Here is a 115,879-nt window from a genome sequence, read left to right as displayed (position 1 = left end):
AAGATAGTCATACCATTGGAACACAGATTGTGTCCATCTTGCATGCAGATAAGGCAGGTTTACTGGAGGCTGGTGTAGGCCAGGCTTAATACTGCCATGGGCGAAAGCAAATCCTAATGTGCAACGCCCCACCCAGCCAACTGGTAACCATGGCCATAAGTTAAGCCCACAGAGCCACTGGGTCCCATTGGGGGCTACCCAGCGGATTCCAGGATTATATTTCCAGTCGGAACCGGGCCACTGAACAGACTGATTGGGGTGATAGGTAACTTCCAAGATTTGTTTACATTGTTCAGGGGGCAAATAACCCATATATTTTAATTATTTTGGGTCTAGGGGGTGGTCTCCAAATCCAACTTTCTGTTCTTTTTGTTCCCAGCAAATAGTAGCAGGGGTAATCAACTGTCCTTTCTCAGGAGTCATCCAGAAATATTCATCCCAGACCTGGTAGAATTGCTCAAGGTACCGGGAGGCCTGTCCCCCTTTTGTAAGATAACCCTTCTCCTTTTTATTTTTCATATATGAGGTATAAGCCTTTGTTACTTCCATAAGGCTGGTGTTCATGTTAAATGTAACCCTATGTCCCTGGCCCATTGATGGCTTCTTTTTACACCAGGAGAGCAAAGAAAGGTTATGATTGGTGAGAGAGAGAAAAGTTCCTTTCTGTTGCTCTAAGAAGGAACACAGTGGTATAAAGTCCCCATAACGGAGTGGTGATAGCCACCAGGGGAGTCCGTCTATTATTGACAGGGGCATGGCCCCACATACCCAACAGTTGGAGGAGTTGTGGAAGTTCGCGTAAGAATGTGCCCACGAGATGAAGACGTTGTCCTGTGCAGGAACACTGGTCAGGTTCAGAATTGCGTTGATGAGGCCGAGCAGCAGGAGTCGTTTACCCAGCTCCATCCTGTAGAGGGATCTCGTTCTCTTCTTCCTCTTCAGAATGGTCTTGGTTCCCCGTGGGTCGGTGGGGTCCTCCTGGGTGGTCCACTCAGCGTCTTCCGGGTCAGTGTTGTATGCCTTCTTCGCTCTGGTGTGATGGATCCAAGGGGCAATGCCTGCAACTTTAACTCCTCCTTGCAGATTTGTGCCTTTTTCCTGGACACTCGGTATCCCGCTTCTGCCAGCAATTGGAGGAGCGCTCGGGTCCCTTCCCAGCATTCTTCCCAGGTCTCAGCGGCCAGCAACAGGTCGTCCACATATTACAGGAGCCAACATCCATAACTTTCAGGCTGGAAAGGTTCCAGGTCCGAGGCCAAGGCTTCTCCAAAGATGGCTGGCTCGTTTTTGAATCCTTGCGGGAGGCGAGTCCAGGTGAGCTGCTGCTTATTGCCTCCGATGGGGTCCTCCCATTCAAAGGCAAAGATGGGTTGTGATGCAGGTGCGGGAGTGGAGGGTAGAGTTTAGGGAACGTAGGAGCAGCATCCGGGGTGGTAGAGTCCGGTGGGCTCATTGCCCCTCCAGTTGAGGTTGGAGCCTGCTGGGAGGGCGGCTCTACAACCTGTGGAGCTGTCGGGACCGCTGAGGAGTCCGGGAGGCTTACCAGTCTCTGGCTGTTTCCTCCGGTAGCCACGGTGTTACTAGCTGGCGGAACCATCATCCAATATGGCGGTGGGGGAAGCTCATCTCCTTCAGGGTCCTGTAAAATTTCCTTCTCATCCTTGGTTATCTTTTGAGCCATCAAGATTTTTCCTTCCCCGCCATGAGCATAAAAACGGGCCCATTTGGGGGGTGGGTCTTGGGCTATTCCCAGCCAAGAGTCTATGTACGGGAACTGATCAGGGTGTCCGGGCTTTCCCGTAACTATAGCATAGACTGCCTTTATGAGATTTAAGTCCATAGTTCCCTCTGGTGGCCAGCCAACTCCCATTGAAGGCCATTCGACTTCACAAAGGGTACGGAGCCGGCCGGGTGTCATTTTCTTCCCATAGTCTCCATCGAATCCTTTCTTAAAATTCTTAATCATATTCTCCAATACAGTGGCCTTCCTCCCATTTTCTTACCTCTGGATTCTCACGTCCCAGGGCCTTCCTGAGAAGCCAATTTACCTGTCTCCACTGGCAGGGGAGATGATGGGTCACACAGCAGATTGGTACCTCCTGGGGGAGGGCAGAATACGAGCACGCAGAAATCAATATCCTCTTTGTAAAAAAAAGAAAAACCTGTGGCGACAGCTCGGCACGTTCCCTAGGATGGCGTGGACACACCTCCTGACTGACCTTCTTAAACCCTAAGTTCCCTCTCTTCATCCCTGGCACGGCCGTCTACCTGAGTGCCGAGCAGCTATTCTAGATATATCTTTACTTTTTTTTTTTAATTAAAAAAATTTTTTTTCTTTTTTCTTTTTTCTCTTTTATTTTCTTTTAAAATTCCCTATTATTCCCCCTTTACTCCTTAACTTTCATTTTCATAGATTTTAATGATGTTTTTTAATTAGGAAAATTTTTTTCTTGTTTTTTTTTTTTCTATTTCTCTTCTTTTTTCTTTTTCTCTTATTTCCTTTTAAAGTCCTCTATTACTCCTCTACTACTCCTTAATTTTCATTTTCATTTCAGTATAACCTTGCAAAAAAAAAAAAAAAAGAGAGAAGCCCTATTTTAAAACCGAACTTCATATATATTTCTAAAATTTTTTGTTTTTGTTTTTGTTTTTAATATTGTATTTTTAAGAGTCTAACCTCTACTCTAGAATTTTAATCTTTGTTTTTCAGTATATGATATAAATTGTGGACATTTAAGAATCCAATATTCAGTTCCCATTTTTATTCAGGAGTGTGTTGATTACTCTCTCCCAATCTTGACTCTCTGTTTTCTACCTCAGAACACCTCTATTTCCTCCTTTCCCCTTCTCTTCACAATCCAATTCTGTGAATCTTTGTGGGTGTCTGGGCTACGGAGAACACTCTGGGAACAGACAACTGTGTAGATCTGTCTCTCTCCTCTTGAGTCCCCCCTTTTCTCCTCCTGCTCATCTCTATTCCCCTCCTCCCTCTCCTCTTTTTCATGTAACTCTGTGAACCTCTCTGGGTGGCCCTCATGGGGGAGAATCTTTTCGCCATTAACCTAGAAGTTTTATTATCAGTGCTGTATAGTTGCAGAAGTCTTGAGACTACTGGAAGAATAAAACTGAAATCCAGAGGCAGGAGACTTAAGCCCAAAACGTGAGAACACCAGAAAACTCCTGACTACATGGAACATTAAGTAATAAGAGACCGTCCAAAAGCCTCCATACCTACACTGAAACCAACCACCACCCAAGAGCCAGTAAGTTTCAGAGCAAGGCTTACCACGCAAATTCTCCAGCAATGCAGGAACATAGCCCTGAGCGTCAACATACAGGCTGCCCAAAGTCACACCTAACACATAGACCCATCTCAAAACCCATTACTGGGCACTCCATTGCACTCCAGAGAGAAGAAACCCAGTTCCACGCACCAGACCACCGATGCAAGCTTCCCTAACCAGGAAACCTTGACAAGCCAATCGTCCAACCCCACCCACTGGGTGAAACCTCCACAATAAAAAGGAACCACAGACCTCCAGAATACAGAAAGCCCACTCCAGACACAGCAATCTAAACAAGATGAAAAGGCAGAGAAATACCCAACAGGTAAAGGAACATGAAAAAAGGCCACCAAGTCAAACAAAAGAGGAGGAGATAGGGAATCTACCTGAAAAAGAATTTAGAATAATGATAATAAAAATGATCCAAAATCTTGAAAACAAAACGGAGTTACAGATAAATAGCCTGGAGGAAAAGATTGAGAAGATGCAAGAAATGTTTAATAAGGACATAGAAGAAATAAAAAAGAGTCAATTAAAAATGAATAATGCAATAAATGAGATCAAAAACACTCTGGAGGGAACCAAGAGTAGAATAACGGAGACAGAAGATAGGATAAGTGAGGTAGAAGATAAAATGGTGGAAATAAATGAAGCAGAGAGGAAAAAAGAAAAAAGAATCAGAAGAAATGAGGACAACCTCAGGGACCTCTGGGACAATGTGAAACACCCCAACATTCGAATTATAGGAGTCCCAGAAGAAGAAGACAAAAAGAAAGGCCATGAGAAAATACTCAAGGAGATAATAGCTGAAAACTTCCCTAAAATGGGGAAGGAAATAGTTACACAGATCCAAGAAACCCAGAGAGTCCCAAACAGGATAAACCCAAGGCGAAACACCCCAAGACACATATTAATCAAGTTAACAAAGATCAAACACAAAGAACAAATATTAAAAGCAGCAAGGGAGAAACAACAAATAACATACAAAGGGATTCCCATAAGGGTAACAGCTGATCTATCAATAGAAACCCTCCAGGCCAGAAGGGAATGGCAGGACATACTTCAAGTAATGAAAGAGAATAACCTACAACCTAGATTACTGCACCCAGCAAGGACCTCATTCAGATATGAAGGAGAATTCAAAAGCTTTACAGACAAGCAAAAGCTGAGAGAATTCAGCACCACCAAACCAGCTCTTCAACAAATGCTAAAGGATCTTCTCTAGACAGGAAACACAGAAAGGTTGTATAAACGTGAACCCAAAACAACAAAGTAAATGGCAACAGGACCACACCTATCAATAATTACCTTAAATGTAAATGGGTTGAATGCCCCAACCAAAAGACAAAAACTGGCTGAATGGATACAAAAACAAGACCCCTATATATGCTGTCTACAAGAGACTCACCTTAAAACAAAAGACATATACAGACTAAAAGTGAAGGGCTGGAAAAAAATATTTCACACAAATGAAGAACAAAAGAAAGCAGGAGTCGCAATACTCATATCAGATAAAACAGACTTTCAAATAAAGGATGTGAAAAGAGACAAAGAAGGACACTACATAATGATCAAAGGATCAATCCAAGAAGAAGATATAACAATTATAAATATATATGCACTCAACATAGGAGCACCACGATATGTAAGGCAAACGCTAACGAGTATGAAAGAGGAAATTAATAGTAACACAATAATAGTGGGAGACTTTAATACCCCACTCACAACTATGGATAGATCAACTAAACAGAAAATTAACAAGGAAACACAAACTTTAAATGACACAATGGACCAGCTAGACCTAATTGATATCTATAGGACATTTCACCCCAAAACAATCAACTTCACCTTTTCTCAAGTGCACACGGAACCTTCTCCAGAATAGATCACATCCTGGGCCATAAATCTAGCCTTGGTAAATTCAAAAAGATTGAAATCATTCCAGTCATCTTTTCTGACCACAGTGCAGTAAGATTAGATCTCAATTACAGGAAAAAAAAATCATTAAAAATTCAAACATATGGAGGCTAAATAACACACTTCTGAATAACCAACAAATCATAGAAGAAATCAAAATATGCATAGAAATGAATGAAAATGAAAACACAACAACCCAAAGCCTATGGGACACAGTAAAAGCAGTGCTAAGGGGAAGGTTCATAGCATTACAGGCTTACCTCAAGAAACAAGAAAAAAGTCAAATAAATAACCTAACTCTACACCTAAAACAATTAGAGAAGGAAGAAATGAAGAACCCCAGGGTTAGTAGAAGGAAAGAAATCTTAAAATTTAGGGCAGAAATAAATGCAAAAGAAACTAAAGAGACCATAGCAAAAATCAACAAAGCTAAAAGCTGGTTTTTTTGAAAAAATACACAAAATTGACAAACCATTAGCAAGACTCATTGAGAAACAAAGGGAAAAGAACCAGATTAACAAAATTAGAAATGAAAATGGAGAGATCACAACAGACAACATTGAAATACAAAGGATCATAAGAGACTACTACCAGCAGCTCTATGCCAATAAAATGGACAACTTGGAAGAAATGGACAAATTCTTAGAAAAGTATAACTTTCCAAAACTGAACCAGGAAGAAATAGATCTTAACAGAGCCATCACAAGCAAGGAAATCGAAACTGTAATCAGAAATCTTCCAGCAAACAAAAGCCCAGGACCAGATGGCTTCACAGCTGAATTCTACCAAAAATTTAGAGAAGAGCTAACACCTACCTTACTCAAACTCTTCCAGAAAATTGCAGAAGAAGGTAAACTTCCAAACTCATTCTATGAGGCCACCATCACCCTAATTCCAAAACCAGACAAAGATGCCACAAAAAAAGAAAACTACAGGCCAATATCACTGATGAACATAGATCCAAAAATCCTTAACAAAATTCTAGCAAACAGAATCCAACAGCATATTAAAAAAATCATACATCATGACCAAGTGGGCTTTATCCCAGGAATGCAAGGATTCTTTTAATATCCACAAATCAATCAATGTAATACACCACATTAACAAATTGAAAGATAAAAATCATATGTTTATCCCAATAGATGCAGAGAAAGCCTTTGACAAAATTCAACACCCATTTATGATTAAAACTCTCCAGAAAGCAGGAATAGAAGGGACATACCTCAACATAATAAAAGCTATATATGAGAAACCCACAGCAAGCATTACCTTCAATGGTGAAAAATTGAAAGCATTTCCCCTGAAATCAGGAACAAGACAAGGGTGCCCACTCTCATGGCTACTATTCAACATAGTTTTGGAAGTTTTGGCCACAGCAATCAGAGCAGAAAAAGAAGTAAAAGGAATCCAGATAGGAAAAGAAGAAGTGAAACTCTCGCTGTTTGCAGATGACATGATCCTCTACATAGGAAACCCTAAAGACTCTACCAGAAAATTACTAGAGCTAATCAACGAATATAGTAAAGTAGCAGGATATAAAATTAACACACAGAAATCCCTTGCATTCCTATACACTAACAATGAGAAAAAAGAAAGAGAAATTAAGGAATCCATACCATTCACCAGTGCAACAAAAAGAATAAAACACTTAGGAGTATATCTACCTAAAGAAACAAAAGACCTATACATAGAAAACTATAAAACACTGATGAAAGAAATCAAAGAGGACACAAACAGATGGAGAAATATACCGTGTTCATGGATTGGAAGAATCAATATTGTCAAAATGGCTATACTACCCAAAGCAATCTATAGATTCAATGCAATCCCTATCAAGCTACCAACGGTATTTGTCACAGAGCTAGAACAAATAATATCACAATTTGTATGGAAATACAAAAAACCTCGAATAGCCAAAGTAATCTTGAGAAAGAAGAATGGAACTGGAGGAATCAACCTGCCTGACTTCAGGCTCTACTACAAAGCCACAGTCATCAACAGAGTATGGTACTGGCACAAAGACAGAAATATAGATCAATGGAACAGAAGAGAAAGCCCAGAGATAAATCCACGAACCTATGGACACCTTATCTTTGACAAAGGAGGCAAGGATATACAATGGAAAAAAGACAACCTCTTTAACAAGTGGTGCTGGGAAAACTAGTCAACCACTTGTAAAAGAATGAAACTAGAACACTTTCTAATGCCATACACAAAAATAAACTCAAAATGGATTATAGATCTAAATGTAAGACCAGAAACTATAAAACTCCTAGAGGAGAACATAGGCAAAACACTCTCTGACATAAATCACAGCAGGATCCCCTATGACCCACCTCCCAGAATCTTGGAAATAAAAGCAAAAATAAACAAATGGGACCTAATGAAACTTAAAAGCTTTTGCACAATGAAGGAAACTATAGGCAAGGTGGAAAGACAGCCCTCAGATTGGGAGAAAATAATAGCAAACAAAGCAACAGAAAAAGGATTAATCTCAAAAATATACAAGCAACTCCTGCAGCTCAATTCCAGAAAAATAAATGACCCAGTCAAAGAATGGGACAAAGAACTAAACAGAAATTTCTCCAAAGAAAACACAGATGGTAACAAACACATGAAAAGATGCTCAATATCACTCATCATCAGAGAAATGCAAATCAAAACCACAATGAGGTACCATTACACGCCAGTCAGGATGGCTGCTATCCAAAAGTCTACAAGCATTAAATGCTGAAGAGGGTGTGGAGAAAAGGGAACCCTCTTACACTGTTGTTGGGAATGCAAACTAGTACAGCCACTATGGAGAACAGTGTGGAGATTCCTTCAAAAACTGGAAATAGAACTGCCATATGACCCAGCAATCCCACTTCTGGGCATACACACTGAGGAAACCAGATCTGAAAGAGACACGTGCACCCCAATGTTCATCGCAGCACTATTTATAATAGCCAGGACATGGAAGCAACCTAGATGCCCATCAGCAGATAAATGGGTAAGGAAGCTGTGGTACCTATACACCATGGAATATTACTCAGCCATTAAAAAGAATACATTTGAATCAGTTCTAATGAGGTGGATGAAACTGGAGCCCATTATACAGAGTGAAGTAAGCCAGAAAGATAAAGAACATTACAGCATACTAACACATATATATGGAATTTAGAAAGATGGTAATGATAACCCTATAAGCAAAACAGAAAAGAGACACAGATGTACAGAACAGACTTTTGGACTCTGCGGGAGAAGGCGAGGGTGGGATGTTTTGAGAGAACAGCATTGAAACATGTGTATTATCTATAGTGAAACAGATCACCAGCCCAGGTGGGATGCATGAGACAAGTGCTTGGGCCTGGTGGGTTGGGAAGACCCAGAGGGATTGGGTAGAGAGGGAGGTGGAAGGGAGGATCAGGATGGGGAATATATGTAAATCCATGGCTGATGCATGTCAATGTATGACAAAAGCCACTACAATATTATAAAGTAATTAGCCTCCAACTAATAAAAATAAATGAAAAAAAAAATAAAAAAAAGATATAGCTCTATCAAGCTCTCTACAGTGGGAAAAATCTCTCTTAGCCATAGGGCTGTGTGCCTGCCTGCTCAGTTGCTCTCTGTTGTCTGACTTCTTGCAACCCCATGGACTGTAGGCCACCAGGCTCCACTGTCCTGGGAATTTTCCAGGAAAGAACACTGGAGTGGATTTCCATTTCCTACTCCAGGGGAGCTTCCTCACCCAGGGATCGAACCTGCATCTCCTGCATTGGCAGGTGGATTCTATACCACTGAGCCACCTGGGAAGTCCAGGGTTACCCAGTTCCTTAAAAAAACAATATGATTCAATCACTCTGTATTCTCCCTGGATGAAACCCATTTAAATATTGCTGCAATTCATAAATCTGATTAAGAACCAAGTGTCCACAGGACATTGGAGACACCTAGAACTAGACTTTCTGGGTTAACTAGATGTCCAGGTCTTCTGTAGATAGCATGAGATAATACTGATAGAAAGAAGATGATATGATGTGCCTGGCTGCGATAGATAACCCTTTAAATACCGCAAAATTTTCACTATAGATCATATCGTATTGCATCAGTCTCAAGAACACCATAGAGCGTATCATTCTGTTACTATTTTCCCCCAACTTTCTGAATATCCTGGACACATGGTCTCTGTTAGGCTTTAGTTCCCAAACAGGATGGATGAGAGGAATATGGCACCTTCAAGCCCTGAGAGTTTACGATTCTACGACTCTGTTTTCAGACTCAGAAAAACCTCTTTTCCCCACAGTGAATTCAATAATATTCTCCCTTACACTGAACAAGGATGACCTTCCAAGGTGACAGCTGAATCTGGCGCTAGAAAATGCTGGATGATGACAAGTGCAAATCCAGTGCTGTAAGCCCCCTATATATGAATGAGTTCCATTCTGAGAGCAGATTTGTAAGTCCAATTTGTTCATTAGTCCCACAAAGTTAGCCTAGGTACCCAACTAACACAATCGGCTACATGGTACTGTACTATCATAGGTTTATAATACTTTTCACACAAATCACACATAAAAAGCAAACACAATAGAACATTTGAGATCTTATAGTACAGTACCGTGGAAAGTACAGTGGGACAGTACAACAACTGGCATACAGGGGCTGGCACGGACTGTGCAGGCAGGAAGAGTTCCTGACTGGAGGAGGGAGAGGAGGTGGGAGATGGTGGAGCTGAAGGATTGCTAGCAATAGGGGACGGAGGGCAAGGTGCACTTTCACTAACACCTGACGTTGACAGCATGCACCTTCCCATCTTTGAAAGTTCAGAACCTGAAGGTTCTTATGTAGGAGGCTTACTGTACCAAGCTTTCTGAGAAGCCTTAAGGAAATTTCATCATTGACTTTGCAGACACCAGGAAAAATTAAAGTCAATGAGTCTTACCTATAGAGTGCCTTGGCCTCCTGTGGCAGCCAGGGGGAGTTTCTCTGCTTGGAGGAGCTGGCCTTTTATACCGTCTATCAAGAGTTAATTTCAGAGAAAGGCCCAGAAGGGCCGATTTTGAGGGGCTGATATGGCTGGCAGGAGACTCAGGTTCAGCAGGAAACACTCCGTGACTAGACAGATGCATGAGGAAATTGCCGAATGGCAGGGTTTGGTTGTCTTTTATACCATCTATCAGGAATTAATTTCAGGGAAAGGCCCAGAAAGAGAGATTTTGAGGGGCTGGGATGTGGCTTGGAGGAGACTCAGGTTCAGCAGGAAATACCCTGTGACTCTGGGCACACGCAGGAGGAAACGGCTGAGTGGCAGGGATTGGCTGATACACTGTCGCTGACCCTGGATGAGACAAATCCTCTTCTCATTTTCCAGCTTAACTACATGGTCCTGCTGCCATCATGGAAGGCAAAACTCCAGTCTCTGAGCAGGCTTGTCACTTTAGCTCTTAAAATTAGGAACAATTAAATGGCTTCTTCCCCATTCCTTTATCCACTGTCCTTTTGAATTCTTTTACTTTTCATCCTATCATTGTGGAAGCCAATAGATTCATCTCTGAGATTTACAATAGTTTTCAAATGTTCACTTTTTGGATGGTCACAATTTCAAAATACAGTTCCATTTTGGCCACCAGAGAAGTGACAAGAGCCCTGGACTTGTTTTCAAGGGTAGATTAAATTCCTGTCTCTGTCACTGTGTGGCTCTGGACTGATCACTTCACCTTCTGTTTCCTTGTATACTCTAGTTGCAAAACCAGTGGTTGGCTTAGATGATTCCTAGGATTCTATGACTTCATACCTTCTACAGGCTGAGCCATTAAAAAACACCAATATCCAAGACCTTATTGATTTAAAGCCCGATTATAATGTTATATACCATCAAGTTCATTAGATCATTATAGGAAGGAAAGAGGAAGGTTCAAAGAATAGAAAATTTCATGAAAATGGATTTGACAGACAGACAAATTAAAATGTAAACTTCTTTATAAAATTACACTTTGCATTAGAAATACTCTGGAGGACGGTCAGGAACTCATCACCCCCAAACCAGTCCCCTGAATTTACCTTCCAAAAAGTGGTATTCCTTTCCTCTGGCTGATGCAAGGTAGTTAGAAGCTGCTTCTCTTCTGATGAATCCAGGTGAATGAGCTGGGCATCTCAAAAGAAGGCAGCTGTCCAGGAAAGACAAGTGAGGGACTACAGGTTCTTCTTGTTTTCTTTGAGAGACATTTCTGCTTCTCAGCCAAGTTTTTCTTTTTCTGACCATTCCCTGAACTCTGGTGCTTGATTCTCAAGGCTCTCGCCTCTGGGTTTCATGCTTTATGAGTTAATGAAGATGTATCTCTAGGTGGATCTTGACATAGTTGGTTCTGAACAATTACAAGTTGGAAATTCCTTCTGGAAGACTGTGTAGGATAACACTGTCTTCCTATGTGCATATAGTGAGCTACTGGAGTCAGGGTTACAGGTCTGACTGTCCCTGGCTCTTGGTCATGTTATGATGTGATATGTCTTAGGTTTGAATTTTTTTGGAATGGGCAGAGATGGGGCATTGTCAGCTCCAGACTGGGCTGGTCCTTCTTTTGCTCTGGGTGTGAAGCAGACCTGGAGGCTTCACAGTGGACATGTAACTGTCCTGTGACTAATTTATATTTTCAGAGCTTTGCTGACATGGGATGACATGTGTTCCTGGACTTATCTCAGTCTAGTTATATCTGTTTAACACAGTTAGATGCCTCCCCATTAGGGAACTTGCCTGAGAAATAGAGACTGGAAGACAAGTAGTCCAGTCTAAAAGGCCAACAGTTTCTTATACATCAGCACAGAGAGTTCAAGGCATTTTAGTAATAGCAGCATCAGGAAATATCTGATGCCAAATGCTCAGCTTCTCTGTACACCTGTGGCAAGTCAAATCTCAGAGATGGAGTTTGGGGTGAAGCATAAAAGGACAGTTTTATTGTTTTGTCAAGCAAAGGGGTCCACAGTGGGCTAATGCCCTCAAAACCGTGAGTCTCCACTTGGGGAAGATAGTGCGAAGTTTTATAGTAATTGTTCAAAGAGGGTGTGATCAGTTCATGGACATTCTTCTGATGGGTTGGAAGTGAGGTAAGTAGCAGTGCACATCGTCATTCTTGAGGTTCAGCTGATCTGGGGTCTACATGCCTATGGGCAGCATACTATTTTTAGCCATTACCTGCAGAGGGTTTCAGTATCTGCAAAACAGGTCAAAGATATTGTGTGCATCCAGTGATGGGGAAACAGGATTTTGCCCCAAGGCTGCTCTTGACTGTTTATTTCTCTCACCTCCTTCCACATTGCTAAGAATGCTTATTCCCAGGTCTGGCAAAGATTTCACTGATAGACCACTCAATGTGCTGCTAATATTAGATTAGGCCTCATTAACACTGTCAAAAGGCTGCAGACCACCTGTCTTGCTGGTCATTATTACATTACGAAGAGCAAAATAGAGTAGTGTGTGTCTGAGCATCTTGTGTTAGAAGAGTTACTTATCTGGGCCCTTTGGACATGATCTTGGTTCCACTGTAACTACCTAGCTGCAATATTTGTGCCATCACTTGGCACCACTGACATAATGCTCAAAGTAGAAGCCTTGACTAATTTTACAAGACAAGCTTTAAATGATAGTACAATGGCGATTGCTGCCTTAAATTCAGAACAAGCTTTACTGTGCAAAGCTGTACTCTAAAACAGAATGGCATTAGATATATTAATGGCTGCACAGGGAGAAAGCCTTGCCATAATTCATACAGAATGTTGTATGAATTATGTGTATATATATATATACAGAATGTATATATATATACATGATTGCTCACAAAATGTGTCTGATTCTCTTCAAGACATGAAAAGTCAAGTCCAGGAGATGGCTGAGTCCACTCCTCCTTTTGGGACTGTCTTATGGAGCTGGATATCTTGTGGAAATCCCTGGTCCTCACTGGAAGCCTTATTTTGCTCTTATTGCTTTTTGGCCCTTATATTCTAAATTGGCTCTTTTGCTTTTTAATGTCCCACATAGAAGCTATCAAACTTCAAATGGTTATGGAAATGGAGCCTAAGATGATATTTCGAGATCCACTGGATTGCCCCACTGGTGGAGAACCTAACTGCCATTTCCTAACAATGTCCCTACACAGCTCGAAGAAGCCAGATCAGTCATTGCCTCTCTCCCCATAATGGCACTTAGAGTCTCTATCTCTAGAGGAGTGGATTGAATAGAAGTTGCTAGGCAGTCAGTGTAGAACTCTGAGACTATATCATTTGTCTCGAATTCCTGGAATGTGTTCTTGGTCTGATAAATTATCAGCATTCAGATCCAGGGAAGGGCAGTAATTAACTTTTGCTCCATATGCCTAAAGGAAAAACAACTGGTGATCATTAATGTTCAGTTCAGTTCAGTTCGGTCGCTCAGTCGTTTCCGACTCTTTGTGACCCCATGAATCTCAGCACACCAGGCCTCCCTGTCCATCACCAACTCCCGGAGTCTACCCAAACCCATGCCCATCGAGTCGGTGATGCCATCCAGCCATCTCAGCCTCTGTCATCCCCTTCTCCTCCTGCCCCCAATCCCTCCCAGCATCAGGGTCTTTTCCAATGAGTCAACTCTTCGCATGAGGTGGCCAAAGTATTGGAGTTTCAGCTTCAGCATCAGTCCTTCCAATGAACACCCAGGACTGATCTCCTTTAGGATGGACTAGTTGGATCTCCTTGCAGTCCAAGGGATTCTCAAGAGTCTTCTCCAACACCATAGTTCAAAAGCATCAATTTTTTGGCGCTCAGCTTTCTTCACAGTCCAACTCTCACATCCACATTAATCTTAAGCCTATACATTTGGTCCACTGTAAAATGGCCAGGGGGCATGAAAAAGGGTGGTGACTTAAAGTGTCAAAAGAAGCCACAGAGATGTTAAGTTAAGCACTTTGACCTTTAAACTGATTGGCTAGAAATAACATGATTTAAGTGAAAGGTTGTTGCTGAAGGATAAGACGGGGGATTCTGAGGAGACGAATTCAATCCGGGGCCAGAGACGAGGCTGGATAGCTCAGAGCCTTTGTGTAATAAAGTTTTATTAAAGTATAAAGGAGACAGAGAAAGCTTCTGACATAGGCATCAGAAGGGGACAAAAGAGTACCCCCCTCCTAGTCTTTAGCTGTATGTTATATAGTCACTCACAGTCTGTTAATGAAAAGAAAGGAGTGTCATAAAATTTAGAATGGCACCAGATAATTCATCCCTGCCCATAAAACGATTGACTTGAGTCTTGTAGAAGGGCAGAATACCAACAAATAGTTTCGTTTACATAGATTAGGGGAACAATACCTGAGTAAGTAAGTTAGACCGTTTGTCGGAACCAACTTGAACATAGAGTCTGGGGTACATTAACATAGCTTAAGACAACATTTTTATAAGAAAAAGAAATGTATTGGTTAACTCAAGGTTTTGTTGCAGGAAGGGGGACCCCTTCCAGGGCCCGAAACTGGGCTCTTGTCTAACACTCGGAAATGAATTGTCCGAGGAGACACATGCTGACAAAGCAAGAGATTTTATTGGGAAAGGGCACCCGGGTGGAGAGCAGTAGGTAAGGGAACCCAGGAGAACTGCTCTGCCACGTGGCTCGCAGTCTTGGGTTTTATGGTGATGGGATTAGTTTCCGCGTGGCCTTTGGCCAATCATTCTAATTCAGAGTCTTTCCTGGTGGCGCACGCATCGCTCAGCCAAGATGGATGCTAGCAAGAGGGATTCTGGGAAGTGGACAGACACGCGGTGTTTCCTTTTGACCTTTCCTGAACTCTTCCTGTTGGTGGTGGGCTATTAGTTCCGTATTCCTTATCAGGATCTCCTGCCATAAAACAACTCATGCAAATAGTTACTATGGTGCCTGGCCAGGGTGGGCGGTTTCAATCAGTGTGCTTCCCCTAACAGTTTGAGAGTAGTTAGCTTTAGGTGAGACCAGGTGTCATAGCAACACAGCTTTTGAAGAGAAACCTCCTTTTAAATTTGTATAGAGAAGGAAAAACATATCGCTGGTTTGTTTCTTCCTGCCACTTAAGAGAGATAAAAATGTCTGGCACTTGCAGCCTCTTTCCTCCATTTGGAGACCCCCTGGCCTTCCTGCCTGTTACCCGCTCATTCCCCCCTTTTCTTTTAGGAGAATTATGTTGCCTAGGGAAAAGGGGCGTCCTTCTCATTGCATAACTGCTTCCGAGCTGACAAGGGGCATTGTCCCTAAATTGGTGAGGCAACATATTCTCCTAATCCTCATAGTGAGGATGTCTGATTCAGGGGCCCCAAATAGTAGTCAGAAGAAGCTGCAGTGATAGCTGGAGTTTGAGCAACCATTTGTAACTTAAAAGCTTTCATCCGACTAGAAACAAATCCAGTTACACAGTTACAGATGCAGGGAACAAACAGCAAAAACAAAACAATCAGAATTATTGTAATTAAGATAGTTTTCCACCACGGGGAACTAGTTAACATCTCCCCAAGTGAGGCGATTGAGGCTTCAGGAGTATCCATGGCCCCAATCATCTTGTTCATGTGTTTAGTAAAATGAGTAACATTAGTGCTCATATCAGGTATATATGTACAGCATTGAGTATGAATGATGGCACAAGTTCCTCCTTGTGCAGCTGTCCGAATATCTAAAGCCAATCTGTTTTGTAAAACCATTTTTCTAATTTGTGCTTGTTCAGCATTAAGAGCTGAAATAGCTTTTTGAGAATCTTGTAATGCCTGTTGAGTAAAATTAGTCAAAGCATCTACTCGTAGCATAACATCTGTAGTTCCCAAAGAGGGGACAAACACTGCAGCCAAATAATCATACCAGTGAAATACACACCTTGCCCACCGAGTTTTAAGGTGGGGTAAATTAGCAGGCGTTTCTGGAAGCTCTGAAAATATAAAGCCATGAGTAAAGGCTAGACCCAGGGTGCATCTCCCTATCCAGCCAGGGGGAAGCCAAGCCCACAGGTAAGAGCCACATATCCAGTAAGTCCTGTTTGGAGCAAGCCAGCGTGACTGAGATATCCAGTCCCAATTAGTGCCTGGCCAGACAAAGGGAGATCCTGAACTGGGGTTGGAAAACACGGGAATGATTACGTTACATATTTCCTGAGGCAAAAATCCCAATTGTTTCCAATCATTGTAATTAAGCTGTTGGCTAACTTTGGGGGATGGCTCTGTTTGTTCCCAGCATATAGGGGCAGTAGATATTAGACGTCCCTTTTCAGGAGTTAGCCATATAACCTCATCCCATATTTGATAAACGTCAGGTAAAAAACCATCAGATCTAGACCTATTTGTCTTATGTGCAGCAAAATAGTGATTACTGAGACAGTGTATAATCAAAATTAAAAGTCACGTTATGTCCATAGTTAAGGTAAAAAGTATTACACCAGTCCATTCTAGGGTTGTTAGATGTCATCAGACGAAGAAGAGGCATCACATGTGATTGTTGTCGAAGGTATTCGCAGACTTGGAGAAAGTCTTTTCCTTGAAGTGGAGATGTCCACCACGGGAAGCCTTCCACTGATGAAGAGGGGAGTGCTCTGCAGACCCAGCAGTTAGACCGATTGTGGAATGCAGCATAGGAGTGAGCCCAGGACAGGAAGGCATTGTCTTGAGGATCAAACGGCAGACTCAGGACTTCTGGAGTCAGCAGAAGTAGGCTCACATAGATTATCAGGCCCATCTGAAACATACAAAGTCAGAGCATAGAAAGTAAAAACATAAAATGACATCACTTAGTTCTGGTCAGGGTGCCACCTCTTGACTCGAGGGTGATGTACCCGAGAATCAATTCCTGGCACTTTGACAGCTGTGGGAGAAGAAAGAATAACCTGGTAAGGGCCTTCCCAGAGGGGCTCGAGGGATGGGCCCCCAGGCCCCAATGTTTTTATGAGGACCTCGGTTCCTGGCTCAAATAGAGACTTGCTGGATTCAGAGGCTGGGTCAGGAGTCATCTCCCGGAGTTCTGTTAATACCTGTTGAAAAGCTGAGAGCTGAGTTACATAATTAGTTAACTCCAAGGCTTCAGGATCTATAACAATGTCTGTGCGTAAGAAAGGCCTTCCATAAATACATTCAAAGGGGGACAGCCCCTCCTTTTTTGGGGCAGTTCGAGCCCTCACTAAAGCTATGGGTAGGACTTTAATCCAGTTGTCCTGTGTCTCTTGAGTTAATTTGCGCAGATGTCTTTTGATAATGTCATTAGCTTTTTCAACCTTTCCTGAGGATTGGGGTCTCCAGGAACAGTGTAAGTGATATTCTATTCCTAGAGCTTTAGACACCCCCTGAGTTACAGCTTTAAAGGCGGAGCCATTGTCACTCTGAAGGCTCCGTGGCAGCCCAAACCTGGGGATAATTTCATGGATTAAAATTTTTATAACCTCCTTAGCTTGTTCACTACGACAGGGGAAAGCCTCAATCCATCCAGTAAAAGTATCCACCCAAACTTGTAAGCAAGAATATCCATTAGCTTTTGGCATATGAGTAAAATCAATTTCCCAGTCCTCTCCAGGATACTTTCCCTTTCGTTGTAATCCAGATTTTGCTAGCTTTTCAGTCTTTGGGTTATTTTTCTGACATACCTCACACCGTTTGATAATGTTCTTTAAAGTTTTCATTACATTTTTACCTTCAAGCAAACGAGAAGCCATCTGGTAAGTACTTTCTACACCCAAATGAAAACTCTGAGCATTTAAGAATTTTCCACTGAGCATTTCCAGGAATTATTAATCGTCCATCCTCGGACTGTAACCATCCTTTATCAGTAATCTTTGCTCCTCTTTTTTCATATCTTTTTAATTCTTGCTCAGTATATTGTGGTTTTTCCTGTTCCACAAGACCTGTCCAGATCAAAGGCGTCTGTAGGGAGGGGGTTTCGTTAAGTGCCGCTTTTTTGGCTTGAGAGTCAGCTAACAGGTTACCCGCAGCTACTTTACTCCCATCCCTGCTGTGCCCTTTGCAATTCATAACCGCTACTTCTTTAGGACAGTAGATAGCAGTTAAAAGTCTCTCAGTCTCTCTGAAATGCTTAATATGTTCTCCTGTTGCTGTTTTAAACTGTCTTTCTTTCCATATTGCAGCATGAGCATGTAAAGTCAAATAAGCATACTTAGAATCAGTGTAAATATTCACCTGTTGCCCTTTGCTTAACTCTAGAGCTCGGGTCAGAGCCACAAGCTCCGCTAACTGGGCACTGGTTCCCTGGGGGAGAGATTTTGCTTCTAAAACCTGTTCAGCAGTCACCAGGCCCTCCTCTCACATACGCCTTGGCCAGCTCTCAGATCTAAACCTTAGTCCCTCTACTGCACTCATCTGCTCAGGTGGCCAGAGCCGGGGCCTCCCCTCCTGCCCTTCCTCCCCCCTGGGGGTGTCTGATGGCTCCAGTGAGCTTGGGCCACGGAGAGGCCCAAGAGAAGAGGAATGTGTGTCCCAGCTCTGCTGTGCCGCTTCCGCCGATGGGGCAGAGCTGGGGGGAGCGCTAGTGGGGTCCTGCCCCTGCTGAGGCACCCAGCAGAGGGGTGGTGCATCACTCCTGCTGTCTGTTGCCCTGTTTTTGCAGGCAGCAGAGTCTGGGGAGCCCAGAGGGCTGGACAGCCCCGGGCAGAGCGGCTCCCAGCAGAGAGGACCCTGAGCCCCTGCACGGGGACAAGTCCAGGGGCTGAGCACCTGGTCACAGAGCCAGCCAGGGACATGGACTTGTCCCTCCTGGTTCACCCATCTGCTCCTGGTGTCCACCACGCTGTGCTAGTCCCTTCTTGGCCTCCACACGCCTGACTCGGGGAGATGCTGTTCCCTCCGATGGCGCTGGCCATCCTCTTCATGTCTTCCCTCCCTGAAGGAAAGTTTGCACTGGATTCTGCCAAGCCCCCCAGCCCGGGGGCGGAGCTGTGTATATAGATGTACATACTCAGTGCCTCAGCCCAGCTTCCTCCCTCTCGCTTCCACCGCACAGGCCCGGGAAGGAGAAAGGCCAAGCCAAAGCGGGCCTGACCCCACCCCATAGCGCCCCTCCGCACCCCCCTGCCAGCCGCCCTCCTGGCCGAGACCCGGGGCGGTGGGCAGAAAGCAGGAGTTGGGTTTGCCTTATTTTGCTCATCGGATTCAACTTCTCTTTTGCATCGTTTTCCTCTGGCCCCTGTTGGAGTCTGGGGACTGGGGGAGAGGACAGATTTATGCAACTATTTTCATACATTCCCTATTCAGAGTGGGGTGGGGGTTCGTCCCCCCTCCCCTTAGCACCCCTCTCCTTACACTCCAGCTGGGTGAGCGGCTCTGCATGTTTCCATTGCTGTGGTGGGAGGTTGTTTGAACTCCCACCCCCACCTTGGTCTCCAGGGGTGTGGAATGGTGGGGGGCATTTGTTTAAAAAGACATTTTATTATAATAAAGTCTATTTTCACAAAACCCATGCTGGGCTCTACCTGGGATGAAGGACTCCTGAGGGGTGGGCCATGGTGGACTTTGGACTTCACTTTAGAATCCAAAAGTTAACATCTGAGGGTGACCAGGGGTAAAACTAATGAACACCAAGAAGATCAAGCAGCTCTGGAATTGTTTTCTCAGGAAGATTTGGGGGCTTCCAGACTTCCTGATCACCGGGTCAGGTGTTGAGACTTGGGTCAGGATCCTGGAGGAAGAAAGAGACCTGGGAAGCGGGTGCAGAGACAGGAGGAGAGAAGGCACCAGTTTCAAGGTGGTGGACTGCACTGATTGCATACCACAATCTTGGTTCTCCTGGACCAAATTCATAGGAATAACAGAGGTAATAAAACCCAGCCAAACACCCAAATAAACAACATACATAGCTCCATTTGAAGAAGGGGGACTCCCACTAGATGAGAAACAGTAGGATTTCAGAAAAGACAGAAAGCAGATGGGAGGACTTCCCTGGTGGTCCAGTGGCTAAGACTCCAAGCTCCCAATGCAGGGGGCCTGGGTTTGATCCCTGGTCAGAGAACAAGACCCCTCATGCCACAACCAAGACTGGGCACAGCTAAATCAATCACCCAGTCTTACAAGAAGAAAAGAAAACAGATGAGAAATCACATTCAGAAATCTCAAAGCAGAGCTCGGGAGACTTCTGCACAGCTCTGCGCCTAGAGGAGGCACCAACAGCCGAAGGACCACAGGGGCCATGACAGCATGATTAGCTGGGATTCCACATGGGGATCCACCGGCCGATGGCTGCACGTTCTCCTCTCCATGGGTCAAGGGGCAAAGGTGAGGATGGTTGCCTTTAGATGAAAACAGTGGGAGTGGCCAGAGACCAGATGGTAAATGGCTGGCAGAACCCTGGCAGAAACCAGAAGCATCACTGCCCAGGGAAGGCGCCACCAACGTGAGCGCAGTGTTCCCACCTCCCTCTCTCACTGAAACCCTCCAAGTCAGCAACAGTACCCACCGAGATGTTTTACAGGGACTCTCAGCTACTAAGGCAAGGGCACGAGACAACACAGAGATCAATTTGGGAAGAACTGACATTTGAATCATGTGAACCTATGAACAAAGCCTATCTCTCTGTTTACATATGTCTTTAATGTCTCTTGGCCATGTTTTGTAGTTTTCAGTACAGACTGTGTACATCTTTGTCAGATTTATCCATAATTATTTGATATTTTTGATACAATTATAAGTGGTACTATTACTTTAAATTCCAATTTCTGATGCTTTGTTGTTAGAAAACAGAAACACAAGTGGTTTTTGTATTTTGGGCTTGCATGCTGCAACCTTACTAAACCCACTTATTAGTTCTAGCAGTTGTTTTATAGATTCCTTAGAATCCTCTACACATGTGATCATACTTGTATATGCACAAAGACAGTTTCACTTCTCCCTTTCAAATGTTGATGCATTTAATTTCTTTTGCTTGCCTCACTGCACTGATAGTACAACGCTTAATAGAAACACAGGAAGAGGACACATTTGCTTTGTTTCTGGTCTTAGGAGAAAGCATTCAGTCTTTCACCATTATGATGTTAGCGATAGGGTTTTTTGGTAGAGGCCCTTTATCTGGTTTGAGGAAGTTCTCTTCTACCCCTCATTTGCAGAGAAGTGTTTTTTGTTTTGTTTTATTTTAAAGAGAATCTGCATTAAATCACAACTGCAATGAAGTATCACCCCACACCCATCAGAATGGCCATCATCAAAAAATCTACAAATGATCAATGCTGGAGAGGGAATGGAGAAAAAGGAACCCTCCTACATCATTGGTGGGAATGTAAATTGGTGCAATCACTATGGAGAACTGTATGGAGGAGGTTCCTTAAAAAACGGAAAATAGGACTACCCTGGTGGTCCAGTGGTTAAGAATCCGCCTGCCAGTGCAGGGGACAGGGATTCGATCCTTGGCCCTGGAAGATTCCACACGACATGGAGCAACTAAGCCTATGCATAACAACTACCGAAGCCTGCAAGCTCCAGAGCTCGTGCCCCAGGACAAGGAAAGCCTCCGCAATGAGAAGCCCACACGCCACAACAAACAGTAGGCCCACTTGCCATAAGTAGAGAAAGCCCAAGTGCAACAGTGCTTCCATAAAAATGAACAAACAAATCAATTAAAAAAACTAAAATAGAGTTACCGTCTAATTCTGCAATCCCACTCCTGGGGCATAGATCCAAAGAAAACCATAATTCAAAAAGATACATGCACCCCAATGTTCATTTCAGCACTATTTACAAGAGCCAAGACATAGAAGCATCCTAAATGCCTATCGACAGAGAAAAGTATAAAGAAAATGTATACACACACACACACACACACACACACACACACACACACAGAGGAATATTACTCAGCCATAAAAAAGAATGAAATAATGCCATTTGCAGCAACATGGATGGGCCTAGAGATTATCACATTAAGTGAAGTAAGCCAGCCAGGAAAAGGCAAATACATATTATATCACTTATATTTGGATGTAAAAAAATGATACAAATGAACTTACCTGCAAAATAGAAACAGACTCAAACACAGAAAAAAAGGTATGGTCACCAAAGGGGAAGTGGGTGGTGGTGGTTTAGTCACTCAGTCTTGTCTGACTCTTGCGACCCCATGGACTTTAGCCTCATAGGCTAAAGAATCCATGGGATTCTCCAGGCAAGAATGCTAGAGTGGGTTGCCATTTCCTTCTTCAGGGGATCTTCCCGACGCAGGGATCGAACCTGGGTCTCCTGCATTGCAGGCAGATTCTTTACGAACTGAGAGACGAGGGAAGCCCAAGGGGAGGCATAAAGTAGGAGTTTGGGATTAACATATACACACTATTACATATGAAATAGATAACCAATAATGACCTACTGTATAGCAAAGGAAACTACACCCAATATTCTGTAATAACCTATAAGGGAAGAGAATCTGAAAAAGTATATATAACTGAATCACTTTGCTGTCTGCAAGAAACTGACACAGCATTGTAAATCTACTGTATTTCAAAAATTAATTAGTTAAAAATTGAGAGACTCAGTCTAATTAATTTATTTTTATTTTTTAATATATATATTCTTTTTCAAGTTCTTTTCCATAATGGCTTATTAGAAGATGTTGAATACAGTTCCCTGTACTATACAGTAAGAGCTTGTTGTTTATCTATTTTATATATAGTAGCTTGCATTTAGTAATCCCAAACTCCTAATTTTTCCCTCCTCAGATTCTCCCCTCTGGTAACCATGAGTTTGTTTTCTACGTCTGTGAGTCTGTTTCTGTTTTGCAAATAAATTCATTTGTATCATATTTTACATTCCACATGCAAGTGATATTATATTCTTGTCTGTCTCTGTCTGACTTACTTCAAGCTTTGCATAATAATCTCTTGGTCTACCCAGGTTGCTGCAAGTGACATTAATTCATTCCTTTTTCATGGATGAGTAATATTCCATTCTGTATACATATCATATCTTTATCCATTCACTTGTCTATGGACATTTAAGTTGTTTTTTGTCTTGACTACTGTAAAAAGTGCTGCTATAAACATTGGGGTGCACATATCTTTTTTAAATTTTATTTGTTCCAATTTTTTATTATTCTACTTTTCTTTTTTTTTTTTTTATTATTTATTTAATTTTGGTTGTGCTGGATCTTTGTTGCTGCACATGGGCTTTCTCTAGTTGTGGCGAGCAAGGAGTTACTCTTCATTTTAGTGCACAGGCTTCTCATTGCCGTGGCATGTCCTGTTGTGGAGCACAGGCTCTAGAGATTGTGGGCTTCAGTGCATGGACTTAGTTGATCTATACCTGTGGAATCTTCCTGGGCCAGGGGTTGAACCCCACTGGCAGGCAGATTCTTAACCCCTGGACCACCAGGGAAGTCCTGCATGTATCTTTTTGAATCATAGTTTTCTCTGGATGTATGCCTAGGTATTACTAGATCATATGGCAACTCTATTTTTAGGTTTCTTTTGGCCAGGCCATGCAGCTTGCTGGACTCCGTCCCCCCACCAGGGACTGAACCAGGCCAGACAGTGAAAACACCAAGTCCTAACTGCTGGATGGCCAGGGAATTTCCTATTTATTTTAGTTTCTTAAGGAACCTCTATACTGTTTTCTATCGTGGTGGCACCAATTTACATTCACCCTCACCTCCACTCCCCAGTAGTGTGTAGGACAGTTCTCTTTTCTCACATCTGCAGAGAAGTTTTACTTTTAAACGATCACTAACGGATGTTGGATTTTGTCAGGCGCTCTTTTGGCATCTAATGAGAGATTGCACCATTTTTTTTAGTTGTGGCAAATCTCACTGATTGATTTTGAAGTGCTAAACCAACTTTACTTTTCCTGGGATAAATTCTACATGGTCATGAGCTGGGAGGAGGGTGAAAGCCTACTCTCTAGGCTGAGCCCCTTATGCTGAATTGAGGAATGTGTACTGGGTAAAGAGAAGTGGCAATGGTGGGAGACTCACGCCCAAGAGAGATTCTGGTGTTAACATCTGGGCTCATCCATTCTCTGTTTCCTACCTGCCCTCAGCCATGGGTCCTCACCCATTAGGGAGTCTCCGTTTCTCCATTAAGGTAAGAACCTCCCCTTGGGTCATAGAACTCTGATCCTCAGGGCAGAGGAAAGGACCTCTTGTTTCTGAATGTAACCAGGATCCATCACCACTGTGTAACGCCCTCTCTCACACACTTCTGTTGGCCACGAGGGGCTTTTTCTTGCCTGCAGAGAGGAGGACATAACTAGAAAGTTCTCCTTAGTCCCACCCCCTGCTGGACACGCCTGGTCCTGGCCTCATTTGCTCTCTGCCTTCCCCACCAGGTTCCAGGATCCTTCTGTCTCCCTGGGAGTTTCCCACAGCTCTTGTTATTTTCTTGCTCTACAACAGCTTCACTTCCATGACATCTCCACGGTCAAGTTTGGCTGATGGATCCTGTAACCCACGTTAATTCTGCTTTGCTTGAAATCAAGGTTAGCAGAATTTCAGGAGCTGGAAGTCTACTTGTGACAGAGAACTTAACTGCAATATTAGATGCATAAAGATAAAAGAGCAATATCTTCCAAGTATTGGTGTGCTGCAGTCCATGGGATGGCAAAGAGTCAGGCACAGCATAGTGACTGAGCAACAACAAATCTTCCAAATATTGAAGAGAAAGAAATTTGGACTTGAATTCTTTAGACAAATTATCAGTCACGCTACTGAAGTCTCCCACATGGGAAGCCTTTAATCCTAAATGCCATGTGTGCCAAGGCTATCATTTCAATCTTTGATAACATTTGACTTCATTTTAAGAAATCAAAGTGAAAGTAATCCAAAACTACAGATTATGTACAACAAATCAAAGTTTGCTACTTTGGGGGGAGGTTGAGGAGGAAGGAAAGATTATTAATCATTTGTGGTAAAATTATTATATTTTTCCTGATAAAACTCTCAGAGGGGTATTGACTTTAAAGTAAAGCTCCCAATGCCCAGCCTTTTCAGTTCCATTCCCCAAAGGTAACCATAGCTAATAGACTTCTGTGTCTGCTTCTAGAATGTTCTATACATATTTAAAATATGTGTGTGCATAAAAATGGCACGTGAGTGTGTGCACTTTGTATGAATTGCATTATGCTATATATAACATTTTATAGGGCTTCCTTTGTAGCTCAGTTGGTAAAGAACCTGCCTACAATGCAGGAGACCCAGGTTTGATTCCTGGGTTGGGAAGAACCCCTGGAGGAGGAAATGGCAACCCACTCTAGTACTCTTGCCTGGAGAATCCCATGGACAGAGGAGCCTGGTGGGCTCCAGTCCAAGGGGTTGCAAGAGTCGGACACGACTTAGCAAGTAAACCAATGTTTTATAACTAGTTCTTTCCTTTCAGCAGCATATCTTTCTTTTTTAAACGATCTTTTTCTTTTTAAAAATTATTTATTTACTTTTCTGTGTTGGGTCTTAGGAGCAGCAAGCTGGATCTTTCGTTGCAATGCACAGAGTCTCTAGTTGTGCTGCGGGCTCCAGTAGTCACAGCAGGTGGGCTGAGTTGCTGTGAGGCAAGTGGGACCTTAGTTTCTGGACCAGGGATTGAACCCTCATCCTCTGAACTGAAAGGTGGATTCTCAACCACTGGACCACCAGGAAGTCCCAACGTAGCTTTATTGCTACATATAGACCTCCCTCATTAGTTTTAAAGGCTGCATTTATGTAGATGTACCACAATATGGCAAAAATATGTTGAGGATATTTGGCTTTGTCTTCTTGATTGTTGCAAATGAGGCTGAAATGAACACTTTTGTGCAGGTATCTTTCTGTTTTCCTAAGAATGCATCTGAAAAATAAATTCCTTTCTGGAAGTAGGAATGTTGAGTCAGAGCAAGTGTTTGGATTGTGACTGATTGTGTCAAACTGCCTTCCCATGGCACAGAGCCAATTTACACTTATTTTTTCACATGTTATCTGGCACTGGCTTTATCCATCCTTTTAAATTTTAACTAGTCTATCTGACTGATAAAGACGCTGTTGAATTATTTTACTTTGAGTTTTGTGCTTCTTATTTTTAGTGTCACTTTTTAGAACTTTGTCTCATGGAAGCTTACCACCCATCCCTGCCCTCTGCCCTCCCCCCCCACCAAAACCCACAGGTATAAAAGGAATTAACTGAATAACCATTAAATATTTACGTAGTCATGTAGGTTAACCTGTCTTTACTTTTACTACACTATCCTAAACAAATTTGAAAGTCATTATTTGAAACTAACAAAAGTCTGAATGCTCACTCTTTAAAAATTTTTACTGTTGTTCATTAAGTAGGAAGTGCAACCTTTCTAGAATAGAGGGTTAAAAATGTCCAATGCTTTTCAGCTCTATGAATCTACGTTCTAAAGAAAACCAAAAGAAGTATGCTAAATTCTTTTCTTTAAAAATACTTACACCAAAAGCTTTTAAGGGAAAGAGAATATTTATTATTATAGATTTTATAGGTTTTGTGCAGAAACTCAAAGACCAAATTTATATACATTTTTCAAAAAGAAAGCATTTTAAGAATAAACCTAACAAGAGGGTAAAACACTTCAATGAAGACTATAAAAGTAGACAAATAAAATGGTGTACTGTATTTCTCAAGAATGTAAACTCCACAAGAGCAAGTAATTTGTTAATTACTCCCCAGTGCCAAGAACAGGGCTGGCATAGGCATGCTAAGTAAATACATGTTAAATGGATGAATATGCATGGATGGAAAGATTTAATATCATAAGATGCCAATAGTCACCAAATTTATGCATAAATTGAATACAATATTAATAAAATTCTATTGGATTTATCATGAAACTAGGCACTCAAAAATTCACAAGAGGGAGTAAATATGTTAGAATGTTGAGGATTCTTTTGAAAAAGAAGAATGAGGAAAGAGAATTTATCTTATAAGAAATCAAAACATATTAGAAAGTTATGGCAACTGCAATGATTGGATATTAACATCAGTTCAGTTCAGTTCAGTCGCTCAGTCGTGTCCGACTCTTTGTGACCCCATGAATCGCAGCACGCCAGGCCTCCCTGTCCATCACCAACTCCCGGAGTTTACTCAAACTCATGTTCATCGAGTCGGTGACGCCATCCAGCCATCTCAGCCTCTGTCATCCCCTTCTCCTCCTGCACCTAATCCCTCCCAGCATCAGGGTCTTTTCCAATGAGTCAACTCTTCGCATGAGGTGGCCAAAGTATTGGAGTCTCAGCTTCAGCATCAGTCCTTCCAATAAACACCCAGGACTGATCTCCTTTAGGATGGACTGGTTGGATCTCCTTGCAGTCCAAGGGATTCTCAAGAGTCTTCTCCAACACCACAGTTCAAAAGCATCGATTTTTTGGTGCTCAGCTTTCTTCACAGTCTAACTCTCACATCCATACATGACCACCGGAAATACCATAGCCTTAACTAGACGGACCTTTGTTGGCAAAGTAATGTCTCTGCTTTTAATATGCTGTCTAGGTTGGTCATAGCTTTCCTTCCAAGGAGCAAGCGTCTTTTAATTTCATGGCTGCAATCACCATCTGCAGTGATTTTAGAGCCCCCCCCAAAATAAAGTCTGACACTGTTTCCACTGTTTCCCCATCTATTTCCCATGAAGTGATGGGACCAGATGGCATGATCTTAGTTTTCTGAATGTTGAGCTTTAAGCCAACTTTTTCACTCTCCTCTTTCACTTTCATCAAGAGGCTTTTTAGTTCCTCTTCACTTTCTGCCATAAGGGTGGTGTCATCTGCATAGAAATGGATAAATAGACTAGTGGATCAATAGAACAGAATAATCTAGAAACACACACATTTATGGTAAATGATAAAAGTAGCATCTCAGTTCAGTGGAGAAATAACAGATTATTCAATTAAAGGCATTGGGACAACTGGTTTTCCATTTGGAAAGAAATGAAGGTAGCTCTCTCCCTTAAACTATTCACACACAAAAATTCCAGATGATTTAGCAATCTAAGCTCCAAAACTTTTGTCACCTGATGTGAAGAACTGACTCATTGGAAAAGACTGATGCTGGGAAAGACTGAGGGCAGGAGGAGAAGGGGACGACAGAGGATGAGATGGTTGGATGGCATTACCGACTTACTGAACGTGAGTTTGAGCAAACTCCCGGAGATAGTGAAGGACAGGGAAGCCTGACATGCTGCAGTCCACGGGGTCATGAAGAGTCGGACACAACCTAAGAGACTGAACAACAACAACAAAGCTTTTAGAAAAATATACAGGAGGATATATATGTTTATGATTTTTGAAAAAGGGTAGATCCTCTTAAGTCTGAAAAGAAAATCCATAGAGGAAACAACTGATAAATCAGACCGCCTCAAAATTGAGACCCTACAAAAATTTAATGAAAAGTGACAAGACTGGAAAAAAAATATTAGCAACACACAAGACAGGTGACAGATTACTGTTTATCCAGAGTATATAATAACTTTGCACTTCAATAAAAAGAGTGATAATCAATAGGAAAATGGACAAAACCAAACACAGGAAATTTACAGAACTAAATACAACTAAAATGATGCACAAACTATTAATCAAAGAAGTAAAAACTGAACCAGTAATGTGATTCTAATCTTTGCCTACAAGAATTTTACTTTTTTGGAAATATCTATTAAACATTTAAAAGGCATATGACCTACTTCTCAATCTGGAGAACACGTGTGCGCACAAAGAGGCTCTTGCTGCGTTGTTTTTAATAGTGAAAAATGGAAAAGTATCAGCTTCCAACAAAGATGAAGAGTTGCATAGTAGTGGTATATCATCTAAAGAATACTGTGTGTGCATGCTCAATTGCTCAGGAATGTCTGACTCTGCAACCCCCTGGACTGTAGCCTGGCAGGCTCCTCTGTCCATGGGATTTTCTAGGCAAGAATATTGGGGCAGGTTGACATTTCCTACTCCAGGCGATCTTCCCAATTCAGGGATCAAACCTGTGTCTCTTGGGTCTAAAGTGAGACAGTTTTGTAAGTAACACATGATTACAGATCTGCAAGAGGTATTGTTGAGTGAGAAGAAGCATGGTGCTGAACAGTATGTATAATGTGATATCATTTATGGAAAAATAAACAAACAAGAATATTTCCCACAGATCTACCCGCATAAATGAATGTAAGGTAAAAAGATTTGGAAGGACAAACACAGAAATGACAATAGTATTTATGTCTCAAGAGTGGGGGGAAAGGACTATAATAGAAAATGATATAATAACCTAATCCAGAAATTGACCTGTAATATTTTAATTTTATTCCAAATATACCCAGGTATAAATTACTTGCATACGTCTATATTAATTTTTTTTAAAACTTGAAGGAGAGAGAAAGCAAAGACTTTGGACTGGGTGCAATTCGGGTATTTGAGGGGTCACTGTCCTTACCCCTCCCCAGCTTCCATAACCTCCTTCACTCCAGCCACACATGCACACAGGAAATCTGACTGTAATCCCAACTGAACTGTTTCCTAAATAGCATTAAGAAAGAATAAACTGTTTCGCAAGCAGTAGCAGAAAGAGCCCGTTACCCCAGAGACAGATAAACTTTTTTGCAAGCAGTAGCAGAGAGAGCCCGTTACCCCACAGACAGCTGGACTTCACCCTAGGAGTGGGGATGTTTGGGAAGGTAAAGTGGGGAGAAGGAGGGCAGTATGTGTGGGTGGATGGGGTCTCCAGCAAAGGACTATAGTCTTAAAATGTAGCAGTCTCAACAGCGCCCTTCAGAGGCTACCCCAGGATGGGACACTAGGAGTAATCTGGGCCATGAGGTTTGTCAGAAACATCTCTTCTGGCAGACACATTCTCCTGGTTACTCTGCACGCGGAGAAGCCCTCTGAGCCTCAGTCACACCTGGGCTTTCCAGGTGGCGCCAGTGGTAAAGAAACCGCCTGCCAATGCAGGAGATGTAAGAGATGAGGGTTCGACCCCTGGCTCGGGAAGAACCCCTGGAGGAGGGCACGGCAACCCACTCCAGTATTCTTGCCTGGAGAATCCCATGGATAGAGGAACCTGGAGGGTTACAGTCCATAGGGCCGCAAAGGGTTGGACATGACTGAAGCAGCCTAGCCTGCATGCATTCAGACAAACAGGGCTGAGATGAGGAATCAACAATGATACAGACTGGTCAGCCTTGCAATGATGTCACTTGGTCCATTATTAATTAGTTGCAAACATCATAAAGAGCATCTCACATCATTGCAGAGCATCTCAAACCTCTGCACAAAAATGCAGGCCCACAGCCCCCACTGTGGGCCAAAGGCAGGTGGTTTGGGATGGTCCATCTTGAGAATCCTCCCCCATCCACACACAGAGAATTTAGGGCATTTTAGTATCATTCTTTGAAATGCTTCAGTTTTTCAGAATTCACTGCTTCATGCCACGTGTGTGTGAGAAATCAGGGCAGGTCTCTTGATGCCTATGAATCACTGTGATGCCTCATGCCTGGCCCTGGGCCTCTGGGACAGTCCCTGAAGTGCCCACGTGAACTTTCTAAAATGAACTCTGACCATGCACTTCAGGGCCTCCACGGCTCCTTGGAGCCTTCAGAACAAGGACTTCTCAGGAGGTCAGCAAGAGTGTTGTGTCCTAGACCTCAGGCCTGCCACAACCTCTCCCCCATGTTGGAATCGTCTGGATGAAGCCCCCCAGTGTCAAAGCTTTGCTGTGTCATTCTTAGGGGCCAGAGCGCTCTTCCTTCCTGGGTCCAACTTCTAAACACTCTTCAAGACAATCTCGAATACTAATTCCTCAAAAAAGCCTCCTTTGATGCTCCTGAAGAAGTCTGCCCAAGGTTGTTGGGGTGCTGTTGGTCCGCACCCTCCTGTGCCCGTTGAGGTCAGGATCTTTGCTCACTAGAGGACACGGCCCCTGGCATGTGCAGCGACTTGGCAATTACTCGTTGAACAATTCTGGGTGAAAGGTCAGGAACAAACTTTCAGAGGCCATTGGGTAAAGAGCACTTGTTTGTAAGTCAAGAGATCTGACCAGTAGATTATTTTGAGCTGTGTCACACTGCTGCTATTGGCAAAGTCATTTCCTTCCCAGACCTCCATCTTTCTCTTCTGTGCTAAGAGGAGCTTGTATTAAATGTCTCGTCCCTCTTGGGCTCTGACCATTCCCTTAAAAGAGTCAAAGGCCACTAACTGTCAGAGCTAATGAGGGTGATGGGGTGTTTCCACGCACGGCTGGGAGGGTGAATGCTTTAAAAATGTGTATACCCAGATATGCAGCAATTTTACTTTCATGACTTTTCACCTAAGGAAATAATCGAAGAGGTGACTGGAGATTTACATGGACAACGATCCTAGTACTGCTTCTAACAGTGAAAATAGGAAATGACCCAAGTATCTGAACAAGAGAGGATTAGTGAATAAAACATAGCATCTCATACAAAATATTATGCAGACATAAGACTGAAATAAACCTGTTTATTGACACAGATGTCCAGGCTAAATTAAGTATTAAAAGTCAGATTATAAAATAATATTTAAGGTATGGTTTTTTTTTTGATCATACCTTGCATCTTGCAGAATCTTAGTTCCCTGACCAGGGGTTGAACCCACAGCACGGCAGTGAAAAATGCCAAATGCTAACCACTGGACCATCAGGGATAAGTATGTTCTTGTCACTGTTTGAAATACACATTGGACTTCCCTGTGGTCCAGTGATTAAGAATCCACCTGCCAATGCAGGAGACACGGGCTCCACCCCTGGTTTGGGAAGATTTCACATGCCAAGGGGCAACAAAGCCCAAAAGCCACAATTACTAAGCCTGAGCTCTAGAGCCTGTGTTCCACAACTAGTAAGCCCGCATGCTGCAACTACTGAAGCCTGCATGCCTAGAACCCATGCTTTGCAAGAGAAGCCACTGCAATTAGAAGCCTGTGCGACGCAACTGGAGAGTAGCCCCTGTTTGTCGCAGGCAGAGAAAGCCCACAATCAGCAGCAAAGACCCAGGGCAGCCAACATGAAATAATAAATAAATAAAATACATATTATATCTACATCTACATATCAAATTATGAGATGGGATGATTAGTCAGTGCTAGGAATATGGGAAATTATTTTCCTTCCTGTTTCTTATTTATGTGAAAGATGAAAAAGCTGGAAAGAAGAAAAATTACCCATAATCTCACCTGTTTGTAAATAATTTATTTATTCTATAACATTTCATGAATGGAAATACAGGATTAAAAAAAAAAGTATTTTTCAAAAGCCTATAAAATTCTAGAACCTGATTCACAGAGAGCCACTTGTCCAAATTCACACATAGCAAGCCCTGGAAGAACAAGGCTGGAAGAATGGCCCCCTTTCTCATGGGGCTTCCTGGCAGGTGGGAAGGTACACCAGGAAGATGTCGCGGTCCCTTGTTCCTGGGCCAAGAGGTGGTCTGGGGATAGATGGCAAGAGTGAGTGCAGGAGGATGTCTGGAGGTAGGAGGTGTGGGTAGACCGAACAGGACACGGGGGCCACGGTGGGCATGTGCCCAGCCTGATGAGGGCACAGGAAGGCGTATGAACAGCGTCATGAGTCGTAGGGCACCTTTCCTGCTGGCACTCCCTTTGCCAGCCTTCCTGTGGGTCTGGGCTGCGTCACCCAGCTGACCACTAACCACAGCCAGCTCTGTTCTCTGCTGGTTCCTGAAATCTGGGAGCAGAGGGTGGGGGTGATGGAGACAGTCCCCTACCAAGAGCCAAGAGGAAAGGCGATGAGGAGAGGGACAGAGGAAGTTCCCTTGGTCCTCAGCCCGTAGCCCCCACACTCCTCTTTCTTGTGAAGCTCAACGGTCTCCAGTCAGATATCCTGTCCCCTTAGCCTGCTCCAAGAATGGGGGGCTGCCCACCACGGTTGGCCACAGGGGCCTGGTTACTGTTGAGCATGGGGGAACAGTGTCCAGAGGCATATCTGGCCATCATCACCCCAATTTCTGTTTCCCATTATTCCCTGGGCTGTCAGTTCCTAACTTTCATCCCTTGCAAAGGAACCCTAGATACTCAGGTGAACCAGAATTTTGGAGAGGGGGATACAATTTTGCACCCCCAGGGGACAGCACATGGGGAGCTGAGATTCTCCTGAGGTGTGCTAAGCTCAAAGGTTGGAGACGGTTTTCGTCCCTCCTCCACTGCCTGTTTCTCCCTTATGAGGGGGCTGTTTCTGTGCTCCCTGGCCCCAGTGGGGGAGGAGAGAGACTTTCGTCTCCAGGGGCGGGACCCACCTGCCCTGTCCCTCCTCCAGCCTGGAGGACATAAAAGCCCAGATTCAGCTAAGAGGTGATGCCAAAGCCAGGTGGAGCCCTGGAACTTCAGAGGTGGGATCCTAGACTCTGTCTGTAGGCAGAACCCACTGTGGGGGGACTGGGTGAGAAGGAGGGGGCGAGGGGCCTGGGAGGAAGCGGCTGTGGGGCGCTCATCTCCCCAGTGCACTGTGGGCTTTGCACACTTTGTGGGCACGGGGTCTTGTTGCAGGGATGAAGCTGCTCCTGGGCCCGGTGGGACTCCTGGCGGTTCTGATCATGCTCCAGCCCTCGGAGGGTGCCCCTCCAGGTAACGCTTCAGAGAGAAGGGAAAAGGTGGCATGTTGAAGATAGTTCTGAGTCCCTGGGAATCCTTGCCTCCTTGTAAGCCACCCAGGCTCTGGGGCCCGAAGGGGGCTTTGGGTCCATTCCTGACCTCCTGACCTCTGGTCTGGGCAGCTGGCCCGGGGGAAGTGGAGACCTCGGTGGTGCTGACCTGCATGGAGGAGGCCAAGCGGATAGTGGACAAAGCCTATAAGGAGCGGCGGGAAAGGTGGGGCTTCTGGGTGAGGCTGTCCCCTGCCTTTCAGAGAAGGAACAGGCAGCAGGGAACGCGTGGCTGGAGGTGGGGCCTTCTGCCAGTCGGTCTTTCTATCTTTGGGTGTGAAAACGTCTTCAAGACCATGCCTCCCATGGCCTTGTCTTTGGACTCCCAGCTCCAAACTGTGTTTACAAAGTCAAACCTGCTTCCCGGCTCTGGGTCCTTCGAGCCCACAGCTCTGGGCTGGGGCCCTGCAGAACGTCTCCCGCTCTGTTCTCTGGGCTCACCCTTCCCTCCCCCAAGCAGCATCAAGCAGCGGCTTCACAGCGGCTCGGCCAGCCCCATGGAACTCCTGTCCTACTTCAAGCAGCCGGTGGCAGCCACCAGGACTGCTGTGAGGACGGCTGACTACCTGCACGTGGCCCTCGGCCTGCTGGAGAGGAAGCTGAGGGCCCTGTGGCCAGGCCGCTTCAACGTCACAGGTACAGTTCCCGCTACTACGCCAGTGCCTCACTCGATCCCTGTGGTTCTCCCAACCCCTCCTTCCGGGGGGTATTCTAGCATCCCCACACTATTTCCTCAGACCACATCCCCCAAGCAAGGCTCCCCAGCTGTGGGTAGAAAACTGGGGCTCAGCACCCACTTGCCTCCTACGTTGCCCGGTCCACAGACGTGCTGACCCCGGCCCAGCTGAACCTGCTGTCCAAGACTAGCGGCTGCGCCCACCAGGACCTGGGGGTGACCTGCCCGGAGAAGGACAAGTACCGAACCATCACCGGGCAATGCAACAACAGGTGTGGCCGCTGGGGGCTAGTCCTCGATGGGCGGTGGCTGGAGGCTGGGGACCCTACCAACTGGAGTCAGCACCCTGTATTTCCGCCCCTGCAGGCGCAGCCCCACGCTGGGAGCTTCCAACCGGGCCCTTCTACGCTGGCTGCCAGCAGAGTACGAGGACGGCTTCTCGCTGCCCTTCGGCTGGACGCCCGGGGTCAAGCGCAACGGCTTCCCAGTGCCCCTGGTGAGCCCCGGCTGGGCGGAGAGGGTGCAGCCCGGCCGAGACTGTGGTTCCTGATGTCCCATGTCCCACAGGCTCGCGCCGTGTCCAACGAGATCGTGCGCTTCCCCACGGAGAAGCTGACTCCGGACCAGGAGCGCTCGCTCATGTTCACACAGTGGGGCCAGCTGCTCGACCATGACCTTGACTTCGTCCCTGAACCGCCCGCCCGCGCCTCCTTCCTCACCGGCATCAACTGCGAGATCAGCTGCCTGCAGCAGCCGCCGTGCTTCCCGCTCAAGGTGCTTCCTCCGGACCCACCCTGCAGCCCGCCGGGTCGGGGAGGGGGGCATCATTCCCTAAGGGCGCCCCCCCTCCCTTCCTGCCCAGCTTTCCTTCCCCGGGTCCCAGCAAGCTTGGCCCTGACCACCACCCCCAGCATCTCCCACCCTCCCTGGGCTGATGACCTTCCCACTGTCCCTCAAACTTCTGTGTGCAAGCCTTGGGGGGGCTCAGCCGTCTTCACTCCCCACTCGGGGGGCCCCCACCCCCAGCCCACATCACACAGAGCCTGGTAGTGGGATTGGAGCGGGCCTGAGAGTGGACACGTGCAGAGAAGGTAGCAGGGGAGAGGAGGAAGGAAGGAGGGTCCCAGAGAGAGGCGGACAGAGGCAGACAGGGACTGGAGTGAGAGAGAGACAAAAGGGGGAAGGAAAAGAAGAGGCCACAGGAGACAGCAGACAGAGCGCCAGAGACCCGAGGAGAGAGGAACAGAGTCAGAGGAGAGGAGACAAAGGAGGCTGAGGGGGAGGGTCGGAGGACTGGTCAGCGAGCCTCCAGGGGGTCCAGGTCCCCCATGCATGCCCTCCAGTCACCGCCCCTCCAGCTCAGAGGCGCTCTGCCGGTGGGACCTTAGGCTCATCCCTGGGGGCCTTGAGAGGCCTTCCTGCCAGCTGAGGGGGCCCGAGGGGCGCTGTTTACTGTCCGGGTGACCCGCTCTGGTCCTGGGTTCCAGACTGCTTCCCCGGCGGGAATTCAGGGCCTAAAAAGGTGGGTGGACCAGAGAGAGTGGACCACTCCTGACCTCTGTTCCTGGCCGCGGCGAGCCCGCGGGGCCTCTCTCTGCACCTCAGATCCCACCCAATGACCCCCGCATCAAGAACCAGCGGGACTGCATCCCTTTCTTCCGCTCCAGCCCGGCCTGCACCCAGAGCAACATCACCATCCGCAACCAGATCAACGCGCTCACGTCCTTCGTGGACGCCAGCATGGTCTACGGCAGCGAGGACCCCTTGGCCAGGAGGCTGCGCAACCTGACCAACCAGCTGGGGTTGCTGGCCGTCAACACTCGCTTCCAGGACAACGGCCGGGCCCTGCTGCCCTTCGACAACCGGCGCCATGACCCCTGCCTCCTTACCAACCGCTCGGCGAACATCCCCTGCTTCCTGGCAGGTCAGTCCCGGGCAGGGACCTGGACTGATGCAGGGCGCCCCCTACTGGAGCCATGGCGAGCCTATTGCAGAGCCCCTTGTGGGATTGCCATTCAGAGAGGCTCCCCTCACCAACTCACAAGATGTGAATCCAGTTGCCTTGGTAACAAGTTGGAAGGAGTCTGAAAGGCAAAACAAAAACAAACCCCCAAAACGACAAGAACAAAAAACCTCAAACCTAAGAAGGAGACTCAGGGATGGCCAAGGCGCCTGGCTCCATCTATCTAGCCCTTTTTCTGTTGCTCCCTTTCCATCTGGGCTCTGCAAGGGGGGAAAGCTGAATCCTCAAGGGACAGGAAACCAAAGGGACAGAGAGCAGGATGGCGCCCTCACCCTCTAGAACAACAGTACCCAATATGGCAGACACTGGGCACACGTGGCTATTTTCATTTATATGTGATTTAGCTTAAATTAAACACAAGCTTGCTCCACTGTGCTAGCTACCTTTCAAGTGCTCATTTCGAGTGTTCAGTAGCCCCACAGGCTAGTGGCTTCTATAGAGGACAGCTCAAAGGTAGAATGTTTTCATCAGTGCAGAATTTCTGTGGGACAAAGCTGCTCCAGAACATCACCACCTACCCACCTCGATTCCCTGTAATAAAAGAGGGTGGGATTTTCGATTTAGACAACTGGCAGTCCTGAGGATAAGGTTGGGGCAGTGATGGTGGCTGTGCCCAGAAATTTTACTTGATACAGTGTTTTTAACTATGAACCCAGCAGCGGGTCTGAGGCCCTTCTCTCTGGCCTCTCAGCCTCTCCTCATGATGGCTGCTGCTGGCTGGGCCCTGGAGAGGAGAATCAAGGTCAGCCCCACTGTGGACTTTTCTGGGCTAGAGGGGAAGGAGCAGTAGTCTTCCGCCTCCACATGGTGTTGAGTCACCTGTCCCTGGCCCGGATGGTGTTGACCTCTTGTCAAGTAATGAGAAGGAAAAGCTACTCTCAGGGAATTTCCTTGCCACTGACTTTTAGAGCTGGGGAGGACTGAACCCAGTGTCTTGCAGAAATGGGCCTGGTCCTGATCGTCCAGAGCAGGGTTAGGGGAGGACTAGAGGGATCAGAGGGTCACTCTTGGTTCTTTTGAACAGTCTCAGGTGTGGCCTTCAAACATCCTGTGCCCTGACGCCCTCTGCCAAGCAGGCTGCAGAGTTAGCATGTAGAAAGGTGGGAATGGCCACTCTGAGCAGGTGGTAGTGGCTTTCTAGAGTCCTGTGTTAAGAAGGATTCTGAGGTTGCATCAAATTTCTTTTTTTATATTAATTTTTATTTTTGGCTGTGCTGGGTCCTCAGTGCTTCATTGCTGTGCACAGGCTTTCTCTAGTTGTGAGTGGGAACTGCTCCCTAGTCACAGTGTGGGCGTCTCCCTGTGGCGGCTTCTTTTGTTGTGAAGTTCAGGCTCTAGGGCACGCAGACTTCAGCAGTTGTGGCACACTGGCTTTGTTGCTCCATGGCATGTGGGATCTTCCCAGGCCAGAGATCACACCCATGTCTCCTGCATTGGCAGGCAGACTCTTAACCACTGGACCACCAGGGAAGTCTGCGTCTAATTTTATCACAAGTAAAGGCTGTGATCATGTGCTGTGTCTGACATGGGGGAAAACGGAGAGCCAACATGCATGCTACTTTTTTGGCCTTCCCTGAATCAAGAAGATGTCAATGAAGCAGTGCTCATGGATCTCCTATTTTGTCCCAAGCAGTGTGTTAAAGCCCATGTGTTTGTGTGCACGTTGGGTGGGAGGGTCAGATGCAGAAAGGCACAAGCCATGGTCCTTGTCTTCTAGGTGCTAGCAGTCTCAGGTATGGGGAGGTGGCAAGTCTTGTGTCAGATCTGATGCTTAGTAAATGAGCACCTCCGGCCAGCACTGAAGAGCTGTTATGGTAGACCAGGCAATCAAGGGAGGCCTCCTGGATGGGGTGCAGACTGAAATGGCGTGGCATGAAAAGTTGAGTGGCGATAAGCAGCGTTTGAGGCCTTAGCCCCGGAGGGAGTTTCAGCGGAGCAAGTCCTTTCTGGGAAGGAGGTCTTAGGAATGACAGTAGCTTTTGCTTCCCCAAGGGGACTCCCGTGCGAGTGAGATGCCTGAGCTCGCCGCCATGCACACGCTCTTTGTGCGGGAGCACAACCGGCTGGCCACAAAGCTCAGGCGCCTGAACCCCCACTGGAACGGAGAGAGGCTCTATCAGGAAGCCCGAAAGATCGTGGGAGCCATGGTCCAGGTAGGCAGTCCTGGGCATCTGTGATAATACAGGTAGGCAGACTTGGGATGCCAAAGTGCCTCTACTGCATCTTAGCTGTGCAAATTAACCCTCACGAGCTATATGAAAACACCTGGCAGATACTAAGTGCCTGATAAGGGTCACTCGCCTTCATCCCCTCTTTCCCAGGCTTGCTCTCCTTTCTACTGTCTCTCTTACTCTCCTTTCTCCTGTCTACCAGGAATGATACTGACAGGTTTAAACAGGTGGGTCTAAAATGCTTGGCGCAGTGAAAGTGGAAGTTGCTCAGTCGTGTCCGACTCTTTGCGACCCCATGAACTACACAGTCCATGGAATTCTCCAGGCCAGAATACTGGAGTGGGTAGCCTTTCGATTCTCCAGGGGATCTTCCCAACCCAGGGATCGAACCCAGGTTTCCCGTACTGCAGGCGGATTCTTTAGCAGCTGACCCACCAGGCATACAGTAGGTATTCAGTAAATTCTTCTCCTTTCCTTCATCACATTGTCACTCTTGGCTCCTTTACACACTCCCTCTTCTTTACGGCTCTATCACAGCTCACCCACTCTCCTTATCCTCGCTTATCCCTGAGGGGTGTTCTCCCAATTTAGGGGGAAATATTTAAATGCTTTATTTATTTATTGGCTGCGCTACTTAGCTTTTGGGATCTTAGTCCCCCAACCAGGGATTGAACCTGTACCCCCTGCAGTGGAAACACAGAGTCCAAACCACTGGACTGCCAGGGGATTTCCTTTCTCCCAAGTTTTGATGCTCCAGCATCCTCATCCTCTCCCAGGTCATGAACATGCACTCGAGTGCACCCTCCACACACACACACACACACTGCTTGTTAATACTTCTTAACTTTGGAGTGGAGAGAGTTGCCGGTGCTAGGGTGGCCAGTTTTCCATTGGCACTAAGAACTTAAATGAGATTTGTTTAACTCTGAGAGGAGATTCCAGAGTCTAGAATGTAGAGTGTGTCTGTTCCCTCTCCTCTCTTTTCACTGTGAGAAATCACCTGGGGCGGCCCTTTTCCGTTTTGCCTCCCCTCCGTCTACAGACAGCAGATTGAACCCTCCTGTGAGCCAGGCACTTTGTTGCCTACTGAGTAATTTCAAGAGAAATGAGATCCAACCCTTGCCCTCAAGGAGCTGGTATGCTAGTTAAGAGAAATGCTGCTGCTGCTGCTAAGTCACTTCAGTCATGTCCGACACCCAGCGACCCCATGGACTGTAGCCCACAAGGCTCCTCTGTCCATGGTATTCTCCAGGCAAGAGTACTGGAGTGGGTTGCCATTGCCTTCTCCATATAAGAGAAATGAGGCAGGTATATAACTCAAGGGTAAGGGAGCTGTGAAAGGACTCACAAAGCCTTTTATTTAATTCTCTAAGGCAGAGTGCAGCATAATTACCCATAATTTACATTTGAGGATCTGGGGCTCAGAGAGGTTAATAACCGGCCTAAGGTCACACAGCAGGCAAGCACTCGAGCCCGGTTTATGCCACTTGGTCCCACTCTGTGGGACCCAGGTCCAGTACTGTGGGAGGCAAATCCTTGGCCGTAGACGAGGGAGGATCCCCCTGAGTTAGGAGCAGGTGAGATCCGCAGGGAGGGTGAGCGGAGAGGCCACTCTGAGTGACTTTCCTTTAGATCATCACTTACAGGGATTACCTGCCCCTGGTGCTGGGGCGGGAGGCCATGCGGAAGTACCTGCCCCCGTACCGTTGCTACAACGACTCGGTGGACCCGCGCATTTCCAACGTCTTCACCATCGCTTTCCGCTACGGCCACACCCTCATCCAACCCTTCATGTTCCGCCTGAACAGCCGATACCAACCCATGCAGCCCAACCCCCGCGTACCGCTCAGCAGGGTCTTTTTTGCCAGCTGGAGGGTTGTGTTCGAAGGTGAGCAAGACCTCGGCCGGGAGTGAGGGAGTGAACTGGCAGCCGAGGGTGGGGCGGGTGTGGACTTGGTCCCAGGGAGCTAGGGTGGAATAAATCTTCTTTCCTTCCGTCCTCGGGGCATCTGATTTCCGGCCTGCTTGCACATGGAACAACAGAGAGTGGGGCGAGGTGGCTTACAGGGAGCTGGCTCCTTCCTGTGCGTTGTGATCCTCAGGGACCCAGGAGGCCAGGGGTTGGGAGCATCTGAGCCTGACGAGTTTGAATGGCTTTATCCCCGAGACCGCAGAGCCTCAGTGAGGATCTGCCCACCGGGGGACCTTGGTGCCAGGGGCCACGTGTGCTCAGCGCTCTGCGCCACTGCCCCCCGGGTCCGGCTCGCCGCAGTCTGAGCTCCGATACCGAGCCGGACCCTTCCCCCGGCGTGCTCCTCTTGCTCCAGGTGGCATCGACCCCATCCTGCGCGGCCTCATGGCCACCCCTGCGAAGCTGAACCGCCAGAACCAAATCGCGGTGGATGAGATCCGGGAGCGGCTGTTTGAGCAGGTCATGAGGATTGGACTGGACCTGCCCGCGCTCAACATGCAGCGCAGCCGCGACCACGGCCTCCCTGGTGAGGGGGCTGCCCGGGCCCCCCAGGTCCCACCCACTTCCCAGTGCATCGCCTGTCCTCTCCAGTGACCCCAGCTACCGGGGCACCGCTCCCCCCCCCGCCCCCCAACCCTCAGAACCTCGCTCTTAGGATGCGGCCTGAGGTCAGGCCCCTACCTCTCCCTGGGCCCCTCTGCCCCATTTCCAGCACCTTCCATCTCCGTTGTGTTGCTGGAACCCCCCAACTTAGGGCATCACCATAATAACAACAAGCCCCTACTGCCCTGAAAACCTGTCTCCATTCTATTCCATTTTGCTTCATTTTATGTGGATTCTGAGGGGAAGAGATTATTATCATTTCCATTATACTGGTGTGGAGAAGGAAATGGCAACCCACTCCAGTATTCTCACCTGGAGAATCCCATGGACAGGGGAGCCTGGTGGGCTACAGTCCATGGGGTTGCAAGAGTCGGATGCGACTTAGTGACTAAACCACCACCATTTTACTGGTGAGGAAACAGAGGCTTGGAGAAATTCTGAACCTGCCCAGCAGGTTCTCCAGTGGAGTCAGGGACAGAGCTGGAATGGGAGCCCAGATCAGCCTACCATCCTGCTGATGCCTGTGCTGTGGGACAGCTGGTATGGGGCTGATCCTTCCAGACACACCGCACCCATCGCGGGTCTGAGATCTCCACAGGGGCAAGGAGATGCTCCTGTTCCTGGACTCAGCAGGAGTGATGATCATTTAGGATTTACCTTAGAGTGGGAAGGGTAGGGGAAGACAGAGAGGCTCCTGGAGAGACCCAACTGCGCCCAGGCTCCCGGGGAGGCCAGAGGATTCCCTGGGGGTTTATAGATGGGTAGCAGCCCCTTTGTGTTCCCCTTTACTGCATGGACCTCTGTATGTAGCCTCACTGTGTTGGGAGGGTGAGCTTTCTGGGACCCACCCACAATTACCCTCCGCACCTCCCATACAGGGTACAATGCCTGGAGGCGCTTCTGTGGGCTCCCAGTGCCCAACACGGTGGGTGAGCTGGGCACAGTCCTGAGGAACCTGAACCTGGCGAGGAGGCTGATGGCCTTGTACCACACGCCCAACAACATTGATATCTGGATAGGCAGTGTGGTTGAACCCTTCAACAAAAATGCTCGTGTGGGCCCGCTGCTCGCCTGCCTCATTGGGACCCAGTTCAGGCAGCTCCGCGACGGTGACCGGTGAGGACGGAGGCCCCGCAGCTCTGGGCCTGCCCCTGACCCTCAGGGGGACCCCCAGCTTCCTCCTGCTGGAAAGAGTCCGTGATTTTCCAGTGTGTTCTGGGGAGCCTTAAGGTCATCACTGATGTACCCTGAAGCAGTTGAGGGTACAAAAAGGAGTTATCTGGACCTGTGGTTGTCAAGGAGCGGGGAGAGAAAATGCCACCCTTAGTCACTGCTTCTCCGGGTCCCGGGTGCAGTCACGGGGCCACCAGTCTCCACTGGAAGGTCCCATCTTTGCTTCACCCGGCCACTGCTCCTGTTTTCATTCCACCGTGGGCCTGTCCTCTGTCACACCCAGTTCTCACCTGGCCTGAACTGTGCCTTGGGGAAACTTTTTAACAAGGTGTCCCTCTCTGGGTGGACAAAGGAGACACCACTCCCTAGATCCCGTCTGCCCGCCTGGCTGTAGCCCTGTCCAGGGCGCAGGGTCTCATGGGGGAGTGGGCCCGTCTGTCATTAGAGATGCCTGGAGGCTGCTGGGATGGGAGTGGGTTTGGGGGGGCACCCGGGCAGCTGTGAGTGGGGCTCTATTTGTTTGAATCCCCCCCTCCCTGCCCCAGGCTGCCTGAGGGCCTGGAGCTCTCCTGTGCCATGGTCGCTGTCCGCCGTGGTCCTGTGTCACCCAGGAACAGCTCCAGCCAGTGGGTGTCTTCCCAGCCCAGGAGGGCCTCAGGCACAGTGGCCGTGGGTGTTCCCGTGCAGGTTCTGGTGGCAGAACAACGGCGTGTTCAGCAAGCGGCAGCAGCAGGCCCTGTCCAGGATCTCCTTGCCCCGCATCATCTGTGACAACACAGGCATCACCGTCGTGTCCAAGAACAACATCTTCATGTCCAACAGATTCCCTCGGGACTTTGTCCGCTGCAGTAGGCTCCCGGCATTGGACTTGGCTCCCTGGAGGGAAAAGAACTAGAGGCAGGGTAAGGGGGCAGCGGGGAAGTGAAGGCTGGGCACCTCTGGGCTGGCCGGTTGGGCCCACAGAGCTCTTCCTTCTCTAGGTGAGTCCTCCCTGTTCTGGGTGCCAGCCAAAGACACCACTAACAACTAGACATTCACGTGTGTGTATGTGCACAGTGAATCGAAATTGCATTTTGTGTGTGTTGCATGTGAACATGGGTAGTTTTGTGTGCTGTGTGTACATGAGTGTGTATTTGCTGATACTAGGTGTGTGGAAGGCAGCAGAGTGGATTGGTGAGACGCACAGGCTAAGGAGCTAGACTGCTTGGGTTCAGATCCCGCAGCCTACCAGCTGTGTGACCTTGAACAAGTTCCTCAACCTTGCTAAGCCTGATTTTCCTTTGTAAATAACTGCTGTCGTGGCTCCTTAGAGGGTCCGCTTGCATCCTCTAGTATTGGGTTTATTGAGCACTTATTACCTGCCAGGCACTATGGCAGGCATGGGAAACACACAGAAAGAGTCAGACACCATTTCTGCCCTCGTGGAGCTTACACCTTGACTGTGTCCTGTTAACAGAGGTGAAGCAGCGACCCTGGAGGAGTGACGACCCCGGAGGAGTGGCTATTAGCAGTTGGGCTGTCCATAGGCTGAGTTATGGGCCCAGGCTCGCCAGGTTCATTCACGGCTCCCCTTTTTCTTCCTTACCCTGTTCTCTTGCTTATTCACAGGAGCTGCCTGGAGAGCAGCTTTATACCACTTGTTTATACCTGATGACTATGATAATAAAGCACCGCAGATGAGGATCTTTGTTCTGTGTCTGCAGTGGGGCTGGACCCTCAGCAAGAGGCTTGCTCTGGGCTCTGAACTTGAACCAGAGTGGTCTGGGCCCTTTCTAAACTGGGGGTGAGGACGGCCAGGCGTTCTCCTTGGGCTGATTCATACAGGGAAGGCTGTCAGTCCGTGGACGCCTGGGAGACAGGCCAAACTGAGCAGACCCTCTTCCCTCACCTTCCCCAGAGAACGGGAACCGTGGGCACCAAGCCCTTCTGTTGGTGCGCTGCCCCGGGAAGTATCACGCTTGCTACATGCTCGCTACATGCTCGCTCTGCATCGGGCCTGTGCCAAGTGCTGGGAAACAGGGGGCACTCAGGAGAGGCAAGAGCAGGAGGTTGATGGGAAGGTGGTTCCCTCTCCAGGTGGCAAGACACTTGGGGACCCCGTCAGCTGGCCGGGGGGGTCAGAGGCTCCAGGACGGTAGACGCCTTCTCAGTCTTGCTTTCGCGTGGCCGGGTGCCCAGACCAGGACAGCAGGCAGGGCTGAGGGAGGGGAAGGAGCAGACTCCCCTGATGAGTGTGCCTGGAACTCAATCCCTCTGCCTGCCTGGTGGATTCCCCGCTGCCCCTCCCGCCCCATCCCATTCTCTGCCTTCTTCCCACATTTGGGGAGGGGGGCACCCACAGCTGGGGCCTGAAAGGACGTGAAGCTGGCGTGCCCATGGGCGACCCGGACATTAGCACCTCCCCCAAGCGGGAGAAACCCTGCTCAGCCCCCTCTCACTGAGGACAGGAAGGGACCCCATGGGGTTAAGGGACTCATGAGACCTCCAAGAAGTGGGTCCCAGAGCCAGGGCCGCCCAGGTCTTCCAGCTCCCCGGCTCTCCTGTAGGATGGCTGCAGGCCTCCCACCCCCGCCCTGCCAGTCGGGGAGCCTGGGGATCCCCAGTGGGCTGACCTTACCCAGGAGGGTCTTTGAGAAAGAACTCATGAGTGTGTATTGGGTGGCAAACTAGGAATATTCTGGAGCTGCCAGTCAGAGGCCTCATAGGCTCCCAGGACTCACCTAGAAGAAGAGGGTATTTCCCTGAAGGACCCCTGGAAAAGAAATTAACTTTTTTTTTTTAAACTGCACATCATGGTAGGTGGGAATCTTAGTTCCCTGACCAGGGATTGAAACTGTGTCCCCTGCAGTGGAAGTGTGGAGTCCTAAATCACTGGATTGCCAGGGAATTTCCCCAAACTAGCTCTGGGGGAAATCCAGCCTTGGATTTCTCTGCCCCTGTGGCGATGCCCTGAAAGCTCTCCTGCCACCCCATGGCCACGCCTTCTTTTCGCAGGAGCCCCTTCCTTCCTCCTTTTCTTTGAGAGCGTTTTGAAGCTGAGGGGACCAAACCGGGCCCTCTCACTCCCTAGACTCATGCATGTGACCTCTGTGGTGAGACATGTCCGAACTGTAAACACCGTTACTCATTTGGCAGTGATTCCAAGGCCTGCCTTCCAGAGGGGAACAAGGTCATCGCCAGCATCTGTAGTCAATCATCAGGTGTTTATTGAACACTCACTGTGTGCCAAGCACTATGCTGGGGGCCCCAGGACACGCGTGGAAGCAGGCTGAAGGCCGAGCTCAAGAAGTTTACAATCTAGTTCAAGGGGAGGAGAGATACGTGTGTCAAGGCTACAGCCTCAGCCAAGACTTTTTGGGGAAAGGATGGGTGACATCTGGCAAGCAAGATCGGAAGGCATCTTGGAGGGTGTAAGTCTTGACAGAAGGAGGGTTTCCGAAGATGGAGAGAATGCAGGTGGAGCGGTGGGACTCAAGAGGAAGAGCTGGAGAGGCAAGGCAGCTGCCTTGGGCTTGAGCAAGGTGTGTGTGGGGGGCGTGTAAAGAGACTCAGCTGGGAAGAAGGCCTGGGACGGGGTAGGGAGCCTGAAGGGGCCAGGTCACTGAGTCTACTTGAAATGGCATCATGGCCAAGGACAGCTCTACTGCACAGTGTGGGAGGCTGTGGAGTCCGGGCCCCTAATTCTCCCTGGAGGCCCAGGGTGAGAGATCTAGCTTATCAACGGCTGAGCAATCCACAAAGTCATGTGGGTAGTTGTTGGCCTGGAAGGCGTGCAGTGGGACCTTGGTGATGTGGGTGTTGTCACAGACGAGGCGCGAGAAGGACACTTTCTGGAGAGAGTCCCGCTGCTTCTCAGTGAAGACCCCGGGGTTCTCCCACCAGAACCTGCAGAGACATAAGCAGGGTCTCCACGCAGCCCAGCTGCTGGCCCCTTCCCACTCTGCCAAAGGGGAAGGGAGGAGGTCCCTGGGAACATGCCAAGGTCTGGCGTCGGTTCTGCAGGACGCCCAACCCAATGCCCACCTCCGAGAAGGGCCTCCCTCCCCGCCCTCCCTGCTGAGGTCTCACTCACCTGTCCCCATCACGGATCTGCTGGAATTGCCTCCCTAGGAGGCAGGCCAGGAGAGGCCCCACCCGGCCCCTGTCTACCATGGGCTCGGCGTTGCCCCCGATCCAGATGTCAATGTTGTCGGGGGTCTTGTAGAGATCCAGTAACTTCTTAGCCAGTATCTCATTCTTCAGCACGGCCTGCAGCCCCTTCAGCGTCTTGGGCTGTGAGAGGCCACAGAAGCCCCTCCAGGAGTTGTACCCTAGGGCAGAGCGGTGGAAGCTGTCTAATGCCCTTTGAGGACATGCCCACTCCAGCTCCATCAGCCCCAGAGAGTCTGCGTTCACAACCTCTGGGAACAGACAGGTAGTGAGCCATTGTTTATCCTGTGGCACTTGGGCTTCAAGGGAGCCAGCAGGATATGTGGTGCTTACTGTGGGTCCAGGCCTGCTCTAAGCCCTGTACCCATATGTAAACTGAAGAACAGAGATGCTAAGTCACCTGTCTGACGTCACACAGGTAGAATTTGAAACCAGGCAGTCTGGCTCTTAAAGTTCTACATTTAGGAAGGTCCAGTAGTCATCGCTTTCCCTCTTTTCTTAATATTTTCTGGACTTTTAAACTGGTTTCACAAGTCAGTGGTTGATCTCTTTCATTTGAGGAGCCCGGGAATAGTACCAGATATGTTCTCTGGCCTCTGTCTTAGGGACACTGGAAGATGCCATTTCACAGGTGACTTTTTAAAACAGGCATCTCTGCCTTCTGTTTTAGAACTGATCAGCTCCTCAGGGCTATAGAGGAGAGTCCCTGGGAACCCCAGAAGTAGCAAAACATTCCCCAGGCCTGGCTGGACCCTGGGCCCACTCACCAGGCATCCCATGGTCCCGGCAACGCTGTAAGTTGATAGCAGCCAGGTCAAAGCCGTGGATCTTGTGAGTGGGCTGGAAAAGCTTGTTGCGCAGCTCACTCGTCAGCATTTTATCCTGATTCATCAGCTTGGACTTCTTGGCCAGCAGACCCCGCACCAGAGGGTCAATTCCACCTGCAAGGGAGACCCAGACGCCATGCTGGGGGTGGGGCAGGTGGGGATATCTTCCATTGCCGGGCACACCCTCCTCTTGACAGTTTCACTCTCTCAGGTGAAAGACGGGCTAACTGGCCCTCTGGGGCTGGAACTGGGGAAAGAGGAGCCCAGTGCGGCCCACAGGGTGTGTGGGGGTTGGAGGCCCGTCCACACCGCCTGCCATGCTGCGGTGATGCGTGAGCATAAGCTTCAGGGTTTCTTCCAAGCCCCCGTTCAGAGACTTGGCTCCTTCTCCTCCATATGGTCCCCCAAGAAACTGTGCACCATGAGAAGAGATGGCAGACATCTCTAGAAATGCCCTGACTTGTCAGGCCTTAAGTAAAAGCCTGTTTCAACACAGCCCAGCCCAGGATAAAGGGGTGTGGGGTCCAACCTTTGGCACTTAATGGAGGTGGAAAGCTATAGAGAAGAGCAGAAGAGAGCAATTTATTTACTGTGCGTGTGTGTCAGCTGCTCAGTCGTGTCTGGCTCTTTGTGACCCCATGGACTGTAGCCCGCCAGACTCCTCTGTCCATGGGATTCTCCAGGCAAGAATACTGGAGTGGGGCGCCATTGCCCTTCTCCAGGGGATCTTCCCGACCCAGGGATCAAACCCAGGTCTCCTGCACAGCAGGCAGAGTCTTTACCATTTGCGCTGCCCGGGGAAGCCCTATTTATTTACTGGACACAGGAATTCTTTCTGCAAGGGTCAGGGAAGCCTGAGGGAGGGAAAGGAAGCAGGGAAAACTTGGCACCTTAAAGGCCAGTGCAGGAAAGAAAGAATAATAACTAATACTTAGTGACCACCTCCTGTGTGTCAGGAGCCACCGTAGGGCGCTGTATATATATGTATTTCATTTCACTAGTATCCTAGTGAGACAGGCGTTATTAGTGTCCTCGTTTTACAAACGAAGAAACTGAGGCTCAGTGAGGTGAAGTTGCTTGCCCAAGGCCGCATAGGAAGTGGCAGAAGCCTGACTTACACCCCAGGTTTTTCTAGAAGCAGGCTGCAGAGTGAGGCAGCCAGGTGATACTGTGTCCCCGAAAGGACATACCGTCTTTGATTATCCTCCAGGTGTTGAAGAAGAGGGTGTGCAGTGGGAGCTCCGCTTCCGGACCCCATGGCTGGTAATTCTCATCCAGGCGGGACACAGTGGGGGGAACCTCTAAGTGGCCAAAGCGGAAGGCAAAGGTGAAGACATTGGAAATTCGGGGATCCACAGAGTTGTTATAGCCTTGGTATGGCGGGACCCACTTCTGCATCTCACTACCTAGCACAATGGGCAGGTAGTCCCTAAAGGTGACAATCTGCAAGGAAAAACAAGTCATGAAAAAAAGGATGTGAGAAGACTTAAAGCTTTGTGGAGTGAGGTCGGAGCCAAGGATGAGTGGTCAAAAATCAAGGATGGCAAAGGGACTGCATGTGTGTCCTACGGACTGCATGTGTCCAATTCTCCTTCCCATAACCCTAGCAGACACTACTAATTCATCATGACATACTTTCTGCTGATCTTCCGTGATCTGGCTCAACATAGGCTCTACTGATCAGTCACTTGAATTTGACGTTTGAAATGTACTCTCTTGGCCATCTTTGCTCTAAATTTATGATGAAGCTAACATCACAGTCTCTGTGTATCACTTTAACATAAAATTATATTATTAAACTTTTTCCCAAAGGCCAGGGCAAGAGGAATGGAGAACCACAGGAATGTGTCACAGGGTAACCAAGGGGAGTTCATTCAATCCCCCATTCTGAAAGAAGTGCTGCTCCATAGAGAGGTCAGTTTCTTGTTTTGTTTTGCTCAGAAGAGTGAACTAACACAAACTGAGAAAATTTTGAAAAAATAAAGAGTCATGCCATCCCACAACACAATAATTATATTAACTGTTTATTCTTTCTAATCTTTATAGTATACATATTTGAACTTGGTCGTAATCCTAGAAAACATTTATGTGAAATGCATTCTGCTTTTTTACCTAACATCTCGAATGTTTCTACCTAGCTCACGATTATTATGTCATTGAACGTGTATAATATTCTCTTGCCCTCATGGGTCCTTCCCATTCCCTCAGCAGCATAGACTCTGGGGACACCATCCTTGGGGCAGGCCGCCTGCTCCTCAAGCTCTGGGAGGCAGCAGGAGACAGAACCCTGCCCCTGGCCACAGTGGCCTGGCCTGACTGGGGCCCCAGACTAAGCTGGTTAGTCAGATTCTCTTGCTCAGGGAATTTAGATTTCAGATGCAGCTATCCTAGACTGTTTCTGATGGTGCTCGATTGAGTGATGGAGTGATACGGGTTGTCATTTTCTACCGTGAGCAGAAACGCAGAGAAAACCCGTCTGCAGAGAAAGAGAGATGTGAGGACAGGAGAAGAGGGGAGGGAGAGACAGTGAGAGTGACTTGCCTTAATTCCAAATGATTTCCAGTCTCTGGCTCTCACCCTTGCTGAGGCCTGACTACACTACACTCACTGCCCTGAGGTTCCAGGAGAAACCCTTAGGAGCTCCCATTTGATTTATGTGTAGGGTGAACGGACACTGAACATCTCAATTATCCTGAGTGGGTTTCTTTTTCTTGTAGTCCAAGAAACCCTATGCTGAAGCTCTAACTCTCTCAGGTGACTGTATTTGGAGATAGGGCCTGTAAAGCGGTAATTAAGGTTAAATGATGTCATAAGGGTGGAGCCCTAATCCAGTAAGACTAGTGTCCTTATAAGAGAGCAATGCACACGGGGGGGGGGGGGTCGGGGGGGTGGGGTGGGGGTGGGGTACCACTTGAGAAAAACGTAGAGCGAAGGTGGCCAAGCAAAGTAGAAAGGCTTCAGGAGAAATCAAACCTGCTAACTCCTTTAATCTTGGATTTCCAGCCCCCAGAACTCTGAGAAAACACCGCTCTGTTGTGTAAGCCACGCAGTCTGCATTACTCTGTTATGGCAGCCCAACAAACTAATAAAAGCCTCAACTCAGACAGCCTTCAGGTAGATATTTTTTATCCTTTGATTTCCTATACACATCTCCAGCAGCAAGATTTATGGGTCTACATTAAAAAAAAAAAAAGTATTGAACTGTAGAGATTTTGCTAAGAAATGAATGGAAATAGTTCTCCTTGATGGTTAAAAATATGTGCATGGGGCTTTTGGTTCCAAAACAAGATGGAGGTCACTCAGTTTTCCTTACTGAATGTAACTAAATAAACCTAAATGTATTCTCCACTAAACAGAACTAAATGCCCTGCAAATTATCCAACAGACAGCACTAAATAGGCTCTGAAAGCTGGAAAGATGGACTGGCTAAAGACCTTGTCAAGGAATGACAAAATGGTGAGTCCCTACATGCCCCAGACTAGGTCCATGAGAGGATGGTAGTCTTCAACCTCCAACAGAAATAGACAAAAGCAGTTAAGAAAAACCTTCTCTCTCATTCTACAGAGGACCTGGCTAGGGGGAAGTTCAGCAAAAACCTAGTAAAGAGTCCCCAAATCTGCTTCACAGTTCAAGCCATTAGCCATCTCAACTCTTGGTCCACAACCCAACCCACGATCTGCCTGCAGCAGTGAGGCCCCCTGTCTCTGTTCTTCACCCAGTGGCATAGAGACTCAGGCACAGTGGCTTCTACAACTCTAGAAGGTTAACCCATAACTCTAGAACGTTACTCAGCAACAGAAGGCAGCCAGTAAAGTACCTTCCTGCCCTGCAGACAGAGTCAGCAGGGATTGGGTGGGGACCCAAGAAGAACAAAGAAGAATGAAACAGACCAGAATAGCATTGCAAGGGCTCAGAAAGCTAAACTGTCATTGGAACTAAAGCTTGCAAAAGCATGCCAGAACCTACAACCAAACCTATACAGGGTAACTTATTATTGAACAATACATGCCTAAATAGAAGATTTAAATAGGATCAGGAGTCTCCTAACATAGTAACTAAAATGTCCAGGATAAAATTGAAAATCACCCATAATACCAAGAACCAAGAAAGCCACAAGTTAAATGAGAAAAGATAATAAACTGATGCCAATACTGGCATGAATCAGTTATTGGAATCATCTGATAAAGATTTTCAAGCAGCTGTCATTAAAATGCTGCAATAATCCATTTTAAGTTCAGTTCAGTTCAGTTCAGTCACTCAGTTGTGTCTGACTCTTTGCCACCCCATGAATCGCAGCACTCCAGGCCTCCCTGTCCATCACAAACTCCCAGAGTTTACTCAGACTCATGCCCATCGAGTCAGTGATGCCATCCAGCCATCTCATCCTCTGTCGTCCCCTTCACCTCCTGCCCCCAATACCTCCCAGCATGAGGGTCCTTTCCAATGAGTCAACTCTTCGCATGAGGTGGCCGAAGTACTGGAGTTTCAGCTTCAGCATCAGTCCTTCTAATGAACACCCAGGACTTATCTCCTTCAGGATGGACTGGTTGGATCTCCTTGCAGTCCAAGGGACTCTCAAGAGTCTTCTACAACACCACAGTTCACAAGCATGAATTTTTCAGTGCTCAGCTTTCTTCACAGTCCAATTTTCACATCCATACATGATCACTGGAAAAACCATAGCCTTGACTAGACTGACCTTTGCTGGCAAAGTAATGTCTCTGCTTTTTAATATGCTATCTAGGTTGGTCATAAATTTTCCTTCCAAGGAGTAAACGTCTTTTAATTTCATGGCTGCAGTCACCATCTGCAGTGATTTTGGAGCCCAAAAAAATAAAGTCTGACACTGTTTCCACTGTCTCCCCATCTATTTCCCATGAGGTGATGGGACCAGATGGCATGATCTTAGTTTTCTGAATGTTGAGCTTTAAGCCAACTTTTCCACTCTCCTCTTTCCCTTTCATCAAGAGGCTTTTTAGTTCCTCTTCACTTTCTGCCATAAGGGTGGTGTCATCTGCATATCTGAGGTTATTGACATTTCTCCCGGCAATCTTGACTCCAGCTTGTGCTTCTTCCAGCCCAGCGTTTCTCATGATGTACTCTGCATAGAAGTTAAATAAGCAGGGTGACAACATACAGCCTTGACGTACTCCTTTTCCTATTTGGAACCAGTCTGTTGTTCTATGTCCAGTTCTAACTGTTGCTTCCTGACCTGCATACAGCTTTCACAAGAAGCAGGTCAGGTGGTCTGGTATTCCCATCTCTTTCAGAATTTTCCACAGTTTATTGTGATCCACACAGTCAAAGGCTTTGGCATAGTCAATAAACCAGAAATAGATGTTTTTCTGGAACTCTCTTGCTTTTCCGATAATCCAGCAGATATTGTCAATTTGATCTCTGGTTCCTCTGCCTTTTCTAAAACCAGCTTGAACATCTGGAAGTTCATGGTTCACGTATTGCTGAAGTCTGGCTTGGAGAATTTTGAGCATTACTTTACTAGCAGGTGAGATGAGTGCAATTGTGCGGTAGTTTGAGCATTCTTTGGGATTGCCTTTCTTAGGGATTGGAATGAAGACTGACCTTTTCCAGTCCTGTGGCCACTGCTGAGTTTTCCAAATTTGCTGGCACATTGAGTGCAGCACTTTCACAGCATCATCTTTTAAGATTTGACATAGTTCTACTGGAATTCCATCACATCCATTAGCTTTGTTTGTAGTGATGCTTTCTAAGTCCCACTTGATTTCACATTCCAGGATGTCTGGCTCTAGGTCAGTGATCACACCATTGCGATTATCTGGCTCGTGAAGATCTTTTTTGTACAGTTCTTCTGTGTATTCTTGCCACCTCTTCTTAATATCTTCTGCTTCTGTTAGGTCCATACCATTTCTGTCCTTTATCGAACCCATCTTTGCCTGAAATGTTTCCTTGATATCTCTAATTTTCTTGAAGAGATCTCTAGTCTTTCCCATTCTGTTGTTTTCCTCTATTTCTTTGCATTGATCACTGAGGAAGGCTTTCTTATCTCTCCTGGCTATTCTTTGGAACTCTGTATTCAAACGGGAATATCTTTCCTCTTCTCCTTTGCTTTTTGCTTCTCTTCTTTTCACAGCTATTTGTAAGGCCTCCTCAGACAACCATTTTGTCTTTTTTGCATTTCTTTTCCACGGGGATGGTCTTGATCCCTGTCCTCTGTACAATGTCACGAACCTCTGTCCATAGTTCATCAGGCTCTCTGTCTATCAGATCTAGTCCCTTAAATCTATTTCTCACTTCCACTGAATATTCATAAGGGATTTGATTTAGGTCATACCTGAATGGTCTAGTGGCTATCCCTACGTCTGACAGGATGTGGTCCACTGGAGAAGGGAATGGCAAACCACTTCAGTATTCTTGCCTTGAGAACCCCATGAACAGTATGAGAAGGCAAAATGATAGGATACTGAAAGAGAAACTCCCCAGGTCAGTAGGTGCCCAATATGCTACTGGAGATCAGTGGAGAAATAACTCCAGAAAGAATGAAGGGATAGAGCCAAAGCAAAAACAATACCCAGTTGTGGATGGCACTGGTGATAGAAGCAAGGTCTGATGCTGTAAAGAGAAATATTGCATAGGAATCTGGAATGTTAGGTCCATGAATCAAGGCAAATTGGAAGCGGTCAAACAGGAGATGGCAAGAGTGAACGTAGACATTCTAGGAATCAGTGAACTAAAATGGACTGGAATGGGTGAATTTAACTCAGATGACCATTATATCTACTACTGTGGGCAGGAATCCCTTAGAAGAAATGGAGTAGCCATCATAGTCAACAAAAGAGTCCGAAATGCAGTACTTGGATGCAATCTCAAAAACGACAGAATGATCTCTGTTCGTTTCCAAGGCAAACCATTCAATATCACGGTAATCCAAGCCTATGCCCCAACCGGTAACGCTGAAGACGCCGAAGTTGAACGGTTCTATGAAGACCTACAAGACTTTTTAGAACTAACACCCCAAAAAGATGTCCTTTTCATTATAGGGGTTTGGAATGCAAAAGTAGGAAGTCAAGAAACACCTGGAGTAACAGGCAAATTTGGCCTTGGAGTACAGAATGAAGCAGGGCAAAGGCTGATAGAGTTTTGCCAAGAGAACGCACTGGTCATAGCAAACACCCTCTTCCAACAACACAAGAGAAGACTCTACACATGGACATCACCAGATGGCCAAAGCCAAAATCAGACTGATTATATTCTTTGCAGCCAAAGATGGAGCAGTTCTATACAGTCAGCAAAAACAAGACCTGGAGCTGACTGTGGCTCAGATCATGAATTTTAAGTTGTCTTAAAACAAATGAAGAACAGAACATTCCATAAATGAAGTGCTAAATCGCTTCAGTCGTGTCCAACTCTTTGCGACCCCAAGGACTGTAGCCTGCCAGGCTGCTTTGTCCATGGGATTCTCCAGGCAAGAATACTGGAGTGGGTTTCCATTTCCTTCTCCAATAAAAGAAGTAGAATTTATATAAAAAAGGAACAAATTGAAACTATATAACTGAGAATACCCTAACTGAAATAAAAATTTGTTGACTAGACCCAGTAGTAAGGTGGACATGGCAGGATAGAATTGAGAACAGATCAACAGAAATTAGTCAATCTGAAAAACAGACAGAAAATAGACTTAAAAAAAAAAAGTCAAACAAACCAGAGCCTCCATGTTCTGTGGCACAATAACAAAAGAATCTAATGTTCATATTAATGGAATTCCGTATTTAGAAGAGAAATTGGATGGGACTGAAAGGTATTTGAAGAAATAATGTCTGAAAACCCCCCCAAATTAGTGACAGACATACATCTACATATATAAGAAGTTGAATTTCAAACAGAATAAACCCAAAGAAATCTACTGTAAGACACATCATAATCAAGTATGTGAAAACTAAACACAAACATTCTCAAAAACAGCCAAGGAGAAATGATATGTTACCTACAAAGGAACACCAATTTGAATAGCTTTACTCATAGCTCAGTAGGTAAAGAATCCGCCTGCAATGCAGGAGACTGGTTCGATTCCTGGGTCGGAAAGATCCCCTGGAGGGGCTAGGCTACCTACTCCAGTTTTCTTGGGCTTCCCTTGTGGCTCAGCTGGTAAAGAATCCGCCTGCAATGTGGGAGACCTGGGTTCGATCCTTGGGTTGGCAGATCCCCTGGAGAAAGGAAAGGCTATCCACTCCAGTATTCTGGCCTGGAGAATTCCATGGACTATATAGTCCGTGGGGTCACAAAAAGTCGGACAGGACTGAGCGACCTTCACTTTCAATTTGAATAGCAGTGAATTTCTCATTTGAAACCATGGAGGCAAGAGGGAAGCAGCACAACATTTTTCAAGTGCTGAAAGAAAAGAACTGTCAACCTTGAATCTAGTATCTGGTAAAACTATTCCTCTGGAATAAAAGGGAAATAAAGACATTCTCAGATGAAGGAAGAGAAGAGCATTTACTGCGAGCAGACCTAGCTTCAGAGAATGGCTAAAAAAACTCTTTAAATATAAAGAAATGATAACAGAAGAAGGCTAGGACCTTCAGAAAGGAAAGAACAATGTAACAGGTAACATTCCACCCAATAGCAGAATGCACAAACACTTCTTAAGGATCTGTGGAACATTCAACAAGATAGCTGTACCAGAGTTATAAAGTAAACTTGAACAAATTTGAAAGAATTGAGATCATATAGAGTATATTATCTGACAACGATGGAATCAAACTAGAAATCACTAACAGAAAGGCAGCAGTGAAATCTCTGAACACTTGGAAATAAAATAATTTACTTCTAAATAACCTACAGGTCAAAGAGAAAGGAAGTAACAACAACAAAACATACATAATGAATTAAAATGAAAACATAGTGTATCCGCATTTGTGGGATACATCTAACAGTGCCAGGGGGAAATTTATATCACTTCTAATACTTATATTAGAAAAGAAGAAAGCTCTCAAGTCAATAATCTAAGGTCCCACCTCAATAAACTAGCACTAAGAGCAAAATAAACCTAAAGCAACCAGAATAGACTAAAGAAGAAAAGTCATATACTTATAAAAATCTATGCAGAAAAACCACTTGACAAAATTCCACATCTATTCATTTAAAAACTTTCAGTACACTAGGAGAAGAGCAGAATTTCCTCAACTTCATGTAGAGCATTTACCAAAAAATTCACAATTAACATACTTAATGGTAAACCTTGAATGCTTTTCTTTTAACTGTTGGGAAGATGAGAATGTCTGCTGTCACCACTCTTATTCGGTATAGTACTGGAAGTTATACTTTTCTTGCCTGTAATAAGGCAAGATAAAGAGATGAAAAACACACAAATTAGAAAAGAAGGAACATAACTAATTATTTATAGATGACACAACTATCTGTAGAAAATCCCAAGGAATCTACAGATTCCTAGAACTGAGTTTAGCAAGGTCATAGGATACAGAATCAGCACATAAAAATCAATTATATTTTTACACACTGATAATGAATAAGTGGAAACTGAAAAAAGAGATGTAACACCATTTACAATTCTTCCAAAGGAAGTTAATATTCAGGTATGTAACAAGCATGTATAGGATCTGTATGATTAAAATTATAAAATGCTGATGAAATAAATCAAGGAAAATCTAAACATTTGGAGAGACATACTATGTTTATGGGCTTCCCTGATGGTAAAGAATCTGCCTGCAATGCGGGAGACCTGGCTTCGATCCCTGGGTTGGGAAGATCCCCTGGAGGAGGGCATGCCAACCCAGTCCAGTATTCTTGCCTGGAGAATCCCCAAGAACAGAGGAGCCTGGTGGGCTACAGTCCATGGGGTCACGGAGTCAGACATGACTGCATGACTAACACACACACATACTGTTTATAGTATGCAATTCTTATCAAAATCTCTTATCAAGACTTCTTTGTAGACATGGATAAGCATGTTTTAAAATGTATAAGGAAAGGTAAAGACCCTACGATAGCCAAAATAATTTTGAAAAAGAAGAGTAAAGTGAGAAGAGTCATTCCTCCTAATGTTAAGTGTTCTCATATAACTACAGTTATTGAACACTGGTACTGGAATAGGAATAGACATATAGATCAGTGGAGTAGAATGGGCAATCTAGAAATAGATTGATATAAATATGTCCCAATATTAAGAATTTTTGACAAAGGAGCAAAAGCTGAAAGATAGCCTTTCTATAAGTCGTGTTGGAGCAATCAGAAATCCATAGTCACCCTGCCCCTCAATGAACCCTGACCTAAACCTTATGCTTTATACAAAAATTAACCTCAAATGGATCATGAACTTAAATGTAAAAGATAAAACCATAAAACGTCGAGAAAAATAAAACCAGGAGATAAATCTTTGGGACCTAAGACTTAGGGACAGAATTGAGACTTGACACCAAAAGCACAGTATGTGAAAGGAAAAACTGATAAATTTGACCTCATTAAAATTAAAACCCTTACTCTGCAAAGAACTCTATTAAGAGAATGAAAAGACAAGGTAGAGACTGGGAGAAAATATGTACAGTCACATATCTGACCAAAGACTCATAGCTAGAATGTAAAAAGAACTGGCTTCCCTGATGGTTCAGATAGTAAAGAATCTTCGTGCAATGCAAGAGACCCAGGTTTGATCCTTGGGTCAAGGAAGATCCCCTGGAGAAGGGAATGGTAACCAACTCCAGTATTCTTGCCTGGAGATTTCCATGGACAGAGGAGCCTGGCAGGTTATAGTCCATGGGGTCACAAAGAGTCAGACACAGCTGAGTGACTAACACACACTGAAAACTCAACATGAAAAGACAAACTCTAATTTGAAAATGGGCAAAATAGGGACTTCCCCGGTGGGCCAGTGGTTAAGAATCCACCTTCCAGTGCTTCCAATGCAGGTGACTCGGGTTCCAGTCCTGGTCTGTGCACTGAGATCCTACTGCGGACAGCTACGCCGGTGCACCCAAACCACTGAGCTCACAGGCTATAGTGAAAGATCTCACGTGTTATAACGAAGACCCAAGGCAGCCAAAGAAGAAACAATATAAAATAAAAAAATAATAAAAATAGAAAATGGGCAAAATATATGAGCCAAAGTTTTACTGAAGAGGATATCCAGATGGCAAAAAAAAAAGCATGTGAAAAGATGTTCAGTGTGATCAGCCATTAGGTAAATGCAAAGTAAAATCACAATGCAGTATCATTACATACCTATCAGAAAGGGTGAGTGAAGTGAAAGTCGTTTAGTCGTGTCCGACTCTTTGTGATCCCATGGACTATACAGTCCATGGAATTCTCCAGACCAGAATATTGGAGTGGGTAACCTTTTCCTTCTCCAGGGGATCTTCCCAACCCAGGGGTCAAACCCAGGTCTCCAGCATTGCAGGTGGATTCTTTACCTGCTGAGCTACAGCTGGTAAAAAGGCAGCACAAAGGAGTGGTGTGGTGACAGAAGAGGTCAGTGTCTTTATTGTGGTGGTGGTTACATGAAACTATGCATTTTCATGATACAATTGCATGGAGTTACACACACACACATACACACCACACACGAAGAGACTGCATTTAGTACTGGTGAAATCCAATTAAACTTTATGGTTCATATCAATGTTAACTTCAAGCTTTTGACATTGTACCATAGCTATGCAAACCAACATATGAATGACCTGCTGGCACCCTGAATCCAGGGATTCATTTTGGGGCAGAGAAGCTGAAGAAACAGAAGGGAGGGCTTACAAGAGTGAGACAGTGGGAAAGAAGCAGGAGAGGAGAGGAAGGGGGGATGGAGGTCTGGCAGCAGGCAGAAGGCAGAAGGCAGAGCCAGGTGAACAAGCGAGGCTGGTGTATAGGCAGTGCTCCCGGGCTTCTCACCTGTATGAAGGCTCCCAGGATTTTCCGGGCTTCCTGGTAGAGCTTCTCTCCATCCCAGTGAGGGTTGAGTTTCTTTAGTTCTCTGGCCAGCCGGTTGTGCTCTCGGAGAAGGAGCGTGTGGGAAGTGGCCAGCAGGATCTGCTCTGAGGCTCGGGAATCTCCTGAAAGCCCAGAAGGCAGGAAGGTGGGTTCACCCTGAGCAGCCCCTGAACCCAGTAACCTACACAAAGAAATACACGATGGTACCCCAGCGGGAAGCTCTCTTAAGCCCCTCCTTCTCGTTAATTGAAGCTGGAAAGAGATCTGAGTTGTGATTCGTAGATTTGAATCCCAGATCTGCATACACACCTTTTAGTTCTGTCACTTTGGACAAGTTACTTAATGTTTCTAAGCCTCAGTCTTCACATCTGTGAAAATGGGGATAATAAAGTTGACCCCCCCAACTAGACTGTGGTAAAGACTACAGTGACATTAAGAAGTAAAATTTTGCTAATTAAATCCAAATTGCCTTCTAAGACAGGACGTTCAAATGAGCGAGGGGCTTTTTATTGTTCCGAGCAACTCTGACGGTTTTAAGAATGCAAGTTTGAGGGTAGGAACCTGGGAAGGGTTAAATTATTCCGTGTAATAAGGGAGAAGAATTTAGACATGGGGGCTGCCGGGAGGAGAAGGTCATGTAGATGGTGAAAGACCAGGTGCTTTACAGGGGGCTTCTCTTTGTGTCCTCTAATCTTCAGGAAAGTCTGTGAAATTCACAAATGCTTGGTCTTAGTGGATATTTTTATGGAAAACAAGAAGGGCTTGGTTTTGTGTCTGGACTGATGTGACATGTGTGTGTGGACACAGAATCCAAGAGATCTAGCAAGAGACCTGGGCCTTCTGCCATCTCTGGGTGGGTTTCATCTAGAAGACTGGATTTTTGGAAGAGACAAGACCTCTGGAAGCCACAGGCAGAGAGGACCAGGAGGGCATGAGCCCTTAGAATGAGAATTGGAGGGCTTCAGTTGCACAGGCTGCATGGAGTGGGGGCTCTGTGCCGAGATTATAAAAAGCCTTAAAAATATACATTCCACCATTACACGCCAGTCAGGATGGCTGCTATCCAAAAGACTACAAGCAATAAATGCTGGAGAGGGTGTGGAGAAAAGGGAACCCTCTTACACTGTTGGTGGGAATGCAAACTAGTACAGCCACTATGGAAAACAGTGTGGAGATTCCTTAAAAAACTGGAAATAGAACTGCCATATGACCCAGCAATCCCACTTTTGGGCATACACACTGAGGAAACCAGATCTGAAAGAGACACGTGCACCCCAATGTTCATTGCAGCACTGTTTATAATAGCCAGGACATGGAAACAACCTAGATGCCCATCAGCAGATGAATGGATAAGGAAGCTGTGGTACATATACACCATGGAATATTACTCAGCTGTCAAAAAGAATTCATTTGAATCAGTCCTAATGAGATGGATGAAACTGGAGCCCATTATACAGAGTGAAGTAAGCCAGAAAGATAAAGAACATTACAGCATACTAACACATATATATGGAATTTAGAAAGATGGTAATGATAACCCTATATGCAAAACAGAAAAAGAGACACAGAAATACAGAACAGACTTTTGAACTCTGTGGGAGAATGTGAGGGTGGGATGTTTCAAAAGAACAGCATGTATACTATCTATGGTGAAACAGATCACCAGCCCAGGTGGGATGCATGAGACAAGTGCTCGGGCCTGGTGCACTGGGAAGACCCAGAGGAGTCGGGTGAAGAGGGAGGTGGGAGGGGGGATCGGGATGGGGAATACGTGTAAATCTATGGCTGATTCATATCAATGTATGACAAAACCCACTGAAATGTTGTGAAGTAATTAGCCTCCAACTAATAAAAAAATTAAAAAAAAAAAAAAATAAAATAAAAAAAAAAAAAAAAAAATATACATTCCTTTTGATTTATATAGAACTTCCTCCTCTAGGAAGTTATCTTAGTAAACTTACTGAAACTCAGCACAAGGATGCGTCAACAAGGATGCTCACGACCTTAAAAAAAAGCAACAAAATCACAGAAAAGCTAAAAATGACTTAAACGTCTCCACATAGGGTTGGTAAAATAAATTATGATAAACATATGACATGGAATGCTAGGTAACCATTAAAGATCGTGATATAAAAGAAAAAATATTTAAAGATGTGATAGGTGAAGAAAAAACATCGGATTACAGAGCTGCACTCTAGTATGACCCCAATTGTGTAAAACAGTGTAGAACAAGATCTATGATAGGAAAAAAGCTGGAAAGATAGGCCTTAAAATGTCAAGGATGATCATCTGTGAGTAGTGGGATTTTGTGGATTTTCTTATTTTTTTTGTGCTTTTCTGGATTTCCATAATTTTTTTTTTTTTACATACACAGAACACATGTTCTTAGGTCCTGTATCTGTTTGGGCCCTTCTGCCAGTCCTGGACCAGTGCCTGCAGTAGTGATGGCTTTCAGTATTTTTCCAGAAGACAATGAGAAGAAGCAAGGGTCAGTCTTCCAGTGCTTGGAAGCCACCGAGCACCCTCGAGAAGCTTTTCCGGCCTCCCTCTGCTCTCAGTCCCCAGGATAATCCCTTTGTCCTTGGGCCCCTCTATTCCCAGCCTAGACTCACCCGCCAGGAAGCAGGGCACGCGGGCAGTGGTGTTGATGAACTCACAGGGGCTTGGCTTCTTGTTGTCAAAGGGCAGGTAGGCCAGCCCGTGGTCCCGGGCTTCTTGGTGGACAGCCATGAGACCCAGCGGGCTGCTGAGGTTCCGGAGACGGCTGGCCAGGCTGGGCTCAGAGCCGTACACTAAGCTGGCGTCCAGGAAGGAGGTCACAGCATTGATCTGTTCTCGGGCCAACGACTGGTAAGGTGGAGTGGGGCAGACAAACCCGGCTCGGAAGAAAGGCATGCATTTCCCTTGAGTCTTCAACTTGGGATCATTTTTCGGGAACTGCAGAGAGATGGGGGTGGGTGACTGCAGAGGTGGTACAGCCGGCAGCCTCTCCCCAGGGCAGGTCTGGATGCATCTGGCCAAGATGCTGATGGTGCCCTCCTGGGACCCTAGTGCCAGACACTGGCTCCAGAGGCCTCGTGCTGACGCTACATCCTGGGCCCCCAGGACCCTGAAGTTCACTACCTCCTGCTGTGTAAAAGGGCCGAGAGGAATCATTCCATCTTTTACAGCAAAAGCCTCAAATTTTCGGTTGTAAGGGAGTCCTGGGATCCCGGCACAGGGAAGCAGGGCATGAGGCAGGAAAGAGTTTGTTAATAATTACTACCAACAACAGCTACCATTTATTTCTTTTGGACCTACCATGTGCTTGGTATCGTGTATACTTTATCTCACTTTACCTCATAAAACCCTGTAAGGTAGGTAATTCTGTCTAACTTTACATGCGAGAAAACTGAGGCTCCAAAAGGTTAAGTGATTTGCCCAAGAACTTACAAGCTGAAAGGGAAAGATGTGGGACTCAGATCTAGGTTGACCTCACTCCACAGCTAATGTTCTTCATGTGCTGTTCTGTGCTAGGTCGCTTCAGTTGTGTTCGACTCTTTTCGACCCTATGGACAGTAGCCTTCAGGCTTCTCTGTTCTCCAGGTAAGAAAACTGGAGTGGGTTGCCATGCCCTTCTTCAGGGGATCTTCCCAATCCAGGGAGCGAATCCATGTCTCTTATGTCTCCTGCATTGGCAGGTGGGTTCTTTACCACTAGCGCCACCTGGGAAGCCCATGTTTTTATACCACAACACATATTCTTGATATGCTTGAGTGAATAAATCATGCTCTCACTGTAAAACCCACGAATAAGAAGAAAGGTGCGCCACTGCAAATTCCTTTCCCTTCCTGCTGGAAATTCCCATAAGTCCCTGCTGCTCGTTCTGACTCATCCATCACGTTTCAGCTCTTTCTGGGAGTCGCCTTCCTGGACTCCATGATGACTCATGGCGGCATTCCACAAATTTACTGGGGATACAATGACTCTCCTGGGGATCTGGATAAAGTGTAGATTCTGCTTCCCAATGTTTGGGGTGCGGTTTGAGATTTTACATTTCTAATAAGACCCCAGGTGACATCAGTGCCGCTGGGCCAGGGATGAAGAAAACCCTCCCCAGAGCTCCCCAGTTTTGCCACTAGTGATTACTTGTCCATTTCCCACACAGGTCTTCTGTCCTTGAGGGAAGGGATGCTGTCTCGTTCACCATTGAATCTCAAGTGCTTAGTTGTGGCCTGATGATGGCAGATGATGGATGTCTATTTACAACATAAGTGGGCAAATGAATGAATAGAACGAGTGAGGCTTGGGAAGCTGTCAGATCAGCATTCAAGATCTCCAGGAGGTCCTGGCTGATGGGCTGGGAACACCTGCTACACCAGGGAGGCAAGCAGTTTGCCAGGGGCCCGCCACTGCAGGGGCCTACCATGATGGGGAAGCAGTTGTCTCCCTGGATACAGTGCTCCTCACACTGGGCTTTGGAGTGCTCGCTGCTCCCCAGTTCCGTTTCCGGGGCGAAGTCCAGGTCGTGGTCCACAATTTGACCCCACTGCATGAAGAGCAGGGACCTGTTTTGGTCCAGAACACCCTCTTCGTCCAGGTAGCCTACAATTTCGTTGGATACCTCACGGGCCTACAGATGGAGACAGAAGGAGAGGGAAGAAAAGGTGCATTGAAGATTCAGATTGAATGCAGTATATTGAGCACCCACGACGTAACAGGTACACTTCATCTTCAGGACAAGCTCTGAAGTGGGTGGCATTACTCCCATTCTGAGTCCAAGAGGGGTGAGAGCAACTCACCAACGTCCTACAGCTACAAAGGGCCAGGTCTGTATGACTTGATGGTTTCAAGGCCAATGCCCTTTCCACTCAAAGAGGGAAAAAAAGGCAGGCTGTCCCTTAAGTACATGCCACGGAGGAGGTGCCAGGTGTCTGGAAACAGGACATGTGCTGTGCTGTGCCCCACAGAACAGAGGGGCTCTGGGGAGGGCCTGCCAACTCAGATAAGGCCAATAGATGGGACCTGCAGGCAAACAACAGCTGATGCACTCCAGGGGCTGCGGCAGGACAAGCGCCAGCAGGATGGTGCAGGGAACCCATCTGCCTGGGAGACCCCGGGATACTTGGCTTGAAGGCGGCTGGGCCATGACCACCACGTGGCTGGGCTCGGGACGCGGGATCTGCAGCCCTCTAGTGGCGTTTCCCGGAACACCACGAGGGAGCGAGTCCCCATCTCCGTGTCTCCCCGGGTGTGGCTCTGCCACGCGTCTGTCTGTCCTCGCGCCCGTGTCTGCGTCCTCTCCTTGGGTACTTAGGGGAGCGCCTCCCTTCCCCTCTGACTCCATCTCTCCGCGCCAGCTCGGAGCCCGCCCCCTCCCCGCGGCCGCGCTCACCAGCGGGACGCGGAAGCCGTTGCGCGTCTTCCTCTGCGTCCAGCCGAAGGGCAGGGCGAGCCCGTCCTCGTACTCCGCCGGCAGCCAGCGCGCCAGCGCCCTGTTGGCGGCGCCCAGCGCGGGGCTCCTCCTGAAATGGCAAGGCTGGCCTTCAGCTTCGGCCGGCCAGCTCCTGGGTCTGCTTGTCCGCACACCCCAGGGGATTCCCCCGGGCAAGGACGGGAGCCTCTGCCCCAGGGAGACGGGATGCGGAGGAGGTGCCTCTGAAGTGTGCGGTGGTCTGGACCACTCCCATCCCCGAAGGCTCGGGGCTCCTCCGCCCCAGGGAAAGGCGCTCCTTCCGGCCGTATATATACGGTGGTCTCTTCAGACAAGGTGGGAAAGTGAGGCAGGTGGGTTCCAACAGAATGGCTTCCAGCGGGCGCTGGCCCGGGATGGTGAGGCCATGGGAGTCCTGCCTCTCGTGCTCAAGGGGCCAAGCCCCTGGCTGGGCCGCGCGGGGCAGGTGGGCCAACCTGCGCACTACACACCCCCACGGCCGCTCACCTGTTATTACAGTCTCCCGTCATGGTGCGGTAAGGGCTGTTTTCATCACATTTCACCAGAGGAACGGGGGCTCCGCAGCCCACCTCCCAGGAGAGTGCAGTCAGGTCCAGGCTAGGGTCTGAAAGAGAAGAGACGCCAGAGGGCAAGGTGGTGTCAGAAAACCCTCTATCCCTCCTGGGCCTGGGTTCTTCCTCCATTCCGTGGCCCCGAGGGGAGGTTCATCTTTTGAACTTGATTTTTGGGAGAATACATTTTACATTCTAAGCGAGCGTTTCTCAGGGGGTTTCACCCTTCATCCTGACACCTCATTAAGGTAAAACTTTTAATTCTCATTTTACAGAGAAGAAACTGGGACCACAGGGTTCCCAAGACTTGCCCAAGGCGGCACAGATTAGCAATAGCTCCAGTGAAAGTGAAAGTGAAGTCACTCAGTTGTGTCCCACTCTTTGCGACCCAGAGGACTGTAGCCTACCAGGCTCCTCCATCCATGGCATTTTCCAGGCAAGAGTACTGGAGTGGGTTGCCATTTCCTTCTCCAAGAACTGTTAGTAATTCTTGGTCTATCAGATCATTTGAATCAATGGAGTTTTCTTTTAGAATGAAAGTACCCCGTGAGAGTTTAGGTGCATGTTAGTATGAGTTCGTTTGATAAGATTGCTTTTCTAGAAGCTCCACTGATGGGTATGTCCCTGGTGGTCCAGTGGTTTAGACCCCACACTTCCACTGTAGGGGGTTAGAGTTCAACCCCTGGTTGGGAAACTAAGATCCCAGATGCCACATGGCATTGCAAAAAAAAAAAAAAAAAAAAAAGTAAAAAAGTTCCACTGACCTCTAAACTACTAAGCACACAGGAATCTAAATGGGAAAGATATTGCGAAGGGGCAGGCCATTTTTAAGTGAGGAGCACTGTGGTCTTGGGGGGTGTAACGTAGTGGGGAGTTTTAGGCATCAGAGGGCTTCATGAGGGCACAGAAGAGAGAGCCGCCCAAGTCCTAGAGTAGCCTGTACTCCATCCTGGTACCTGCAGGGAAAAGGCGTCAGGGGGATCCAGCCCTGGGGGGCTTCTTCAGGGGGCTCATCTGCAGAAATGGGCAGGGGTCAAGGTTCAAGCCCAGCACCTTTTGAGTCTCATCGAGTTCAAGGCACTCCCTCCTCCTCCCTACCTTGTCCTGGCCTCCTTCCTTCTTTGGGAACTTTGGAATTTGCCCATGTCCTAGGCCAGGGACTTCCCCCACTTGAAGTTTTCCCAGCAAGAACCTGCAGTCTCTTCCTCCCGTCAAGATCCATCCCCTTCCTCCATGACAGTCCATGAACCGTGACATTTGGCAGGGCGTGGGGTGGAGGGGTTGAGGAGTGCATGATCAGTTGGCAAGCTTATTGTTTCAGCTCCACAGTACCCAGAACGAGAGGGACAGTTCCTCACCCGTGACATAATCCCAGTAAATCTCCCCTGACACAGGTGGCTTAACTGTCCCTTTCACAGGCGGAAGTGGTGGCACTGTGGTTTGAGACAGGGAGCCCGTGTTTATTGACTTTAGTCCTTCCTCTGGACAGAGGCCTTGCAGCTGGTATTATGCCAAAGGGCACGAATGTCCCCTCATTTGGAGTTGGCAGTGTGACCTTGCTGGGCCCGAGTTCCTTTCTCTGCCGAAAGGGCACTGACCTGGCTGCCCTCCTGGCCCCTCCTTGCTCTGAGGAAGAGAGAAGAGGGCTCCCGACAGGAGCCGCAGTCTTGATGGCTTCTGCTCTTTCCCGCAGGGAGACGAGCCCTTCCTGCCGTTGGGGGCTGGTGGGTTTCCGTACCTGTGACGTTGGTCAGGGCTGTGTCCCGCCTCAGCCTCTTCAAGGACTCCTCCCACACCTGCCCGTTGCGAATGGCCGTGCGGGTCCGGCCCCTGGCGTGCTTGAAGTACTCTGAGAGCTGTCGGGTGGTGGGTGCCTCAGAGCTCAAGGTCGTCTTCAGACTGCAGTGGAGAGCAATGGGGCAGCCATGGGGTGTGGGCAGCAAGCAGGAGACCCCCACGTCTGTGCCCTCAGGATCTTTACTCAGCTCTCCTCGGATGCCTCTGGAAAACCTCCTCTGGGAGGCGGAAGCTGCAGTGTGTCTTTAAGCTTGGTTAAATCTGGCTCTGAGGGAAGGCAGGCAGGTGGACCTGAGCGCTTCCTGAATCAGAGGGTTGCCGCTGTAATGGCGGCTTCCCGCTCAGTTGGGGAAAGTTAAATACGCCTAAGTCCCCGGATGTACCGATTCGGACTGCGGAGCCCATGACCGTGGAACCCCCTCTTACTGCACCTTGGGGACAACCAACTGATGCCAATACTGGTGTGAACCAGATGCTGGAGACATCTGATAAAGATTTTAAAATGATTTAAAATCCGCTGTCTTTAAAATGGTTCAATAATCAATTTTAAGTTTTTCTTAAATGAAGAAAAACAAACAAACAAAAAACCCCGAGAACATTCCATAAAAGTAGAATTTATTATGTATGGCTGAGTCCCTTCGCGGTTCATCTGAAACGACCACAACATGGCTAATCGGCTATACCCCAGTATAAAATACAAAATTTAAAGTTTGAAAAAAAGAGTAGAGTTTATTAAAAACAGAAAACAAGTTGAAATTATAGAACTGAAAATACCCTAAGTGAAATAAAAAGCTTGTTGGCTAGACCCAGCAGTCAGGTAGACATAAGAAAACAAAATTGAAAACAGGTTAATAGAATGTAGTCAGTCTGGAAAACCAGAGAGGAAATAGACTTCTACTACTAAGCAAGGTGAGGTGGGTGAAATCCTGCATGAGAACCCTCTCCCCACTCCTGTGTGAGATGTGGGGTCCTGTGAGATGATCTTTACGGCTCTAAGACTCTGAAATTTTGGAAGTGGTTCAAAGTCTCAGGAAGACAACCTTGCTTTTGGGATATACTTCACAGGCTGTAACTCCTGGCCTGTCCATGTGGATCAAGTCGTTAACTCTATTTCTAGCATGCAGGGGCCTGGTGTTGCAGCCTGAGAGGTGACATGGACAAGCAGGCCGACCTGGGCTCCGGGGGAGCAGGCCGGGTGTGCAGGGACTCTTTTTCCATCTCCAGGCCTCCGCCCTGGTCCTAGTCATCATCCTCCCCAATCTGGATGGCCACAGCAGACTACTGCCTCCCCTCCTGTCCTCCTCCCATCCATTCTCCACCTGGCTGCAGGAGGGAGCTTTTTCAAATGAAAAGCAGACCAGGCTGCTCTGATTTAAGCTCTTTCTTGGCTCACCCTGCATCCCTGTGGCGTACCTTATACATTATATACATTATAACATTATACACAGTATAACGTTCGTGCTAATGGTATTATGCAAGCTTTGCCTCTGTCTAGCTCCCAAACATCTGCAAAGGCGACCCTACAGCCATGAACTGTCATGCCTGATCCCTCCCCTTCTGCCCCACCCCCTTGCACCCGCTACTCTGCCTCTGACCCTCTGACTCTCAGGCTCCACCTGTGTGTCCTCTTTTCCTACCGCCGCCACCAGCATGGCCTTCTTTCCATGGCCTGAGCACCTGAAGCTCTTTCCTGCCTCAAAACCTTTGCCTTCATCGCTCCCAGCCCCTGTAATGCTAGGCCCTGGCTTGCTACATAGATAGTTCCTTCTCATCCTCCATCAGGCTTCCCTGCTTCCTGCAACTAGAGTAGCAACCACTGCCCTATTTATTTCCTTCTTTGTCCTCATCACAGTTTGTGGGTCGCTGGATTGTTTGTTTGCTTGTGAACAAAATGTTTAAATGTGATTATGTCTCCACAAGGCCCCTGAATCCAGGAACTAACCAGTGGGGATGAGTTCCAAGGCAGGGCTGGTCATCCTGGGCACCATGACTCAAAAAGGAGGTGCTGAACACGGATTTTGTGGCATTTAGTCTACCCCCACCTTGGGTTATAAAGGGTTGACTTTATAAAGGTTTGACTTTAGGAGGGAGCGAGAAGGTTCACTGGGAGACAGTGGCTGAAATACCAGATATTTCCCTCCCACCACTGTGGGGCTTCCTCTTTGCTCTCAGTCCCGTGACAGGGTCCTTATGAGGAGGACAGGTGCTTACTTTGGCAGCTCGTATCTTAAAATTGGGACTATACAGAAAGGATTAGCATGGCCCCTGCACAAGGATGACAGGCAAATTTGTGAAAGCTTCCATAGTTTTACCTAGAGACAGATTTTTACCTTTGTCATAGAGAGTGAAGTAAGTCAGAGAGAGGAAAAACACATATTGTATAATATCACTTACATGTGGAATCTAGAAAAACGGTACAGATGAGCTTATTGGCAAAGCAGAAACAGAGTCACAGATGTAGAGAACAAACTTCTGGATACCAAGGGGGAGGATGTTACGAATTGGGAAATGGGGACTGACGTATATACACTCTTACGTATAAAATAGGTAACTAATGAGAACTGAGTGTGTAGCACAGGGAACTCTATTCAATGACCTGTGGTGAGCTAATTGGGAAGGAAATCCAGAAAGGAGTGGATACATGATACATATAGCTGGCTCACTGTGCTGTACAGAAAGTAACACAACATTGTAAAGCAAATATACCCCCAAAAAAGTTAATTTTTTAAAAAAAAGTGAAAAAGAAGAGGGTGAGGCTCTGTATCCTGGAGGTGTGGTTGGTCGTTGACACCTGCCCAAAGAGCCTAAAGAAAACAAGAAAAGAGGAGGTGGCTGGCACTGCGCATCTAACAGCAGAGTAAGCCAGACAGGCCGGAGCTGGGCCCTGAATCCACACATCCTCCAGCGGCAGGGCAAAGCTTTTAGTCCTCTGCGCGTACCTGTGTGTGCATGCTCAGTCGTGTCTGACTCTTTGTGACCCATGGGCTGTAGCCCACCAGGCTCTTTTGTGTTTGTTTGTTTTTTGGTCCATGGGATTCTCCAGGCAGGAATACTGGCGTGGGTTACCATTTGCTCCTTCAGGGGATCTTCCTGACCAAGGGATGGAACCAGCGTCTCTTGCATTGGCAGGTAGATTCTTTACCACTGAGCTACTTGGGAAGCCCCTCTCTGTACACTGGTCCCAAATCAAATCCTGGAGACAGTTATGGGTGGAGTAGAAAAGGATAGCTTTATTGCTTTGCCAGGCAAAGGGAGACACATCAGGGTCCTGCCTTGAAAAACTGTGTTTAGTCTTCTAGAGCCTCTTTAAAGAGGACCTGGGTCAAGATAATATGCGGAGGGATGAGGTTGGGAGTCACAAGCTCCGGGCTGAGGTTTGGAGATGTGAGCTACTGGTCAGATACTTCTCTGGGCCAGAGACTTGGCAGCAAAGTGTGTGAGAGCCGAAAGTGCCCAAGGAGGGAAGGACCTCTGATCCCCCCACCCCAACCCCAGGCACTACATTATCCAAGTGATTTAGGCTTTGTCATCCTGTATCTCTCCTACCTCCCCTCAGCTTAACCCCTAAGAGTCAGAAACCAGCTTCGGGGATGCCAAGAAGCCCAGGAAAGAGGGATGACAGACCATGGGCCCTTCCTTCTCTCTGAAGCCTACAACAGCTCTGAGCAAAGGAAAGTGAGAGGCTCGGGGCTTCATCTTCTTCTGCTGATACTCGAGTTCCTGAAAGGATGCTGTTCTTGGGACTAGAAGAGATCAGAGCACATCTTGTCCTCTAAGAGTCAGCCAAAAAGTTGTGGGACCTCTTGAGAGTTTATGCAAGGGTCAAGGAAGAGTGAAACCCCAAGTTCAGTAAAGAGACAGCGAGAGGAATGAGCAAGGTGGTTTTCAGCTCCGTGAAGTGGTTTGTCTGCCTCTTTGATCCAGCATGTGCTTCCTGAGGGCAGGGACGCAGGCTGCACTGCTTATTTCAGGAAGCCCAGCCCCTCCACAGGGTTGGGAGGTAGCTGACTCTGCCGGTGTCCTGTATGATCCCCGAGTGCCTGTGGGCCCCTCCCATGGCTGCTGCGGGTGCAGCTGCTGATGGCTCATGCCTCTAACTTTCTTGGGCAATGGCTTCTGAGTCTGGGGAGCTGCGTGTCCGGAATGCCTGGGAGTCACACAGTGTGCTACACCCTCTAACCCCGCCCCCACCCCCCCCCCCCCCCCCCCCCCAGTACCAAGCTTGCAGCACATCTGGCTGAGTCAGGGACACCTCTGGCAAGTGAACGCTCTGCTCCCTTGCTCGAGGTAGGACAGGCTCTGAGATACAGCCCACACTCTGGATCTCCCTGGGGGGTCAGCTGGGGCTGGACCTTAAACCGCATCCCTGCTTATCGGCCTTCTTTTTACCCATCTGGCCTCACTCCTTCGCTCTGCTAGAGCTTCCTGAGAGTGCTCCCCGGTAAGTCACCTGTATGTGAATGCAGCTCTTAGCTTCTGTTTCTAAGGGCTTGATCTAAGTCATGCTGAATGAATGAAAAACTACTGACCGGTTTGCTGAGACTCTGGAAGGCATGACCCAAGGAATCACTCAACTACAGGAAAGAAAGTGCTCATGGGATCAGATGAGACATCCCCTTTGAGGAAACTTCGAGGCTAAGGATTTTAAGAGCTGTGGGTTCTTACTCCTGCTTGCCCCCTGCTTGCAGGTGAGGGGTGGGAGGGCAGGCTGTATAATTGCTTTGGCTCACTCGCCTGTCAGGACTGCTCTAGACGCACTTGTCCTTAACAGGAAGCCCAGGAAGAAACGCGTGTGGTGTGCGTGTGTCACCCACCTGGTCCGGGAATCCAGGAAGGCCTTGTTGACCTGCATCTTGACCTTACTCACAGCGTCAGAGATGGTGGTCGTGCTGGTGGCCTGTGCTTGGAGCAGGGAAACAAGGAGCAAGGTATCAGACGCCACTGTTTGGAGGAGCCCTTTGCTCTGTCTCCCTCTTTCTCTGCTATTATTCCCACTCCTCAAATCTGAGCAGGAAGAGATCAAGATTAGGAAACATTCCCCAGGAGGAAAAGCCAAGAATGAGACGAATACTCTCTGATTCTCAATAAGGTATCAATGTCGCTCTTTAGGAGTCCACTGGAATACAGTCATCCCTCTGTATCCGCAGGGGATTTGTTCCAGGAACCCCCAGAATGCTCATGTCCTTCTTATAAAATGACATAGTACTTCTAAATCTATCACATCATCCTATATACTTTAAATCATCTCTAGATAACTTATAATACTTAATGCAATGTAAATGTCATGTAAATAGCTGCCAGAGTGCATTTTTTTTGAGGTGGTGCTTTCTGAAATCCTTCAAAAAAATTTTATTTATTTGACTGTGCTGGTTGCAACAGTTAGCATCTTTAGTTTCAGCATGTGAACTAGCTGCAGCATGTGGGATCTAGTTCCTTGGCCAGGGATCAAACCCAGGTCCCAGCACTGGGAGCATGGAATCTTAGCCACTGGATCACCAGGGAAGTCCTTGGAATCTTAAAAAAAAATGCTTTCAATCCACTGATGATTGAATCTGCTGATGCAGAGGCCTGCAGATATAGAGGGCTGACTGGATCCAGTGATGGGGTTAAGAAGGTGTGTGACCACTCAGGTTGGATCTGGATACTGGGCTATGGGATTTGTTTGGTTCTTGGTGAAGTGGACCCATAAGCAAGTCCCTCAAAGGGCGTAGCTGATCATCAGGATCCCGAGGTAGGGAAGGGAAGACTTAGCGTAGAAGTGGGTTTACTTGTTTTCATTCATATCAGGGTCTGGAGTGGTGGGGGAATCAGGGTGAAGTCTTAGAACAAGGGGAGTGTAGTGGCTTAAATAGTGTCCCTCCAAAATACATGTCCAACTAGAACCTTAGAATGTGACTTTAATTAAGAAGAAGTCATATGGGCCTGGGATTAGAGGGTGCTCTAGGTTCACTGACTAGTGGCTTTATCACAAGGGGTGAGGACACACAGGACGACACCCCAGAGAAGCAGGCTGTGTTGGAGTGATGCAGCTATAAGTCAAGGGTGGCTGGGAGCCACCAGAGGCTGGAAGAGGCAAGGAAGGAGTCTCCCCTTGAGCCTTTAGAGCTGCATAGGCCACTAACACCTTGATTTTGGACTTCTAGCCTCCTGAACTGGAGAAGATGAAATTCTCTTGTCTTAAACCACCCAGACTGTGGTCCTCTGTAACACAGCCCCAGGAAACCCGTGCAGGGTGGCACTTACCATTTGTGTCAGATGCTGCAACCTCGAATATGGTCACGGAAGCCAAAAAGACTGGAAGATGGAGACAGACCCACATGGCTGAAACAAGACCCTGGATGAGGGTGTGAGCCTTGTAGAATCCCTGTGGGTAGGACTGACTCAGAGAAAGAGGATGAGAAAGCAGGGAAAGCCGAGAGAACACCAGACACCCCAACATAAAAGCAAAGGAGGGGAAATCACAGTAACTAACTAAGCGTCTGCCATATGTGCAGACCCATGCTGGTGGTGGTTTAGTCACGAGTCATGTCCAACTCTTGTGACCCCATGGAATGTAGCCCGCCAGGCTCCTCTGTCGATGGGATTTCCCAGGCAAGAATACTGGAGTGAGTTGCCATTTCCTTCTCCAGGGGATCTTCCCAACTCAGAGATCAAACCCTCGTCTCTTGCCTCTTCTTCACTGGCAGGCAATTTCTTTACCACTTGCACCACTTGGGAAGCCAATATGTGCAGACCCATGCTTGGGCTTCCATGATGGCTCAGAAGGTAAAGAACCTGCCTGCAATGTGAGAGACCTGGGTTCGATCCCTTGGTTGGGAGATCCCCTGGAGAAGGGCATGGTAACGCACTCCAGGATTCTTGCCTGGAGAATCCTCATGGACAGAGAAGTGTGGTGGGCTATAGTCCATGGGGCCACAAAGAGTCAGACATGACTGAGTGACTGAGCACAGCCCAGCACATGCTAAGTACCAGGAGGTAAAAGGGGCTGTAGTAGAAGGAAAAGGACTCAGGCTTTGGGGTCAGAAAGGGCCTGAGTTGTAGTTATGCATTGCCCTAACTAGCTCTGTGATATTGGGCAGGTTACTTAACATCTCTGGGCCCCTTGCCCGATTGAGTGAGAGGGTTGGACCAGGTGATCCAGGATATCTGATTCTGACCCAAGATCCTGAACCTGTCTTGTGACCAGTGACAAATGCTGTTACCAAACCTGAAACACATCAAGATGTATTGCTTCCTGGAAGCCATCCTGCTCTGGCCCAGCCCCAGGGGAGTGAGCCTGAGAAGCAGACACTCATTTCCTTCCTTCAGAACCTGGCAGGGCTTCACCCTCCCTCAAGAACTGACTTGATGGAACGTGAGAATGAAAGTTGTGGCAGAGCTCACAGCTGTGTCCCAGGTTGCCTGGAGAGATTCCTGCTCTTAGATCAATGCCTTCATCATTAACTTGAACTCATGATTTAAACTAAGTCATCAGATTAAAATCAGGCAGCTTTGTTTGCCGATGAGGGGCTTTGGGGCTCAGAGTGTTCATTAGGTTTGGTGGAACAGACCCAGAGTATCTTTTGAGGAGTTTTCTAGCTCCAGCCTGGGAGGCACCCACGGTGTTCAGATGGAACGATCATGTATCTAGACTCTTTGCTTCATAAGAGCGCACAAGTTCTCTCTGTAGTCTGCATTCACTGGATAGACTCCAGAAACGACCTCAGATTGGCTGCCCACTCCGTATCTATCAAAGCTCCCCAAGAGAAATTGTGGTTCTGGGGCTTTGCCTGAGAGACCACCCAAGCGATCTTCCAGAAACTCTCCAGATAATCTCCAGAAAAGGTGAACTGTGTATCTATACAGGTAATTTCAGCCTCCATTACACTCTGTCTCTCTTTTTCTCTGACCTTGGATGATCCCCTGAATGATTTTTATCTTGTTGGATATGCTTTTTGTAAGCTAACTGTAGGAAAAGAAAGGGCAAAGGATGACTAAATACCTCTCTGGCCAGGATTCTCCCTGGCACAGTTTTTTCCCAAGAGAAAAACAGTTTAACCCCTCAGTGGGCCCCTGTCCTTACACCTCTGTGGTGTTGAGAAGAAACGCAGTCCTCCTCTTTGTGATTCAGGGACACCACTGAGCCAGCAAAAATCTGCCTTTTCAGGCAAACACAGGCCATGATTTGGAGTAAAAGCATCATTGATATTATTTTAAATTGTGGTAAAAACACATAGCATAAAATCTACCACCTTAATCATTTTAACCAGACAGTACAGTAGTGACAAGTGTATTCACATTGTTGTACAACAGATCTTTAGAACTATTTCATCTTGCAAAACAGAATCTCTGTACTCACTAAACAACAATTCCCCCTTTCTCCAGGCCCTGGAAGCCACCATATCATTGATTTTTAAAGAGAGCTGAGGTACATACATTCATTATATTATTTTTTCAATGACTAATGTATTTCATGATATCAAAAACAAAAAGTGAAAGGTTAGTCTATGGAAAAGGGCACCAGCTGAGATAGACTGAGGAAGAAAAATATCATAGGCCAAGAAATAAAAGTTGAGAAATCTGAACAGGGAGAAGTTCTCAGAGACTCATTTCTCCTCTCCTTTCCTTGGAGCCCCCGTCATACTCCCCTCACTGAAAAGTGATGGGAGGGAACCTCAAAGCCAAAGCTAAACTATTTTCCACTCCTGGATCATCTTTCCTGGTGGGTGTGAAGGCAGCACGAGGGACAGAACACAGGGCCAAGCAAACACGAGGTCGTGCCATTGGGAAACAGGTGTGCAGAAAGGTCCCAGAGGAACAGTGTCTGCAGCCAGAACCAAGAGGCTTCTGGGACATCTGGATATTTACCCACGTTCTTATCATCATGCTCAAGGAAGAAATCATTTCCCAGGCCCTTTGGGTTGCATCAGAACTTAAAGATTTTCCTGAGACATGAAGCATTATCTGGAGACAAAATCACAACCTCTGCCTCTCAAATGCCAGGCTCTTCCACAGTCCCCTGCCTTTACTCACACTCTTTCCTATGCAAAGTCTTCTTGGCCAAAGAAACTATTCATCCTTCAAAACCCAGGCCAAAAGCCACATTCTCTGTGAAGTATACCAGATTTCTCCAGGCAAAGTGAGGTCATTCTTTCTGCTGTCTTCCCAGAGTACTTCATTCACATTTGATATCACTGTTTTAATGTGTTTCCCCTACCAGAACTTGAGTTCCTCAAGAACTATATCTTCTGTTTTTTCAGTGCCCAAGCCTCATGTTGGCACATAAGAGGGGTTGCGTACACTGAATGAATGAAATTCCCAGGGCAGGGGAGTTCAGCATCTGGATGGTACAGAGAGAGAGGCTGGTGGTGGTCCCTTAACAGGTTTCTCCCACCTTAATGTGGCTACTGATCACCAGGGGACCTTGTTAAATGCAGACTCTAACTCAGAAGGGGCCTGAGAACCTGCACTTCCAACAAGCACGGGGGTGATGTCAGTGCTGCTGGTCTACAGACCACACTGAGAACCATGACCTCCCAGAGTTGGGCTCTCAGACTTTGCTGAGAAGTGACCTAAAGGGCTGCAGGAAGCCCTGAGAAAAGAATGGTGAGTGCTCTGTTGAGGGTGGTGGGATGAACCAGAAGGGAAACCAACAAACTCCCCATCACCCCCAGGAATATTCTGTTTGATCTTTTGAGCAGTTCTAGTATCAAGAGGAAAATAAAGAGATAGCTCTATCAAGCTCTCTACAGTGGGAAAAATCTCTCTTAGCCATAGGGCTGTGTGCCTGCCTGCTCAGTTGCTCTCTGTTGTCTGACTTCTTGCAACCCCATGGACTGTAGGCCACCAGGCTCCACTGTCCTGGGAATTTTCCAGGAAAGAACACTGGAGTGGATTTCCATTTCCTACTCCAGGGGAGCTTCCTCACCCAGGGATCGAACCTGCATCTCCTGCATTGGCAGGTGGATTCTATACCACTGAGCCACCTGGGAAGTCCAGGGTTACCCAGTTCCTTAAAAAAACAATATGATTCAATCACTCTGTATTCTCCCTGGATGAAACCCATTTAAATATTGCTGCAATTCATAAATCTGATTAAGAACCAAGTGTCCACAGGACATTGGAGACACCTAGAACTAGACTTTCTGGGTTAACTAGATGTCCAGGCCTTCTGTAGATAGCATGAGATAATACTGATAGAAAGAAGATGATATGATGTGCCTGGCTACGATAGATAACCCTTTAAATACCGCAAAATTTTCACTATAGATCATATCGTATTGCATCAGTCTCAAGAACACCATAGAGCGCATCATTCTGTTACTATTTTCCCCCAACTTTCTGAATATCCTGGACACATGGTCTCTGTTAGGCTTTAGTTCCCAAACAGGATGGATGAGAGGAATATGGCACCTTCAAGCCCTGAGAGTTTACGATTCTACGACTCTGTTTTCAAACTCAGAAAAACCTCTTTTCCCCACAGTGGATTCAATAATATTCTCCCTTACACTGAACAAGGATGACCTTCCAAGGTGACAGCTGAATCTGGCGCTAGAAAATGCTGGATGATGACAAGTGCAAATCCAGTGCTGTAAGCCCCCTATATATGAATGAGTTCCATTCTGAGAGCAGATTTGTAAGTCCAATTTGTTCATAAGTCCCACAAAGTTAGCCTAGGTACCCAACTAACACAATCGGCTACATGGTACTGTACTATCATAGGTTTATAATACTTTTCACACAAATCACACACAAAAAGCAAACACAATAGAACATTTGAGATCTTATAGTACAGTACCGTGGAAAGTACAGTGGGACAGTACAACAACTGGCATACAGGGGCTGGCACGGACTGTGCAGGCAGGAAGAGTTCCTGACTGGAGGAGGGAGAGGAGGTGGGAGATGGTGGAGCTGAAGGATTGCCAGCAATAGGGGACGGAGGGCAAGGTGCACTTTCACTAACACCTGACGTTGACAGCATGCACCTTCCCATCTTTGAAAGTTCAGAACCTGAAGGTTCTTATGTAGGAGGCTTACTGTACCAAGCTTTCTGAGAAGCCTTAAGGAAATTTCATCATTGACTTTGCAGACACCAGGAAAAATTAAAGTCAATGAGTCTTACCTATAGAGTGCCTTGGCCTCCTGTGGCAGCCAGGGGGAGTTTCTCTGCTTGGAGGAGCTGGCCTTTTATACCGTCTATCAAGAGTTAATTTCAGAGAAAGGCCCAGAAGGGCCGATTTTGAGGGGCTGATAGGGCTGGCAGGAGACTCAGGTTCAGCAGGAAACACTCCGTGACTAGACAGATGCATGAGGAAATTGCCAAATGGCAGGGTTTGGTTGTCTTTTATACCATCTATCAGGAATTAATTTCAGGGAAAGGCCCAGAAAGAGAGATTTTGAGGGGCTGGGATGTGGCTTGGAGGAGACTCAGGTTCAGCAGGAAATACCCTGTGACTCTGGGCACACGCAGGAGGAAACGGCTGAGTGGCAGGGATTGGCTGATACACTGTCGCTGACCCTGGATGAGACAAATCCTCTTCTCATTTTCCAGCTTAACTACATGGTCCTGCTGCCATCATGGAAGGCAAAACTCCAGTCTCTGAGCAGGCTTGTCACTTTAGCTCTTAAAATTAGGAACGATTAAATGGCTTCTTCCCCATTCCTTTATCCACTGTCCTTTTGAATTCTTTTACTTTTCATCCTATCATTGTGGAAGCCAATAGATTCATCTCTGAGATTTACAATAGTTTTCAAATGTTCACTTTTTGGATGGTCACAATTTCAAAATACAGTTCCATTTTGGCCACCAGAGAAGTGACAAGAGCCCTGGACTTGTTTTCAAGGGTAGATTAAATTCCTGTCTCTGTCACTGTGTGGCTCTGGACTGATCACTTCACCTTCTGTTTCCTTGTATACTCTAGTTGCAAAACCAGTGGTTGGCTTAGATGATTCCTAGGATTCTATGACTTCATACCTTCTACAGGCTGAGCCATTAAAAAACACCAATATCCAAGACCTTATTGATTTAAAGCCCGATTATAATGTTATATACCATCAAGTTCATTAGATCATTATAGGAAGGAAAGAGGAAGGTTCAAAGAATAGAAAATTTCATGAAAATGGATTTGACAGACAGACAAATTAAAATGTAAACTTCTTTATAAAATTACACTTTGCATTAGAAATACTCTGGAGGACGGTCAGGAACTCATCACCCCCAAACCAGTCCCCTGAATTTACCTTCCAAAAAGTGGTATTCCTTTCCTCTGGCTGATGCAAGGTAGTTAGAAGCTGCTTCTCTTCTGATGAATCCAGGTGAATGAGCTGGGCATCTCAAAAGAAGGCAGCTGTCCAGGAAAGACAAGTGAGGGACTACAGGTTCTTCTTGTTTTCTTTGAGAGACATTTCTGCTTCTCAGCCAAGTTTTTCTTTTTCTGACCATTCCCTGAACTCTGGTGCTTGATTCTCAAGGCTCTCGCCTCTGGGTTTCATGCTTTATGAGTTAATGAAGATGTATCTCTAGGTGGATCTTGACATAGTTGGTTCTGAACAATTACAAGTTGGAAATTCCTTCTGGAAGACTGTGTAGGATAACACTGTCTTCCTATGTGCATATAGTGAGCTACTGGAGTCAGGGTTACAGGTCTGACTGTCCCTGGCTCTTGGTCATGTTATGATGTGATATGTCTTAGGTTTGAATTTTTTTGGAATGGGCAGAGATGGGGCATTGTCAGCTCCAGACTGGGCTGGTCCTTCTTTTGCTCTGGGTGTGAAGCAGACCTGGAGGCTTCACAGTGGACATGTAACTGTCCTGTGACTAATTTATATTTTCAGAGCTTTGCTGACATGGGATGACATGTGTTCCTGGACTTATCTCAGTCTAGTTATATCTGTTTAACACAGTTAGATGCCTCCCCATTAGGGAACTTGCCTGAGAAATAGAGACTGGAAGACAAGTAGTCCAGTCTAAAAGGCCAACAGTTTCTTATACATCAGCACAGAGAGTTCAAGGCATTTTAGTAATAGCAGCATCAGGAAATATCTGATGCCAAATGCTCAGCTTCTCTGTACACCTGTGGCAAGTCAAATCTCAGAGATGGAGTTTGGGGTGAAGCATAAAAGGACAGTTTTATTGTTTTGTCAAGCAAAGGGGTCCACAGTGGGCTAATGCCCTCAAAACCATGAGTCCCCACTTGGGGAAGATAGTGAGAAGTTTTATAGTAATTGTTCAAAGAGGGTGTGATCAGTTCATGGACATTCTTCTGATGGGTTGGAAGTGGGGTAAGTAGCAGTGCACATCGTCATTCTTGAGGTTCAGCTGATCTGGGGTCTACATGCCTATGGGCAGCATACTATTTTTAGCCATTACCTGCAGAGGGTTTCAGTATCTGCAAAACAGGTCAAAGATATTGTGTGCATCCAGTGATGGGGAAACAGGACTTTGCCCCAAGGCTGCTCTTGACTGTTTATTTCTCTCACCTCCTTCCACATTGCTAAGAACACTTATTCCCAGGTCTGGCAAAGATTTCACTGATAGGCCACTCAATGTGCTGCTAATATTAGACTAGGCCTCATTAACACTGTCAAAAGGCTCCAGACCACCTGTCTTGCTGGCCTCTTATGGTCCAGGAAAACGTTCCCTCTTTCCTTCTTCCCATGCTCAGTGTTACACTATTACAATCACTGATCTCATATGGAACTATACGTCATTATTCTAGCACAACCGCAGTCACATGTTTGCTTATGCAATAAGCAAATTTTGTAAAACAGGAAAACAGAGACTGAGCCAGGCCTGTCTTTGTGTGTTTGTGGGTCTCCTGTGGAGGCACAAGTTAGAAGCGGTTTGCCGCAGGGACTGGGGCTGTGGCAGCAGCAGTCCTGGGAGACACAGTGTGTGGCATAAGTCCGCTACAGTGACCCAGTCAGTCCCTGGCCATATGACTGAATCTGTTGAGCTCATGTGATTTGCTATTATTGCTCGATTACATAAAGACTTTGGTAAGAATCCTAAAGGTTTAATATTGTCAGGATATAACTTGGTATGATTATTTTGTCCACAACAAATGGGAGCTGTTTTTATCAATTGTCCCTTTTCTGGAGTTATCCACATATCCTGGTCCCAAATTTGGTATATTTGTTGGGCAGTGTATCGTGAAGTTTTAATTTCTCTGTGGGCATGGCTAGTATTTGTTGTTTCTTTTATATAATAGCTATAGGTATCTCTTTCTGTTCAATCATAATCAAAATATAAATTATGTCCCAGTCCATTCGTATTATTATACCAAGTCAATAAAGTCATGCTACGGACATTTAAATTTTTGGTTTGATCTTCTTGAATAGAATGACATACCTTTTGAAAATTGGGTCAATCTAAGGGTGACACTAACCAAGGCAGTCCATGAATGGAGGATAATTATAGGGCTACACAGACCCAACAGTCTGACCAATTTTGGAACATTTCATAAGAATATGCCCATGAAATGAAAACATTATCCTGTGTCCAATCTAAAGGCATTTGAGAGGTCATTATTACATTAAGAAGAGCAAAATGGAGTAGTGCATGTCTGAGCATGTTGTGTTAGAAGAGTTACTTATCTGGGCCCTTTGGACATGATCTTGGTTCCACTATAATACCTAGCTGCAATATTTGTGCCATCACTTGGCATCACTGACATAGTGCTCAAAGTAGAAGCCTTGACTAATTTTACAAGACAAGCTTTAAATGATAGTACAATGGCGATTGCTGCCTTAAATTCAGAACAAGCTTTACTGTGCAAAGCTGCACTCTAAAACAGAATGGCATTAGATATATTAATGGCTGCACAGGGAGGAAGCCGTGCCATAATTCATACAGAATGTTGTGTATATATACATGATTACTCACAAAATGTGTGTGATTCCTTCAAGGCATGAAAAGTCCAGTCCAGGAGATGGCTGATTCCGCTCCTCCGTTTGGGACTGTCTTATGGAGCTGGATATCAGCCCCCATCTTGTGGAAATCCCTGGTCCTCATTGGAAGCCTTATTTTGCTCTTATTGCTTTTTGGCCCTTATATTCTAAATTGGCTCTCTTGCTTTGTAATGTCCGACATAGAAGCTATCAAACTTCAAATGGTTATGGAAATGGAGCCTAAGCTGATATTTCGAGATCCACTGGATCCCCCCACTGGTGGAGAACCTAACTGCCATCCCCTAACAATGTCCCAACACAGCTCGAAGAAGCCAGATCAGTCATTGCCTCTCTCCCCATAATGGCACTTAGAGTCTCTATCTCTAGAGGAGTGGATTGAATAGAAGTTGCTAGGCAGTCAGTGTAGAACTCTGAGACTATATCATTTGTCTCATATTCCTGGAATGTGTTCTTGGTCTGATAAATTATCAGCATTCAGATCCAGGGAAGGGCAGTAATTAACTTTTGCTGCATATGTCTAAAGAAAAAACTACTGGTGATCATTAATGTTCAGTTCAGTTCAGTCGCTCAGTCATTTCCGACTCTTTGCGACCCCATGAATCTCAGCACACCAGGCCTCCCTGTCCATCACCAACTCCCAGAGTCTACCCAAACCCATGCCCATCGAGTCGGTGATGCCATCCAGCCATCTCAGCCTCTGTCATCCCCTTCTCCTCCTGCACCTAATCCCTCCCAGCATCAGGGTCTTTTCCAATGAGTCAACTCTTCGCATGAGGTGGCCAAAGTATTGGAGTCTCAGCTTCAGCATCAGTCCTTCCAATGAACACCCAGGACTGATCTCCTTTAGGATGGACTGGTTGGATCTCCTTGCAGTCCAAGGGATTCTCAAGAGTCTTCTCCAACACCATAGTTCAAAAGCATCAATTTTTTGGCGCTCGGCTTTCTTCACAGTCCAACTCTCACATCCACATTAATCTTAAGCCTATACATTTGGTCCACTGTAAAATGGCCAGGGGGCATGAAAATGGGTGGTGACTTAAAGTGTCAAAAGAAGCCACAGAGATGTTAAGTTAAGCATTTTGACCTTTAAACTGATTGGCTAGAAATAACAAGATTTAAGGACAGGAGCCAACCAAAAATGTATAGATTGAGGATATAAAAATGGCTGTAAGTTCCACCTTTGGGGGACTTTTTACCCCCTCTTAGTGTCTTTGCAGAGATCTTTGTACTTTCCTCTCCTCTAATAAATCCTTTTGGCTTGCTACAGTGAGTGTTTGTGTGTTCATGGATTCTATTCTTCAGTTCTGTGAACAAGAACTGGGATTCCTGTTTCACTCTTGGAGGAGGTTACCATTAGCCCCAGTATAGAGCCACCAAACAGGTGAGCCACAAACTGGAGAACAACTGTACCAAAGAAGTTCTGGCACTGTTGTGAAAGTTCTCGGGCCCACACCGGATTTCCCAACCTGGGAATCCGAAAGGGACTGAGAACCTCCAGGGAATTTGACTTTCAAATCCAGTGGGATTTGATTACAGAACTTCCGCAAGTCTGGGGAAATGGACTTGAAGGGCACACACAAAACCTTGTGCATGCCAGGACCCAGGAGAAAGGAGAAGTGACTCCACAAGAGCCAGACTTGCCTGTGAGTATTTGGGAGTCTCCAGCAGAGGCATGGGTCAACAGTGGCCTGCTATGGGGTCAGGGACACTGACTGCAGTACTGGAAGGTGCAGTATGCTGGCATAAGTCCTTTTGGAGGAGGTCACCATTATCCCTAGCACAGTTTGGGCTTAGGCCAAACTACGAGAGGGAACACAGTCCCACTCATCAGCAGAAAATTGGACTAAAGAGTTACTGAGTGTGGCCTTGCCCACTAGAGCAAGATCTAGTTTTCCCCACAGCCAGTCCCTCCCATCAGGAAGCTTCCATAAGTCTCCTATCCTCATCTATCAGAGGGCAGACAGAATGAAAACCACAATCACAGAAAACTAACCAAACTGATCACAAGGACCACAGTCTTTTCTAACTCAATGAAAATACGAGCCATGCCATGTAGGGCCACCCAAGATGGACAGGTCATGGTGGAGAGTTCTGACAAAATGTGGTCCACTGGAGAAGGGAGTGGCAAGCCACTTCAGCATTCTTCTCTTAAGAACCACATGTACAGTGTGAAAAGGCAAAAAGATATGATACTGAAACATGAACTCCCCAGGTCAGTAGGTGCCCAATATGCTACTGGAGAAGAGGGGAGAAATAGTTCCAGAAGGAATGAAGAGGCTGAGTCAAAGTGGAAAGAATGCCCAGTTGTGGATGTGTCCAGTGGTGAAAGTAAAGTCTGACACTATAAAGAGCAATATTGCATAGGAACCTGGAATTTAGGTCCATGAATCAAGGCAAATTGGAAGTGGTCAAACAGGAGATGGCAAGAGTGAACATCAACATTTTAGGAATCAGTGAACTAAAATGGATGGGAATGGGCGAATTTAATTCAGATGACCATTATATCTATGACTGTGGGCAAGAATCCCTTTGAAAAAATGGAGTGCCTTCATCAAAAACAAGAGTCCACAATGTAGTACTTGCATTCGATCTCAAAAACAACAGAATGATTTTTTTCTGTCGGTTCATTTCCAAGGAAAACCATTCAATATCACAGAAATCTAAGTCTATGCCCCAACTACTAATGCCAAAGAAACTGAAGTTGAATGGTTCTGTGAATACAAGACTTAGAACTAACACCAAAAACAGATGTCTTTTTCATTATAGCGGACTGGAATGCAAAAGTAGGAAGTCAAGAGATACCTGGAGTAACAGGCAAGATTAGCCTTGGAGTACGAAATGAAGCAGGGCAAAGACTAATAGAGTTTTGCCAAGAGAATGCACGGGTCATAACTAACACCCTCTTCCAACAACACAAGAGAAGACTCTACACATGAACATCACCAGATGGTCAATGTCAAAAGCAGACTGATTACATTCTTTGTAGCCGAAGATGGAGAAGCTCTATACAGTCAGCCAAAACAAGACCAGGAGCTGACTGTGACTCAGATCTGCAATAAGAACTCCTTATTGTAAAACTCAGACTTAAGTTGAAGGAATTAGGGAAAACCACTAGCCCATTCAGGTATGACCTAAATCAAATCCTTTACAATTATACAGTGGAAGTGACAAACAGATTCAAGGGATTAGATCTGATAGACAGAGTTCCTAATGAACTATGGATGGAGGTTTGTAACATTGTACAGGAGGCTGTGATCAAAATCATCCCTAAGAAAAAGAAAGGGAAAACAGTTGTCTGAGGAGGACTTATGAACAGCTGAGAAAAGAAGAGAAGTGAAAGGCAAAGGAAAGATACACCCATCTGAATGCAGAGTTCCAAAGATTAACAAGGGGAGATAAGAACACCTTCCTAAGTGAAGGATGCAAAAAAAAAAAAAAAAAAAAAAAAATAGAGGAAAACAATAGAATGGGAAAGATTAGAGATCACTTCAAGAAAATTAGAGATACCAAGGGAACATTTCATGCAAAGATGGGCACAATAAAGGACAGAAATGGTATGGACCTATCAGAAGAACACAACAAACTGGAAAATTCTTAAAGAGATGAGAATACCAGACCACCTCCCCTGCCTCCTGAGAAACCTGCCTGCAGGTCAAGAAGCAACAGTTAGTAACTGACATGAAAGAATAGACTGGTTCCAAACTGGGAAAAGGGTACATCAAAGCTGTATATTACCACTCTGCTTTTCTATGCAGAGTATATCATGCGAAATGCCAGGCTGGATGAAGCACAAGCTGGAATCAAGGTTTTGGGAGAAATATCAGTATCCTCTTGTAAGCAGATGACATCACCCTTATGGCGGAAAGCCAAGAGGAATTAAAAAAATCTCTTGATGAAGGTGAAAAAGGAAACTGGAAAGACTGGCTTAAAAACTCTACATTCAAAAAATAAAGATTATGGCATCAGGCCACATCACGTCATGGCAAATAGGTGGAGAAACAATGGAAACAGTGACAGACTTTATTTTCTTGGGCTCCAAAATCACTGTGGACAGTGACTGCAGCCATGAAATTAAAAGATGCTTGCATCCAAAATTAGCCTCCAACTAATAAATGAAAAAAGAAATAAATAAAAGATGCTTGCTCCTGGGAAGAAAAGCAATGACAAAACTAGACAGTGTATTAACAAGCAGAGACATTACTTTGCTGACAAAGGTCCCTATAGTCAAAGCTATGTTTATTTGTTTGTTTTTCTAGTAGTCATGTATCAGTGTGAAAGTTGGACCATAAAGAAGTCTGAGCACCAAGGAATTGATGCTTTTGAACTGTGGTGTTGGAGAAGACTCTTGAGAGTCCCTTGGATGGCAAGGAGATCAAACCAGTCAATTCTAAAGGAAACCAATCCTGAATATTCATTGGAAGGACTGATGCTGAAATTGAAGCTCTAATACTGTGGCCACCTGATGCGAAGAGTCAATTCATTGGAAAAGACCCTGATGCTGGGAAAGATAGAAAACGAGGTGAAAGGAACGACAGAGGATGAGATGGTTGGATGGCATCACTGACTCAATGGACATGAGTTTGAGCAAGCTCCAGGAGATGGTGAAACACAGGGAAGCCTGGCATGCTGCAGTCCCTGGGGTTGCAAAGAGTTGGTCCTGACTGAGTGACTGAACAATAACAATGATTTAATTGTCCCCAGCATAAGGGAGCCTTTAAATTTAAATGACCATAACTTGGTGTTAATGTCCTGCAGCATCTGATCTTTATCCAAAGATGGATTGCAAAGTTAGGGTTAAGAAACGAACTTGGAGTGTTCTGACAATTTAATAAAATCTTGTAATAGCATAACATAACAGTAAGGAACTATCTGGGAAGTGGGTCTTGGTAAACACAGAGCTTTATTAACAAAACTAGAATTTAAAATTCAGTGAAACCTAGTTTCCTAAAGTTACCCCCATTTTCATCAAGTACATGTGGGTGTGCTAAGTTGCCTCAGTTGTGTCTGACTCTTTGCAACCTTATGGACTGTAGTCCATAAGGCAAGAATACTGAAGTGGGTTGCCAGGCCCTCCCCCAGAGGATCGTCTGGACCCAGGGATCGAACTCGCATCTTTTAAGTTTCTTGGAATTGGCAGGCAGGTTCTTTACTACTAGTGCCACCCAGGAAGCCATTCATCAAGTACAGCCAAGACTAATTTGTTTTTAAAATAAGTTTGGTCCATTGACCGCATATGTTCTTCCACATTGACTCCGGTGTAATTCCTCTGAAGGAGTCTCAGACTAAATTTCCAAAAGGCGTGCCATCAGATTTTGCCTAGGTGGATTTCTTTCTTCAGAAGTCCTCCAAATATCAAGATTCCTGCACAAACCAGGAGATAGTCTTTCTCATTCTCCTGATAAGGCTGCTCGGCACCCACAAATCTCTAATTTTTGAAGGGAACAGACAGAGAGAAAAGAAAAATATCTCAATTTTACTCCCAGAGGCCTAGCTTATCAAATTGTAGTAAATCATAACCAACTTGAGGGGAAGGGCTCCCCTATATATGAAAAACACAGACCAAAACCAGTAATCCTTCAGGCAAAATCCATAAAATTATAACTATATTCACTAGTCTATTTAGTAACCAATCTTCTTAATCCTTTTGTTTACTTTTTTAAAATGAAATTATCACATTTTTCCTTAAAATTTTTTTTCTTCCTTACCCATTCCCCAGCACAACTTGAGATTTTTAATAATACAACAATACTGCTACTGTTACTGCTAAGTCACTTCAGTCATGTCTGACTCTGTGCGGCCCCATAGACTGCAGCCCACCAGGCTCCCCTGTCCCTGGGATTCTCCAGGCAAGAACACTGGAGTGGGTTGCCATTTCCTTCTCCAATGCAGGAAAGTGAAAAGTGAAAAATGAAAGTGAAGTCACTCAGTCGTGTCTGACTCTTAGCGACCCCATGGACTTCAGCCCACCAGGCTCCTCCATCCATGGGATTTTCCAGGCAATAGTACTGGAGTGGGGTGCCATTGCCTTCTCGGAATACAACAATAGCAGTCTATAAATCATAGAAAGACTTAAAAAGCCACAGTTAAGCATTTGGTCACAATTTGACAAAAGAGAATGAGTTATTGTTGTTATGTGCAACATTTTTAACTAATGAGAATTATGACTGAAAGCAATTTACTAGAGCATAGATCACAGCCTTGTCATGGTGAAGAGCTTGCATAACTCAATGAAGCTATGAAACTTGCTGTGTAAGGCCACCCAAGATGGACAGGTCATAGTGAAGAGTTCTAACAAAACATGGTCCACTGGAAGAGGGAACGGCAAACCACTCCAGTATTCTTCCATGAAAACCCCATGAACAATATGAAAAAGCAAAAAGATATGATGCCAGAAGCTGAGCCCCGCTAGGTGGAGGTGTCCAATATGCTACTGGAGAAGAGTGCAGGGCAACTACTAATTGCTCCTGAAAGAAGGAAGTATTTGGGCTGAAGAGGAAATGACTCTCATTTGTGGATGTGTCTGGTGATGAAAGTAAAGTACGATGCTATGAAAAATAATACTCCATTGGAACCTGAAATGTTAGGTCCATGAATCAAAATCAATTGGAAGTGGTCAAACAGGAGATGGCAAAAATGAACATCAACATCTTAGGACTCTGTGAACTAAAAAGGAAGCGAATGGGTGAATTTAATTCAGATGATCATTATATCTACTACTGTTGGCAAGAATCCCTTAAAAGAAATGGAGTTGCCCTCATGGTCAACAAAAGTGTGCAAAATGCAGTACTTAGTTACAATCTCAAAAATGAGAGAATGATCTTGGTTCATTTCCAAGGAAATGGTTTTCCAAGGAAAACCATTCAACCTCACAGTAATCCAAATATATGCCCCAACCACTAATACAGAAGATGCTGAAGTTGACCAGTTCAATGAATCAAGACCTTCTAGAATTAACACCAGAAAAGAGATGTCCTTTTCATCACAGGGGATTGGAATGCAAAAGTAGGAAGCCAAGAGATATCTGGAGTAACAGGCAAGTTTGACCTTGAAGTACAATATGAAACAGGCCAAAGGCTAACAGAGTGTTGTCAAGAGAACACATGGTTCATAGCAAACACCCTCTTCCAACAAAACAAGAGTCAACTCTACACATGGACATCACCAGATGGTCAATGCCAAAATCAGATTGATCATATTCTTTGTAACAGAAAATGGAGAAGCTCTATACAGTCAGTGAAAAGAAGACCTGGAGCTAACTGTGGCTCAGACCATGAATTCCTTATTGCAAAATTCAGACTTAAATTGAAGAAAGTAGGGAAAACCACTAGGCCATTCAGGTATGAGCTAAATCAAATCCATTATGATTATACAGTGGAAGTAATGAATAGATTCAAGGGATTAGATCTGATAGATGAGTGCCTGAAGAACTATGGATGGATGTTCATAACATTGTATAGGAGGCAGTCACCAAAACCATCCCAAAGGGAAAGAAATGCAAGAAGGCAAAGTGATTGTCTGAGGAGATCTTACAAACGGCTGGGAGAAGAAGAGAAGTGAAAGGCAAGGGAGAAAGGGAATACAGAGTTCCAGAGAAAAGCAGGGAGAGATAAAAAGACCTTTTTAAATGAACAATGCAAAGAAATAGAGGAAAATGATAGAATGGGAAAGATTAGAGAGCTCTTCAAGAAAACTGGAGATACCAAGGGAACATTTCATGCAAAGAAGGGCTCAATAAAGGACAGAAATGGTGAGAACCTAACAGAAGCAGAAGATATTAAGAAGAGGTGGCAAGAATACACAGAAAGTGAAAGTGAAATGGAAGGTTGCTCAGTTGTGTCTGACTCTTTGCGACCCTATGGACTATACAGTCCATGGAATTCTCCAGGCCAGAATACTGGAGTGGGTAGCCTTTCCCTCCTCCAGGGGATCTTCCCGACCCAGGGATCGAACCCAGGTCTCCTGCATTGCAGGCAGATTTTTTACCAGCTGAGCCACAAGGGAAGCCCAGAATACACAGAAGAACTATACAAAAAAGGTCTTAATGACCCAGAAAACCACAGTGGTGTGATCACTCACCCAGAGCCAGACATCCTGAGTGTGAAGTCAAGTGGGCCTTAGGAAGCATTACTACAAAAAAAGCTAGTGTAGACAATGGAATTCCAGATGAGTTATTTAAAATCCTAAAAGATGATTCTATTAAAGTGCTGCACTCAATTTGTTATCAGATTTGGAAAACCCAGGAGTGGCCACAGGACTGGAAAAGTTCAGTTTTCATCCCAATTCCAAAAAAGGGCAGTGGTAAAGAATGTTTCAAACTATCTGACAATTGTGTTCATTTCCCATGCTAGTAAGGTTACTCTCAAAATCTTTCAAGCTGGGCATCAGCAATACTTGACTTGAGAACTTCCAGATGTACAAGCTTTGTTTAGAAAAGGCAGAGGAATAGAGATCAAATTGTCAATATTCACTGGATCATAGAGAAAGCAAGGGAATTCCAGAGAAACATCTACTTCTGTTTCATTGACTTTGCCAAAGCCTTTGATTGTGTGGATCACAACAAAGTGTGGAAAATTCTTAAAGAGATGGGAATACCAGATCATCTTACCTGTCTCCTCAGGAACCTGTATGCAGGTCAAGAAGCAAGAGGTAGAACCTTACATGGAACAACGGTTTGGTTCCAAATTAGGAAAGAGTATGACAAGGCTATATATTGTCAACCTGTTTATTTACCTTATATGCAGAGTTCAGTTCAGTTCAGTCACTTAGTTGTGTCCAACTCTTTGCAACCTCATGGACTACAGCACACCAGGCTTCCCTGTCCATCACAAACTCCTGGAGCTTGCTCAAACTCATATGTGCATATGTACTCATAAATGCAGAGTACATCCTGCGAAATGCCAGGCTGGATGAAGCACAAGCTGGAATCAAGATTGTTGGGAGAAATATCAATAACCTCAGATATGCAGATGATACCACTCTAATGGCAAAAAGTCAAGTTGAAGCTGAAGTTCCAATACTTTGGCTACCTGATGCGAAGAGCTGACTCATTGGAAAAGACCCTGATGCTGGGAAAGACTGAGGGCAAGAGAAGGGGATGACAGAGAATGAGATGGTTGGGTAGCATCACCAATTCAATGGACATGAACTTGTGCAAACTCTGGAAATAGTGAGGGACAAGAAGGCCTGGTGTGCTACAGTTCATGGGTTCACAAAGAGTCAGATACAACTTAGCGACTGAACAACAACAGGAAGAAAATCCTGATCATGCACAACTCTTAAAAACATGGGCTTTCTTACGGAGAAAATCTCAGTGTGGCACCAAACACTTTTAGTTTCCTAAATACCTTAGTCTCTCTCTGCCAAGGGAAGCCAGTATTCACAAATTACTGTTTCAGCACCTTATTTTACTTAGAAATGACCTACTGATTCAATAAACCTCCATCATTTATCTTTAATTATTAAGCTACCAAGGAGCTAAAGAGATTATTCTTCAGTGCACATTTGCTTGCTCCTTGGAAGAAAAGCAATGACAAACATAGGCAACGTATTAAAAAGCAGAGACATCACTTTGCTGACAAAGGTCTATCCAGTCAAAGCTATGTTTTTTTTCTAGTAGTCATGTACCAATGTGAGAGTTGGGCCATAAAGAAGGCTGAGCACTGACAAATTGATGCTTTTGAACTGTGGTGTTGGAGAAGACTCGAGAGTCCCTTGGACTGCAAGGAGATCCAACCAGTCCATCCTAAAGGAAATCAGTCCTGAATATTTATTGGAAGGACTGATGCTGAAGTTTAAGCTCCGATACTTTGGCCACCTGATGTATGGAGTCGACTCATTAGAAAAGACTCTGATGCTGGGAAAAATTAGAGGTAGGAGAATAGGACGACAGAGGATGAGATGATTGAATGGCATCACTGACTCAGTAGACATGAATTGGAGCAAGCTCTGGTAGATGGTGAAGGACAAGGAAGCCTGGCATGCTGCAGTCCATGGGGCAGCAAAGAGTTGGACATGGCTGAGTGATTGAACAACAACACATTCCTAAAACAATTATTCCCAAAGTGTTTACCCAAAAGCTCTTATCTCACTTGCATTACTTAACACTGATGACTCTAAAGATGGCTATATTAATCCAACCAACAATCTTAAACCACCTTCAATAACAGATATCCATTCAGTACTGAATATTTCCCAGATCATGTGGTCCTAAAATTGAACTCAGCCTATTTTCTAGATGTGCTCAGTCAAGTCCAAATCTTTGTGGTCCCATGGACTGTAGCCTGCCAGCCCTTCGCCTCCTGCCTTCTATCTTTTCCAGCATCAGGGTCTTTACAAACGAGTTGGCGCTTCACATCAGATGGCCAAAGTGTTGGAGTTTCAGTTTCAGCATCAGTCCTTCCAATGAATATTCAGGGTTGATTTCCTTTAGGATTGATTGGTTTGATCTCCTTGAAGTCCCAGGGACTCTCAAGAGTCTTTTCCATCACCACAGTTCAAAAGCACAAATTCTACAGTGCTCAGCCTTTTTTTTATTGTCCAACTCTCACATCCATACAAGATTACTGGAAAAACCAAAGCTTTGACTATACAGACATTTGTAGGCAAAGTAATGCTTTTTAATACGCCATCTAGGTTGGTCATAACTTTTCTTCCATGGAGAGAGTGTCTTTTAATTTCATGGCTGTAGTCACTGTCCACAGCGATTTTGGAGCTCAAGAAAATAAAGTCTGTCACTGTTTCCATTGTTTCCCCATCTATTCGCCATGAAGTGATGGGACCAGATGCCATGACCTTAGTTTTCTGAATGTTGAGTTTTAAGCCAACTTTTCACTCTCTTCTTTCACTTTCATCAAGAGGTTCTTTAGTCCTTCTTCGCTTTCTGCCATAAGGGTGGTGTCATCTGTATATCTGAGGTTGTTGATATTTCTCCTAGCAATCTTGATTCCAGCTTGTGCTTCATCCAGTCCAGTGTCTCTCATGATGTACTCTGCATATAAGTTAAATAAACAGGGTGACAATGTACAGCCTTGATGTACTCCTTTCCCAAGTTTGAACCAGTCCATTGTTCCATGTCCGGTTCTAACTGTTGCTTCTTGACCTGCAGACAGGTTTCTCAGAAGATGTGTAAGGTGGTCTGGTATTCCCATCTCTTTCAGGATTTTCCAAAGTTTCTTGTGATCTACACAGTCAAAGGCTTTAGTGTAATCAATGAAGCAGAAGTAGATGTTTTTCTGGAATTCTCTAGCTTTTTCTGTGATCCAATAGATGTTGGTAATTTGATCTCTGGTTCCTCTGCCTTTTCTAAATCTAGCTTGTACATATGGAAGTTCTTGGTTCATGTACTGTTGAAGCCTAACTTGAAGGATTTTGAGCATTATTTTGCTAGCATGTGAAATGAGCATTACTTTGCTAGCATGTAAAACTTATTTTGAACTTAGTCAATCCTGACTGACTATGTACAAAACCCATTTTGGGGTCCATTTTCCACAAAACTTTCATTATTTAACTAAGAGTTGGATTTGGCTTTTTCTTTCTGTTCAATTCAGAGAAAATTTTTCTTGGAATGCATTTTTGATAACAAATTATGTGAGCTTCTTTGCCTTTAAGTAGTTTATATTTGCTTTTGTGATGTCTGGTTTTTTTGGTTAAGGAATAAATATTGTCCAGATTTCTTTATCAATTAATCAGATATTTAACCATGATTCTTTTGTCATTTATAGATACTTTCATACTCTGATCCTGTTACAAAAGGTTTTAATTATCAAGGAGATTCATAGGAAGAATATGGAAGCAGTTACAACAGTTTAACATCAAAATGATGTTGGGTGAGGATTTTCAAAATTCATTTCTGAAAGTTCATTTTCGAAAATTCATTTTCAAAATGAAAATGGGCTAGGATTCCAGCCTATATAGATTAAAACAAGGAGCTGTCCTGCCCCTGGGGCCCCTAGGTCAGGTATCCAGAGATTCTTACTCCCTGACAGGCTGGGTCTATGCCCCTACTTTACCTTGAAGCAGTTACAGAAGATAGACCATAACTCCTCTGCCTCCCAGAAGAATATGGGAGTAAAATCTCTGAAGGCAGAAATGAAACAGGAGTGTAGGGGCCAGGGCACAACCTTTGAAAGAATGACATAATCCAAGGATATTACAAAGGCTGTTTATAAGCAACTAGATCCAAGATGGTAGACTAGTCTACTTGCACTAGACCTTGAGCCTTTGTATATGCTCTTTGTAACACATCAGTAAAATAAGTGATGCACCCACAAGTGAGTCATGGCCCAATTCAAGGTAAAGAAATTTTTAAAGAAATGAAAATGAAATAAGATAAAGAAACTTTAAGGAAAGAAAATACAAATGAGAAAAGAGTTTTGAGTGAACTTCTAGAAATATATGTTCTAAGATCTCTCCAGATATTCTGCAAGAAGCTAAAATCATGCTAAAATAAGTTAAATGATGAAAGGTTTGTGGAAAATGGACTCCATGATCAGTCAGGATTGACTAAGTTTAAAATAAGTTTGATTGAGTAAATGAGCTTTAAAAGTAAGCTCGTGCAAAATATAAATTTGAATTTTCTTTCTGTTAAAATGGCCAAGTTTTCTGAAGATGCTAAACTGCCTTTGATAACAGATTTTAAGTTTCTTTACCTTTTAAGTGATCTGTATTTGCCTTTGAACTCTTTTGTTGTTACTTTGGCTAAATAAATAACTATTTCTCAGTGACTTATGATTCCATTGTGTTTAAAAAACCTTTTTTTTTTTTAAAGTTCTTCTGACAAAATTTCTCAAACCAAATTACCTGTAGCTAACTTTGGGATGCTTCAAACAGCCTGTGAAACACCCCAAAAGGATATTAACCTAATTAAGTTCACTTGGTATGCTAAACTACATGGGAGGCTGACCCTTCCAAGAGATGTTTTGCAAGACTGAAGACCCTTTTTACTTTACTTCCTGTCAACCTCTCCCTCTGTATACTACCTTTTGACTATATTTCCTCATTGCTTCTCTCTGTCTCTACTCTATAGAAGAACTTTCCTGACAAGGTGGTTACTTTGAGACATTAGTCTGCTACCTTCTTGGTCAGTTGGTTTTCTGAATAAAGCTTATTCCTTGCCTCAACACCTTGTCTCTCTGATTCACTGGCTCGTTGTGTGGCAAGCAGAGCAAGCTTGGATTTAGAAACAATTTTTTTTCCTTGGTCATAGATTTAAAACAATAGGTCATCCAAGCTGCCAAAATTTTCCCCTGGGGGCTATCAGATGAAACTGAAGCTCTTCCCATATTGATTGAAGATGCACTTCCCATATTGATAAAAAAAACCCTCACTCGTGGACTGAAACAAAACAATATTTGCCAGCAGACAGAAGCCTTATCCCAGAAAACAACAGACAGCACAAAGCTCAGAGTGGCTGCTTCCAAGTCCCACTAAGCCTGTGACCTTAGTCCAAGCAGTGCCTTACAGATGGGATCTCCTTTCTGAAGTGAACAATCCCAAATGAAAACCAAAATTTCCTCAAAGGGACAAGGTTGAAGGAGCCTGGGAGTGCACTCCTGGGATTTACCAGGTTCTGGTAGAGGTGTCCGGATGTCAGACACTATATTTTCTGCTTTCTCAAAACAATTCCACTGAGCAGGAAGTCCAGGGCTGTCCGACAGGGAGAAGAGAGGAACATCCTCAAAGCGAAAGGGTCTTGGCAGCTGGTAGGGTGGTCCCTCCACCCTGGAGTTCTGGCTGCCAGGATGGCAGATCAGTATGACTAGGGCTCAGCCTTTCAAGCAAGGGTTCTAGAGAATCTGGCCTCTAGGGACCCCTCCTTAGGACCGTCCCTGAGTCGGCCCCACGTTGGGTGCCAAATTTGATGCCAAAAGCCCAGCTTCTCTGTATACTGGTGCCAAATAAAACCTCAGAGACAGAGTTCAGGTGAAGTAGACTAGGATAGCTTTGTTGCTTTGCCAGGGAAAGGGAGCCACAGTGGGCGAATGCCCTCTAAACCGTGTGTCCACACTTGGGGAAGATAGTGAGACGTTTTATAGTAATTGTTTAAAGAGGGCATGATCAGCTCCTGGAGGTTTTTCTGATGGGTTGGTGGTGAGGTAGGTAGGAGTCAGCATCATGAGCCTTCAGGTCCAACTGCCCTGGAGTCTCCAGGCTTGTGGGCAGCATACTATCATTTATCATTAACTTCTCCCACTTGGGGGGTTTCAGTATCTGCAAAGTAGGTCAAAGATTGTTATGTGTATCCACTGATGGGGAAAGAGAACTTTAGCCCAAGCCTGCTTCTGACTGTTTGTTTCTCCCTGGTATCTCTTCCCCTCCTTTTCCTAATTAACAACTGCTTGAATCTCCCACTTGGAACCCAGGGAAGATCATGCAGGCTGGATGAAGCTGTTTCCTTTAATTAAAGAAATGGGGGACACAAAGTCTTGTGCCCAGGAGCCCCACAGGGCCCTGCACAATATCATACCCAATTAAGATGAAGTCCATCACTGGCACACGGCAGTGTGTGCATGCACACATGCACACACCCACTCACAAGCACACTTTCCAAGAATTCACAGTTTATAAGTGAGGCTGACCTCAGACATGGTTGGATGTCCTCTTCTACTCCCAGAAGTACAATTCTGTGTGCTGTGCATATATTGCATGCTGGCCAAGGGACATTCATGGTCAGTGAGTGACAAAGTGACCAATGTGTGTGAGGTGATTGTAGCTCTCACACAGGGCTCTGACTTTTCAGTCATTTCCACTGTTTCAGGTGATGCAGGTTCTTGGAAATCCAGCCAGTCACTTCCTCAGCTGTCCATTTTCACCCACCTTCTGCTGGCTTGGGTGTCATTCACATCTGGACACATTATTTTTTATTTTTTTCCTTTCCTGGCTAAAATGCATTTCCTCCTGCTGGTTCTCAGAACACCAAACAAACAGACTTCTTGTCCCCAGTACGGTTCCATAAGCCAATGTTTCCCCTCTCTGGGATGTACCCACTGTTCACCCCAGAGAAGGGAGGAACCCAGGTGCCCTGAAGTAAGCTGTCTTGGCCTTGGGAGAGGTGTAGAGATGACAGTGCTTCTTTGAATGGTGTCCCTGGCAGCATAGGCCCTTGGGAGGGATGGGAACATTGCAAGACAACCCCCTTCAGGAGAAAGAGGGATTTGTGGAAGAGAGAAGTGTCTGGAATGGTTTGTGTGCTCTCCTCAGCAGGTGAGAAGAGGTCTCCTGTCTTCTCTAAATACTTTTTAGAGGGAGGAGTCATTGGATATTTGCTGGCTTCTGAGACTGTCATAACATCCGGGTTCTTAGTGGTAGACCAAGTATCAATGAGTTTTTCCAATCAGCCACAGAATGTTGGAACCGTGGGTTGGGTCTTGTTCACAGCCTCCAGGAACCACTCTGGTTGAGCAGGCAGAGGGAATTTCCAAGAATCTCCCTGATGGAGTGGGCAGAATGTTCCTCCTTCTCTCCATTAACCTACTCCTTTCCCCTGGGTCCTGGTGCACACAAGGTTTTGTCTGTGTCCTTCAAGAGTAAGCGTGTCTGTTTCCCCTAATCCTGTGGAAGTCCTGCAATCTAATCCTTCTGGCCTTCAACGTCAGGTTCCCTGGGGATTCGTAATGCCTTTGCTGGATCCTCAGACTGGGAAGCCTCACATGGGACTCTGAACCTCCACAATAGTGGGTCAACTTCTTTGGTATTATTTTTCTCCAATCTGTAGGTCAACCACCTGGAGAGTATGGGTTTTGCTTTTATCATGATTGTGCCCCTCCTACTGTTTCATTGTGGCTTCTCCTTTGTAGCTGGACGTGGCATGTCTTTTTTTCCCTTGAGTTCCAGCATCCTCCTGTTGATGGTTGTTCTATAACTGTTTGTGATTTTGGTGCTCTTGCAAGAGGAGATGAGCACGTACATATTCTTCTACTCGGCCATCTTGAACCAATGAACCCTTCTTTCCATTAATCTAAAATTCTGTTTTTGATCAAGGCCATTCTCCTATTTTCCATCATTATTCCATTTCTCTTCCTTTCTTTTTTTGCCACTTTATATATTTTTTAATTGAAGATATTTGGTTTACAGAATTTTGTGGTTTTCTGTCAGATATCGACAAGATCTCTTTCTTCCTTATCTCTCCTCTAAGATGTTCATTGAGCACCTGGTATTATGTGCTTCTTGTTTTCTTTCCTTTTCTTATCCCAACCCTCCTTTTTCCTAATTAGCTTACAAATGATGCATTTTGATAAAGTTGGCTTCAAATGAAAAGGTGTCAGATCTGTTCCTTGCCTTAGCAGAATGGTGTAGGGGTACAACTGGGAAAGGCGACAGACACATCTTACAGCTTAGCCAAGACCTTTTGACCTGAAATAGATCCAGAGATGGTTGGGGTAGAGATGAGGAGATAAACCAGCTATCATATAAGCCACACACTCAGGATTTTAAACAAAAGTCAACCTTGAATTATTATTGTTATTATACGAAGAGTAAGGTGAGGTATATTTTTTGGTAAATCCTCAGAGAAAATATAATTCAAATAAAATGCCCCATCACTCAGCAAGCATGTGCATACCACACACACAGATAAAACACTAAGCAACAAATAGAAATGCAAGTAGCTCTGGATTAAGATTCAGGAGGCCAGGTTCTAGGCTAACCTTGCTGCCCATTGACCATGTGACCCTGGGGAAGTCACTCTTCATCTGCAGCCCTCTGTTTATCTATAAAGAGGCCCACTTTATACAAAAGGGGGATCAGAATCTTATTTCAGTCTCTGTTAGGGCCAGCTGGGATGGAGTTGCATTTAGTTATGAGGGATAAGGAGACTAAAACAATGAGACTAATCTTGTTGAGAAAAGAGAAGGAAAATTCTGTTGGGAACATGATCATTCCCTCTGCCACTGAAGTCAGAAACCAGGGAGTCAACCTGAGTGACTTTTACTCTTTTTTCTCTTCTTTTTTCTTCCTCTGCTTTCCTCCCATCTCACACCTCAGTCACTGATTCCTGTCCATTTGTCTTTCATAAGCCTCTTGCACTGGTCTGTTCCTTCCTTTCCCCATATTCTGGTTCTGCCCTGACTTACCCCCAGTTTTGTCCCAAGATCACATCCTTCTCACTGGTCTCCCTGCCTCCAATCCTCTCCACCCTTTTCTCCTCTACACCAAGGTTTTCATTCATGAGCTCCATACTACTCACAGAACAGTCTCATGTTTTATCCAAGGTTCTAGCCTGGAACCTCCCATCTCTTCCAGTCCCTCATACACCATTCCTTTACCCAAGCCCTTCATTCCAGCCAAACTAACCTTCTCCTTTTCCCCCAATATGTAACCCACACTCCTGCTTCTGACCATCTCTCTCCTGTCTTCCATGGCTGGCTGGCTGGCTCCCTTCTTGTCCAACCAGTATCTCAACCCTGTCTTGTCCATGGAACCTTCCCTATCTGCCAAGCTCCAGGGAACACCAGATACTGCTTCTCATTTTCTTTCTTTTGCTTTTCCTATTTATCATCTCTTTATGCATCTTTCCTGTTGCCCAGATTAGATAATAAAATCCTCAAGAGCTCTGAATTGTATTGGGCAACCAATGATATTTGTTTTGAGGATAAAGATGGTGACGTGGGTATAAGAATGACCTCGGCTTAACTTTGTCATTCAAATCCAAGGGCTCAGCTGTTGATTCTAAGGCTGTTTTTGGAAGCTGTTTCTGGATTCACTAAAACACTGTGGCTATTCATAGTTAGAGGGCATCCTTTCTGGATTTTTCTCTTCTTTCTTTCATTTTCCCCAACTTAGAGCCCCACTAAGTTTATTTAGAGCCCATCCTAGGATGCACAAAAGCAGAGAGCCAGGAGATCATGGGCGTCATTTGAATTTTGGTCCTTTTACAGTTGCTTGAAAACAGCAGCTCAAGCCACTTTTCCAGCCTGAAGGTGGAAATTCAAGGTCTGTTTCCCAAATGACGGAAGAATCTTTCAGAAGCAGCAGAACCCACCTGCCCCGGTCTTGTGAAGCTTTATCCTTAGGTCTCTTGGCCAGATGGAGGCTGGAATTCCACATGAACATTCTTGAGAAGGCACCCCACATAGCAGCTGACTAGCCCTGGCACTATTGGGTGGTGGCTGTCTGAGATATACCATAAATGGTTGAGATCTAACTAATTCTTCCTGGGGCTCCACCCAGATAATTTGGGGATATGCAAAGATAATGAGCTCTGAAAGATTCGGGGTGAGGCTGGAATGGGGTGGGGTGCTGGAGTAGACTTGCTCTAATAGAATCTGTTTTGCTTTCCTGGGAACCCGGGGAGGCCTAAGTAGTTATTTGCCTATTACTCTTCTCAAAGTTCTAAGAAGTGGGCAGAGGCCAGGGGAAGAGAGAGAAAGAGCCTTTATGGTCCTGCTTTCTTGTTCTTCTCTTAAGAAATTCAAGTTTTCAAGGTGCTGTAGAATGTCCTTCTATTCTCTGAACAACAGGATGTGGGCAATGCTATTTATTTATTTAAACAAATTTTTATATTGGAATATATTTGGTTAACAATTTGTGTTAATTTCAGGTACACAGCAAAGTGATTCTGTTGTCCATATATGTGTGTCTATTCTTTTTCAAATTCTTTTCCCATTTAGGTTATTACAGACTACTGAGTAGTGTTGCCTATGCTATACAGTAGATCTTTATTGGTTATCTATTTTAAATATAACAATGTGTATGTGTCAGTTCCAAACTCTGAATCTATCCCTTCCCCACTGCCATAGCCATAAATTCTCTAAGCCTTTGAGTTTGTTTCTGTTTTGTAAATATGTTCATTTGTATCATTTTTGAAGATTCCACATATAAGCAATACCATATGATATTTGTCTTTCTCTGTCTAACTTACTTCACTTAGTATGATAATCTCTAGTTCCATCCATGTTGCAGCAAATGGCATTATTTCATTCTTTTTTTATGGCTGAGTTGTGTTCCATTGTATATATGTACCACATCTTCTTTGTGTCTTCCCTTGTGGCTCAGCTGGTAAAGAATCTGCCTGCAATGTGGGAGACCTGGGTTCAATCCCTGGGTTGGGAAGATCCCCTGGAGAAGAGAAAGGCTACCCACTCCAGCATTCTGGCCTGGAGAATTCTATGGACTGTATAGTCCATGGGGTCACAAAGAGTAGGACATGACTGAGTGACTTTCACTTTCAGTTTCATGTCCATTGAGTCAGTGACGCCATCCAACCATCTCATCCTGTCATCCTCTTCTCGTCCTGTCTTCAGTCTTTCCCAGAATCAGGGTCTCTTTTAATGAGTCAGTTCTTCACATTAGGTGGCCAAAATATTGTAGTTTCAGCTTCAGCACCAGTCCTTCCAATGAATATTCAGGGTTGATTTTCTTTAGGATTGGCTGGTTTGATCTCCTTGCTGTCTAAGGAACTCTCAAGAGTCTTCTCCAGCATTATATTTCGAAGGTAACAATTCTTCAGTGCTCAGTCTTTTTTATTGTCCAGCTTTCACATTCATGCATAACTACTGAAAAAACCATAGCTTTGACTATAGGGACCTTTGTCGGCAAAGTAACGTCTCTGATTTTTAATATGCTTTCTAGGTTTGTCATAGCCCTTCTTCCAAGGACAGAATCACTAATTGAGCTATTTTGAGAGTACAATGAAAGTCTACTCTGCAAAAGGATGGAAAATGCCAAATTCCCAGGAGAGGGAGTAAGTGTAAAGCTAGAACTCCTAAATAACAGGGACGTGTTCTGACCCTGTGCTATTTACAACATCTATACATGAGGACAGGCTTCCCTGTTGGCTTAGATGGTAAAGAACTCACCTGCAGTGTGGGAGACCTGGGTTTGATCCCTGGGTTGGGAAGATCCCCTGGAGGAGGGCATGACAGCCCACTCCAGCATTCTTGCCTGGAGAATCCCCACGGACAGAGGAGCCTGGCAGGCTACTGTCTACTGGGTCCCAAAGAGTCAGATACGACTGAGCGACTAAGCACACACACATACAGCGGGAGGATTGCTGTCAGCCTACACTTGCCCCATTCTGATTTATATTTGTCAGATTCTTGAGAAAAGGAAGTGTAGAGTTTGAAATAAATTTAGGAAGCCTCTGGTTCAGTGTTTCCCAAAGATTGTGTCTGAATCAGTGGAAAGCTTGTTAAAAATACAAGGGTCCAGGTTCTGTTCCTCATGTACAGAATTTGAATCTCTGGCATTGGAGCTTAAGCACCTTCATTTCTAGTACACCTCCTGGGTGAGTTTGACATGCAGGCAGGTTTGAAAACTAATAACCTAGAAGAGGGCTTCCCAGGTGGTTCTAGTGGTAAAGAATCCACCTGCCAATGCAGGAGACATAAGAGACATGGATTTGATTGCTGGATTGCGAAAATCTCCTGGAGGAGAGCTTGGCAACCCACTCCAGTATTCTTGCCCAGAGGAGCCTAGCAGGCAACAGTCCATGGGATCATAGAGTAGGACATGACTGAAGCGACTTAACTTGCACACAACCTAGTTGACCTTTCTATCTATCTATAAGATCCCCTGCTATATCCTTCCTGTTTGAAGTGTGGTCTGCACTTTGAGTAGAAGAGTCTGCACCTGCAGCATTGGAATCCTCTGGGAGCTATCTGGGCCCATCCTAGACCTATCAAATCAGAATCTGCATTTTCACAAGATCCCTAGGTAACACTTATTCACATTAAACCTGGAGAAGTACTGCTCTATCTCATCTTTGACAGATCACCAAGTCTCTGGTTAAAACTCCTGGTTGGAGAGCTCATTACGTAGCAACCTGCTTCTTTGGTGGGTGGTTCTAATTACTGAGTACCTCTTTCTTAGAGTGAGTTCAGCTATTCACTCACCCACATATATTTTCTGTTACTATGGGCACAGTCTAAAAAGCTGAACAAGAGAAACAGTCATCACATTTCAGCCATTTAAATTAAAAAAAATTATTTTATTGAAGTATAGTTGATTTACAATGTTGTATTGATTTCTGCTGTACGGCAAAGTGAGTCAATTTTTTATATGTATACACACACACACACACACACACACACACACACATATATACACACACACATTCTTTTACATATTCTTTTCCATTATGATTTATCACAGGATATTGAATATAATTCCCTGGGCTATACGGTAGGACCTTGTTGTTTACCTATTTGACAGGTAGTACTTTGCATCTACTAATCCCAAACTCCCAATCCAGCCCTCCTTCACCCTCTCTCCCTCAGGCAACCACAAATCTGTTCTGTATGTCTGTGAATGTTTTCTGTTTTGTAGATTAGTTCATTTGTGTCATACTGTAGATTCCACATGTAAGTGATTTCATATGGTGTTTGTCTTTCTCTGTCTGACCTACTTCACTTAGTATGATAATCTCTAGGTCCATCCATGTTGCTGATTATGGCATTCCTTCATTCCTTTCTATGGCTGAGTAGTATGCCATTTTGTGTGTGTATACATATATGTGATCATCATCATCACCATCTTCATCCATTTGTCTGTTGATGAGCATTTAGGTTGTTTCCATATCTTGGCTATTGTGAAAAGTACATTTCAGCCATTTTTAAAAACTAACTCACAGGCAACGAGAACCTCTCTTAACAGAGATATGTTTCGTTCTTTCTCTGTTTTCACACAAGCCAGTGTGAGGCTAAACATGCCTCTTTTTTGTAGGAAAAAAGAGGCTTACCAAGTGCTACAAAAGTTGGCAACACAATTCTGCATCCTCCTCCTAACGCAACAGCAAGCACGGCACATAGACCCTCTTCCCGGACACCAGCTTAACACCTTGCTATATAAAGTGTGGCTCATGGATCAGCAGCACTGGAATCACAGTGGGAGCTGTGATGCTAAATACCAAAAAGGATTGCTAACTTTTCAGCCCAGGATCAAGCCCTATCTTTCCAGGTCAGCCAATTTCATCAGATTTAAAATCTGTTCATTGCAGCATTCCAAACTGATTAAGAGCTTAACTATTTTCTTCTGTTGAAAGGATAAAAGTACCTTTCCTTCCACCCTCCCTCAAGAGAGCAGTTAAAAGCTTCGTGTCATGCAAGGCTGGATTTTTCTTGCCTCCCAGGAAATTAATAAGCTTTTGTTTTAAACAAACAAGCAGATAGTCAACCTACCAACCACCATCACTACAACCGGCATAACTGACAGAAAAACCTAGGTCACAAGAGTCGGGGAGTTCCTCTGAGGTATTGGGGCTGTAGAGGAGTGGGGAGGAATTGAAGTTTACCTCTGAAATCCCTTTTTTCTTCTTCCTGTACCTGGACATTCAACTCTTGTCCTTAACTGAATTGGGAAATTTTGCTTCTTGCCCTGTATGGTCTTGGCTCCTTTTGTTCTTTGCAGACTTGCTAGCAACTGATAAGGTCTTCATGCTCTGGTTCTTCAATTTTCTGCCTGGTGACATTGACATTAAGTCCTGAGAGGGGGTTAATTAAGAGAGTAGCTTTGACATTTATATGCTACCATGTGTAAAATAGATAGCTAGTGGGAAGGTGCTATTTAACACAGGAACCCCAACCTGATGCTCTGTGGTGACCTAGCTGGGTGGGATGGGAGGGAGACTCAAGAGGGAGAGTGTATATATGTATATATATATCAATTCAGTTCAGTAGCTCACTCATGTCTGACTCTTAGTGGCCCCATGTACAACAGCATGCCAGACTTCCTTGTCCTTCACCATCTTCCAGAGCTTGCTCAAACTCATGTTTATTGAATCAGTGATGCCATCCAACCGTCTCATCCTCTGTTGTCGCCTTCTCCTCCTGCCTTCAATATTTCTCAGCATCAGGGTCTATTCTAATGAGTCAGCTCTTTGCATCAGGTGGCTAAAGTATTGGAGCTTCAGCTTCAGTATCAGTCCTTCCAATGAATATGCAAGACTGATTTCCTTTAGGATGGACTGGTTGGATCTCCTTGCAGTCCAAGAGACTCTCAAGAGTCTTCTCCAACACCACAGTTCAAAAGTTCCTCAGCGCTCACCTTTCTTGATGGTTCAGCTCTCACACCCATACATGACTACTGGAAAAACCATAGCTTTGACTATATGGATCTTTGCTGGCAAAGTAATGTCTCTGCTTTTTAATATGCTCTCTAGGTTTGTTGTTAACTTTTCTTCCAAGGAACAAATGTCTTTTAATTTCATGGCTGCAGTCACCATCTGCAGTGATTTGGGAGCCCAAGAAAAGAAAGTCTGTCACTGTTTCTATTGTTTCCCCACATATTTGCCATGAAGTGGTGGGACCTGATGCCATGAGCTTCGTTTTTTGAAAGCTGAATTTTAAGCCAGCTTTTTCATTCTCCTCTTTCACCTTCATCAAGAAGCTCTTTAGTTCCTCTTCATTTTCTGCCATAAAGGTGGTGTCATCTGTGTATCTAAGGTTATTGATATTTCTCCTGGCAATCTTGGTTCCAGATTGTGTTTCATCCAGTCTGGCCTTTTGCATGATGTACTCTTTATAGAAGTTAAATAAGCAATGTGACAATATACAACCTTGACATACTCTTTTCCCAATTTGGAACCAGTCTATTGTTCCATGTCTGATTCTAACTGTTGTTTCTTGACCTGCAGACAGGTTTCTCAGGAGGCATGTAAGGTGGTCTGGTATTCCCATATCTTCAAGAATTTTCCACAGTTTGTTGTGATCCACACAGACAGAGGTTTTAGCATAGTCAATGAAGCAGAAGTAGATGTTTTTCTGGAATTCTCTTGCTTTTTCTATGATCCAGCAGACATTGGCGTATTGTTCTCTTGTTTCTCTGCTTTATGTAAACCCTGCTTGTACATCTGGAAGTTCTCAGTTCATGTACTGTTGAAGCCTAGTTTGAAGTATTTTGAGCATTACCTGGCCAGCATGTGAAACAAGTACAAATGTACAGTAGTTTGAACATTGGCCTTGCCTTTCTTTGGAATTGGAGTGAAAAGTGACCTTCTCCAGTCCTGTGGCCACTGCTGAATTTTCCAAATATGCTGGCATATTGAGTGTAGCACTTTAACAGCATCATCTTTAGGATTTGAAATAGCTCAACTGGAATTCTATCACTTTCATCACCTTAGTTCATAGTAAAGCTTTCTAAGGCCCACTTGACTTCACACAGTAGGATGTCTGGCCCTAGGTGAGTGATCACATCATCAGGGTTATCCCGGTCATTAAAACCTTTTTTGTACAGTTCTGTGTATTCTTCCCACCTCTTCTTAATCTCTTCTGCTTCTGTTCTTTGCAGTTTCTGTCCTTTATCATGCCTATCTTTGCATGAAATGTTCCCTTGGTATCTCCAGTTTTCTTGAAGAGATCTCTAGTTTTCCCATCCTATTGTCTTCCTCTATTTCTTTGCATTGTTCACTTAAGAAACCTTTTTTTATCTCTCCTTGCTGTTCTCTGGAACCCTGCATTCAGTTGGGTATATCTTTCCCTTTCTCCTTTGCCTTTTTGGGTCCCTTCTTTTCTCAGCTATTTGTAAGGCATCCTCAGACAACCACTTTGCCTTCTTGCATTTCTTTTTCTTGGGGATGGTTTTGGTCACCGACTACTGTACAATGTTATGAACTGTCATCCATAGTTCTTCAGGCACTCTGTATATCAGACCTAATCCCTTGAATCTATTTGTCACCTCCACTGTATATAAGGAATTTGATTTCCCTTAAAAGTATTTCAAACTCTTCTACACTCACAATTCTCATTATCCTTCCTTGTTTGATTTTTCTTCATGGAACTGGCCACCAAATATTGTACCTTGTTTTACCTTTTTCTTTGTTTACTGTCTGCATGTCTACTTAGAATGTAAATTTCATGTGGTCAGAGAATGTTTAGTATGTCACATATCCACAGAGCTTACACAGTGGCCTACACGCAAAAGACCAACAATAAATATTTGTTGAATCAAGTGAATTAATTAATAAATTGTGGAGCAAACTTATAACTATCACATCTTAGGGGCCCAGAGAGGATTGCTAAGAATTCATACTCAAAGTAATTTGTATCATCACTTAATTTCAACGTTAGTAGCTATAACCAAATGATTCTTTTGCGGCAATAGCCAAAAACTTGATTCAAAATTATTGTGTAGATATAGACACAATAACTGGATACAGATTTTCAAAAGGTCATTGTTGATTTGGGGGGGGGTCAGTGGACCTTAATGAAATTAAACTCGAAAGACTCATAGTTGGCAGAAAGTTCTGCCGTTTATTAGAATTTAGTGAAGAGATAAATTTCTTTGTATTTCTGTATTTCCAGGAGAATGCCAAGAAAGGGAGGAGCATGGAAAGAAAAACTTAAAGTCCACGTGTTTCCAAGAATTGAAACCACTTCTTGGAGGAGGAGGGGCCATAGAAGCCAATGTCATCAGAATCCTACCATTGAGAACACTCCTTTTGCTCCAAATCTTGAACGTGTCACTGAAGGCCTGGGCCAACTTGTTGGGACACATTGTAGGGAAAATGGGGCTGCCCAAGATAAAAGCATTTGATTATCAAAAGCTGAGTATGTTTCTTAAGAAAAGATATTTGAGTTCTGGCTAGGGCACACAAATGAACAGTTTCAGAGGCTGGGTACTGTTGATCTCCTTTATTTTCCTACTGATTCTGGTAATGTCCATATCGTGATACCCATGTGGCCCCACCTGTTCCACTGTTGACTCATTGCCTGGAAAGGGCTGGGGAAAGGTGAGGATGCTTCCTCTCTTGGTGCCCTGGGTAAGCTGTCCTATAAATAGCACTCTTGTACCAGTGTTTCCTGGGATCTCCAAAACACACTTGCAGCAGATGCTGTTGGCACCCTGCCCAGGTCCCCGTGACCAGCTGCTGAGCATGTTGGCTGTTAACAATTTATACATGCACTCATCTCAGGATTGCCCTTGGCTGATGGAAGGCATCTAGCCCAGTGATTCTTAAGAGGTTCCATTCTATTTCTTCCAGGAAATCAATCAATTCTCCAAGGAGATTTGATCCCTTGTAATGAAGAATGATAGATACAAACCAAATCTGGGTACTAGGGATGCTCATTTCTACTGGAAAGTGACTGCTTCTGGACTCTCTGGATGGATAGAGCTGGGAACTATATGTATGTATGGAACTCATGCAAACACACATACGTACATACTTACATACCTATATTCATGTCTGACTCTGTCTTTGTACATATTTTTTTAAATATCCAGGAGTTTTATTGTTAACTCCAAATCTGATCCAGCACCACAGGTTTCATTCCCCGCTTTATCCCCTTTTCTTATTTGCAACTTCTTTCTCAGACACTGAGAAGCATGATTCTTGTTCTCTACAATATGATTACTTATTTGTTCAACTCTTGTAGACAAATGAAGTAGTTTAAGAATTGTGAACCCATAATCCCCTGAGAGATGAATTTGCTAACCAGAATACAGTGTTTGTGGACAGTTCTTTTTGTCTTTAGCCTTGTGAATCCATCAAAACACTACTTTCCAGAGTTATTTCAGTTAGCTCCTTATTTTCTCACTCCCTTCAGTGTGGTTATGTAAGTTATTTGTAAGACAGTTAGAATCCTTGGTCATAGTCTGCATTCTATTTTGGATCCTTCTCACAACTCGGTAAATAGATTACAATTTATATACAATGACATCCACTCGTTGTGACACATGGTTCTTTAGATTTTGAGTTGTGTTTGGCTCTTTGGATCCCATGGATTGTAGCCTATCAGGCTCCTCTGTCCATGCAGATTCTCCAGGCAAGAATACTGGAGTGGGTTGCCATGCCCTCCTCCAGGGGATCTTTCCAATCCCATGATCGAACTCAGGTCTCCTGCATTGCAGGCGGATTCTTTACCATCTGAGCCACCAGGGAAGCCCACTCAGCACACTCACAACTTGGTAAATAGTTTACAATTTACATACAAGGACATCCACTCATTTTGGCACACAGTTATACAGATTTTAAGTTGTGTACCACCACCTTGAAAGTGAAGTCACTCAGTCGTGTCCAACTCTTTGTGACCCCGTGGACTGTAGCGTACCAGGCTCCTTCATTCATGGGATTCTCCACGCGAGAATACTGGAGTGGGTTGCCATTTCCTTCTCCAGGGGATCTTCCCGACCCAGGGATTGAACCCGGGTCTCCGGCATTGCAGGCAGACGCTTTAACCTCTGAGCCACCAGGGAAGCCCATAAAATAGTTTCTTACCCCCCAAGTTCCTTTATGTTGCCACTTTATTGTTATTTGCTGTTGTTCAGTCACTGAGTCATATCTGACTCTTTCCAATCCCTTGAGGAACTCTTTGGCAGGTTCCTCTGTCCTTCTCTGTCTCCCAGAATTTGCTCAAATTCATGTCCATTGAGTGGTGATGCTATCTAACCACCTCATCATCTGCCACCCTTTTCTCCTTTTCCCTTCAGTCTTTCCCAGCATCAGGCTCTTGAGTTGGCTTTTCACATCTGGTGGCCAAAGTATTGGAGCTTCAGCTTCAGCATCAGTCCTTCCAATGAATATTCAGAGCTGATTTCCTTTAGTATTGACTGGTTTGATCTCCTTATTGTCCAAGGGGCTCTCAAGAGTCTTCTCCAGCCCAATTCAAAAGCATCAATTCTTTGGCTTTCTTTATGATACAACTCTCACATCCATACATGACTACTGGAAAAACCAGAACTTTAACTATATGGACCTTTGTCAGAAATTCCAGAGGGAATGCTTTCAAACACATTCTACGAGGCCAGCATTTATCCTGATATCAAAACCAGAGACATTACCCCCCCCCCCCCCCAAAAAAATATCAGGGGCCAATATCACTGATGGACGTGTTCACAAAAATCCTCAACAAAACATTAGCAAACCAAATTCAATGATACATTAAAAGTATCATACATCATGAGTAAGTGGAATTTATTCCAGGAATATAAAGATCATTCAATATCCATAAATCAATGTGTTACACCACATGAATACAATGAAGTCACATAATCATCTCAATAGATGCAGAAAAAGCTTATGAAGGGAGGGAGGAGCCAAGATGGCAGAGGAATAGGACAGGGAGACCACTTTCTCCCCTACGAATTCATTGAGAGGAATAGGACAGGGAGACCACTTTCTCCCCTACGAATTCATTGAAAGAACAATTGAACTCTGAGCAAACTTCACAAAACAACTTCTGATCGCTAGCAGAGGACATCAGGCACCCAGAAAAGCAGCCCATTGTCTTCGAAAGGAGGTAGGACAAAATATAAAAGATAAAAAGAGAGACAAAAGAGCTAGGGATGGAGACCCGTCCCGGGAAGGGAGTCTTAATAGAGGAAGTCTCCAAACACCAGGAAACCCTCGCACTGGCGGGTCTGGAGGAAGTTTTCGAATCTCGGAGGGCAACCTAACTGGGAGGAAAAATAAATAAAACCCACAGATTACATGCTTAAAAGCAACTCCCAGCGGAGAAGTACCCCAGACGCCCACATCCGCCACCAGCAAGTGGGGGCAGAACGGAGAGGAGCGGTTGGCATTGCTTAGGGTAAGGACCGGGCCCGAAGGTCCTGAAAGCAATCAGCGGGAGCTTTCATGAGATAGCAACTTAAAACTGTGGGATAGCAAGAGAGAGAGAGAAAATTAACCGGTCCGAACACACTGCTGGCAGTTCGCAGAACAAAGGGGCTGAGCAACTCCAGAGAAGAGCTAGCCGGCTGTGGACCAGCCCAGCCCTGCTGGAGGCAGGAGGCAGCAGGGAAGGGAAAGGGGCAAATTCGGCCCCAGAGACGGTATCCCCTACCACACTGCAAACAGGCTTCCAGTTTCTAACCAAAGACTTCCTGAGATTCCGGATGGCCGACATCCACCGGGAGGGTCATGGCTAAACACAAGGCGCACGCACCCAACTGGCATGGGCTGAGGCTGGGACCGCGGAGGGGAGAAGGTGCACCGCACCCGGGGAGAGTATGCCTGTCAAGCTGTCAAGCTGCCTGAGCTGCTCGGGCCAGGAAAGGCACAAAACGCAGGCGCAACCGAGCCCACGCTTTTGTGGAATACCCGAAAACTGGAACCGCACACCACGCAGGGCCCGCTCCATATAGAGCAGCCAGGAGCCTGAGCAGTGTAGACGGGGAAAGCACACACACGCGTGAGCGGGGCAAACCCAGTGTGGCTGGAACACTGTGAGTGCTCCCCACACAGAGCGATATCTGTCTGCAGCGCCCCTCCCTCCCCCGCAGCAGGACTGAATGAGCGAACCTGAACAAGAGACCACCTCCGCCCGCCTGTGTCAGGGCGGAAATTAGACACTGAAGAGACCGGCAAACAGAAGCCAAATAAACAAAGTGAACCGCTTCAGAAGGGACCGGTGCAACAGATTAAAATCCCTGTAGGTAACACCGACTACACTGGAAGGGGCCTATAGATATCGAGAAGTGTAAGCTGGAACGAGGAGCTATCTGAAACTGAACTGAACCCCCCACTGACCGCAACAGCTCCAGAGAAATTCCTAGATATATTTTTACCTTTTTTTTTTAATTAAAATTTTTTTCTTTTCTTTTTTCTCTTTTATTTTCTTTTAAAATTCCCTATTATTCCCCCATTACTCCTTAACTTTCATTTTCATATATTTTTACGATTTTTTTAATTAGGGAAAATTTTTTTTCTTGTTTTTTTTTTCTTTTCTTTCTCTTATTTTCTTTTAAAGTCCTCTATTACTCTTTAATTTTCATTTTCATTTCACTATAACCTTGCAAAAAAGAAAAAAAGAGAAGCCCTATTTTTAAACTGAACTACATATATATTTCTAAAATATTTTGTGTTTTTGTTTTTAATATTGTATTTTTAAGAGTCTAACCTCTTCTCTAGATTTTTAATCTTTGTTTTTCAGTATGTGATATAAATTTTGGACATTTAAGAATCCAATATTCAGTTCCCATTTTTATTCAAGAGTGTGTTGACTACTCTCTCTCACTTTTGACTCTCCGTTTTCTACCTCAGAGCACCTCTATTTCTACATTCCCCCTTCTCTTTCCAATCCAATTCTGTGAATCTTTGTGGGTGTCTGGGCTATGGAGAACACTTTGGGAACAGAGAACTGCATAGATCTGTCTCTCTCCTCTTGAGTCCCCCCTTTTCTCCTCCTGCTCATCTCTATCCCCCTCCTCCCTCTCCTCTTTTTCATGTAACTCTGTGAACCTCTCTGGGTGTCCCTCATGGTGGAGAATCTTTTCACCATTAACCTAGAAGTTTTATTATCAGTGCTGTATAGTTGCAGAAGTCTTGAGAGTACTGGAAGAATAAAACTGAAATCCAGAGGCAGGAGACTTAAGCCCAAAACCTGAGAACGCCAGAAAACTCCCGACTACATGGAACATTAAGTAATAAGAGACCATCCAAAAGCCTCCATACCTACACTGAAACCAACCACCACCCAAGAGCCAGTAAGTTTCAGAGCAAGGCTTACCACGCAAATTCTCCAGCAATGCAGGAACATAGCCCTGAGCGTCAACATACAGGCTGCCCAAAGTCACACCTAACACATAGACCCATCTCGAAATTCATTACTGGGCACTCCATTGCACTCCAGAGAGAAGAAACCCAGTTCCACGCACCAGAACACCAACGCAAGCTTCCCTAACCAGGAAACCTTGACAAGCCAATCGTCCAACCCCACCCACTGGGTGAAACCTCCACAATAAAAAGGAACCACAGACCTCCAGAATACAGAAAGCCCGCTCCAGACACAGCAACCTAAACAAGATGAAAAGGCAGAGAAATACCCAACAGGTAAAGGAACATGAAAAATGCCCACCAAGTCAAACAAAAGAGGAGGAGATAGGGAATCTACCTGAAAAAGAATTTAGAATAATGATAATAAAAATGATCCAAAATCTTGAAAACAAAACGGAGTTACAGATAAATAGCCTGGAGGAAAAGATTGAGAAGATGCAAGAAATGTTTAATAAGGACATAGAAGAAATAAAAAAAGAGTCAATTAAAAATGAATAATGCAATAAATGAGATCAAAAACACTCTGGAGGGAACCAAGAGTAGAATAACGGAGACAGAAGATAGGATAAGTGAGGTAGAAGATAAAATGGTGGAAATAAATGAAGCAGAGAGGAAAAAAGAAAAAAGAATCAGAAGAAATGAGGACAAGCTCAGGGACCTCTGGGACAATGTGAAATGCCCCAACATTCGAATCATAGGAGTCCCAGAAGAAGAAGACAAAAAGAAAGGCCATGAGAAAATACTCAAGGAGATAATAGCTGAAAACTTCCCTAAAATGGGGAAGGAAATAGTTACACAGATCCAAGAAACACAGAGAGTCCCAAACAGGATAAACCCAAGGCGAAACACCCCAAGACACATATTAATCAAATTAACAAAGATCAAACACAAAGAACAAATATTAAAAGCAGCAAGGGGGAAACAACAAATAACACACAAGGGGATTCCCATAAGGATAACAGCTGATCTATCAATAGAAACCCTCCAGGCCAGAAGGGAATGGCAGGACATACTTCAAGTAATGAAAGAGAATAACCTACAACCTAGATTACTGTACCCAGCAAGGATCTCATTCAGATATGAAGGAGAATCCAAAAGCTTTACAGACAAGCAAAAGCTGAGAGAATTCAGCACCACCAAACCAGCTCTTCAACAAATGCTAAAGGATCTTCTCTAGACAGGAAACACAGAAAGGTTGTATAAACGTGAACCCAAAACAACAAAGTAAATGGCAACAGGACCACACCTATCAATAATTACCTTAAATGTAAATGGGTTGAATGTCCCAACCAAAATACAAAGACTGGCTGAATGGATACAAAAGCAAGACCCCTATATATGCTGTCTACAAGAGACCCACCTCAAAACAAGAGACACATACAGACTAAAAGTGAAGGGCTGGAAAAAAATATTTCATGCAAACGGAGACCAAAAGAAAGCAGGAGTCACAATACTCATATCAGATAAAATAGACTTTCAAATAAAGGTTCTGAAAAGAGACAAAGAAGGACACTACATAATGATCAAAAGATCAATCCAAGAAGAAGATATAACAATTATATATGCATCCAACATAGGAGCACCGCAATATGTAAGGCAAACATTAACGAGTATGAAAGAGGAAATTAATAGTAACACAATAATAGTGAGAGACTTTAATACCCAACTCACAACTATGGATAGATCAAAAAACAGAAAATTAACAAGGAAACACAAACTTTAAATGACACAATGGACCAGCTAGACCTAATTGATATCTATAGGACATTTCACCCCAAAACAATCAACTTCACCTTTTTCTCAAGTGCACACGGAACCTTCTCCAGAATAGATCACATCCTGACCCATAAATCTAGTCTTGGTAAATTCAAAAAAATTGAAATCATTCCAGTCATCTTTTCTGACCACAGTGCAGTAAGATTAGATCTCAATTACAGGAAAAAAATTGTTAAAAATTCAAACATATGGAGGCTAAATAACATGCTTCTGAATAACCAACAAATCATAGAAGAAATCAAAGAAGAAATAAAAATATGCATAGAAATGAATGAAAATGAAAACACAACAACCCAAAACCTATGGGACACTGTAAAAGCAGTGCTAAGGGGAAGGTTCATAGCATTACAGGCTTACCTCAAGAAACAAGAAAAAAGTCAAATAAAAACCTAACTCTACATCTAAAGCAATTAGAGAAGGAAGAAATGAAGAACCCCAGGGTTAGTAGAAGGAAAGAAATCTTAAAATTTAGGGCAGAAATAAATGCAAAAGAAACTAAAGAGACCATAGCAAAAATCAACAAAGCTAAAAGCTGGTTTTTTGAAAAAATACACAAAATTGACAAACCATTAGCAAGACTCATTAAGAATCAAAGGGGAAAGAACCAGATTAACAAAATTAGAAATGAAAATGGAGAGATCACAACAGACAACACTGAAATACAAAGGATCATAAGAGACTACTACCAGCAGCTCTATGCCAATAAAATGGACAACTTGGAAGAAATGGACATATTCATAGAAAAGTATAACTTTCCAAAACTGAACCAGGAAGAAGTAGAAGATCTTAACAGAGCCATCACAAGCAAGGAAATCGAAACTGTAATCAGAAATCTTCCAGCAAACAAAAGCCCAGGACCAGATGGCTTCACAGCTGAATTCTACCAAAAATTTAGAGAAGAGCTAACACTTATCTTACTCAAACTCTTCCAGAAAATTGCAGAAGAAGGTAAACTTCCAAACTCATTCTATGAGGCCACCATCACCCTAATTCCAAAACCAGACAAAGATGCCACAAAAAAAGAAAACTACAGGCCAATATCACTGATGAACATAGATGCAAAAATCCTTCACAAAATTCTAGCAAACAGAATCCAACAGGATATTAAAAAAATCATACATCATGACCAAGTGGGCTTTATCCCAGGAATGCAAGGATTCTTTAATATCCACAAATCAATCAATGTAATACACCACATTAACAAATTGAAAGATAAAAACCATATGATTATCTCAATAGATGCAGAAAAAGCCTTTGACAAAATTCAACATCGATTTATGATTAAAACTCTCCAGAAAGCGGGAATAGAAGGAACATACCTCAACATAATAAAAGCTATATATGAGAAACCCACAGCAAGCATTACCCTCAATGGTGAAAAATTGAAAGCATTTCCCCTGAAATCAGGAGCAAGACAAGGGTGCCCACTCTCACCACTACTATTCAACATAGTTTTGGAAGTTTTGGCCACAGCAATCAGAGCAGAAAAAGAAGTAAAAGGAATCCAGATAGGAAAAGAAGAAGTGAAACTCTCGCTGTTTGCAGATGACATGATCCTCTACATAGGAAACCCTAAAGACTCTACCAGAAAATTACTACAGCTAATCAACGAATATGGTAAAGTAGCAGGATATAAAATTAACACACAGAAATCCCTTGCATTCTTATACACTAACAATGAGAAAACAGAAAGAGAAATTAAGGAAACCATACCATTCACCAGTGCAACAAAAAGAATAAAATACT

General features: G+C 45.2%; 2 protein-coding genes and 1 non-coding gene across 5 annotated transcripts; 2 read left to right on the top strand and 1 right to left on the bottom strand.

Moving 5' to 3' along the window:
• The first annotated feature begins 24,014 nt into the window (after nucleotides 1-24,014).
• Nucleotides 24,015-44,048, top strand: LOC122694268 (myeloperoxidase-like). Of its 3 annotated transcripts, XM_043902777.1 has the most exons (15): nucleotides 24,015-24,070; nucleotides 24,168-24,211; nucleotides 33,601-33,678; nucleotides 33,828-33,921; nucleotides 34,216-34,391; nucleotides 34,580-34,703; nucleotides 34,798-34,927; nucleotides 34,999-35,205; nucleotides 36,037-36,355; nucleotides 38,447-38,607; nucleotides 40,258-40,513; nucleotides 40,953-41,123; nucleotides 42,079-42,316; nucleotides 43,061-43,275; nucleotides 43,830-44,048. In XM_043902777.1, exons 3-14 carry the CDS (start codon nucleotides 33,603-33,605, stop codon nucleotides 43,266-43,268), a joined length of 2,160 nt encoding a protein of 719 aa, XP_043758712.1. In that variant the 5' UTR covers nucleotides 24,015-24,070; nucleotides 24,168-24,211; nucleotides 33,601-33,602; the 3' UTR covers nucleotides 43,269-43,275; nucleotides 43,830-44,048. The 3 variants fall into 3 exon arrangements, with proteins under 3 accessions (XP_043758712.1, XP_043758711.1, XP_043758713.1); XM_043902776.1 differs by having other exon boundaries at nucleotides 24,023-24,211; XM_043902778.1 differs by lacking the exon at nucleotides 33,828-33,921 and having other exon boundaries at nucleotides 24,023-24,211.
• A 1,514-nt stretch (nucleotides 44,049-45,562) lies between these two features.
• Nucleotides 45,563-73,360, bottom strand: LPO (lactoperoxidase). The gene is made up of 12 exons (XM_043902780.1): nucleotides 73,285-73,360; nucleotides 71,856-71,943; nucleotides 66,983-67,143; nucleotides 65,180-65,297; nucleotides 64,634-64,763; nucleotides 63,665-63,871; nucleotides 61,872-62,196; nucleotides 59,221-59,381; nucleotides 48,540-48,792; nucleotides 47,290-47,463; nucleotides 46,446-46,683; nucleotides 45,563-46,258 (listed from the first exon to the last, which is right to left on the bottom strand). The coding sequence occupies exons 1-12, from the start codon at nucleotides 73,358-73,360 to the stop codon at nucleotides 46,051-46,053; spliced, it is 2,139 nt and encodes a 712-aa protein (XP_043758715.1). The 3' UTR covers nucleotides 45,563-46,050.
• On the top strand, nucleotides 69,245-69,351 carry LOC122695815. Its single transcript, XR_006341566.1, has one exon. It is a non-coding gene; the product is annotated as a U6 spliceosomal RNA (small nuclear RNA).
• Nucleotides 73,361-115,879: the final 42,519 nt, after the last annotated feature.

This window comes from Cervus elaphus, chromosome 5, assembly GCF_910594005.1.
Source record: "Cervus elaphus chromosome 5, mCerEla1.1, whole genome shotgun sequence".
Taxonomy (NCBI): domain Eukaryota; kingdom Metazoa; phylum Chordata; class Mammalia; order Artiodactyla; family Cervidae; genus Cervus; species Cervus elaphus.
Note: the sequence above shows the minus strand (reverse complement) of the source record. Positions and strands in the feature narration are given on the sequence as shown.

What these genes read in the sequence shown, in the direction of transcription:
- LOC122694268 (XM_043902777.1), top strand. Translation starts at nt 33,603, where the DNA reads ATGAAGCTGCTCCTGGGCCCGGTGGGACTCCTGGCGGTTCTGATCATG. An exon ending in ACGGCTTCCCAGTGCCCCTG is followed by an intron (nt 34,928 to 34,998) that starts GTGAGCCCCGGC and finishes CATGTCCCACAG; the next exon opens with GCTCGCGCCGTGTCCAACGA. An exon ending in CGCCGTGCTTCCCGCTCAAG is followed by an intron (nt 35,206 to 36,036) that starts GTGCTTCCTCCG and finishes TCTGCACCTCAG; the next exon opens with ATCCCACCCAATGACCCCCG.
- LPO (XM_043902780.1), bottom strand. Translation starts at nt 73,360, where the DNA reads ATGTGGGTCTGTCTCCATCTTCCAGTCTTTTTGGCTTCCGTGACCATA. An exon ending in TTCCTGGATTCCCGGACCAG is followed by an intron (nt 67,144 to 71,855) that starts GTGGGTGACACA and finishes TCTCCACTGCAG; the next exon opens with TCTGAAGACGACCTTGAGCT. An exon ending in ACAACTGCTTCCCCATCATG is followed by an intron (nt 62,197 to 63,664) that starts GTAGGCCCCTGC and finishes ATCTCTCTGCAG; the next exon opens with TTCCCGAAAAATGATCCCAA.